Genomic DNA, 144,179 nt, shown 5'->3' on the forward strand with positions numbered 1-144,179 from the left:
TTCAAACTTTTCCTTCGTTTATTTTGAGCAGTATGTAATTGAGCATCAGATGCAGTAACGATGATGTATTATGGGCTTGCGGTCACATGAGGGGCTCATGCTGAGATTGGACTCACTTCCACTGAAGCTGGCGTCTTCTGATACTGTCAATAATCATGATGGACAGCTCAGTACGGAGGCTAAGAAAGAAAAACAAACATACATATACCAAATCCGGCTCATCATCACAACTGTCCTCCGTGAGTTTGGTTGTAAAAACCTGGGAGATTAAAGCCTCTCTGTCTCTCTTCAAAGGAGCAACATCTCATTCAACATGCTGACACATGAGGGCCTGAGCTGAGCAGGGTGGACCAATCACAGGCAGGGGAGGGGACCTGTAAGTCACCAGGGAAACACTCACGACTCAAGGTCAAGCTCGCCACCTAGTGGTGGGAAAATTAAGTGTTTGCTCTCTCAAACTGGATTTAAAAAGGTTTGAATGTCACTTTACAGATGTACCGAGCTTCCAGCTGTCTCCTTGGACACGAAAGAGATTTAGAATAAATAAATAAAACATGTTTTGCAGATGATCAGCACTGGACCTGAACACATGTAACACATGGGGGTAAAAGAAGTGGTGTCCACAAAAGTTGCTTTATTTGATTGTTGTGAAATGAGTAAGGCTAGAGAAGCTGCAGAGATGCAGGATGGTGTCTGAACCGCAGACCTGGAGGAGAGGAGGCTCCTCCCAAGTCATCACAAAGCAGCTGCACCGCGATGGGATGGAGCCACCGGGCGTCGCCTGGAGTTCAGTCCGATTTCATCGCAAACACTGGAGGTGAAAGCTGATTGCATGTGGACAGGCATCTTTTTTTTTTTTAATTTTAGTTAATAAATCCCACAAACTCCTCCCCCTCCCCAGAGACGTGGTGCATAGCTGAGGAAAGTTACCCTCTACAAATCCAAAATATCATTCCAACAGCAGCAAGTGCTGTCAAAACAAAATAAAATCCACATCATCCTCATGTTTCATACACATACAACCATTTATGTTCATTGTACAAAGATACATTCTCAATTGCAAAGGCTCAATCACTGTAAATAAATACTGTAATGGCTAAACTGCAATAATATTTCTCTTCTCTCCTGGAGAGAAGACACATCCACACTCATGCATGGTGAGAACAAGGACTTCTGGGGGAAAAAAAAAGAACAAAACACAGATGCAGTGCAGTCGAACACAGATGCAAGAGAGATGGTCTCCAATACAGCCAAAAGAACATTTCCTTCCCCACTTTGCTCTGAGAGGATAATCTAAATAAAATAAAACTATTTTTTACACGTAAAAACTGGTGAGAAGTGAAACCTTTTCCTCAGTTCGCCGTCATGGGTGGGCGGGTGTCTCAGATTATACACACGAGTTTGTGTAAAGGCCGCAAACCAAACAGGTCAACTATCAAATTTTTGTCCCGTAAATGTCGAGATGAACAATCTTCAGGTCCAAGCACGTTCTCTCACACATCCAAAAATAGTTCATTTTTCCCCCGAATATGAAAGTTTAAAAATATATCCTATTGTTACTTTAGGATTTCTGTTATAAAAAAACCTGCGTTTTATTTACACGGAGGCGACACATCGTTAGATATCGTTTCAGCTCCCGGCCAATTATCGGTCTTAAACCTTTGGTAGCAGACGGAAAATAACTCTTCTGAGAAAAAAATAAATAAATACTCTGTCACGCTTGAGAAGCCTTTCACTCTCTTCAAACCTCGGTATCTAAGGCATTTTCTTAAAGTGTCTAAAGTGGAGCTGGTGGGTGGATGGAGAGCAGAGGACAGACGGCCTGCTCCTAATCTAGCGATACATTCAACACAACTCTGCGGGGGGTTTCTAACAGGAAGCCTTTTAGAAGAAGGACCCGAGGATGTGAGCCGTTAACAAGCCGGATGATTGAACGCTGCCATCGTTGCTGATCAGGCAACAGAAATAGTTCTGTCAGCGGACGAGTCCCATCATCTATTAGATCTCGACGATGCTGTAAACCAGCACAGAGCCTCGACTTGTTCAATGAAAATAGTAAATGTGCAGGTAGGTGGAGCATAACCGCTACTCTGCTACAGTTAGGGGATCATTTACAGACGGCTGCTGTGACCACTCAACCTCATTTACTGCCATACACCTACTTTTGACCGTTTTTCTTGTTTTTGGATGAGAAAACTAGACAGCAGGAACCTTCGTACTGCTAACTCGGCTTCAAGAAGGTACGCAGCACAGCGCGTGTTGTGGAGCTCCAGCCTGCACCTCTGGTGTCACGTTCAAGTCAGAGAACGAGCAATAATCTATGAGATCAACTAGACGGGTAATTATAAGCTTGATTGTGTCTTTGAGATGAAAATAGACCATTTTATAGGTTATCAGCATCCAATCACTTGTCGAGTATGTCACATAAGAATGATCCACACAGATCTACCGATCATCATTCTATCAATCTATTATTCTGTAGTTTATATTATAGACGGAGGTAACTCATGTATGAAAGGTGATTGAGTTTAGGATCATCAATAAGGCTAACCTTGGTTACCAGAAACCTTTTTAACTCTTACATTCGTGGTATCAGCATCAGCATGGATGAGATATGATCATTTATTACTGAAGATAATGATCGAGCAGACAGCATAAGCGCTGATATTTGGTTTAGTTAAAAGATGAGCGAAAAGAATATGAAGGGATCACTATTTGGCAAGTGACTTGCCCTTTTTATCAACTATTGGATTATAACTAGTTAGTAGTGTTTTACTGTGAAGTGGGCTTGGGGGTGTCGATTCTGAGTGGTTTCATGTGCATCGCAGGTGCGTTTGCGTGAGAATCAATCAATCAATCATCACGAAACACAAAACAAGTCTGGTCACAGATTACAGCATCTATGAGCGTTGAAGTATTTCGATAAAGATCTAAAAAGTCACCATGTCTATGCAGGATTCCGTCTGTTCATCAACAGGGTTTTTAATTTAAAAGGACTATTCACGATGCATGAATCAAGTTCTTGATTCATTTTCCAGCAACTATCAAAGGTAGCCAAAGAAAAAGAAAAAAAAAAAAAAAAACATCACAAATCACTGTCACCTTCCTGCAAAATATTGGCAGCTGTTTTGTTTGAAAAACTCTTATTCTCTGTTTTTAGGAAATGCTGATCTGTGACTTTCACCTCGAGGCACAAACTGGGCTCCCACAACTAAATGTTAAATATTTAATTAAAAAAAAATAAAAAAAATCCTCAACTGAAACAAACGCCAACTGGATTAATGTGGCATATTGTTTTCCAACCCAAACACACCTGGAGATTAAACTGCCAAAGTTGTGAACCGTGAAGCGAGCGGGTGAGAGGGCGTGATGTTGGCTGGACTCCTACATGATTGACTCCTGATGTACATTCTTAAAGACCAACAGCAGAGCTGATTTGAAGCACGGTTTCACCGCGAACTTTGTCCCGTACGAACACACCACGACCGGTTCGAGCGGAGGGAGTCACGAACGTCGGGAGGAAAGAAAAAGCTAAAGATCCCGTCCTCAAAGACGCCTTCACCTCAAATAAAAACAAAATACCAGAAGGGATGATAGCAGATTGTTTCAAATCCATGAAATAATAATAATAATAATAATCATAATAATATAATAATAATAAAAATTAAAAAAAGTTAACATGCATCCAAGGTTATCACTGAGAAAAAGCTCACAGAGCAGTTTGTTTTTTTCTTGTTTCACTCTTATTGTTCAGGACTGAGGAAGCAGAAAATAAGTGCTGATTAAAGCTGCGCCTGCAGAGCGGGTCGCCTTCAGCTCCTCTGCAGCTGCAGCTTCAGGGAAAGGCAGATCGGACCTTGAAAGGCCCGCGCTCAGTCCTCGTCGAGTAAGATCTGCCAGACGATGAGGTGGCTGCGCTCCGCTTTAGCCAGGGAGGGTTGCAGGGTCATGGAGGCTTCCTCCGCCTCGCCGTCCTCGTCGCCTGCAGAGACAAGCCCAGAGATGTCATTAGTGTTGTTTTTGTCAGCCTGTTTCAATTTTAGTTTTAGTCTAGTCTTTGGGTCAAGCTATCATTTTAGTTTTTATTAGTTTTAGTTGTGTTCATACTCCTAGTCGTCTCAAGTTTCAGTCAACTAAAAGTCTGAGCATTTTAGTCTTATTTTAGTCAGAATTGTCCAGGACCATTTTAGTCTAGTTTTAGTCAAAGATTGTATTTAGCCAAACCCATTTTACAATTCAAACAAGGTTATCTTATTATTATATTATTGTTACCTTATAGACTCAAGAACCCATTCATTCCAGATACAGAAGACTCTAACTTGAGTACAATGAACATATTTATTTTTCCGCATTTCTCCCCATCTTTTTATGTCTATGTAGGAAAGTGTATCCAAAGACGGTTCTTCTTCTTCTCCCAGCCCCAGAGCAGATCCCCGCATTTCTCTATTAGACTCTGTTTTTAATTGACGTGAACCTAGAGTTCTGCGTTAACGGCATCAGCCTCTAACTCTGCAGCTTCTGGATTTGATTCCCCGTGGGCCGCGACTGGAATGGAGGACGTGACGTCACCCAGCAGCAGAACTAAACCAGAGGAAACTACTGAAAACATGGAGATTAAGGATCTTAGTTGTAACATTTCGTCTCGCCTCATTTTGGTCAACGAAAATGAAGACACATTTTAGCAGTTTTTATTTTATAATCTACATTTTAGTCTTGTTTTTATTCGTCTACGATATTGCATTATATATTTAATTATCATTATCGTCACATGACCAGCATTTTCATTGCATCTCGTTTTCCTCAGGTGATAGGTTCGTTGATGACGATATTTAGTCATGATTTTTGTTGACGAAAGCAACTTTACATGTCACGCCGTCCTCCCCGTGCCGACGACCGACCGGTTTCACGAGGGAAACTCACCCATCCTGAAGTCGATGTAGCCCTCTCCTCCGCTCATCACCAACATGGACTTGCTTCCTTCCTGAGTTGTGGCGTCCGCCGTCTTTTCTCCAGATGAGTCTCCTGCAGAAGATGCAGATGGAACTGAATGACCTGGAAGAAGCCACACCAACTCTGAATGAGTTTACGTCCATGTGAGAACCGCTTGTACCGACACTAGGACCTTCTTACTGTAAATACCATGACATTTAATGTTTTAAGTACTGACTGTAATAGTGATCAAAAACAAAAAGATTCACTGATAGAAGGTTTTAAAAAACATTCCCCTGTTTTATTTTATTTCATTTAAAGGAACGTCCTGCAGATAAAACAAGCCCAGGTCTATTATTAGATGGTGAAGAGTGTAAACTCTTGTTTGAGATCAAAACATCCCGAACTGGAGCAGTTTTGAATAAGTGAATGCAGAAAAATTACAATTAATGTTGGTACTTGTCCCAACCAACCAACACCCAACTAGATTGCCATTTGAAGCCTTTCCAGACTCAAGAACAGACAACGTCCCTACAGACAAAGCAAAGTAACTTTAACTTTGTAAGTGTACAGAAAATCTATAAACCATCAATCAAACCATCGATCAAAAGCAGAGTATCGCTCAAAGTGCTGTCAACAGATGCAAGAGGAGGAGAGTTCATGGCCTCTACCGCTACAGAATTAGATCAATACTTAAAACATTTAAGATTAAATATAGAAGCCATGTACTCTCCTTCCTTTTATATGAAGTTCTTTTGTCAACTTGTGTGGGCCTCCAACAAGGAGACCAGGATGAGATATCTGCACAAACAGTCCTTTAAACACACTTTCTGAACACTTGCAAAGTTAAAATTACTTTGGTGCGTCTGTGGGGACACAGTCTACATTCTCACTTAAGAGGAACGACACTTCTGAGTCTTGCCAGAGGCTTTAAGAAGAAACGTAATTCTATGTAGGAATAGGGTAAGAATCTTGGCTGTTTTTAAAAAATAATATCTTTGGAGAACTTCAGAAAGGAAGGCCGAGTCGTGCACTTCTTTATATCCTGTATGTGATTAAAACACATTTATATGTAAACGCCACAACAGACACGAACGTCAAGTCTCACATTTGAGATACACATCAAATAAACACATGGATGAGACGAGCAGAGGTGTGCAGATGAAAAAAGTCGCCTGTAACAGGACCGATCATCTATACCAGACAGGTCAAACTCCAGGCCCACTGGACAAATCTCACTTTTTCTGTCCCGTGAGAACACGCAAAGAGAAATGTGTACTTACAATAAGATCTGTGATTTTGTAAAATCAAAGATCATAATACATCCAAGTCACGTACACATCTCCCTGCGGGGTGGAAGTATCTCAAAGTACGCCATTTCTTACAACAGTAAAATCATGAACCCAAGCAAACACACGTTTTTACCAAATGGAGATAAAACTGTATTTTTATTCTTTAGTAGGCTGAAGGCGGGTTTGTCCATCAACCCTCTGCTACACTTTTACAATAGCAACAAGGAATTTATATTATTAATAGTTTAATGCAGAGGCAACTGTGTAAAATTATATATAAAAAACAACAACAAGCTCAAGTTTAGAAGTAATTTAATCCAAGAATCAGGACCAAACTTTACAAAAACACCTTTAAAGTGTGAAGTTAAATACTCCATTATGTCCAGAATAACCTCAGTGCAGCCGGCTGTTGTTGGGATTTGACTCTAATCTTTATTTAACCTAAAACCTATAATCAAATGCAAACCGTCTTCTATATTCTCCCAGCATCCATCAATGCACGTGCACACACGCACGCGCACTAAGGGCCAATCCCAATTCTCCTTCACTCGCCCTTCTTTTCTCCACTCGCACTTCTTTTCTTCCCTAACCCCTAAAAAAGAAGGGGGAGATTTTAGGGCACTTGAGATCTAGGGCACTTGGCCCAGGTGCCTGTCCCATTTCTCCTACTCCCCCTCGTTTTCATCCCTAATCTGAACAGGAAGCAGAGAGCCAAAAGCTGTTTTAATTTCAGCTGTAGTGCTGTTAATATGGCACTTTATTAAGTTTTAATATTTTTTCAGGCATAAAGGTAACCTTAAGATCCGCAACCGGGGCTCAGTTTATCCAAATAACGCCTGTTAAGAAATTTGACCCGATGTTTTCGGAGATGAGAAGAGCCGCCGCCCCCGGGGAGCAGCCTCAGCTCACAGCCCGAAAACAGACGTGTCCGCCGGGTCAAGCTGCTCCGTCGTCCCGGGAGAGAAACTCTCTCCTGGGACGCAGCTCTGTTGAGAATTACGCTGGCTGAAATAAATAATTTAGGAAGATGTTGGTTTAATAGATGAAATCTAACAGTTGTAGCTACGCCTGTTAAGAAATTTGCTCCGAAATTTAGAGATTTCTGTCTGCTGGCTCCGGAGTTCGGGTCCGCGTTAAATCGACGCAGAGCCTACGGCGTAGGGTACGGCGTGCGTCGCCGTGTACATCGACGCAGATTACGTACGTAGGTTACGTAACGTAACCTCCGCCGTAGGCTCTGCGTTGGTGTAACGCGGAACCATAAATCCCTTTATTCTGACGTGATCTTCTACAACTTTATCTGAAAGTGTGTAAATTACCCAGATAACAGCTGGATTACTTTGTGGTTTCTGAAGACTATTATATCAGAAACATCCAAAACAAATCTGACGAGTCACAGGATTATTTCTTTCTATTTCTCTGAGACGAGTCTGCCTGTTTGCCTTCGGTCGGCGAGTCAAATCGACGCAGAGCCTACGGCAAAAGCATTCTGGGAAATTTTCATACCCCCTCGCTCGCCAAGTCAGCATCTGAAATCCCTCGATTTGAAGGCGCTATTCTCAGCCCCTAGCCCTCGTTATGCCCCCTCCCCCTAGGTGAAAAGAGGAATTGGGACACCACTACCTTCACGGGAACGCGCAAAAGTTAGGGTTAGGGAAGAAAAGGAGGGCGAGGGGGAGTATTGGGACGCAGCCTAAATCTCCAAAGCTCATTATTGTTATTCATGCACCATTTCAGGTTTATTTGGATCCATTTTAGTCTTAGTTGTGAAGGAATCTGCAGCCGGTGCAGCAGGTTAAATACAGTTTCTTTCATCCTGTTGCCAACAGAGATGATATCTGCCGATCTGCTGCCGCATCAATATTCCTTCTCGAGTCGTTGCTCCGCTGAGCATGAACGCAGGTTTAACCTGGATTGTTCTCAGAAACTGGACGACACAGTTCTCCTTCCTACCAGCGGTGACCATCTTTTCCAGAAGAGAGAGGTTTGTGACGGGACAGCGACGGGTACTTCCTGGTTTCTGGACGAACCGTCCGTCTGTAGTCGTCAGTTCAAACCGCCGTATCGAGATGGTTGATCCAATCTCACCAGTTGAGAGAACAGTGACTAAACCTCCTCTTATTATGAAATGTCACTAATAATCTTAGTTCTGCTTTTACTGTGAAAAAAACCCCTAAATCTGTTTCTAAAATATTTATGTCATAAACTTCTATATTTCAGGGACGTCAAACTCCGTCCAACATTTAAAGACTGGGTTCAGGTCCCGGAATAAACTGGGTCAACTACTGATGAATAAATTATTAAAAAAAGATGTGAATCGACAACATTTCATGGATTTATTACGACTAATAGTTCATACTGAAACTTGAATTTAACTTTTCCCAAAACATTTAAGTCACCAGTTGAAACAAGCCTAGCTTGGTTCGTCACATCATCCTCTCCAGCAGCAAATTTTTCACAGGTCTGATGTTTTATTGATCACAGAAACGTTGCTTACATTCGAGTCTTCATATTCAACATGTGGAGCATGTAGCTTGAAGCTAAAGCCGGGGCTCGTTTCAGGGATTAAAAACTCAAACTGTGCATCGCCGCTCGTCCTCAGTTGCACTTTCCCTTCGGCGGGTCACTACTCTGCTCCATTTGGACATTTAAATGTGCTCTTTTCATGCCAACTACTAACGATTTATGCAGAAGTCCAAACTTAGTTTTCTGGACTCCAAAAATGGTAAATTGCTGTGCAAACTTGGCACTAAGCATGGGCAGTATTTTTAGTAAAATATGCAGTTAGGAACGGTGGCAGAGACCCAGTCTCTCATGGACAGGATCCAGGTTCCTGCATGAGGCTCCTAATGAGAACAGGGAGAGGAGCTGTTGCAGGCTGTGGTTGATGTGACTAATCAGCCGCCATTCCAGTGCAAGGTGAGTTTGTAGTATTAATGATGTGCATACTATAATATATATATACATACAGACTAGCTCTGACAGACCTTCAATCTTGCAGTATAATTTTATAAGTTAAATTTGTTGAAATTTCATGAACTAGTAGACCATAGTATTCTGCAAATTATGTTTAAAGCTCATAAAAAAACTTTACCAATCAACATTCAGAAAAGATTTGAAAAAAGAAAAAGCAAGTATAACTTAAAAGGAACAGAGATTTTTATAAAACCAAGATGCAGGACAAAATTGATGGAACGTTGTGTTTCTGTGAAAGGAATCAATTTATGGAACAATCTGAACAAAGAAAACAAAGAATCCAAATCAAACATTACATTCAAAAGAACAATTAAAGCCTGTATGTTAAGGAAATATAACGAAAAATGTTGAGTTTGATTGACATACCCGTAGGCGTGGTAATTTTATTTAATGTTATTTTAATTTTATTTTAGTTGTTTTTATTCACTTAGTTGTTTTTTTTTATTTTTTATTATTATTAATTTATGTTATTTGTGAAAGGGGCAGATCAGATAAGATTCTTCTTCTTTCTGCTCCCTTTTCATTCATAAGTTAGGAACATTTATATTTGTGTTTGTATTAAATTGTTTTGTTTTTTGAATGAAATAAAGAATAAAATGAAATATAAACTTTGACCTGGATGCTCCACACAAAGCTCTATAGTTTACCATCACTGCATTACACACACACACACACACACACACACACACACACACACACACACACACACACACACACACACCTCCAAAGGTAACTCACTAAGTTCACTTACCTGGAACTGCAGTGAAGAACTTGACAGCATCCCGGTGACCATGGAAACAAAGCTGAGCGTGAGCCATGGAGCAGTAAGGAACGAAGGTCCCGGCTGTCACCTTGTCGCCGGTGTCGTCTCCGTACACGCGGACCACCCCCCCTGGATGGCTACCGGCTCCTTTGCTCACCTTATTGGCTGCTGACAGAACAGTGAAAGCATGTGAATACTCAGTCCGGTAGGTAGCTTCAACATGACGATCATGTTGAACTGTAACGGATATTCAGTATAGTTTATTCTTGAAAAACAGCACATGACTTTCACAAATGTTCAACATAATAAAACAGTTTAAATTCTGTTTGGATTGAACTCATAATGGAAAACTGGAGTTTTACAAAGGCATCGCTGTCCTAATGAGCAAGGTAACCTAGATGCACCTCCTAGAGGCGGTCCTGGCTACTTTTGCGGCCTGGGCAAACTGTCCCTCCCCCGCCCCCCGCGCAGCAAAGAAAAAAAACTAAAACACATCACATCAATGCACAGCCCCTGTGTAAATTATACTAATCCTTCACACGTTCAAATTTATAACTAATGAATAAAATAAAATGAATAAATAAATAAAAAAAAATACAATTAGGCTTATTCACATAATCTGAATTGAGTGCTCAGACTGTAGCAGATTTTTTAACTGGGTTCTTTCACCCTTTCACAACAGGTGTAAAGTGCAATCTAGAACTTGACTTTTCTAGCCTTCTTTGCAGCAAAATCATCAATTACAACATCATACAAGATCTGTTGTGCAACTGTATGACTGATGCTGATGATGGCGAGTCCAGAGAGACGCGTAGTATGTTTTAATAAGCTTCAGCTTGGAAAAACTCTTTCTGCTTCCGCTACTGTCACTGGAAGGTCAGACCAATTCTGAGTGCAGTCCACAGATCGAGGTAGATTTCTGCGAGCTCTTTCTCATGGATGAAAGTAAGCAGTTCAAGCAGAGTCATGGACTTTGATGGGAGGTCAGGGAAGTTCTATAGAAAAGTTGTAGGTCCGTTTTGTTTTCATTTTTTTTTTTATTTGTGTAAATTTTTCACATAACCCAATTCAGTACATGTGGGTAGAAATCATCCCTCGCCCCCCTCCCTTTGCTTTTCCTCTCCGACCTGCTGTCCCCCGCCTCTCTCTCGCCTGGAGGGGGAGGTGAAGTGATAACGATAACTTTGTCTTCAGTTAACTTGGTTTTAATAAGCAACTCGACAGAGCATTAAGAGACGTGAGCGCAGCGTCAAAACCCTGCACTCATCACGCAGATTACCAAGATTGTCTACGCATGAAAAGATGTCTCACTCTCACATATTTCCTTGACAGGGGGGGGCGAGAAGGCTGCTCACCACGCACGCACACACGCAACCGCAGCAGCAAGTTGATGTGACAATACCATCCCATTGAATAGATTTGAGATGGACCTGTCAGAGCGAATTTTTTTTTTTTTTTTGAGCGCTCGTGCGCCCTGGGCAGTCGACATATTGCCCATAGCAAAAACCGGCCCCGGCAGCTCCACTGTAGACCGTAGCCACATGACCTTGGGTTACGCATCTGGGAAAGAACTCTGGTCCAGAGTGGAGCTCCACTCTCTACTCAGTCTGCAGCCACGTCCCTCGCAAGGTGCAAAAATGGACCTAATATGAACTTCTCTTTTAACTCCTCCCCTCTGGACGGCGCTACAGAGCACTGTACGCCAAAACTTCCAGATTCCGTTGACAGTTTCTTCAACCACCTTGCTCTGATGAACTCTCATCACTCAGAGTCTCAGAGTAATCAATCACTGTGCAATAATGATAATAATAATAATAACCACAATCATATGCTGTAACAATGCACCTTTCAATAACCATGTCTAGCTCATACTGCTGCACCTTTCACTTTAAAAAAAAAAAAATTGTATATATGTTAATAAGAGCTGTCCTTTTCCTATTTACTGTACAGTGAGCGAAAATAACTGAGTCAAATTCCCTGTCTTGTTTGACCTGACTTGGCCAAATAAACATGATTCTGATTACTTGTAATATGCTTCCCCCATGTGGCTATAAGTGGTACTGCTACTAAGATCCACTTTTATATGCTACAACTACATTTTCCTATTTTCTGAATTAGTCAAAATAAATATTTAAATACACTCAAAGAACAAAACACAGTTGAGGCTGTTGAACTTACTATCCGTCAGAGGGATGGAGATAATAACTCCATTCCCAGTCCCAATCCACAGACGGTTGCATGACACCGTCAGAGCCGTGATCCTGACAAACGAGAAGCCCAGTTTTCCCGTACCTAGAGGAAAAACATGCATATGTCATTTCACATAAACCTGAGATGTGCCAAGCCCTGAACAAAAAGCTGTTACTTTGAAGAACAGGTTTGGTTGCAGTAGACTGACCGAGCATCTTGCTGACGTAGGGCTCGATGTCGACATCCTGGAGGTGTTGGTGGGTGTGGGCGTGGAACAGCCTGAGAGTGGAGTCCAGTCTGATGGACACCCAGATGCCGTCGCCGTGCCAGGCCAGCTGACGCACCTGGCTGTCCTTGCGTGGGTGAGCATCGAATGATTTCTGGAGAGGGCAAAAAACACAAGCAGCCTGTTTAACGTCACCAGAAGAATAGTCACCAGAATACCGAGACGCTAAATCGTACTTCACCTCTATCTTCATGGCTTTGGGTTGAACAACATAGATCTTGTTCCTGTAGCCACACCAGACCTTATCATGCACTACAGTCATGCAGCGGATGGAGTGATGCTGCCTCCCCAGGTCGAGCAGGTGGTAGTTGGTCAGGTCCCACTGTCCATCTGACAACCAGGAGATACAACTCAGATGGTTCAGATTAGGGCTGGGCGATATGGACCAAAAGTCATATCTCGATATTTTCTAGCTGAATGGCGATATTGATATATATCGATATTTTTTCTGTGCCATAATTGGGGTTTCCCCCAAAGCATTATAGCATAGCATCTCTGTTAGCTTCATTTTTTTCAGAGCCAAACCCTTAAAAAAACAGTCAGTTTTAATACAAAGCCTCGTGCCAAATGTCACACAGGTACATTTATTAACAGAGGTCTGCACAATATCAAAATGTATGAAACAAATGAAATGAAAATAAACTGCCTGCATATATAGAATAAAAATGATTCTTGAATAAAATAAAACAAATATCCCTTTCCTGCATAACAATAAATTAAAATACACTGTGCAATTAATACAATGTAGACAGTAACAGGCAGACTTTTCCACTGAGGTTGACAGCTGTGCAAATCTCAAATAAAACATTAAAGTCAATTTGTCACAAAATAAGCTATATCAAAATCATAAAAAAAAGCTATATCGATATAAACGATATTGTCTCGTACCATATCGCGTTTGAAAATATATCGATATATATTAAAATCTCGATATATCGCCCAGCCCTAGTTCAGATACCATGGAGACATTTTAAAAGTCAAGGTGTCGTAAGCCAGAGCTCCCTTACCTACTCCTCTGTGGAAAATGGCCAATGTGCCATCAGATAGACTGACCAGGACGCGCCCTTTCACATGTCTGTGGGAGATGCACATTTAAAATCAACCAGGCAGTGAGAGGGAAACCAGAACCTATAGAAGCTTTTTATTTTAATAAACTTACACGATGCCGAGCGCAGACTCCTTCAACTTTATAGAGTGGAGACATTTCTTCCAGTGAGCCACGGAGGAGTGGACGTAGACGCTTCGATCAAAGGCGTATTTAATTAGCCAAACAGCGGGATGCATATGGGCGGTAAGGGATTTGGAAAAATAAGCAGGTAAAGACTCACCATCCATTCTGAGCCCCGAGCCACATGGTGGGCTGAACGCTGCTCATCTTCTGAGCCTCTTCAATCATCAGGTCCTGCTCCTCCTGGTCGGGGTTGGAACTCACGCCGTCTTTCAGCAGATCGCTCTCTCTGCTCACAAGGTGCAAACACAAGCAAAAGGTTTTAATGTGTCTTTGATAAGTTCCTCATACAAAACCCATCACTTCCAAGTCAATGTATACTGGGAGTTAGGGGTGGGAATCGAGAACCAGTTCTTGTTCGGAACCGGTCCCCAGGGTTTCAATTACTTGGAATCGTTGGCAAAATTTGTGATTGCAGTGGGCAGGTATACGTCATCATGCACGTGGTGTAAACTAGCAGTCAATAGTAAACTACATACATTTCAGAAAAAAAGACGACAACAGGGCAACGTTCAATACTTGCCAAGTGAATATTTCTTCTTCTAAGGGAGGAAATAATACCAACATGCAAAAACATTTATGCACACAGCTGCAATAACAATCAATGAACAACGTGTTTTCAATCCGCTCAGGACCAATGTACGCAATTATCAACCCTGCAGCAGCAACGTTAGCATGTCCTTGGCTAATAAAACTGCAGATAACTAATTAACTAACGGACACTCCCTATCATATTAGCGCCATCTGTCTCATTGTTGTCCTTTTGTTCCAAATGAGAATCACTAAAGAACAGAATCATTAAGCAGAATTTAAAATGGAACTGGAATCGTACAAATTTGATCAATTCCCATCCGTACTGGGCGTGATATTTACAAAAACGGATTTCCAAATACAAAACAACATAATGTCAAGGTTTGACATTCCCCCCAGCTTTCAGTTTCTGTTGTGCCCCGCCTATGTCCCATCTGCCCTGATTGTGTCTGCACCTGTGTCTCGTCATGTCTCGTTATCCCCTGTGTATATCTGGTCTTGTCATTCCCTTGTTCCCTGTCGGACCGTACTGTTCTTCCCTCCATGTGCTCCTGATTTTTGATCCCTGTTTCTTCGTTTCTGTTTTGGAACCTGCTCAGCAGCGCTTTGATTTTTGTTGGAATAAATCCTTTTTTGTTTTTTGAGAACTCCTGCCTCCGGCCTCCCTCTCTCTCTCTCCTGCGTTTGGGTCCACACCTTACCCCCAGACGTGACACATAAACGCAAGAAGTGCAGTCAGAAATGATGCATCTCTGGTGATAAAACCTCATCATAGTGGGCTTTTCTCTTTTTTTCCCTCTAAAAACTATTTATGAAGTGGGGAAGATATTTCTGAAAGTCTGCTTCTTTGGCCTCTACAGTAAGGACGGGCGTATTGACTTGTTTTGATAAATTAACTATAGATCAACACTGTACCAACAATGTAGCTCAGGACTCGTTTTATGGCTCCACTGATACCAGCAGCACTGAAATTAGACTGAATGTTAACATTGTGTGGAGTAATGAGCCTCTGGACGTTACTTCTGCGTGTAGTTGGCTGGAGTCTCTCCCGCCTGCTTGGCTCCCAGCGGATCTGTGAAGACGTGTTCTGTGTAGACGCCCCTCAGGCCTTCCCGGCGGTCAGAAGGTCCTACGTCCGTCTCTGTTGCTTCTGTGGCTTCCTCCGCTGGTCTGGATTCTGTTGAGGATCATAAAAATTTGTCAGATTCACAGCGACAGATTTTTAGAACACCTCCATTACCTGTGACCATTACAGCTTGTCGTTCTTTACCTGGACTGTCTGCTGTGCGAGGAACAGCAGTTCCTCCCTCTGCCTCACAGCCGACCACCGTGATGCCTCCAAGAACGCTGTCACCGTCCGCTGAGCCGTTAGTGGTTTCTGATAAGCTGCCATCTGCCCCGGGTCCCGCCTCAGAGCTGGGAGATACCTCTTCTCCAGCCGGGTAGTCCGTCTCTCTCGCCCCTGATTATCATCCACACACATGAATAAACAAAAGGAAATTAAATAATGCAGCTGAACTCTAATAAATGACTTGCATGCGTTAACATCACACCTGGTACGCTAGCGATGCAGAGGACATGCGAGTCGCAAATGAAGAAGCTCTCCAAGATGTTCCCGGGCTGGTTGGCGTCAATGACAACAACTTTAGAGTTGGACTCGGTGCTGGTGCAAATCCACACCAGAGACGACAGCTCGTCCTGTTGCCAGAACTCCTTCTGCTGATCCTGCACAGACAGTGACAGTGGATATCATCATCATCATCACCTGCACTTCTTGGATGAATCCAAACAGGTGAATAAAGCTGTGAGCAGATACCTTGAGCTCTTGATCCAGTTTATCCAGACTGCTCTGAGATCCCGCCTTCTTCTTAGGGCTCTCCGGACCCGAAACGTCACTGTAAAACACACTGGCCCCCACTATCGAACCTCCGTCTCTGGTTTTCCCTCCAGATAAGTTCACACCAGCAGCACACCACAGCTGAAACGTGGACGCACAGTAGGAGCAGTCAAATGTTTTGCACCTATAGAGTCGAGTACTTTAAAGTTGACCAAAGATCTGACAATCTACTTAGAGACAAATAAGTTGGCATAATCAGATCTAATATCAGTATTCAACATATCTGATGCATTTGTGAGTCCCCAAAACACATAAAGCAGTTTAGAAATAAACTTTTTGGAGCTACAAAATATATAAAAGTTCAGGTTGTTCCAAGTGTTTCCAACAGGAAGATGCAGCACGCCCTCTAGTGGAGAAACTATGTACTGTTAACACCCTTAACGGGGTTATTCGTTTTTTTGTCCCTCCCGTTTTGGCTTTCATCTTATGATTCTAATTTATGGGTCGTTATAAACAGCTAATACAGTCAGGCTAAAGAACAATTAACCAATATCTAAAATATTGGCTTCAAGTACACAATATGATGAGAAACTATCCACAAAGTTGGAGGAAGCACCTTCATGGAAGGATCTCTCTCATCCAGAGGTCTGAGGAAGACGGGAACCGGCAGGTTCTTCATTTTGTTCTCTGTCTGACCCCCATTGGCCTAAAAAGACAAATGATTCTGTGTCATTATTTATTACGGGCGTACTTCTTTGGAATTCAAACGGCGGTGGTCATCGTTTTGGTGGTCATCTTCTTACTTTGCATTTCTTAGGTAAGCTCCAGCCGTAGGCCTGAACTCTGCCGTCCTCCTTCTGGACGTGAGCCTTGACCTGCTGGTACTGCGCCCTCTTCTGTTGGCGGATGGACTTGGTGTTTTCAGGCGGAGGTCTGAGGGAGAAAGCAGCAGCTCGCTCTCAACTTTAAACTTCTTTTTCTGAGTGGTTAAACCTGCGCCGTCACTAACAGCTAACATTTGATTGGCTGAGTCTCATTTCAACTTGTGATGAGTGACGTGCTTTGCAAAGAATTGCAACGCACTCCCACAATTTAGTTCAGTGTTTGTGTGCAACTCCGCTCTCAAGGCATTTCATTCATAAAAATGCTGCAAAATTAGAAAATGAGAGAAAAATAAATACCAGAATAAATGTATCAGAAACAATCTGATACAAAGTTCAGACAAGGCTTTATCCAAATCCCACTTAAGATGTGCATTGAAAAGAGAAAAATAACTCATTTGCACATTATATTTTCTAGTGAGGTGCAGCTGTGGAAACAATAAAGTTTGATCGTATCTTATGTCATTTTTTAAGAGTTACAAAAAGTAAAACAAGTATTGATGCAAATAATAAAAAAGGGAAAATTTGAATTCAGCGATTACCCATAGTATTTTGTTACCAGCCATCCAGCTGATTGTAAAATAGTCGACACATTTATCTGTAAGGATTATGTACCTTCCTGCAAATTAATTTAAATTGATACAGACGCCAAAAATGTGTAGTGAAAGTGAAAATAATCAAAAGGCCGTCAGTGGAAACAGCAGACTTACTCCTCATTGAGGAAATCGAAGGCTTTGCTCTTGTCGCTGGGCAGCTGCTGCAGGGTGCTGCTCTTCTTCTTGACGGACGGCTGAACCTGAGAGGTGGGTGCGTTGTACTTGACGTTCACTGGGGCCTCCCCGCCTGGCTTCTTGCCCGCTCCGCCCGATGAGCTAAATAAACGGCTGAAACTGGACGTATAAGGAAGGGGAAGTGGAAAAGAAAGGAGGCAGAAGAAGGGGGGAAAGCAAACAGACAAACATATAGAGGGGTGGACAAAAGCGGTAGCTCCAGTAGCAGCGACAGGATTCAACACTTAAGGGTAAAAGCTTTCCTCTCCCATGCTAGTTTACAAACTGATGCACAGATTCCCATAAATGTATCCTGACCCTATTCATCCTACGGCAGCTGTTCAATCATACTGGCTAAGAGCAGGGGGTGCAGGTTAATAATATGCACAAAATCACAACGTTAGTAAACACAAAGCAGGACAGGCCTGACCAGAAAAGCCCCATTTCTCAAGAATAATGCCCTTTCACACAGACGGCTGACCGCAGCATAAAAATCTGTTGAGTTCTCAAATATCCAAGCTCGTCATTTTGTTATCGGCAGACGGAGAGCATCAGGCTTCCATTTACTGTTAAAAGTGGCCATATCATGCTTGTTTTTAGAAATCTAAATATTGTTCTGGTACCTCTGGAGCAGCTTCAAGCATAACTCAAAAAGCAAACAATTATTTCCTGAGAAAAAGACAGAAAACAACAGATTTAGAGATTTCTGATTGGTTGAATTCCCGGAGGCCTGCAGATGGGGGAAGCCAAGCACTCAAATGTGCACGACTCCTTTTGCTTGTCAAACTGACAATAAACACGATATAAACGCCGCGTTCTCAACATCTGTAAATGAGACACCTCAAATCCTTTCAAACATGTTTGAGTTAGACTCACAAGATGAAAGTGAACACAGCCACAAACCACGACCATAAACAACGACCACAAAGACGACAACTGGACCGCTCCCTGTTGAGTCATGCCTACGTAAGGTCAGAAAATGAAACAAAAATGGGGGGAAAAAATATAAAAACTAAAAAAAATTCATAGCACGACTACCAGGATGTAACAGGAACTCTCCCCTTCTGAAACAGCTGCTGAGGCTCTTGCGGGCGCATACTACTACTGGAGAATATGACCTTAGAAAGAAACTCTTCTGACTGAAATTAATTAATTAAATATTATTTGGTGCTAGGCTTGACTTTCTTTGTGAGGAGATATAAGGAGAACTGATGTATGTTAGTTAAGCAGATGCATTACTCTTTTGCATTACCGCTTCCTTGCTGCAAGAATTCAAATCTGAGTTTTTGTTAAAAATTTTGCTAAATCTTCCCTCTTGAGAGAGAGCCAATGTTGGAAACAAAAGGAAAAAAACTCTCCACAAGGAAACTAAGCATCCTGTGATTATTAGTAACCCCACAAAATAAGTTTACTTAGTTTTTTTTCTACTTAAGGCCACACTGAAGATGACAATTCATCATAACAACTGTAGATAAGTCAGCCGGTTTAGTTCTTCTTCCTACTTGATTTTAATAGGCTGGAGACACCGTGCTGCGCAGGATTGATGTCATGCGTCACATAAACGAGGTGGTTAGAGACCCGCCAAACTGAGCTGCGCTGCTCAGCAGAAGTGTGTCTTGTCAGAGATGGATCAGTCCTGCTCTGAGAAAAACAGCACCAACAGCAGTTCTGGCTGAGAAAAAGAGCACACCTGACTTTCGTTTTCTTACAGTTTTCTGCACTCAAAGAGCACAACGCTGTATCATCCAGTTCCAGACAACTCACACGGACCAACACAAGGTCAGCTTTCCCCTCGTTTTGTGGTCTGCGCCCAGATTTAAGTATTTATCACTTTCAGGATGCAGCAACGCGGTTGTCACCGTCGGTGTAAAAGGGCTGAAATTTAATCAGTTAAAACTTTCAATTAACCAACCAGAGTTTGAAATGACTATTTGTGAACTAGAATTAAAAATCTGTTTGTTACAAACAGTAAATAAACACTGTTAAGTTCCCCCATATTCCTGCCTTCCCTTCTATCACCACAGAAACGCCCCCAACACACCTCCTGCACACAGACATCACAACAACATCAGGCAGAATATTGGGGGCCAAAGAGAAACAGGCAGAGATGACGGACTTATCAGATGTCGTTTCCAGTCACCTAATCACACCAATCTTCACAAACGCATTCCTTAAAAAAAAACTAAAACGGGAGCATTAAGAACACAATATACAGGCTGTATTAGTAAAACCTCCTTGTAGCAGCTATTTTAACTTTTATTTTTCCTGGTCAAAAAATAAAGACCAGAGTCTAATGAGCTGCTCCCTGACAGTTTGTTAGCGAGGCGACAATTTCAAACGTCATTCAAGATTTACCTACTGCTGGAGAATAAAACCGTGGAATGAAAAATAAAAAAAAAGAAAGAAAAGAAAACAAATAAATCATTGTACTTTATATTTGGGACCTTAAGAGAAGAGAGGGAGAAGCTTACAACTGCCAGAGGCTGGATTTCTTCTTCTCTTGAAGATTGGGAGTCTCCTTTGAGGCCCTGAAAGGACACAGTTTTCTTTTATTCCAACAGAACATTCACACTTCAAACTTCTCACCGCCTTACTGGGTTTCACACACCTTTAATTCTCTCTCATAATTATTGTATATAGGTTTGGTAATAATCTGAGAACTATGTCTCTTATGTTGAAGGTCTGGTTTATAATAGTTTTTGTGCTGCCCAAACTCTGATGAAAACTGATACAACCATATCACCCCTTCTCTTCAGAACCTACACTGGCTTCCCATAACTTCAAGAATCCAATACAAGATCGCCCTCATCACCCACCTCTGCATCTACAGCAATGCCCCTCAATATCTCAAGGACCTCCTGACCCCTCACTCATCCACCTGTAACCTCCGCTCACAAAACACCAACCTCCTCTGTCAGCCCCGCACACGACTCCGCTCCATGGGAGACCGAGCCTTCTGCTCCGCTGCCCCCCACATCTGGAACTGCCTCCCTGAACCCCCCACATCTGGAACTCCCTCCCTGAACACCTACGTCAACCCGAGTCTGTGGACACTTAAAAAGGGGCCGAAAACTTTTTTGTTCACGAAGTCTTTCCCTGGTCTTTCATAGATGTCTTTATTGTCTCTGTGCTTTTACTTCTGTTTTTTTGCGTGTCTTGATTTTATTCCTTTTTTTTTTTTTGCTGGTTTCTGTAGCACTTCGAGATTATTTTATGAAAAGTGCTTTACAAATAACATTTATTATTATTATTATTAGTTTTTAACACCACTCGTGCTGCCTTACCGGATCATCTCCGTCCATCTGACAGCTTCCTGCAGCTCCATCAGCCTCTCCTTGTACTGGTTCCTCTCCATCAGGACTCGGGCCATCTCCACCCTGGTGAATCGCTTCCTCTGCGCAGTAGGAACGTCACTCTGCAGATGTGAACAAAGAAAAATGAGCAAGGACATTTGATTGATGTTCACCTGCAGATGCTCGCACTTAAAAATGGTTGTACATCCCTAGAACAACTCACATCATCATCGTTGTCTATCTTGACCTTCTGTTTGGCATCCTCCAGCTCTGCTTTGACCCTGCAACAAAGAACCCAATCTTGTACAATCATCCATAAACATTGTATGACAAGTTTGTAAATAGAGATGTATGACCAACTCACTTCTTGAGCTCATCTTCCAGCTCTTTGTTCTTCTCCTCCAGTTTGGTCTTGGCCTGAGTGACGGCAATCAGCTCTCCTTGCAGAACCACCTTCTCACACGACAGCTCGTCAACTTGAGAAATCAGGTCATTTTTGACCACGTTCAGAGCATTTCTGCATCAAATAGACAGGTATAAGTTCAACAGAGGAATGGTGAGCACACTGCTTTAGAGTTGCTGACCACTTTTAGGCTCCATCCGCAACGTTTTAGCTCCGGAAAGCTTTGCTGAATCAGATGTCACTCACTAGAAGTACAACAAATGGACTGTCTTGTTTTCTCTGTCTGCAAACTCAATTAGCTCCCGTCTTATTTTTCATTATGAAAGTTTCCTCTGTGTTAATAATGGAACAATGTCCAGACCATCTCCAAATGTGAGTGATGAAATCTCAATGCCTCCTCAAATAAGTCCTTAATGTGTTTACACCTGTACTGACAGCTCACTTGGGAAAGATTTTAATAAAAAAGGTCCCTCGACACACGCTCACTTATTTAAGAGTCTAGAGGGAGGGAAAGTATCTGATGCTTTCTCTCCTTCACCTGGACTAGATCTTCTCCCACAGTCTTATTTAGCGGATCTGCTCAGTGTTCCCAAATGTTAGAAGAGAAGCTAATCCTGATGTGCAGCAGGGGATATCAGTTGTTGTCAAAGTTGTGGTAAAAAAGTATTCCATCAAAAACACCAGCCAGCAAATTCCTTCAATTTTGGAACTTGGAAAATTTCCATGGAAAGCAGCAGGATTATCTAAGAACTGGCGAAAATAAAATGGAAATCAGTAAAACCGCAAGCAAGGCTGTAATAGTGAACTTAGATGCCCTTCTTAAAAAAAAAAAAAAAAAATCCAATTCAGTATACAGTATTTTAAATTTGGCTTGGTAATATTACTGATCAATGGTAATAAAGTTTGACAAACCCAAACTGAGTGCTCATCAGTAAATTACACGCCAGTTGATTTAGGAAACTAAGGAAGGCTCATCTGTTTATTTAACTTGGCCTGCAACATTTGCTTTAGCTGACTACGCATCATGAAAGTTACTGGATTGGTGGCATCTTATTCTGAAGAACAATGCCACATACACCACTTGGTTGCTAATAAGTATATGTCCATAATTCACTGGCTTAACTTCTAATAGGTTGGGGGTAACCTGCCAACAATTTTAAGCCCCTTTGCTACAATCTTCATGGCTACTCTTCAGTGTTCTTGAAGGGCAGAAAAGCTCTTCCTCAAGAACCGTTTCTACCTCACAAATACCGTTTCAATGCTTTCATCACATCCATACATTTATCTCATTCATTGCTTTAGAGACTATACAAATACAATGGCAGCACAACAGAAATAGTAATATAGCAAAACAAAGAACGTATTTAGATTTAAATGAGGGCGTTAATATTTATTTTCACTATTCCTTGGCTTATGAGAAACACTGGGAAAGACTCCTCTATAGCCGTCACAGAAAATACTAACTTGGTTTCCAGGAGCTGGACATTCTCGTGGATCAGGTGTTCAACTTCCCGACCCATACCTGAAAATCAAATTTCATAATATATCAAAGGAAAGTAAGAAGAAACATATCAGTGAAGGTAATTACATGTTTCTATATTTCTATGCCTAACCTATACGACATTATAACACTTAGTCTTACCTAAAAAGTTGCAATCTGAGTCATGCGAAGGATGATCAGACAGGTTTATGAAAGTCAGTTAGTTCGATTAAAGTGAACATTCCTGGTCTACAGGATCATTGCCCTTCACAATAATGCAACAAAACTAACTCTGGGTATCCACAATAAAACTTGACATGGGAAGAACAACGTTGTGACGATCAGAGCCACAACAAACAAAAGGAGGAGCTATATTAGGGCTGGGCGATATATCGAGATTTTAATATATATCGATATATTTTCAAACGTGATATGGTACGAGACAATATCGTTTATATCGGGGGAAAAAAAAAAAATTATGATTTTGATATAGCTTATTTTGTGACAAATTGACTTGAGATTTGCACAAATGTTTTGTTATTTGCACAACTGTCAACGTCAGTGGAAAAGTTTGCCTGTTACGGTCTGGTCTACATTGTATTAATTGCACAGTGTATTTTAATTTAATTGTTATGCAGGAAAGTGGATATTTGTTTTATTTTATTCAAGAAGCATTTTTATTCTATATATGCAGGCAGTTTATCTTTATTTCATTTGTTTTATACATTTTGATATTGTGCAGACCTCTGTTAATAAAGGTACCTGTGTGACATTTGGCACGAGGCTTTGTATTAAAACTGACTGTTTTTTTAAGGGTTTGCCTCAGAAAAAAATGAAGCTAACAGAGATGCTATGCTATAATGCTTTGGGGGAAACCCCAATTATGGCACGGAAAAAATATCGATATATATCGAGTATCGCCATTCAGCTAGAAAATACAGAGATATGACTTTTGGTCCATATCGCCCAGCCCTAAGCTATATATGAAAAAACATCTTCCAGCACATCAATTATCTTTAGTAATACACACCAGAATACTCGTCTGTGAGCAATTAAAGGTCCGACAGCCCAGGAAAAGACAATTCAGAGAATTCGACAGAAGAGGACAATTATTTGTTAAAAGCAAAGACCAAACCATGAGTTGTGACAGAGCAAAGCTTCTCACCCAGCAGGTCGGCGCCATCGTCCACGTCTCCTATGAGGTCGTTTCCTGCAGACGAGAGCTCGGCAAACAGAGAGTCGGTGTTACGGTCGAACGCTAGATTCTCGATGCCGCCTTTAACTGGTGTGCTGGATGGGGAGGAAAGACACGACGAGCAAAAGTGAGACAAGTATGAGAAACCATCTGAGATATTACAATACTGCCATCATATTATAAGTTACTGTACATTTACAGTTGTGTGAGGAAGTAAAAGAGTCCGAACACTTTCAAGTCCAATACCTCAGTCCCACAGAGAGGGGAATCACAGCCGTTCAGTTTTGGAGCCGCTTTGCTCCGCCCTTCATTAGGAGCGTTTTAAAAGCAGAGCACTTGCTATTTGGCTGGATTCGTGAAATTACAACTTTAAGGTTTTGACAGTGTTGGGCCACTGCCCATGTGATTATGAATTCATGTGTGATTAGGAACTCACGGTGTGATTATGGACTCATGGGGTGATTATGAATTTATATGAACTCATATGAAATGTGTGATTATGTGAACAGTCAGGCTCTGACCGGTCGAAGGCCGGGTTTTCGGCCTTCGACTGAGACCAGGACTAACGTTTTACGACTTGAAGCACATGGCCTGGAGACCAAAGGAACTGGAAAACTTCAAAACCCCCATGGACAAAGCTTTGCAGGATTTGCGTGGCCCTTGGTGATAAGGGACCACGCTCTGATTGGACACGGCCCCAAATTCCCGGAGGGGCCGCATCGACTTCCTGGGCCCCACTATAAAAGAGCAAGGCCCCCCTCTCTCGGGCTCTCTCTTCTCTGCTTTTTCCTCTCCCCTACAGGTCTCGGCTGCCTCGGAGCGACCAGCCAAGGACCGACCTTTCTCCAGGATCGTTGACCGAAGGAGCGTCCATTTGCAGCACTGCACAAGTGACCCACGAGGTTCCGAGCCCAGAAAGCCGAACCAGGGACCCTGCATTGCCTCGACGTGAACGCCTTCGGACCGACCCGAAGCTGAAGGAAGCCAAGCTGCTGTGCCCAGCTGCTGTCCCCTCATCCGTAGCACGGATAACAGGAGGGAGTGAGAGCCGCTTTATCAGGATCACCTGCCGAATGTAACCACCTAGCTGTTCACCAAGGAACGCTGACCGGCCAGACCAAACCACCTTTTTTCTTCAACTACAAAGATCCACGTAAGAGGCTGTTTTGTGTCTGGGCAAAGAAAACTTAGTAACACATTTTAAAAGTTAGTTTACGTCGTGAGCTGGATTGCTGATCCCGTCACAACTGTCTTGTGCCTGTTAATGTAGTGAGCCATCAGAATTTATCCGAAGTGTTGTTTTACCATCTGCTTGACACTGGTGTAAATAAATTCTGATTGAAAGAAGTCGTCTTGGTTTATTATTCGCACGTTTGCCGCTAATGTTGGGTGCCGGAGCCTGTGTTCGGATTCCATCCTTCAATTATTATTCTGTAGAATAATCTTGAGACTGATTTTGCTGTAGTTATCATTTTCCTGATAACCTCAGGTGGTGCCCCGTCTTGATTAAGTCATTTTGATAATTCAATTTGATAAATAATCTACCTTATTAATTATTAACAATTGTCGAAGGACAATTATTAATAACTCTCTTGATAACTGAAACAGCATCTCCTTGTGTGGCACAATAACAGTATGTGACAAACATGAGGGAACCTGCTCGTACAAAGATTTAAATCCCATCCTGTCATGTTCTTTATAAAATTCATATACATATGAACAGGATGCCCTGGGCAGTGGAAAAAAGAGGGGATCAGATTTTACGCCTTTCAGGAAAGTGGCTCTAATATATAGGCACCGAGACCGGAGAAAGGGGGAAATGTTACGCAAAGAAAAGCCAGTTTTTAAGGGGCCTACGCTTGGCTCACCTGATCTGACTCCAATAATTCCTATGAAACCACTTAAGGTGGGTTTAAAAAAAAAAAAAAAAAACTGCTTCTGAATTTCAGTTTTTTTTTTAAATGTTCAGATACATAAAATCTAGAAAACCCTTTACTTCAGGTATGGAAGCAATTCTTAACCGTGGTCCAACTCAGTCCTGTACCTGGTGCCTCTGCAGCCATCAAGGTCCATGTCCAGCTCCGGAGTAGACTCTATGATAGCCTGCACCTCAGATTTCTCCAAGTCGTCCATCCCATCTAGTACAAGCAACAGAAATGCGGTTTGGCTTTCACAAAATTGAACCATTTCTATATAACTGTGACAATGTCCAAATGTTAAGTCTGTGTACTCAAATCAGTGATAATTTCAACACAATAGGATGTCATATGGAGGAAAGAGACGAAGACGTAGTAAGTTCTCACCATCATTGTTCAGAGCGTTAACCTCCGACCCCTGGCCGTCACGTCCAAGCTGATCCTGCTGTCCGTCCTGCACTCCTGCTATGTTCTTACTGCCCTCTGGCTTGCCCGTCTGATAGTCCAGGTTCTTGTCGAGCCCCTCTGAAGCTTCCTCGTCCTGTAGAGCTCTGTCCACAGATTCCATGGCAACACCGGCGGCAACACCGGTGGCAGCACCGGCGGCAGCAGTAGACAGCGGTGTAGAACCAGGCTTTTGTCCCAGACTGGACACATCATCGGTGGATAGCGGTGCTTTGCCTTTAGAATTACGGCTGTGTGTCGATGTGGGCGAGTTTAATTTTGAATTATCAACCTGAGAGGATGTGGGAGTGTTGGGTTTAGACCCTCCCTCATTTACAGATGCAGAAGTTCCACTTTTTGAAGCGTTTCGCTGGTTGGTTGGTGTGCCAGGCTTGGAGCTGCCACAGTTCAAGTGGGCCAATTCATCCTGGCGGTTGAGCAAAAGCAGATGACAGTCAGGAGACAGACATTGTGACCTTATTGATTTTCATTCATAAAAAAGGTACTTGAAATGTTGTTAATGGTGGTGCAAATCAATCAGGATTTGCACTACAATCAATCAATAAATCAAACTCAAAATGCTGCAGTGTTTCAACTACGACGGCTCTGACTAGACGAACCCAATTTAAAATGTTACTTAAATGCAGATCTACAAAAGGCTGTTTACATGGTAGTAGAAACGAAGGGTTTTAGATTGGATCCCGCTATTATCGCTGGATGGTGAAGGCGTGTTTAACGCGCGTTGCGTAATATAAACGCAAGGTGTGTCATTTGTCACCTCGTGACTGAAGGCGAGTCGAGGGGAGGGAAGGCGAGTCGGGAAGCGTTATCTGCGAAACATAGCGTAACGTGTGTGGGCATGTCCAATGATGTATTGTCCCCAAATCAGCAGGGTAATATGCAGCGTCAGACGGGTTTCAAAACGAGGATGGACGAACATTGGGATGAGCTTTTTTGGGGGGTTTTGCTTCTTGCAAAGCCGGTTTGTCATTTTTGTGGGCACTTGTTCCAACAATGAACCATCCTTTGTTGTTCCGGACAAACACCGGTTTCCTTTTTTGTAATGGGGCCCGGGCCGCAGACCCCGCCGCCCCGCGAGATTTTTTTTTTTTTTTGGGGGCAACACTTGGTTTATATTAGGTATAAAGCATTGTATAATATGTTGTGCTGAGATTTTCACACTCACAGTTAACATTAAAACAAAAATTGCAAGTGAACCTCCAAATGTATTTTGGGCAAAATCGTTTGTCATCAACAACCGTCTATCAATGTCATACGTCACCATCGATCACTTGTCAACAGAGCACAGTAGTCCTACAGCCTAAACATGAGCGGGAGTTATAAACACAAAAGTGGAGCGATAAAACGCAAAGAAAAAGAAAAAAAGGGAGCAAGAAATAGCCAAATTGCCCAAGCTAGATGCATATTTTGTTCGCCCTAATCCTCCTCCTGTGGGAGATGAAGCTGACGTTGTTTAGCGATGGTATAGCCTACGGCGTAGGCTCTGCGTTGGTGTAACGCGGGAACATAAATCAGCCTTTAGCTTTCCCCTAACGTCAAGGAAGGTGTCCGGAAAGATAAACAAACGACCCTTCAGAAACCATAAACACCCCTCTAGCGTTATGGCAGTGAATTGATAGTTCAGTCCTCTGCTCCGGGCTCCCGTGTATATAACTCCATACCGCTCCACAGCTCCGTGCACCCCCCCCCCCAAAAAAGATTTTCTCATCGGTTCTACACGATTCACGTGGATGACCTATTTTGATTTCAAAACGGCAAATTTTGCCGAAAGGTGAGGGATTTGCATGCCTGAAAAAGGGGCTGAGATCTCTGCTTAGTGATGCTCTGAAACATCACACGTGGGGTTACCTTGAAAACATTTAACATGAAATGATGCGACTGCTACATTTATTACAGTCCGGTTCGTATGCCAACCCATTGGAGCACCAGGTCCAAGAACCGCTCCGGATTAATTCATGCATCATCACACACAAAAACCACAACACGGGCAAAACACACATCACGCCATTGCGACCTAGAAATAGCAGCTTTTTAACCAGCTACATTCCTTCAGCTATGATTTACTGGTATCAAATTATCTAGTTCATTTATTCTGTTAACCTACAACTTATCTCCACAATTTCAGAACAAAACCTCCAAAAACACGACCATTGTCCACACAGATCAACAGGAAATATGGGATATTATTCCAACAAGTTATGCGAGATAGAGTACGCAGCTGACTAACTTTTTTCCAAGAATAGCACGAGCACCAGTAATGCCTATTCATGTTTATTATTTTGTTTGGATGAAAATCTTCACAGGGGGAGGTTGAACTCCCCCTGTTGAAATTTAACAATAAAAACAGCAGATTCTATAAAAAGTCCTTATTGTCAACACATTATTCTGATTTTAGAAACCATATCTAAAAATGTTATAAAATTGTGTTCATTAATGGAAATATTTTTTTTTAATAAAAAAAGTAGGGGGGGAATGGAGGAAAAGGAAACATCACAATTAGTTCTTTGTTCAACTCCTCTGGGGTTTATGACAGCTTGAATTCTTTGAGGTATGGACTTGAGCCACGGGTTTAGCAGAAATCAGGCACTGACCTTTATCTATCACCAGTCAAGTTAAATAAACAGCAAAAAATCACCGAGCCCTGACTGACTTTCAGTTTTTCACTCCAGCAGGTTTGCGTTGTTAAAGTAAATCACAGTCAAATTAACTACAAGTCAAAACGATAATTTTTTTTAAATAATAAAAGGGAATAAACAATAAAAGCACAACAAATAAGAAAGCGATAGTAAGAGAATATTGCATTGGAAAGGAGTTAAGCAATTTCAGGATAATGTCACACCTATAGATATTTGAAACAAAATATCAACATCAAATAATGAGCTCCCAACAAAGTGCATTGCAGTAATTTAATTGAGAGATGATAAATTCATTAATCACTTTCTCTACATTAAACTTTTTTCCTAGTATAAATAATTGGGATTAGATTTTCTAAATCCAATGCCTCCTTTTCATGAATATTCAGAGAGTTCATCATTATCCAGGTTTTGAGATCACTGAGAAGGTTCAGTAAAAGTTGCAGTGGATTTCTGCTGTCTAACTTTAAAGGGGACCTATTATGGCATCTAATACCTATTTTAAACAGGCCTTGAATGTCTTAAAAACAAGCTTTTGATTGTTTTTGCTAAATAAATTAGAAATTTAGCCTCTGAGCCATGTCTTTATCATCTCATTCTCTAACCTCCTTCTCTGAGTGGATTCTGAGTGGGCGGGGAGGTTATGATAACGAGGCTCTGTGCTGATTGGCTGCCTGACGCGATGACACGAATGACGCGATACACCGCTACGAAAAAAATGGCGGAAGCTCCGGCTGGCGGAGTTACCGTGTCCTAACACCGTCGTGGCTTAACTGCATGTGGTGCGAGCCTTTACACCGTGCCATGCATGCAATGCGATGCGAGCGAGCGTCACTGACAAAATCAATTCCATTGCTTTATTTTCTATTGGACTGTCCTAACTGTCCGCAGCGATGCGCGGCGCTGCGTTTTGAGCTGAACATTTGTCGGATGCAGGCTTCTATTTTCTTCCTGTCGCTCGTGTTTAAAGCCGGTTGAAAGCGCTGTAAACGGTCACGGATGAGGGACGGCTGATCCAGTTAGTTGAAATGAGAAGTTATCTCTATTGGCGCTTTTCCACTAGCACCTACTCAGCCCGACTCGCCTCGGGGGCGGCGCGTCACGCCTCTACCCGCTTTGTCCCCGTTTGTTTTTCCACACCCAGGTGAGAAGTGGGCGGGTTGGGGTGAAGCTGCTGTGACGTACTCGATTGCGCATTGTTCATGTCGGCGCAGATGAGAAATCAGCTGGAGCCGCGAGTGGCTGAGAGTAAAACAGAGCGCCTGTGGATCTGATCGTTCATTATCGCCCGTCTACATCTCTTTTTAATTCTCTCATCAGTCACCAGGTTTATGAACATCTGCACCTCAGAGTTGGTTCACCAAACAGACGTTTGCGCTGTATAATAAAATCGCTGTGAGCCGCCAGTCGTTCTCGCGCTGATTCCCACTTCCTGATTCAAACGTCTGACGGCCCCGCCCCCCGACCAATCAGTGGCGTGGAGGCTGGTGACATCAGATATAGTGCCGGCTCAGCCCGGTTAGAACCTCGGCAGAATGGTTACAGAAAAAGTATCTACTTGGCACGCCTTTACCCGCCTCAGCCCGTAGTGGAAAAGCACAAGACGGGGGCGAGGCGGGTAGAAGCGAGCTGAATAGATACTAGTGGAAAAGAGTCATATGATACCTCCTCATTTCACCACAAAAACCTCAATAAAGTGGCAGCTGGCTGGAGGGAGATGGACAAAGAGCGTCCGATGTCACGCAGTGCGATGCGATAGTCTGACGCTCGCATGCAGTTACACGGTTTTATAGTTGTGGGCGTGGTTCGCATTTTGGTTACGTAACGAAAATGCGCAGAATCTGAATGGCTCGTAGAAGTCACATCAGACTGGATGGCTCATCCGGGCGGCTGTACTGACACTGCAGAATTTGGTTGCTTTCCTCCTTTGAGTTGGCAGGCTGAGACCACTTTATATATGTTAAAGCAAGAAAAAAACGTGTTTTTCATAATAGGTCCCCTTTAAAGGGCAAATAAACGTGGATGTCATCAGCAAAAGAATGAAACAAAATATTCTGCCTACTGAAGAAGAACCGCCAGGGCAACATGTACATTGCAAATAACACAGAGCCCAATAGAGAGCCTTGAGGCACCCCACAAGTACACAACATATGCTCTGCAGTCAAACATTAATAACCTAATGCTAGAAGCTAAGCCCTATGCCCATACTTTAATGTTGTGTGACAGCTGTCAAATATACATAAATGATAAACTGCATTGACGCATCATGCCTTTTTAAAGATACAGAAAGTATGCACAGCAAACACTTCACCACAACAACAGGACGTAGAGCAAGGATTTATGTTAGTCTTGTGGTCGTTGATGCAACACTCTCTCCATGCGAAACAGGTCTACCTGGCACTCATCAGCTTCCTGATTGGGATAATTCTCCTGTGAACTTCCACCAATCTCTCTTTTTGGGGGAAATGGTTCATCAAACTGAGGGACATTAGAGGTCGTCCTCATTAATCTTTCACGAAACAGTAAAACACATGAAAATGTCAAACCATTCATAGCATTTTTTTTTTTATTTAAAAAAAACAGCAACTTTTAGGTAATTATAGTTTCAATGTTATTTTAAATATGTGGCATAAGAAAACTAAGCAGTGGTGGTTATATGGAAGGTGACCTGCTTTGGATTGGCATTTACAGTATAATCTAATACCAATCTAATACTCCAAGGTTTCATCTGCTTTCATTGTTGCATCCTCATACTGTAACCTTGCTTTGTTTTTTTTTTTTCGCTCTTAATACCATCCCTCCTTCCTATAAATAGCACAGCGCTGATGGAATATGATCAATCAGGACAACAACAAAGCATCGGTTTTGATCCTTGTGTCACCTTGAAAAACATGCAGTGGATGTTGCAACACATAAGACGGTATAACGCTTTCTCAAACACTGAATAAGACAAAATGAGAAGTAATTTTTTATACTGTTATTTTTTTTCTGGGTTCGTTTCCCATTTGTCCTCATAATGCACCTCATGCACTCTCTCTCCAAGGAGTATTGTCTTTCACATTGCACGCTGGCGTCACTCTATTGTTGCTATAGCAGCGCTGAGTGGCCGATTGGGGTACAGTGTCCCTGTCCTGGCTACAGTGGCTCTACCCTAAACCTCCAACATAAAACATTCACACATGAACACACACACCACTGAATATGGCTAGAGCAACGGGATCAGTAACCGTAGACCTTCTGAAATCGTCACCATTTTCCACATTTAAGCACTTGAAAAGTTCAATGAAACAAAAAAAAAAGTCTTTTAGAAGGAACACAAAAACAAACAACTAAGTCCTTAAAAAAACAACAACACTGAGGTTACCAAAGTTAGCCCATTTCACAATTGGTTAAAATGTCCATTTGACCATCTACTAGTGTAAAAACTATTAATGAATACTTATAAGATGGTCATTAATATTCATGATGGAGCCTGCTGGAAGCATGGTCCTAGCAGCAACAATGTGAAGACACTGTGTCCTTTCCGCCCTCCCTTGAGGTTAAAGGCAGGCCCCAGAGTGGTACCACTTCTCCTGCTTCCTGGGCACCAAGCCACCAGATCCCACACAAACTCTCACACACAAGCTGCTAAAAATTCTGGACACACTGAACAATCCTCTCTCTCTGAAAAGAAATGTACTCTCTTTGGTGTTTACTGGCAGCGGTTGTTCGTATTTTGTCTCTACAACTTCTTTTGAGTAAACCGGCAATGACGTAACCACTCTGATCCATGGGAAGCTCGGTAACTTTAAAAGTTAATACTGGTATATATTAAGTACCTGATTTTAATCCTGACTTCAGAGTAAACTCATACCTTGAGGCTGGTGTTGGACCGTGGATGGCTAAGGTTGTTGAATCTCCACGGCTCGAATGGCGTGTCAACGGGTTCTCTGTGGAGTTCGGGGGTCACACCATCACTCGCAGGAAGTTGGAATATGGAGATGGGGCGCTGCTTCCTAAAGACAAAAGGGAAATGGCAGGGGGGATTACTCATGAGTAAAAAGAACAAAACTCAAAGAAAGGAATTCACAAGCACCTCTTTTGCAAGCAAAACAACCAACCTGCAGAACTGGTTATAACCAGGGGCGCACAAAAGTTGGTACTCAAGGGCCAGTCTACGGCATGTTTTAGATGTTTCCCTGCTTCAACACAACCCTGATAGACAAGGCTGTGTCGCCAACAGAGTCGTGTAGACATTGATGAAATGCTGATGACGACCAGTGATTAGAATCAGGTGTGTTGAAGCAGGGAAACATCTAAATCATGTACCGTAATAGACTGGCCCTCGAGTACCAGCTTGTGTGCATCCCTGGTAATAATACCTAGATCGACAAGTTTTTACTGGCAACACCGACAAAGATTCCTACTCCACCGAATCCCATTTTAAATGTATTTTGTTGTATGTTCGTTTTCTGCCTATGTCACATGATTGGTTCTCTGATTAGTTGCAGAACTTTCCAATGGCGTCCAGAGGCAGTTTCTCCTGCATTCGCTGGAACTATCCCCTAGAAATCCAAGTCAAATCAAAAAGAACCAGACTGATTCTTTGTATCGAAGAAGGAAAAAAAAAAATGAAGGATGGCCAGCCTCAGTCAATGGGAGACGATCTCAGAGCAGTTTAAACTGAGATGAGATGCCCTGCTTTGCTTTGCTAAACGACTAGTTTTTCTGTTTATATGCACAGTTTAAGCCAAATAGTAAGAATATATTTGTGAGCAAAAGGAGCCTTTACACAAAGACGAATTGTACCCACAGTGTGGTGCAAGAACATGCGATTTATAGTGTGCAATAAGAAGAGAATGGTGAATGGGATCCTCTATAAACCATGTTGGACACCTTCTCATTAGTGAGAAGAGAATGTGTCAGGATGGAAAAAAGGCAAAAGTGCAGAGTGGTGTAGTTTTGTCTAGCAGCTGCTGTAAATTAACTAAACCAGAGGTCATTCACATAATAAATCTGCTTCATGTAAATTAAAATGACGTGAGGCTGTCCATTTAGCGGTCCAGTGGAAATAGATCAGCATAACGTAAATCAAACAAAACAAAAACAACCCGTCTATGACAGCAGGGGGTCGCATCGAGGTGTCGTAGCAGACTCTCGGAGCTGAAAAACTGGGATGAGAAACTGACTTTAAAGAACACAAATCCACCCGCAACAATCTACAAGATGGACTTGTAAGCTCAGCAATAACATCCAGTAAGGGGATAAACACGCTGAAATCATAAACTCCCTGTCCAACACCAAAAAAATAGTGAATATACGCTGGAGCTTTTACAAATGAAAAAAAAAAAAAAAAAAAAAGTGTGTGAGTGTGTGGAACAATGGCTGCCATGGAGTATACAACAGCCGGCAAACAGCGATGACAAGCAGCAGCCCAAAAAACAATGGACACACAACCACATTGTGAGGAACAGGTCAAAAGAAGGCAACTGATGGGGATCAGCGCTGTCTTTGTCTTTTCAATCGAGCAGTGAGGTAAAAGAACCTTAATAGACATAAAACAATCTAAAAAAATCTAATTTCAAAAGGATCTGCAGTGAAGAAATGACTCCAGCTACCTGTACCTCTCTTTTGACCTACTTTCAATGTGCAGTCTCACACTGACTATAATACACCCACATGGCAGCTGCAAGACGACGTCATGGCGACAAGCCAGCGGTGGCAACAAACACAGCTTATGGAGGGGAAGATGAAATATGTTGTACTGATTTCACACACTTATGCACCAAAATAGCACACACATCCAGCTTGTACCTGCTTTGTCTGGGTAAGGAGGGCAAGGAAGGTAAAGAAGGCAGGGCAGGTAGGCCTCCAGTAGCGACAGAGTAGTGAACCAGTAGTAGCACGGACAGAGAGACCAGCACAGCGGAGTTGATGACCACCGCTCCCCCTACAAAGCCAAAAACAAACAGCAGCATACACCCGGGGCTCATGGCCCGCCCAGATCATGGCCCGGCACCTCACCCAGGACAGGGAGGTTGGAGGGCACAGCTGGCGGGAGCAACGTGGTCACAGAAGCACTCTGCCGTTCTGACCGAACAACTACCAGCACACATACGGCGGAAGAAAGAGGCGGCACGCTCTTCTTGTTGAGAGTCGCTCTGGTGTTGAAGCGGAGGTGTTGGAGTCAGTGAAAGGCAGAGCAATGTGTCAGCAGCAGTCACAACAACAGTAATCCTGGTGGATTCAGCAGCAGGGACTGATGAGAGCAGAGCAGCAGCGCAGAAACAACAGAGCAGGATGTAATCCAGAGAGGGTCAGGCGAGGCTCGTAGCTGCAGCGAACTCCACCTCCAGTCAACTCCTCCAGCAGGCAATGCCGCTTTCATTCCTCCTTTACTTTTCCTATCATCTGTGGAGATGTGACGCCGCTGAAGCTGTGCAGTCTAGAATACTCCGACGCTCTCCCCCTCACAGTCCCCACCAACCCCCTCTTTCTCTCTGACTATCTCTCTCCATCTCCCTCTCTCATTTGGATGCTGAGACAGCTTGTTCCATATGCATCCTCTCAGCCTGCAGCTTACTGGCTGCAAAACATAGAGCCTGATCAAAAGGTGTGTGTGTGTGTGTGTGTGTGTGTGTGTGTGTGTGTGTGTGTGTCATACAGGGGGCTTTTTCAAAGTGAACAATAAAAAATGTTAACTTTATGGTGATTATCTGTTAAACACTTCATGTGTGTTTTAAACCATAAGTTTATAATGAACATATATTCTGATGTAAAGGAAAGTAAAATTAAAAGCAACTTTCTACATAAAGTTCTTTAGTCATCCTAAAAGGGAAAAAAGTTTTGCAGTAGCAGTTTACATAAATATCAATCAGGGAAGGTAACATTAAAATATGTATTTATACAGCCTTCATTGGTATGAAAAAAAAGTCATAAAATGCAGTTGTAAAACTGTTATATCGGAAGTCAGAATTGCTGATTGAGAGAAAGTTGCACTGTCTTAATGAATTTAGACAAAACAGATGAATTGTGGACTTGCGTGAGGAAGTTTGGAGTGGCAGAGAGGTGGGCTAATGTGGTGCAGGACATGTATGATGGCAGCATGATAGATGAAGGGTTTTTCTTGTTTTTACGTCAATGACAAATCCATTATTCTTTCCACAATCAGCTCTGGTCCGAGTTCTGAGCATTTTGCAAGCAAGCATCTTGCTCCACAGAAGAAACTAAACCTCTTGCATCGATATTTAATTTCCAGTCCAATCTGTTGTCCAGGTTACTGCCAGGCATCTACAGTGCACCACCAACACCTCTAACCTGGATTGAAGTAGGGTTCACCTTATTCTTGATCCTCTTGAAATCCACATTCATCTCCTCCGTCAAGTTCAACATGATACAACTATTTCTTGAAGCTCCCAAGAAAAATATCCTCATGGTGCCAGCAAAGACAACTGATCTGCATTGAAGGCCTGAAGTTTTCATCTGTTATGAAGTCCTGAAACAGTCCTGAAACCAGCTTCTGGTTTGGGTTAAGGCGGAAGAAGTGCTTTAGAAAACCCACCTGATCCATACAAACAATCGGGACCATGACACTGAGACCAGTGGGTTCTACAACCTTGTTCCCGTTCAGCCTGACATGCATTTCATTCTGGACCAAAGTGGATACGTGACCAAACAGACAACAGATATAGATAACGTTTCTATACTGTATGGTACTATGTACTACAAAATACTATAGTAAAGATGAAGATCTATCTAAAAGTGTCCCCTCGCACAGAGACAAGGCAAAAAATGACACAGCCCTCCTTTAAGTCTAAGTGGATAGGGCCCAACAGTTGAAATGAGACACAGTATATCACAGGGAATTAAACTAAATTCAAAATACTTTATTAATCCCCAAAGGGAAATTAATTAAAATGCAGACAAAACACAAGATATAGGGTTAAAATATGGTCTTCTGACCGTTTTACTGTACTTGTAGTATACCATACGCTGCAGATAAACAGAAGCAAAGTATTCCTACTGAATGCGGTGACTGTCTTTGAATAAATTTTGATTTTGTTATGTCTCAAATTGATTGATATTGTGAAAAGATGTGCATATCAAAAACAAAAAATATTGCAATAAATGACAGGCTCATCAACGTCAATACCAATGTCAATATATTTGTCCATCTAGATTGAATCTTACTGCCTAGGAAGCCAAGTTAGATGCTATTTTAGGCCTGAACGCTGCAAGAAAACAGCCATACTGAGACCTTGTTTGACGGGGTGGTCTCAGCTCAGCCATCAGAAAACTCTCAGCGCAGAACTTTCACACCACAAGCGGTTCGTTTGCAGTGTGAAAGCGCCACAACCTCGATTAGACCGAACTACAGAAGGACTCGTTTGAGCTAAAAAAAGCTTCCATGGAGGCTGTGAGAAACCATGTAAACAACCAAAAAGTAACATGAACGAACCACTTCCAGCTGCAGTTGAGCTCTATTTACAAGCACGGTAGAATCGAACAATAGAGAAAAAAAAAATCCAACTGAACGCAGTGTTGTGCCTACATGCTTTTCACTTCTTGCCAGTCGTCATGGAAACATGATGCTCTGTCAACACTGATCCCGAACTAATGGCAGCACTCACTACTGTTACGCGCGTTGTGGTGCTGAGTTTGGGCTGAGGTGACTGCCAGACTTACTGACAAACAACACCATATAAATGGGCGTGCACCTTGGCTACAGCACCGGTGCCCTCTAACATATACGAAAACTACCTTACAGTAATATGAAGTTTACAAATACTGCTGTTTTCTCATTAAATACGGACGTGGCAGTGACAACTCTTCCATATATCTAGTTGGTATAATATATATTTTCTCCTTCTAAAGCATCCCATGTTTATTGTCGATACAGAGTACAGAGTACTTAATTTAACACATGCACACCGAATGCAGAGGACACCATATTGATGTTGTAAATGATGCTCTTGTTAAGCAGAGAGGTGCTCCAACCTCCTGGCTCCCAATAGCATTTTGTTCATTCATAATCTGCTTTCCAAATGAGTAACGGACCACAAAGCCCTTCATCCCATTGAAGTAAATTACTGCATCCTAGATTGAGAGCATCTGCAACATCCTCTATTTACCGCGTTTCTTCTCCGTCTCATGCTCTCCCGCAGTAACAAATCACAGAGTGAATTCAAATGCACCCCACTTTTACGTATGTCAAATTTCAAAATATTCAGCGCAATCTACTCTGTGTCACCATTTTATACAGATTTCCTTTTTTGTGCAGTTAACTGATGCTAGGGGTGTAACGATACACTAATCTCACGATACGGTACGATACACGATATTGAGGTCACGATAACGATACGATACGATATAGCAGTATTTTTTTAACAACCTTGAATGAGGTAGTCATGAGGAAATTGTCTTTTATTTGAAAGACACAAAATACAAAATAATGCTGTGTGTTTGCCCTATTGTTACAGTTTGTAATGCTTTATAACTGTTTAAGTTTTAAAGAGCAAGCCAGGCCAACCATTTTCCACAAACTGAACTAAAAGTAAATGTCAGGTTTGCATTATGCATCTTCAGTTTCATACAAGTACAAATATTTTGCCACAAACTGAATAGTTTCTCTCATGTATGATTTTACTTTTTTATTTTCCAGAAATTTAACAACTAAAATTAAATAAATAAATACAAGTAAATAAATACATACAATTTTACATCATAAAAAAGATTGATTCATGCTCACCTTATAAGTGTAAGAGGAGATTTATTTTTGTTAAGAAGGTTATTTTGTTAATTCAGGGTTCATTATTTTATAAATATATTCTTTATATTCTGTAAATCAGGGACTATAATTACACTAGTCAGTTTATCTGTAGTGATTAGTCTGTTTTAGATTGGGCGGAGTGATACAGCACTAGGTGCTGTGTTGATGTTCTAAAATCCTAGGCTGTTGAGCGGACATTGAAGTACACTGGAATTTAGCAGAAGTTGTCTTCGTGTTTATCCTACTCACAACCCCAAAAAGGTTTAATTTAATAAGGTAAGGCTTAACTTTACACCAGACTTACATAAGTAAAGGTTCAGACCTCAAAACGGGACCGCAAAACGGGACTAGTTTCTTCTGAGCGGAGGAAGATTTTGGTCCGCACGGTCCGGCCGCGGTCCGGTCGCGGTCGGATGCGCGTTTCTAGTCAACACAATAGATTAATATTAATAACCCAATATCGCGATACACTTTGTCACCTCCACGACACGTATTGTGACATTTTTGTATCGCGAAATTTCGTGGCACGATATATTGTTACACCCCTAACTGATGCCATTTCCAAGTTCTTGCTAATTGTGAATGTCTCTCATGTGCAGCAGGTACTCACCCAAGTCTGCCTCTGCTAGTGTGCAGGGTATACTACACTATATGTGAGTGGAAGTAGAGCCTCCCAGCAGTGCTCAGTAGTGGTTCACTATAAGGCTGCAGTCAATTAGATGTACAACTTTATTTACTAATTATCTGCAAGTGTTTTATGCTGATCTTCTTGAATCTGACAATTTACACTAAGCTATAAATTCTCCAGTAACTTACTCATAGTAAGTATCAATATCCACCATATGACACAAAGTATGGAAACCCACTGCAGAGAAAGTACCATTAGATTAGTATATTTTATGTAGTTGTTACTGCAAAGTAGTCCTGGGTGTTTACATAAAAAGAAACTTGACCTCTTTCTCCTGATTCTTAAAGATGCTTTACCCCACATCCAAAAAAAGCAGACCGGTGGGGTATAAGGTGGCATGAGAGGATACTTATGTGTTGCATATGCAGTGCGGTTCAGTGGAGTGTGGCGTGAACAGACCCTGACAAAGACATCTAAAAACAGCAGGTCCACATATGCTTGGGCACAACACAGGAGAGGCAGTAATTTGAGGTTAAGACTCAGTGGACCTCCAACACCTCGGAGATAAGGAACACTCGTCTGAGGGCCGTAATCTCCACATTATGGACAAAGTGGACAAGTGTTTTGAGACAGGAGTGGAAGAATCCACCTATGTTAAAGCAGCATTAAGCATCGGAGGTAGGTGGCCTCAGGTTTTTACAGGACGCAGTTTTTAAACGATGACTATTTCCTGAGGGGAAAGAAGCAATCCAAGTCAACCCAGCCCAATGAGGGAGTCCCCTGACAACTCAATAGATTGATATCGATCTATTGGTTTGCCATTTGCAATGGCTCTGGGATGAGACTGTGAGCATCTGTGATGACTCTTTGAGTGGTTCACACCTGATGGTCAAACGCCAACTTCTCACCACCAACCACCTGCCGATTTGTGACCGATGTGTTGACAAATCGCTCCTAAAATGTTCTAATCTGAAAAAGCCCTGACTGGGAGTCACAAACTAAAGTGTGGAAGAGGCAAATATCGTTACTGCAGCCATACTCAATCAGCTCCATCAAGTTTTTAAAGATGTAGATTGGCTCACCGTAATATAGAATGAGGTATAGAAAAAAACAAAAAATAAAAACACAGTAGGGGTATGGTTCTCTAACCGTGTTTTTGTTGATGTGCCTGTATCTGAAGGCTCTGCTGGTCCTGCTGCATGTAGGTGTTTCGTCCGCTCCAGGTGCTCCATATAACTGTGGATCATCTAAAATGCAAATACACATTAACGGACAGAATTCAACAGACCATTTTGATTCAATTTAGATTCATTCTGCAAACCGTAAGACTAAAAAACATTGCTAGAATCTACCAGTGTAAATCTGCAAATTAGACCAGAATACATTTGTAAATTGTCTAGAGTGGTTCTAATATAGGAAGCAGTCATTAGTGGTTTGTTACATGTGAAGTACACTGTGTTCAGGGACAGCTGTGACAGACAGGCTCACAAAACATGATGTAGATGTACTGGCCGACTGGAGGTGACAGTTTTCACTATGCTCTGCAGCATTATTCACATCAGGAGTTGGCTGCTGAAGCCTGAGAACGTTTTTTTAGAAACCAAGACATACGTTAGTGATACATAATGGATATGTTATCCATTATGCATTGATGTAGTAGCTTCAAACCAATTTCACTTTTTTTTTTCCCCAAGTGGTGAAATATGCACATCTTGCTCCCTGTATACCAAACCTAACCTATTTTATTTAATCAAAACTAATAGTGGCCTAACAGCAAAAGTTTGTGAAATGATTGAACATTTTTGCAGACAAACATTATGCTGTTATCTTAGTCCAGTATTCATCAGATCATTTCTGGGACTTATGGGGCACATATTTAGCATGTAACTCCGCTCCTCTTCTGACAAAACAGGGCCATGTAGATCTGCTGTGTTGACCAAAACAAAAAGAAAACATAGTTGGGATGGTCCAGCACTTCTTGTAATACCATTCTGTCCCACTAGAGGTCCACCTCATTGTATTTTACACATGACACATGAACTTGCTTATGATGGTGCCCCCCTGTGGTCAGTAGTTGTATTGCTACACAGAGGGGCTTTATGAATAGGCAGTGTACATTAAAGCTGATCAAAGGGTATTTTAAATAAATAAGTACCAGTAAGTAAAACACACATTCAACATTGATGTTCATTTTTGGAAGTAAAATCTTCTGAATGATCAGATCAGCCTACCTCAGTGTGTCTCTGATGAAGAGCATTGTACTCCTTCTTGAGTTCTGCTTCCCTCTCCTCAAATCTGCCGACTGGATGAGAAAGATCAGTTAGAGATAGCAGCCATGCATTAAGATATAAACTGCATTTAAAAGGTAATTATTCAGACCTTAAATACTCTGATCCATTTGTGTGTAAAGCTCAGTGAAAAGATTATATACTGTACCATTGAGTATACCGGTAGTATGAAACCATTTTGGTGCAATAACAAAAACCCAGCAGAGGGTGACGATGCATCACCAAAAACAACTCATAACAGAGAAGAGTGAAAGTGAAAAGGTTTATTTCTGAACTTTGCCCCACATCAAGTCCAATCATCATAAACTCCAACATTCGAACCCAAGTAGTAATTTTAAAAACAATAGTTTAACTTGTACATATAAAGGATTACGCTTGACATTTCAGCTCCACATGGCTCTTAATGTGGAGTTTTAAAAGTCCATTCATACCTTTGCTATACTGGCTCCAACCTGCTTAGGTTCTCTAGGGGGAGTGGAGCACATCTTAAGCTTGAGGCAAAGACTTGTGGCCCACAATGACCACTTTCATCTACAGTAAAGATACGTTTGAATCACCAATCAACCCAACATGCATGTTTTTTGACTGCCAGAGCATCCTGAGAGCATCCATGAGGGTACAGGAAGAGCAGAAACGCCCCAGCTGAGATTTACAGCCCAGACCTTCTTAGTGTGACTCGACAGTAAATGACTAGACTGAGGAATGTATATTTTAAATCTACAGTGGAGAAGGACAAAAACAAAACAAAAGATCTTAATAGCTCAAGCAAGTAGAAAACAGTGACTCAAGTGCTCAAGACTCACGTGCTCTTGCCTATTTCAGTCAAAACAGCAGTTGTTATTCAGATGCCAGCCATGCAAGTGCACCCTCAAGTAGGTGGCATTAAATATGTTGCGTGTAGTCTGTCGCACTGAGCGTTGACTCAGAGCTCATACGGCTAGTTCACTACATGCTCCACCTTTCCTTCTTCAGCCATGACTTCAAGCCAGAAACAGATGTTTGACAGGGCTCAGGTTCATGTGATGAAAACTCTAATTTGGTGTGGTTTTGAGGAAGTAGAGTTTAAAGAGTAGACCAAAAATAACCTAAGCGTGAAAGAGGTGTGCTGGGGGAAAAAATTAAGTGATTGATTCTCAAGGAAAGCCTCGCATGCAAAAGTCTAAATACAGAGAAATAAAGTGGTGCTAAAACATTGGTTTCTTGGGAATGGTAACCGGAGGTAAACAAGTGATTTCTGAGTGATGAATCAGCAGGACAAGCAGACCTGTTTAAATTGTCCAACTGTGGTGGTATTTATAGAGTTAGCTCTCGGTATTTTATGACCAAACAGTCTAGTTTTGTATTTCGCACAACATTGCTGCTGCCAATTCAACCCACAAACACGATTAAATGGACAAGACAAAAAACATCCACAACACAGAAAAAAAGGAAGTGTGGAAGTGGAGGAAAATGTGAAAAAAAAAAAAGCATGAGCACGGTTTATGTTACGATACTCTGGTGGAACAAACAAACGTCATCAACGGTGCAGTCATGCACACATCATGAGGGTTTTTTTTTTTTTTTTTGCCCTGATTTCCTCGTCATGCCTCAGAAATACTAGCACATTTAGACATGATGTCTTCACTGCCCTTTACACCTCAATCTTATCGGAAACAGATGCAAATAATGACATACATATGCCCTTCAGATGTGGGACGATCTTTTACAAATCAATGAATGAAACAAAATCAGTCTCATTGCATGGGAAGATAATTACAAACTACACGCAGGTACAGTTAAAATGTAATCTTCCTTGGCCCAGAGCCTGTTTGGGTATTCAATTAGAGCTTGTTCAGTAGACTTGGCAGGCAAACATTCGTAGTATGTTACGATGGCCATAATTCAGCAGGGACACAGGAGTCCACATCCGAGTCACAAGACCTGCAAACCGTCAATGCTGCTCACACAGTATCCTATCCTGTTCAGTTTTCCAAAAATAGAGCCATTAAAGCTAACACAAATGACAGAGGAAGAAAGTAACACTTACTCTGGTCTGCATAGTTTTTAGTTTTCATCTCTAGATGACGTGTATGAGACTCCAACGTCACCAGTCGACACTGAAGATCCTTCTTCTCGCCGTCTTGGGAGTCCTCCAAGGCGATATACCTCTGTGGACAAATAAGAGAGGAGACGAGACATTTATTTGCAAGGCCCTGACAACAGCTGGAGTAATATACATCTGTGAACTTCCAGTGGTGGGTTTGCGAGTGCATCAGGAGGAAGGAGTGACACACTTGAATGTCAGCGCTCAGAACTAGATAAACTCGAACTCGTGGATATATGAGAAAGATCAAGTGGAATGGATAAGATGTGTTGATCAAATCTTTTATCTGTGTTGAAACTAACTTCAGTCATTTTTTCAGGAGATTCAAAGTGTGCTCAAAAGGATTATATTCATTATATAAATTCTTCACATTTCTCAGCTTAGAGCGTTGACCAGCTTCTCAGACCGTACCCCGCCATCCATTCATCCACCATCAAATCTAATCCATTTAATAATGGCTCAACCTGATGGCTATTCACACTTGTTAGCAGATTTGTTTCTTAAAAAGCTTTGAAAAGAATGTTGACTCGATAAAAAAGGAGCAAAATTCATGATTCATTCTGAGTGAAAAAAACGAGTGCCAACCAAAACTCATTGAAAATTTCAAAGATGGCAAGAAAGGACACCAACAGCCAGGATAAAACATCAAATATGTTTTAGTGGATCTTCCGTTTACACCAGCTGAATATTTATCCAGACATGTGGTGGCATTTCCAAGCTGTGCCAAGTTTCATCTTGACTGGACAAACATTGAAGCGTGTTCATATCTGATACCAGCGCTATGATGATCTAAACTCAGATTTGTATACTTTATGCAAGCGAAGGCAGTAATTTCATGCAAGTGAACATGAGGCCCAAGAAAATGTGGGACTGAATCCGATGCAGCGGGGTACCATCAACAAGTTAATGCAACTCAGAGCAAACGCACTTCACGCCATGATGCTGACAAAACCCTGCGTCTAATGAAGATCAGTCACATCATGGTGGATATAAACCATGACCAATCAAAAAGGTCACCAACAGCAGAGTTGCTATCCACAAAGCTTTGGGGTTTGTGTGGCTAAATAACCTCACTAAGGTTACTGCTCCAGGATTCATATTTTTATTGTCTTCTCTCAGAGGAAACTGCATTTTTTATAAGGTAAAACCGTGAACACAACTATTACCTGCATTTCTGTTCAAGAAATTAATAATTGCTAATTGTTACTGTGCATTTGCAACTGCAGTAGAACCATGTGATGCAAGAATGGCAGATGTACAGATGCAAGTGAGACCTTAGTCCACGTGTACGTAAAACACAAAAATGAGCATTACTGCTCAAATGAAAATAGCTGCATTAATAGGGATTATGTGGGTTGATGTGGCCTCTGCGTTTGAACTGATAGTTCATCTGATGAGTTGAGTCAGGGGTCTGAGGAGATGCAGTCTTGTAGTCTTGTGATGCGAGCGCTGGCTGGAGGAAAAGCCCTGCGGTCTGAGTCCTGTGAGGGTCTGCCTGCTATCTACACAAACATGATTGTTCCCAGGGCATCAGATTACAAGCAGCTCCTTTTATTGTACAAACGTCACGCCGACACCTGAGGTTTCTAAACAAAGGCGATTTGTCTACAGAACCTTATGAACTCCTTAAAAATATTTTTTTTGAAATCTATTATTAATTGTCTCTTTTCTGCCTGGGAGCTCAGACCGTTAAAGCACTTGATGTGTCATTTGTTATCTTTGAGTGTTCTCAATGGCAATCAAAACAAATATTAATAGGAACACAAATGACTACAACATGCACTTCTGATATATTATCAAATCATTCAAGCTTGTCATGTGGGGTCCACAAAGCCCACGGAGGAACTTAAGCACTCAAGTGTTCTAATGCAACATTTTCCATGTAAATCTAATAAGAGCATAAACATAGCACCAGGAGAGGCAGGCTAGACTACAGATCAGAGGAATCATGGGAAAGGGGCTGAACCCTGATCTATAGAGAGCACCTGACAATTACAGAGATAAGTAACGACTTTGTTAAGGGACATGGAGTCTGGTCAAATCGTCTTTTATTTCAAAAGATTCCTAAGTGAGAGAAATCCCTGAAAGCATTTGAAGAAGCAGCCATGATTATTATCAAAAATGCCAAGGAAGGTCGCTTTGAAGCCCCCTCCATCAACAAAACATTAGATTCCTTATGAAAGGAAATGAAATAATTTGTCTTGAAATCCTTGCAGCTACCACAGACTGAAGAAGGACAGTTGGACATAACCTTCTGTGACATCACTTACAGGTTTCTGACTTCTTTGCATTTGTACACCCGTCCGTTCAAAAAGTTGTTTACGTTACTAGCCTTCACAACTCTGTGCGTTGTTTGCCATAATGGGGTTATCAAGCAACACACCGAAAAGAAAGTTATTTTCTATTATTCCATCCATCCGTGAAATTGACGACAAACGTAATTTTCAATACTTCTTCAGGATGACTGACAATTTTCTTCTTCGTCTCTTGTTTAGTTTCAACAATCGACTCAATAGGGCTCCTATGATTGCCGGCGTCACTGTTCCTTTTCGTCTGCAAAAAGATGGACAAAAACAACACAAAGTACGGGCAGCAAAACAAAACTGTCCAAATCCTGTTGTAGCCACCGTGCTTAGGAGCCTTAGTGGCTACTACGATCACTTGAGCATGCTGACCTTCGGCTGGCTGCTCTGCGCAACCACTCGCCACCACTTATGTGCACCAGGCCGTAACAGGTTAATTTCTGCTGTAAAACTTGACATTTTAATATGGGGGTCAATGGAAATTAACTTTAATTTTGGAGCCAGTCCCGAGTGCTCATCTGATGAACTGTCTTCTGCTGTCCCTGCTTCCTTTAAAAATCAAATGTTGCCCCTCGGCAGCCACAACAGTCAAAGCAAAGCTGGAATATTTTCCTTTGGGATATATGATTAAATATAAGGTTGCAGCATGTGACTTCATTTAGTTTTGAGGCTCTATCTCGGCTTCTTTTCTTAATTACTAACCATGGTTAATTCTTATGGCTATACATTGTATAAAACTAAACTATGAACATATAGATATCATTTAGACAGCATAAAAATAACCTAGTCTGTGGGTTACAGATACTGAAACCTCCACCCACTGCTGTCAGCACATTCATGAGGGACGCTCCCACATCTTGCCGTCCCACCATGGTGCTGCTCATATGACCCAGGAAAGGGGTTTGTGCATATGACAACGCTCCAGAGAATAAGTGTTCTAGCGTTTTAACATGCTCTCTTCCCTCAACACTGCATGGATAATGCTCTCTTTGTCCCTGAACACACACACACACATATTCATACATGCACACATACACACACATAGCCACACACACACATAGCCACACACTCTACTGGCACTCAATTGACAGAGTGAAATCAGCTAATTTTTTTGGATGCAAGCTGCTACTGAGACATTTGGGATAGTTGGGCTGTGGGAGGCCTTGGCCACATGACAAACTAAACCGATGCAGAGTTAAACAGGGTAACAGCAGTACAAGAATCACAAATCAGGGCCTGGATTTCAGCATGAAATTGCATCTTTTAAACAGATTCGCATTGAAGGCAAGAAAACTAAAAATGTTCAGAAAACCCTGGCTCTAGTTCAGACTTGGAAGAAATTGACAAATGCTACAAAACAAACTGACTCCCATCCTACAGAGTACACTAGGCTCGTCTGTGGCCTCCCTCTGTACATGATGACTATGATCCCATGCTGCTGCAAAAATCTATCTGCAATATTTACAGACAGGTTTGACTTAGATGAACTTGAAAGCGTAGGTGGTGCAAAGCCTGGGCTTCCAGAGCTGCAGTCCTCTAGCAAACTGGCTCTATTTAAGTTTCTGTGTGTGTGTCAGTACTTTCCATGCATGTATTTTTGCACAACCGGCAGCTGGTCATTGTTGGCATCATTTAATAACTCAGCTGAAGAGACATGAAAGATCTGCTGCTTCAACTACAAGCTCAGGATGGTGAAGGACAGAGCTGTTTTGTTTAAATTACTATAGCTCTGTGCTACTTTTTTTTGCCACCCAGAAAAGCCCAAGTAAAACCAAACCACAACCCCCCCCAAACTATGAGAGACACAATCTCAGAATAGGAAATGCTTCTGGTACAACACAAGAATAAAAAAACTAAAACAAACCAAGTCAACTAAAAATAGTTAAATATAATTAAATGCTTCACATCAAAACAAAACTAAGTGACAAGAAAGCTCGTAGACAAACAGACACTGAGCTAAAAAGAGCAGAAACCATTATCAAGCACATTGGTTGTGGGTTTTTAGTAGTTAAGGGAGCCATACAATGGAAATGAAGGAAAAGGGAATCCAACAAAAGAGACTATAATTATGATAATGACAAACAACAACAACAAAATTATTCTGACAAAAATAAACAAATTTGTAAGAACAAGATTTTATAGCCATAAAAATCTGTCCTTAAAACCTGCAATGATAAGCTAATTAACCGATTAGTCAATCAAGTTAAACTCTAAACCGTTTTGACAATTTATCAATGTTGATGTAATATTTCCAGCAAAGCAACAATTAGATTGCTCCCCCACAACAAAAACAGAATAACTGAGTCAAACTGAAATGATTATTTACGCTAATAGAAGTTCATTATCGGACAAAGCCCAAGTCTCAGTGAAGATGTCCTGGAGATGTGCAGCAGTTCTTTGAGCACTGGCATGTTAAGACGTTCACATCTTTGTCGTCATAACATAAAGCACCAAAAAGATTTGATCTGATGATGGCCTTAAAGAAAAAACAGCGAGTCCAACTCATCTCAAAGGGAATGGAAATACTGGCACCAGATTTAATTGGAGATCCCACCGTGGCTAAAAAGTGAGCTGAATAAAATTATGCTTTATAAATTCCTGAGGCAAATTTATTTGTTGCAATTTATGTTTTAGAAACAAAGAAAAAAAAAAAAACACTTGCAAATAATTTTTGTGGAGTTACTACGCAAGGTAATTGCAGTACATGCAATATATATGGTCCTTACTGAAGCTAAGCTGACCCAAGAGTTCAACTACGTCATTTTTAATCAGTATATTGTAAAAGAAGGTTTCCAGTGCTGCCAATTATGTTGAGAAGTACTTTTATAGTCATTTCCTGTGGTATAATAGCAAACAGCCAAACTTCTTTCTCAAGTTCTTCAGTTTTGTTCTTTTGTTTTTTTTTTTGTTTTTGTTTTTTTAAATCATTGGCTCATATCTCAAAGCACTCCTGGTATTTTCTTTACTCAGACTCCAGTCCACAGCTGACACACCCCACAAAGGCAGAGTCATCTGAATATTTCTGGAGATGACAGGACTGTTCTGGGAGATGGGGGCGAAGAGAAAGAGTCCAGTCGTCTTTGTTGACACACTTCAGTCTCACAAATGGTGGCGTCTCTCCAGGTAGTCATGGACGAACCTAGTTTTTATTTTCTGGAGCATCTCACATTACAGAATCACGTTAAACGTGCTGGAGAAATCAAAATATCCTCACAGTGCTGCCTCCTTTGTCCACATAAGAGTGGGCTTGTTGAAGCAGCTCAATGATCTTCAAATCTAACCCCAGGTCACAAGGGCAACATTCACAATGCAGGCATAAACCATCAAAATCTGATATTCAAATCCCAGATTTTATTAGGCACTGCAAGTGCGAAGGCCCTATTGTATCTGTAGGAATTTTTTCTTGTCATTATTATTTATTACTCTTCTTTCTTTCTTCTGACGAAAGGAGGGCCTTTTTGCCCCCCTAAACGTGCCCCAAAAGTCACCAAGTTTTGCACGCAAGCCAGGCCTGGCGAAAAATTTGATATTTAATGGTTTGCATTAATGGGCGAGGCAAAATGGCTCAACAGTGCCCCCTAGAAAACTTTGTGCCTCAAGCCCCACAATACGGTTTGACCTACATGCACGAAAATCGGTACACACCTGTATCATGTCGTAACTGAAAGAAAAGTCTCTTGGCGCCATGGCCGAAACCGAACAGGAAGTCGGCCATTTTTAATTAATCGTGTAATTTTGGCACAATTTATGCCATTCCTTCGGCAGTTAATACGGCCCGAACCGTAACATGCACCCAGGTGTTTTATACATCAAAATATGCGTCTCCATCCTGCGACGGCGCGCATTACTTTTCTCTTTCAAAAGCGTTACCATGGCGACACTAGACACCAAAAAGCGCGCCCCCCCCTTCATCTGATTGGTCCATATTTGATAGTTCCCCAAAAGTCACCATATTTTGCATGCAAGCCAGGCCTGGCGATAAATTTGATATTTCATGGTTTGCATTAATGGGCGTGACCTAATGGCTCAACAGCGCCCTCTAGAAAACTTTTCTCTGCCATAACTTTTGAATGGTTTGACATAAAGACTCGTGGGTGGTGTCTTTGGACTCGGTATTGAGTCCTTGATCTTCATTGGCCTGAATTAGCCCCGCCCCTTCTTCTGATTGGTTGTCCCTATTTTCTGTTATAACTTTTGAATGGTTTGACAGAGAGTCGTGCAGGGCTTTCCACTAAGGCATAGACTTGTCTCGGACGTCACACTGGCCAGGTTTTCATTGCACTTTTGAGCAAAAGAAAATAGAATCTCTGAAAGTTCATAAAAAGGTGGGTTGGGGGTTGGTGTTTCCAATGATCGGTGTTTTTCAAATAAGTGTAACTCTGTTTATCTCATCCTGTGAGATTTCTCTTCAAAACAACAAAAAGAAGATCTCAACGTTGAAGAAAATAAACTAAAAAATCTCTAGTTTTTGATAAATCCTTTAAATCATACTACACCATATTAGTGAGGCCAAAAACAGCTGGAAACTAGATTTTAATGACTTTAGATTCGCCGGCTACATCACATCCGGCGCTGTCAGAGACATGGAAATGCGCAAACAGTGTATCCATTACACTTATGCGAAGAATTGGATTATTGACGCGCCTGAAAAAACATCTCCTGGAATCGTAAAAAGGTTTACTTGATAGTCTGGAGTTTTTTTCGGATTAGTGCGGTTTCACAGATCATGGGGTAATGGAAACATGCCTTATGTTAAATTGACAATATGTGTTCTTTCTTATAAACTTAAATCATCCAGTCCACTAAACATCAAAGTTGCTTGGTAAATCTTTCATGGGCATATACCACATACTCAGCTCTCCTCCCTATCCCACAAATGCATGTTCTTTACAAACACGTCACCAGTTAAAAAGGGAAAAAAAAAAAACAGGCTTTCCAGCAGTATAAGATTTATTGCCAGGAGGCATTGTTACAACAAAGATATAATCTACCAAACACAAATTTCCTTACTTTTTGTGCTAAATTTATTTTCCTTTTGGATCAACAGCCAACCCTAATCCCCCTAATATGGATAAAACCCAATCAATGTTTTTGTTGTTCTTATCCTCAGGCTGATTTCAAATGAGCCGTGATTTAAAATGTTGGAAATTTACAAGGGGACCTATTATGAAAAACAGGTTTTCTCTTGCTTTAACATATATAAAGTGGTCTCCCCTCAGCCTGCCAACTCAGAGAAGGAGGAAAGCAACCAAATTCTGCAGTGTCTGTACAGCCGCCCGGATGATCCATCCAGTGTGATGTGGCTTCTACGAGCCGTTCAGATTCTGCTCCTGTCGTGACGTCACGACACGAGCGATGCGTGAAACCACGCCCCCAACCAACTCCGCCGGCCGGAGCTTCCGCCATTTTTTCGTAGCGGTGTATCTCATAGACATATATACATAGACGCCGCATTGACTGCCTGAGAACGTCGGGAGTGGCCGCCATCTTGGATCGGTGGCGCTTTGACTCCAGTGCGTTCACTTCTATTGAGGAAGGAGGTGTATGCATGAGTAAAATAACTATAACTCACTTAATTTTCAACCGATTTTCACGCGGTTTGCTTTGTTACAAACGGCAGACATGTAGCTATGATACAGGATGCTTCATGTACGTTAAAAATGCAGGCTTTCATGCTAAAATACGTTCTGCAGGTAGTCACACTACTGGTTATGTTATTCAGGTATACTCACATATATTATATATATATATATACACACACACACACACATATATACATATATATACACACACACACACACACACACACATATATATATATATATATATATATATATATATATACAAAATACAGTATAGCATATTAATGAATGTATTAATATATTTGAATAACAGACATAACAAACTTAAAAACAAAAAACATAACGGATGACAGCATTCAATTGTCATAATGGAAAAAAAAAGAAACATTTGGAAGGAGTGTGTGTGTGAGGAATTGTATATTAGTGTTATAAATGAAATGATATAATAATGCAATCGCTATGATATATAATTTTATAATATAATACAGTCAAAAATATATGAAATGAAGCAACATACAATAAGATAATACAATATGCTATATTACTGGGTACGCTAATATGATAAAATCACATGTAATATAATATGGTATAATAGATTAATATAATATCATAAATTCTGGACCATGAGTTACAGCTGTACTGTATGATCGTCGTTCATTTGAGTGATCTGATTTTAACTACTATCCTCTCATCTGTACCGCCATGATTGTCTCTGTATGTGTGTGTGATGTGAACAAGTAGAGTCATGTTTTTATGAGTTCCTCATTTAAAAAAACACTGAAAATACAGTGGCTCTGTGAGAGAAACAGACAAAGAGAGAAACAGACAGACAGAGAGAGAAACAGAACTGTTGTGAAGTGTGAAGAACAGTTGGTAAAAATGTAAATAGTGTAAATGAAATAAACTCAACTCAACAATCTTTTTATTATTATTTTTATTATTATTATCATTATTATCATAGTGTACCTTATTTTTTGTTACCCCTTATTACATGTTATAGTATAACAGAATGTATGATATTATATTAATCTATTATACCATATTATATTACATGTTATTATATCATATTAGCGTACCCAGTAATATAGCATATTGTATTATCTTATGTATGTTGCTTCATTTCATATATTTTTGACTTTATTATATTATACAATTATATATCATAGCGATTGCATTATTATATAATTTTCATTTATAACACCAAATGTTTTTTTGTATGCTGTCATCCGTTATGTTTTTTGTTTTTAAGTTTGTTATGTCTGCTATTAAAATATATTAATACATTCATTAATATGCTATACTGTATTTTGTATTGTGTATATATATATATATATATATATATATATATATATATATATATATATATGTGTGTGTGTGTGTGTATACATATATGTGTATATATGTGTGTGTGTGTGTGTGTGTGTGTGTGTGTGTGTATATATATATATACACCTGTGTGTGTATACCTGAATAGCATAACCAGTAGTGTGACTACCTGCAGAACGTATTTTAGCATGAAAGCCTGCATTTTTAACGTACATAAAGCATCCTGTATCATAACTACATGTCTGCCGTTTGTAACAACGCAAACCGCGTGAAAATCGGTTGAAAAAGAAGTGAGTTATAGTTATTTTACTCATGCATACACCTCCTTCCTCAATAGAAGTGAACGCACTGGAGTCAAAGCGCCACCGATCCAAGATGGCGGCCACGCCCGACGTAGGCCCCAATAGGAAGCGTCAGTCAATGCGGCGTCTATGTATATATGTCTATGGTGTATCTCGTCATTCGCGTCGGGCAGCCAATCAGCACAGAGCCTCATTATCATAGCCTCCCCGCCCACTCACAATCCCACATAGAGAAGGTTAGAAACGGGGAAGATAAAGACATGGCTTAGAGACTGAATTTCTAATTTATTTAGCAAAAACAATCAAAAGCTTGTTTTTAAAAGACATTCAAGGCCTGTTTAAAATAGGTATTAAATGCCATAATAGGTCCCCTTTAATATCAATAAATTACATTCACTCACCACCAGGCAGTCTGGTGGCCAGTATCAGCGAATGCATTTTGATCAATCGACAGAGCACGTCTGGGTAAACTGCGGTCTTTCAAGGGTCAGTAGACATCCCTGACCAGAGACCTGAGGGAAGTTTTGCTTTTCCTAAGAATTTCCTGCCATGCCTTTTCCTCTCCTCTACTGAGAGAAGCCAGTAGAGACGTATTCCCCTGTGGTTTTGGCCGGGGGAAAAAAGCAACACTTGGCACATTCACCGTGTTTGTTTGGAAAGATTAATCTACTTTTAGAGTGACTTAATGTCAAAATGAGCCGATTAGTTAACTGAAACTCTGCCACACTACTCATTAGCCTCCTTTAAAACAAGCAGCTTTGTTGGTGTTGAGGACTAATTTGGATTGACACACCCTGCGTGTGTTATGAATTTGTTATTTTGTTGTGACGGTTAGCGAAGAAGCCCAAATTAAACAAAGATACGGCGGTAGGATAAATGTATTGAGCTTGGCTGTGTGTTTGTGTACCTCTACATTGCAAACTTCTACTTTGTCTCTAGGGCACATTGTACAAACGTGTTCATTGGACAGTTATATACACTCAATCATTAAGTAAATGTCCATTTTACAACCTTATATGGCTAACAAAAATAGTGAACCAATTTTTCTGTCTCAATTTTTTTGCTCACAGCAATTTCTTCCTAAATGTCACAGGAGCTTGATGTTTTACTGGCTGGATGGAGCAAAAGTAGGTTCTTACAATAAACTTTGTGAAGGAAAAGATTCCAGAGATACTTTAAAGTGCCATCTTTGCAAGATATGTGATAATATTATATAATTAATCATAATATTTATTCATCAGTATACATCGAAACACACACCATAATCCTCTGCTTTTAACCGATCAAATTAGGAGCAGTGGGTTGCCATTATTCCAGCGCCCGGGGAGCAATTAGGGTAAAGGGCCTTTTTCAGGGGCCCAAAGTTGTTTATCTTGGTTGCCATCATGGGGGCTTGAACCTGGGGGGCTTGAGGTCTAAGCGCACATCTGTAACCACCAGACTACCACACAAAGCAGCTTCTCCAAGATGTGGACAAGCAGTGACTCTACACGGAGGCCGTCATAAACAGCAGAACAGCAGCAGTCATAATATAACTAGCACAAGAGGAAAATGTGAGCCAATCCTAGTTCAAGTTACGTTGCATTTTAAATTTTGGGCAAAACCTAAATATCGCAAAAAAAAAAAACCTGTCATGGATACACCTATAACTTGAAAAAAAAAGGCAAATATCGCCAAATCTTTTGTAGGCTTCCACGTAGTGGTTTTTCAGACTTGTCAATAATACAGTTTATCCCAAAAGTGTAATGGAAACACTTTTTGTGAATTTTCACGTCTCCAGCAGCGCTGGATGTGACGTAGCCGGTCAATCTAAAGTCATCAAAATCTGGTTTCCAGACGTTTTTGGCCTCATGTAGTTGTGCTGAGAGCTACTCAATCATAAAGCATTACTACTGAATAATCATTTGAATGATCATCCTCTGCCTTCATCTTCTCTTGATTATTTTTGCAACAGCAATAGCTGCAATCGCAATAATTTGTCAAAGACTATGATGTTTGTGCCAGTCTTCTTCAAAATTGGATATTCTTTTTCCACTGTCTTGAAGAGAAGTCTTGCAGGGAGAGTTATGGAGATAAGAGAGAACTAGAATAGTTATGCTCATTAAAAAAACAAAAAACAACACTGTTCAATGGAAACACCAACCCCCCCTGCAGCGGTTCCTTTATTGAAAGTTTCACTTTTCTTTTGTAAAAAAGTCTAATGGAAACGTGACTGAAGAAAAACAAAAAAGCTACAACTCAGAGCTTTTCACTCTCATTTAAGCAGTTATACAACTTTTTGCCAAACATGTTGAAGGACAGGAAAAAGTAGTCAGAAAAGGCTGAAGCTCTGTAGAAGAGACCATTTGAGAGGATTACTAATGAGAAAGGTAGCCAAGGTTTGTTTTTAGTCTAGCAACAGATGTTCTGCTCTCTTGGCCTTTGCTAACATCATCTCCCTAGCTGGACATGTCATGCAACACTGACTGCTACAAGTGCGCTCACTCCCCTAAGCCATGAGCCAAGACTGGATTATGGACGCTGTTGCTGTGATTGTGTAGCCTTGCCTTAAAATGTGTCCCGAGATATTTGCAAGTGGCCAACACTTATACAAGGTCTGTACCTCCTACTCAACCAAATCCATCGACCAAAGCTTAAGACGGGAGTGTAACACCAGATAACAACGAACCAATATTGAGACAAATGCAGAGATGAAACAATGAAAAAGAAAAAAATCCAAGAGAAAATCAAGTCAGGAAAGCTACGTCCTGAATTTTTATAGGAGCACACAACATCTAACCTCTCCAAAAGAGAGAACGTAAAGACTTACATCATCTCAGTTTAAGAATGTCACTGATGATAAACGACATAAGTAATTAGAGAGCTGATGAACTTCACATAGAACAACATACCTCCACCATCCTGAAGGAAACTCCCATGTTCACAGGTCTGTCTAAAAGCTCGAGCAACAGGTTCCAACATGATATAAATTATTAACGCACCGGGCTTGGCATTCAGCATTAAACCTTTGTCGCAAATGTCAACAGCTAGGACAAAGCAACTACATGTGAACACATATCAGAATCAAATAAGTATTTCCTTGCTATTATAAACTGCAAAAAAGCTTTAGTGTAAAAACGTTCATGGTGTTTTCCGACAGAATGTGACTTATTTTGAGGCGATGTGAACACAGAACAAGAGACAAATTAAAAGCAAACCAAGGAGTGTTTGAACTGTGAAGATAATAAAGTAAAAGTTCTTGACGAATGACTAGTTTATATGTAGATGTAATATGTGTTATGTGAAATGTACCTCTTATTTTGAAAATAACTGTGATGCCAGGCGTGAATGTCTTTCAGAAACAATGTATTACTCTGGGTTACTTTTTTTTATTTTTTTTTTATTTAAAATTTGACCTTGTCGAGCTATAAACTAGGTAATTGAATTGTGACTAACAATAACATAATAAGCAATTGTGACCATCCTAATTTCTGGAGAAAGCTGTTTTAGATCTCTGCAGGATAAATTACGTTTGAGTAATTTCTTCATAAATTAGATTTAAAAATGTGCATTTAAAGAAGCAGAGTTTTTTACATGTTAAAAAAAAATCAGTATGAATTTCATTAATACTGAATTATTATGATTATTTTTAATCATAATAATTAGAAACAGTTGTCAACCTCTTAAGGTCTCCTGTCCTTGCTATTTGCAAAAACCACCCAAAGTAACTTTGGATTACTGTCTAACTATTACTTTATCAATCTGCATCACGCATCAGCTACGATATAACAAGCTCACGAAAATATTTTTTGGAGCATTTCCACGTCTTTGGCAGTGCCGGATGTGTCGTAGCCGGTCAATCTAAAGCAGGGGTGTCCAAAGTCGTTCCTCGAGGGCCGGTGTCCTGCATGTTTTAGTTGTTTCCCTGCATCATCACACCTGATTCTAATTAACGGTCATCACCACCTTGTCATCAAAGTCTGGATAGTTCTGTTGATGACACAGCTCCTTGTATCACGGTTTGCTAAAAAAAGGGACACATCTAAAACATGCAGGACACCGGCCCTCGAGGACCGACTTTGGACACCCCTGATCTAAAGTAATCAAAATCTAGTTTCCAGCTTTTTTGGCCTCATTAATACAATGTTGTTGAAGACTTAAAACTTAGAAGACTTAAAATGTTTTTGTTCATTTTCTTCAACGTCGAGATTTTCTTTTTCGTTGTTTTTGACGAGAAGTCTCGCAGGAGGAGATACAGACAGTTAGGATAATTACGCTTATTCAAAAATCAGCAATAGATGGAAACACCAACTCCCTGCACTGGTAACTTTATCGAACTTTCAGAGATTCGATTTTCTTTTGCGCAAAAGTGTATTGGAAGTGCAACTAGTAAATGAGGCTACTGAAACAGAAGAAACAACATCAGCAACAGCAGCAGCAGCAGCAGGGTAAGAATGACAGGGATGCCAGTTTCTGAGTTAGAGGAGGAGGACAACATGTTTGAAGAGGAAGAAGATGGTTATTTTTCAGACTCCCAAAATGGAAATATAAATAAAAAATAAAAAAAGAATTGTGGCACAGGGTGTCATGTCAGCAGAAAAGTTAACTTGACCTAAAAACAATTGTCAATATTTGTGAAAATGTTGGATTTCGTGGTACATTCTGCCAGGTTGCAGATTTCTTTATTTTGAGATATCCATCTGATGTTAATTTGAACCCCCAAAAAATTTTTATTGATTAATTCAAAACTGGTATATCATCAATAGTTGGCATCGGCTGATACCCCCCCAAAAAAGATATATAGTTACTTTTCAGACGGTCAAAATGGAAACATTAAAAAAAAATACAATAAAAAAAGGAGTTGTGGCACAGGGTGTCACGTCAACAGAAAAGTTAACTTGACCTAAAAACAATTGTCAATATTCAAGAAAATGTTGGATTTCATGGTACATCTTGCAGATAAAACTGTGCATCATTTTTATTTGAGATATCCTTCATCTGATGTTAATTTGAACCCCCAAAATATTTTCATTTATTAATTAAAAAATTGAAACTTGTATAAAATCAATAGTTGGCATCGGCTGATATCCAAAAAAAAGATATATATTGTTACTTTTCAGACTGTCAAAATGGAAACATGAAAAAACAACTGTCAATATTCATGAAAATGTTGGATTTTGCAGTACATCTTCCCAGGTTGGAGATAAAACTGTGCATCTACTTTTTATTTCAGATATCCTTCATCTGATGTTAATTTGAACCCCCAAAATATTTTCATTTATTAATTCAAAAATTGACAGCAGTCAACAGAAAAGTTAACTTGACCTAAAAACAATTGTCAATATTCAAGAAAATGTTGGATTTCGTGGTACATCTTGCAGATTTTTTATTTTTTATTTAACCTTTATTTCACCAGGAAACAAAAACTCGTTGAGATTAAAAATCTCTTTTACAAGAGGGTCCTATATAAAGATAAAACTGTGCATAATTTTTATTTGAGATATCCTTCATCTGATGTTAATTTGAACCTCCCCAAAAATTGTGTTTATTATTTCAAAAAGTTGGATACCCAAACCTAAGATATTGGAATGGGTACAGAAAACAAAACAAATGTGGGTGTCAGTAAGTTTTCTTTACCAGAAACATTTCATAACAATGCATAATGCAACTTTGTGTTTATTGACTGCAATGGGATTGAATCGTTCCAATGCAAAGTCCCTACCACCACCCTGTCCTCCGGGTAACAGGTCGCGGTGCGGCGGTGCGGGGCTCACCCACCTCCTCGACGTGCTTCCTGCGGGACTTCTCCCGCTCGTACTGCGTGACCAGCTGCTCGTTGTCCTCCCGCAGCAGCTCCAGCTCCACCTCGCGCTCCTGGCCGGAGGCGAAGCCCGCGTCCAGGCTCTCCAGCACGGCCACCACCAGCGGCATCAGCTCCTTCACCGCGTCCTCGTCGTACTTCTCGATGAGCCGCTCGAACTCGCGGTAGATGGAGCTGGCGAGCCCCGACACCCGGTCGGACATCGCGGCGGAGCGGCCGGAGTCGTCCTGGTACAGCACCGCGTCGTCGTCCAGCTCCATTTTCTCACCTCCACTCTCCGCGCTTTAATGAGCCACTCTGGTTACTTTCAGCGACGAAAAACTCTTCTTTCTAAAGCATTTTTTTTAACTGTTACATTACACATAGGAGACGGTGCACTTTCTGAAACCAGGTCTGTGTTTTGGACGGCTGACTTTTAGAGGCGAGCTTGGCCTCGTAGCTGTGGAAAAGTCTCCTGATTAGTTTCCCCGTCCAACAGATGAGCTGCTGCCGCCGCGTTCACTGACCCTCGGAAAAGCCACAACTGTCACAGTTCAAAAACTCAAAAGCGTGAGAAAAAAAGTAACACTTACATCAGAGATAACGCAGACTAAAAAAAAAAGTAACTACGAAGTATAAACTTGCATAGCCGTCAGTGGTGAATACAAAGAAATACATCTCTCAATTGCTTATATGTAACCCAGTTACGGTTATGTGACGTTTAGGGGCGGAGTAAAAAAACAAACAAATAAAAAACTGCCTCGAACAAAACAAATCCCTGCTTCAAGAAATTCCAGAAATTGTATTATTCTTGTTGGTAAACCGCTGTTTGTCTCATTTTATGCCCAACTTTAATTCTCATGTGGCATTTTTTCTTTGTCAACTTCAACACAGAGAAATGTATTATTGTTTTTAAATAACTGCACTTCTTAAACTCACAAACCAGCACAAAGTAATATATTTGTAGGCATCTTTATGACTATATGACTGCATAATCGAACCACGCGGGAATTTAATCGTAAAACACAGCTGGATTTTGGTTTTGACATATGGATTACAAGCATCACTTGAAAATGTCATGTGTTACAGCCTGGAGCGTTAAAGAAGTTAACTTGTCCCCACAAGAAACATTTCATAATTTCTTACACCCTCCGTTTACTTACATGAGTCAGTCCACTACAGCAAAAATACAAAAAAAACTTTAGGCTCGTTATACTTGAATGTGTTTTTTTTCTTATTGCTACCACTGAGTTCAGAAATGTTTCTAATTTTAGTAAATTAAATAAGGAAGAAAATGTGTGTATGCCACAAATGCTTTTATTTTTATCGAGGAGTCAAATGCATTTCTTTTGAGTGTTCAAAACAGATATGCAGGCATCAGCTGACTTAATGTTTAGTTCCATAGATCACTTTAAAAAAAATCCCAAATCTTGGCAAGTAAACAGATAACCATATAATGTATGAGCACAAAGCTTTTTTATCATGTTTGTGTGCCAATACTACACAGAATTGAAAAAGCAGAAGTAAATTTGCTGTAAAAACACTGCACTCAATCATCTGTAAAGTAAAGCTGTCACCTTGTTCTCTTGTAATGCATAGACTCCATTTAAAACCCTGATGTGAACGCATTAAACACAAGACACATCGACTACATCTACACAAACAAAAGTGTGAATTCAATTCACACCTTCGTACTGCCAATCAGCCCACTTTTCAGACATCTTGAAGAGCCATCACAGGTTCTCGGCGACCGGGGGGGGGGGCTTCGTTCAAGCACACAACAACCACTCGCACGACACAAAACATGACGCACCAACATCACAGCATCTGCATCTGCGCCACTGTCGAATATTGTACACAACATACATTCAAACATCATGGCATAAAGTTGCTCACGGAGTAACTCACAATCAAAATACATATTCAAATGGTTAAAAGTGCAACTTAATTAATCCCGTGCTCAAATTCCGACTCAGCGTCACTCCTGACTATTACGACAGGCAAACCTCCACAGTCACATCTCCCATCGTTATTACAATCAAATGTTTGTATTTTTTATAGCAAAAAGGAAAAACAAAACCATGCGTGGGACCAGAACATACAGGAAGAGGTTGGGCTCGCAGTCCCAGTGAAGCAGCTTTAGCTGGACCAGTAGCACAGACATGAGCAGAAGTTGGGTCGACACGTCGTCGGGTCTGGGAGCAGAGACCCGAGGAGTCGGCCTCCGCGGTGCGTCTCAGATTGTATTGTTCTGGCTGTTGTTTAAGGACGAGGGACAGAGTGTGAAAGGCCGATCAGCAGTCAGACTGTTGAGCGCTCGGAGCACAATGTCGGGCATGTGATCTGCAAGCATCCTGGGGCTGATCATAATACTCCGGAACGCCATTTCATTGGACCAGTCCGCACGGTACCGAACCTCGGAGAAACAGGATCTGAGGGACAAAGACGGAGAGACAGTGGCTGTTCGGTCTGAGTCTCAAATGTTGCGACCTCTGCCACAAAAATAAGGACTTGCATGTGTTTAATTTATTTTAAAAAAATAACCTAAAATATATAACAAGACCATTTTGGTTAAAAGGGAGGGCCTATCTAGGGGGGTAAACCTTAACAGCTCCGGCTCTGTAAATGGGTTGCCGGTCCCCCAAACAAGAGATACACCAAGCAAAAGGCATCAGGCTTGTTTTTAAAGTTTCTTTCCGACTTAGCCATTTCTTTTAAGGCAAATTGTAACAAAATATCTCATACCCGAATGTAAGAGTAACTATTGAGAACCAGCATACAAATCACAAGTAAAGTAGAATCAAATTGACATAAATCAAATAAAATATAGCAGCTGAAACTGATATACACACAAACAAAATCCACGCAGTCGTAATTTGTCTGCAACAAATATTAAGTGTATGGATCAGTTTACTTTTCTGGACAAGGAGAGGGAGAATCTGGCTTTGTGTGCTTTGTTGATGTTTCCATTCTTTTTTTTTTTCAAACATCAACAGATGTGACACCATTAAGAAATCACTTACCCTACCCTACCCTTTAATCATAAGCCTTTTTTAGAAGCTCTTTTCAAATGACTGTAACCCAGTTCCCAGTTGTGCGAGAGAGAACATTTAAATGGTTTATGAAAGAAACGAAGACAAGCTTCAAGTGGATATTTGGTGTGTTACAGTAGCACGAAGCATTCACAAGCTACTGCCGTCTGAAAACAGCTCCACCTAGATTTTACCACGTGTGCTTCACATTACTAGATATTGAAAGCTGAGGTTATTCTTTAACTTCTTTTTTACGAGCAATTTAATTGAACTGTATTCAACATGTGAAGGGCCCAACAAGAAATCAAAATGTTTTCTACTGACAGTAGAACTGAGGTGAATTATAAATAATACATGAAAATAACCTGGAGACGGACCTCCGTGATGGACCGTCTTCTGTGATGTGCAGAACCCGTCCAGGCAGGAAGAGAGGCAAGTGCGTAGCGGTGTGGGCAGGTGAGTCATCTGATCCCAGGCTCTGATAGGACGACGAATGGCGAATCATCAGTGACTCTTCCCCCAGCAGTGGCTGGCTGAGCTCCTGCTCCCTCCTGTTGTCCATCTCGGTGGGGAAATCGTCCGGGTCCCCACCGAACACCTCGTACCAGCATCCCTGCAGCAGGATGCGGTACTGCAAGGCAGACACAAAAGGTAAATGTCACTGAAAACAGGTGACATACTTCACGTGTTTTCCCAAAAGTTAATAACATCCTAAAAGTTGTTAAAATATTAATACTGGACATATTTTAAGACTTGGGCACCCCCAGACAAATGTTGAGTTTTGTTTGTATGACATTTTGTTTTTATCATTACATCCCCTTTATGACACGTCCAGACTATCAAGACATTAAGTTATGCCAGCATCTCCTAAATACTGAAAAGTACTGTAAAGTTCTTACTTTGGGCTTATTGCAGTTTGACACCATTTTAAGTATACGTCTCTTCAGATCTTCCATGTTGGGAATGCTTAGTCTGTGAAACAAGAATGACGGAGTAATGAAAAAATAAAGAAAAATGGAGCATGCAAACTACACCCAAATACTTTTTTATGCTTGTAATAAAAGAGTCGTGCCAAAAATACTCCACACCAGACAGCAGTAGTAGCATAAAATAGTCTGTTCACTACAGCACTTTTATGATGATCAACTGAAAACGTCTCTGCAGCGCTGCAGCCAACACGGAGACAAGCATTTAACTGGGAATATAGACTATCGGTGAATGGTTTTAAGAAAACATACAAATACACAGTGAAAAGGGCTAATTTCTCACCTGGGGACCAGATCCTTCCCCAGCACCACTGACACCACGAAGTCCTTGGAGTAATCAGCTAAGGCTTTACTGCAAATACAGAAAATCCATAACGAGGCATGAGAAAATACAATTTTACTGAAATACAAGGTTTTATTAAATGTGTTTTAATGTACTAGATGTATTATTATACTATGTACTCATTTGCTAACAATAAAACATTCATGACTAAAATCATTGAACAGTTTAAAAATCAACGTTCCTTAAATAAAGATCAGAAGGGACCTGCCAATTTCTCTTTCTTACTGTACATAATGTAATTTATCTGGACACTCATCATCCCCTACCTCTCAGATGGGATCAAGAGCTGTCATTTATCAATATCTGCTATAACCACATGGACAAAGGATCCCTGGTGGTAACCTTTGTCAAGCACTATGACACCGATTTAACCAGAAATGAACCATTAGGTAACAAAATCGAGTATCTGTACAGACACTCAAACGTCAGAAAAGATTTGGAAAAGTAACATATGTCCCTGGAAAAGACGATAGCGGTTCCAGGGACATTCATGTGTGGAGATGTTTTGTACACTGTAAGATTTATTACAGGAAGAATGGGATGAGATAACACCTTAAGCTCTTCCTTATTTTTCGTGTTATGAGAAGGAATGACGACATCACAAAGCATTATAAGTCTTACAGTCCCAACCTTTTTGGAGTGTTTTGCAGGATAGGGTGTATTTTAATAAATTAAACAAACATCATAGTGTAATTTTGATTCATTTCTCATATTGTCCCAGTTTTGTTTTTTCTTATATAGAGTTGTAGAAAACAGAATTACTCTAAAAACAACTGAGTAAAATATCCTCACTGCTCACATTTGCAGAGTGACTAAACTGCCTCTTTCATTTGCATGAGCAGGTGTTATTCAAAGCAGCCAAATGAAATCAGGCCTGCCCAGGGGCAAGTGCTCATAAGTACTAAACTTTATGAAAAGTACTCCCAACCGCTGCCTCCCAGGGTCCTGGCTGAGTCTTACCTCAGGAGGCCTCCTGGTGGAGAGAACGCGTAGCACTGCAGGGTGGGGAAGGAATTGCGCAAGAGGATCGCCAACAGCGAGGCGGTGCCAGCGCCCAGACTGTGACCAGTGATGACAAGTTTGTACTCCTACAAACACAGGAAGGCACCAACACACTGCATTTTTTTTTACAAAATTAGCCACAATCAGTCACCTCTGAAAATCAACAGCTTGACAAACAGATTTCCTCGCCCTTACTGTAACAGCCAGATAGCTGGCCTGTTCATAGTTTATTTCTTTTGCAGATTAATTCTTTTAAAATTAACTTTGGCCATACTTTTATCTTTTGCATGAGAAAGAACAATGAGGCTTTACTTCTCTGTGAATATAGTCCAGAAACAAAACACATGCAGCTTCTGAGCCAGGTTTCTCTGCTTACCGGTGCGATGGAGAATGCTTGGTTCAGGATGCCATCATTGACCAGCTTCTTGTAGATGTAACCCGCCGCCTGACACATGCCCTGCAGGAGACGCGGCCGTCATTGAGGGAACCCACACTCGACGCACATTTAAACAGAGACTGGTTCAGAGCGGCTCACCTTATGAGCGTAGCAGGCTCCTGACACTCCTTCTATGGGCAAGTTCTCACATTCAGCAGACAGGTCTGTCAGGGCATCCTGGCAGAAACACGTGCAGCAAAAAAAAACAACAACTTTCACATTGATTGTTTTTATATAGACAAAATAAAATACACTCACATACCTTCATCTTAGTTTTAACAACACATGCTTCTAAAAAGCAACCCATTACAATCTTTATATGTCATTAAATTCCTTTTATTCATATTATGGATCCCATCTCACCTTCAGAGAAAGTGTTCCTCTGACAGCCACCAGAACAGCCTCCCTCTTATGATCCAGAGCCACAAAAAAGGGGATTTCATAGATCTGTAACACACCAGGTTTACTTACGTAAGCATCACTAAAAAGGTAAAGCTGGTACAAACCACAGCAGAGAAAACAACCCAGTGGGACAAAATGATGAATCCTACCTGATTGTGGAAGCTGACATGGATAAAGTCTCTGTACTGCAAACCAGTGATCTGTAGGATTGACGAGAAGTGGCAGCCAAGGTGGTCTCCCCCGACGATGTCATACTCAGCAGAGCGGCTGCGACAACTGAAACATGCAGGCGCACATATGGATTTGGGTTAAGGCACAGCTAAGTAAACAAAAAAAGCAACGTAAAGCGTTTTTTGGCTTTCATCATAAGTAGCCGTCATCCAAGCTTGGGATTTCTTATTACATGTCCAACTCATGCAAACATAAATGATATCTTACCAGTCTTTGCTGAGTTTGCATGGTCCAGTAAAAGGGTTGGAATAGATGTACAACGGCCAGCCATAAGCTGCTGCAGCAAACTGCATACAGTGGGCTGCTTTCTCCAACTCCATCTCCAAATCTTGCCCCTTCAAATAGCAAATGAATGCATGTCAAGTAAGGAGGTGTACTCAAACATTCCTGATTACTGTGAGCGCTCCTGTCCCAGCATGAGTGACAACTTACAATAGGAGAAGACGGACTGTGAATATTGACAGTGTCTGGGTCTCTGCTCTGCTCCATCTTATCCTGCTCCTGGTGCAGCAAAGCCAAACCAGCTGCTATGTCACTGGCAACCAGGTCTGTGTCCTGCAGGATGTGCATTGCATTAGAGAAGATCATTGGAGGCTATTTGTTTTGATTTTATTCTACTTTTCCCTGCGTTAGTTTGATGAGATTCGTGACACAACTGCAGAAGCAGCGTTTGTCCCTTACAGAGAAAAAGTTACTGAAGAGCTGCGCGATGCTGGAGAAGGCGGCCCTGTGGCTCTCGTCCTGCGGCAGGCAGCAGCACAGGAGCCGCAGCCGGCTCTCCCACACTTTCACGGCCAACGAGCGAGCGGTGGACAGGAACTGGCTGCCCTCACTGCTCTCCATGTCTCGCACTCCCAGCGGCTCCAAGCCAGCAGCAGGGGCACGGGGGTTTCCCAGCGGGTCGAAGACAAAAACTACCCCCACTGCCGTGAAGAGCAGGATTATCCAGCTGTAACAAACAAACAAAAAAGACAAAAAATGTTGGACCGAATCACATCTATGATCAATTTACAAAAAGAAAGAAGAAGAAATCCCACCTGGCAACCACTGCAGAAATGACTGCAAACACTGTGGCAGGATCACAACCTCGGCTGTCGTCAGACACCCAGACAGCTCCCAGACAGGCCCACACCAGCTCTGGGATGTACAGAAGGGCTCGCAGGTAAACCAGGGCAGGCATGGAGCGCCGCGGGCCAGGATTTGTGATGGTGCCTGAGGAAAAAGGAGGCACATTTTTAATATTCACACACAACAAACCAACACATGCTTGACAGGTGACAAACTATTGTATTTTAAAACCTCTAGCTCTTAAAAAAAACAGAACAAAAAAAAACAAGATGGATTGAGTTTGCAAGAATTTAATCAGTAAAACTTTAGATAAGAGAATAAAGAGTTATTTACATAAGAGATACTGTGCATAATACAGTTCAGATATAACCTGTATCAATCTTGATAATAATAAAATGTTGATATAATGTCTAACTAGTTTCACATAATTTCTAACTACATTCATATAGCTTTTTAAGACCCAGCGTCCACATGCATTGACATCGCATTTTCATTTTTCTTATTCCATAATATTTAATCATGCTGTTCTCTGGAAATTGAGACCAAGTGTCTCCATACATGGACATAATTTTTCTCTAAAACTGCATAATGTCGAAAAATGATTCTTAGTTTTTTATGCTTATCGGGTTCTGATAAGCCCATAAGGCAACAAGAAATTTAAAAAAAATTATGTACCGAGCAAGAGCTCGAGTCTTAAGAGGATAGAGGATAACACACTTCCACTGATTCCCACCTATTTTGTTAAATCTGTATTACAGAATCAGAATTAGGTTTATTGGCCAAGTTTGAATTTGACTCCGGTTATTTCGCTCACTGTACAGTAAATAGACAAATGGCTCTTATTAACATATATACAATTTAAAAAAAAGTGAAAGGTGCAGCAGTATGAGGTAGACATCGTTAATGAAAGGTGCATTGTTACAGCATATGATTGAGGTTATTATTATTATTATTGCACAGTGATTGATTGAGTCTCAGAGTAATCAAGTATTTGTACAGATTGATTCACTTCCCGCTGCACTTCTTTCACAATATCCTGCATTGTGATCCCATCGCTGCTCTGACACCAAGAGACTTCCATTCTTAAAAATATTCACTTCCATGAATCTTTTCATATAAAATGTACAGAAATTTAAGATGGAAAGAAAAAACTGAAAGCAAGTTCTAGATAGTTACCTCTGGCACTGATATAGACAATGGCACATAGTGACAAGATGATGAGCGCCAGCACAACCAACAGTCCGACCAGATAGCTGTGCAGAACACCTCTCCCATTACAATCAAACCGTCCCTTGTGATAAACGAACAAGATCAAGGTGCCAATCCACCTGGACAGAAGAGGGGAGAAAAGATCAGAGGATATAATACTGCATCTAGCTGCCAAATTAATTCAGGATTTATGTAACCTGCATACCAGAGCACACGGAGGACCAGTTCAAAGCAGCCGGGGAAGACCAGGTCGTCGCTGGCGATCCCCCACCGCCGTCCGAACACCACCATCCCAGGCATCCTGGAGCCAAACCTGCAGGTCTCTCAACGACGAAAACTGAAGCTTTGCGCCTCTACAATGTGTTGGGCAACATGCACATCACGCCAGGCACGGCTTCACCGGCAAAGAACTCGCATCTTTTATCAATGAATATTTCCTGGGTTGTAAAAAAAAATAACTGCAGCCTCACAACGTGACCAATCTTACAGAGTATTTTAGCCACATTTGTTCAAATGAGAAGATCTTAACGCAGAGGAAAGCAGCTCAGGCCGTATTTCTGATGTCATGGAAACGATCACACATTCCTAGAAATTAACGCCCGTGATAAATACATTTCTCCATTTACAACATTGTTGTCTGATAATTTCGAGATATTTTCAGCTTTCAGTCTTTTGTTTTTCTCGGACAGCTTTGGTGTCCGCATGTAAAGCTCTCCCTACTGCAACACAGACCGCGAGACGACAGTTCCGCTGCGTGGGACTTAAAAAGACTTTAAAAAGATTTAGGAAGATAAGATGGGTGACCGCGGTTGAATTGGTTTGATATTGGATATTGGATATTCGACATTCAAATTCAACACCCATAAAACCTGTGATACATACCACTGATTTTGCTCAGACCACTTGTGATGTGTTCATGGTCATCCAGACCATATATCACAAAACAGTAATTATTAAAAAATCATATATATGGGCTGATTTAAAAATCATATGGGCTGATTTAATGTGGTTTAATGAATTCAACACCCATAAAACTTGTGATACATACCACTGATTTTGGTCATATTGCTTGCGATGTTTCATGGTCATCTAGACTATATATCACAAGAGAGTAATTATTATAAAATCATATTATGGGCTGATTTAATGAGGTTTAGGATGACCATGAACACATCACAAGTGGTTTGAAAACAATCGGTGTTATGTATCACAAGTTTTATGGGTGTTGAATTCATTAAACCACATTAAATCAGCCCATAATATGATTTTATAATAATTACTCTCTTGTGATATATAGTCTAGATGACCATGAACACATCACAAGCAATATGACCAAAATCAGTGGTATGTATCACAAGTTTTATGGGTGTTGAATTTGAATGTCGAATAGCCTATCCAATATCCAATATCAAACCAATTCAACCGCGGTAGATGGGTGTTAGTGTAAGGGGAGATGCCAGAGGGAGATGTTGAATGTCCCAGGTTATTTGGCTCTGGTCATTCAACGCTCCGATTCCCTGCATCATGTACATGTGTTCCCATTCCAGGCACTGATACTCCCTGTGAGAACAGAATCAACGGTGTAATCTGTCAAAGGCTTGAGACAAGGGAACTGCATTTTCTTTCTTCTTTTTTGTGAAGTTTGTGTTTTTTCTCCTCTGAGTTATCCAACCTGTTATTATGAAGTTAAATCATAACGTTTGAGGGTCGTAATCGTGGCTTATTTTTAATTTATAAAGCTGTCTACTGCTGTGGGAGACATGCGGTTCCATGGTGTAATGGTTAGCACTCTGGACTCTGAATCCAGCGATCCGAGTTCAAATCTCGGTGGAACCTGTGTTTTCTATTTTCACTCTATTTTTAAGTTGTCCTTAAATTTAAGTAAAAAAAAAAACACGAAAACGTGTTACTATTGCCAGAAAATAATTAGTACTCAGAAAAAAGACCGTCGCTAAGGTTTTGCTGAAAACCAGTGAACGAAGCAACAAAACACCAAACGTCACTTCACTCACCGACAACGTCATTCCAAGATGGCGGCACGCCTTGCCCGATGTTCTTATTTAGTTTGCAGCGTGGGAATAAACCACACGCTTCCACAACATGTCACCCTCAGGACTGGTGCACTTAACAATACCACCTCTTCGTTTGCTTGTTATGGGACCCGAAGTACAGACTCCACTCAGGTCAGTGAAAGCAACCTCACTGTTTTTATTTTATAAAGTCTGCAGTCCTTGATAAAATAAGACTGGATGTCTGATGTCTGTTGATTTTTTTACTTTTATTTTTATTCTACAGGGCACACAAGTCCATATTCCAATAGGTAAGTAAACAGTTAAAGGTGAATCAGAAAGTACTGTTTGGCAGTTTAATGTTATATAAATATACTGTACGCCAAAACATGGGTGCAGATCCCGGGGGGGGACGGGGGGGGACATGTCCCCCCCAATTTCTGAAAAACATGAATTGTCCCCCCCAATAAAAATACCCTAAATTATTCAAAATTGAACAAATGTATTTTCAGACTTAAAGGTTGAATATGTAAAATATTTATTAAAAATATATTTCTAAAAAAATAATACATCCACGGTGCGTTTTGAGGTGTACAGAATGAAAGTATTGCTACTCCATACATTTTTTTTTTTAGTCTGAATTAATATTTTTAAAATATTTGACGGGCTCGACAATTACTTTTTGACAACGTTCTGTGTTTATTGTGCTCTTAGCAATGGGCCCTTTTTTTTTTTTTTTTAGAAATGTTTACGACCATAACTGTGTTAAAACATGATCAGTTAGTTTAAACAACTTGTTTAGGGCTCCATATTTCATCCATATATCAATTGATCGTGCATAAAGTAGTCCCATAGGATAAAAGGAAGATGGTGAGAAGAATTTGAGATGAGTAGACACTACATGCCCAAAACCCTTAAAATTATGATTTACGAATTTAAGAGTTAAGTAAGCAGTGACACACACTGTTGGCTGTTTAGGACAAATAAACAAGAAAGGTAAGCACAATAAATGATTCCCTGTGCAATATTTTTTGGCGAGCCTTTACCAATTTATGGCATGGTATGAGTTGCATATTGGCAAAAAATTAAAAATTAAAATCACGTTGGTGTCCCCCCCAATCCTGACATCGGATCTGCACCCCTGCGCCAAAACCTCCAGACACAGAGATAGTTTCTTCCCCCAATCTGTCAAATTCCCTGTCTGGGATGTTCAAACTTGGCCAATAAACCTGATTTTGATTCTTCTGATTCTGATATACTGTATATAATTTCTTTGGTGGTAGATCGTCTCACGGTATCCTACAGCAGAAGCAGTGGTCCCGGTGGTCAGAATGTCAATAAAGGTATATTTGTGCATACGTAGGCATGGTTTTGGTATGTTATACATGAGTGCATGAATTGTATCTTCAATCTCTCCAATTCACAGTCAGCACAAAAGCCGAAGTCAGATTCCATGTTCACACCGCAGATTGGATCCCAGAGGGTGTTCGAGAAAAAATACTTGAAAAGGTGGGTGTTCAAATGCAATAAGAGGAGATAATGCTTGACTTTTTAACCCGGGTCTTCTTTTTTTTGTTTTCTCAATTGAATAATTGTCACAGAACAAAAACCGCATCAATAAGGCTGGAGAGCTGCTGGTGACCTCAGAGATGAGCAGGAGTCAACAAAGAAACCTCTCTGACTGCATACAGAAGATCTCTGCCATTATAGCTGAGGCCAATGAGAAGCCCCATGAACCTACAGCAGAAGACATAGCTCTAAGGGAAGCAAGGTATTTATTACCAGCACAACACAACAATTAATTTCCCTCTGGTGTTTAATAAAGTCTTTTTGAATTTGAATACACCACAAAGCGTGTGCGTCACATCATGTGTTGATTTGTTGTTTGAAATGTGTTGTGCAGGTTAGAGAAGAGGAACAAAGAGCGACTGAAACAGAAGAAAATCCAGTCAACCATCAAACAAAGCAGAAGAATGGATTTTGACTGACTGTATTTTTTGCTGCTTGTTATGACTCGTCCATAAGTTTGTACATATAATTTACATGTATTCACATGTCAAATGCTGTTTTAACCGTTTTATTGAATTAAATTTATAGTCACACTTCAATCAAATCAACATACGATCAAGCACTTTGTCGATGTTGGAATCATACTATGAAAATAAAATCTCAAGGAAAAAAAAAAAAAAAAACATAGCAGAGGATGGTTTCGATCCATCGACCTCTGGGTTATGGGCCCAGCACGCTTCCGCTGCGCCACTCTGCTGTATGCCATAAAGGTGCGCCAGGCTAGTAATAACCTCTTTCCAAACGTAAGTGTGTATTGTTTGTATCCGTTGTTTGAGCTTCTGTCTCTACTCGACACGTATGTGAAATCTGGAAAAATAAAACACGTATTTTCGAACACGTTGTAGTCAACTTTGAATCTTCATTATGGGAAGGTTAAGATGGGAAACGGATTATTTTGGATTATTTCTCTATTTTTATTTTGTCATTTCAAAACAAAAAACGGATGGCCGCGAAGTACACGGACCATACACGGACCGACCAGGTTACCTACATGCTCTTAATTACTTGGGATGTGTTGTGTGCTAAAACAATCACTTGAAATCCGATGTAGCAAAAGACGACCACGAAGGGACTCGAACCCTCAATCTTCTGATCCGAAGTCAGACGCCTTATCCATTAGGCCACGCGGTCTGAGTGCTTTCTGTCCCACGCGGTTCATAGAAGTGGATGTGGAGATACACAGTACGTTACAGATAATATGGGCTTTCTAGATGTATTTGAAAGCCCATAAAACAGCTTTATTTTAAACTGTGAGATCATTTTGTTGTTAGTTGGAGGAATTACGAGCTTCGGTCCCAGTCATCTCATGGACAATTGCATATCGTTTTGTTCCATGTCACTCATTCATTGCAGTGATACTAGCTCACATACTGTAACTACATTGGTAGACGTGACAGAAGTACCAAAATACCAGACAAGGGTAAATGTGGACAAACAAAATTGTCGTAGTCTATTTTCCAGGTCGTTCATGACGTTTAGTGAACTGCCTTGGCTGCAGGGTGAAGTTTCACCAGGTGGGAGAACAAGACCCAGTTTAGCAACTGTGTTCTTCATTATACAGCCAATCCAGCTGACCTTTGCCCCTCCGACCACTGTGGTTACAAATCCAGTGGTTTTCATGAATTAAGTAGCATCTTTACCTTATCTTGTCTCTTGGGTCAGTGTTCATCTGAACGTTGCTGGAAAATGGCCTGATAAGCCATCTATCACCTGTGATGGACTGATCTTTTAATGGCCATCCTGGCACCTTTCCAAAAGGCCAGCTCTGGAACCAGTTTGGTCAAAAAGGGGTAACAGAGTCTCTGTTACCACCTCCCAAGCAACCGTGAAACAGCTGTTTAACCACCGCAGTACAGGTGTTACACCAGTCCACCTTAATGCCATTATCACAGCATAGGGGCAGAATATATGTGTTACAGGCCCAGAACAAACAGGCTGTGTGCCTGGGGCTGTAATCTAACCAAACCAAATGCCCCCTCGCTATCACACATTTCTAACTTTTAAAGCTGTTTACAACTCGATATGATTATGTATACACAAACAATAAACACAATGGCTCAAAAATCCATTATATAAATGCTTTATTAACAGGGTAATGCATGTGTCTTAGTTCAGTTATGATGTAAACTAAAAACAGATCAGACCAATCACAATATTGTATGAACTTAAAATGCACATATGTAAACTGGGACATAAAGGAAATATAAATAAAATAGACTTATTGTGATAATATGTCATTAATATTCACATATAGGCACTGAAAAGGTTTAAAAAAAAAAGAAAAATCTACAGATAAATAAATTCACAGGTACAATTTTTTTTTTATTAGCTATTCTAAATATCCAAATGACAAGACTTTTTCAAGTCCAAAAGGTAAAATGTTATAGCACAGAAACCCTAAGAGCCTTTTAACGATTTAAAATTGTCATTATGCTAGCATGTATTTCTCACTTTGCACTTTTTGCAGTACACCAAACTTGTCCAGTATAATTAACACGCCTCAACTCTAAATTCAGCTTTTTTTTCCCTGTGTGCTTAAGCTTTAGATATAAGTAGATCCCCCATGTGACATGTAAAAACTCTCAAGCAGGGTTATGTGTTGAATGTTAGTGAGGAGTAGGGTATAAAATACTAGCTGTAATAACAATCATTGTTTTAAAAAAAGCTTTACATATAGGAGGTTACCCAGAAAAAGGCATAGGTATTGTAGAGTTTGAAAAAGGTGCAATTTGTTGCAGGTTAGCTTTATAGTTTGGTAAGACTGCTAGGTGTTAGACAAAGCCCTGGTTTGAAGCCTTATGCTAGTTACAGAGTGACTACACAGTGTGTCTGTCAAGTTGTAATTAAGGAAAAGCCGTCTCAACATTTGCACTAAAAAAGGCTGATAAATTATTTAAGAGCTTTCAAGAATTCTTCAAAAGCAATCATGCTGTCTTCATTCAGTGTTTTGTTTTTTACGATCCCACCAACGAGAAGAAAGTGTCTTTTATATTTCTGTTCGTTTCTAGAAACAAAACTACCTTCTTAACATCTCCACATGCTTTTACACTGCTTTCATACTGTTTACACTGTTTTCAGTATGAGGAAAGTTAACTGTATAATGCCCAGAAATTGTGAAAACAACTATCACAAGAGATTGTCCTTTGCTGCTGGTCTCCATGACAGCAGCTTTATAGTATTTACTGGGATCATTATTTCGATATATCCAAGACTCATTTTAGCTATAGATCTGATGTTCTGCGTATCTCACGTCCATATGAAAGGTTATTCGGCCCTTTAAGCTCCTCTGTGTACCGATACCAAATCTGTCTACATGGGGGAAACATTCATCTTTCCCCTGTCATAAGACACAACTAAGCACACCTCTGATGGTCAAAGTTATATTACAAGAAATGCTGGACCATCCAACCTTATTAGCACAGTATTGTAATCGCCAGAGGATCTTTATAAACACATGTGATCTTGAGTGGTATTACTACATAGAGTGGCTTTAAGGAGAGTCGTAGTTGTGGAAACAGCAGAAGGAAATAGTACTACTATCTCAAAACATATAAAATAAGTTTCTTCACTAATTCGATTTCCAAACATTTTCTTACCCATTCCAATTTCAACTGATTTTCAAAACCGTCTGCACACCGTAAATAAAGGGGGATTAAATAAATTAATAATGTTATTTAAATACCCCTAGAGCTTTTGGATATCATAAGAAGCTGCAGTCAGCAGTTGGTTAGTAGAGAGAAAGATTAATCTAGCTCTTGACAGCGTCCTGCCAAACACGGAGGGATTTCACATGGACATTTTAATCCTACCCAACATGATTTCATTTGGGTTCAGTTTGGTGCCATTACTGACTCTGGGTGAATTTAAACTCAGGCATGGCCTGTCTAAGGGAGGGAGAATGACAGTTTTTCTTCCTATCAACATATTAGTTGCAAGCTTAAAATATAGCGCTACATAGGCAGATTTATATTGTGTAGACTTTGATCTCTCAAAACACACGTGAGGCATTTGAGGAAACATACACCACTACCCCACCCTTGCACAGTAGGAAGCAGGCATGACGGGTGGGACTTTTCAAGTTCCCTTATTCTTACCCCGATGATATCAAGCGAGATTAGGGTAAACTTGGACTCATCAGAGGCTTCTTTTGCCATTTAGTCTGAAAACGTTGAGTTCTCTGTAACCCAAGGGGGGTTGCTGCTAACCCAAGTTTAGTCATTTCTCTGGCCACATGATGTATTGTAAGGATTAAAAACTTCCCACTGCACCAGACACATTACAGCAGTACTGTGTCTGCAGGAGGTTATGTTAATGGTTAAATTAAGGTGATGACAGTTCTAATTCCTTCTTTTTTTAATTTTTTTTGGCCAGACTACACACAGACTGACTGACAATGAAAAGAAACTGAAATGACAGCTGCAGATGAAATTAAATGAGCAGAATCACCTGTTTTAGCGTGTTCTTTATTCCTTGTTTTTTAAGTTATCACCTTGTTTTTTTTACTATACATTAACTCATTTAATTGTGATAACAACTGGGGATTTTATGAAAGGGTAAAAGGAGTATTGACTGAAAAAAAGAAAAGCTCAAAAGCCAGTATTAAGGACAGAAATTAAACTGGTTATTTTAATCTCTGCAGGCTTCGAGCTCGTGTGAACTGGTCCACTAAAGAATATGAGGGGTTTGGATTTTTTCTTTCCACTAGACTCTTACATTTTCCAAAAGAAAACCGAGGGTTCATTAGCAGTAGTTAGGTGTACAGTAATAGAGTGTAACTCCCTGCACATAGACACGTGTTGGAAACGTTCACTGTGTTTTTGCAAGTTATCTCAGAATGACATCAGATGTTACTGAAGGGAATTATGTCTCAACACTAATCGAATTATGAGAACGCAGCTACAAGTCAACAATATCGCACGAGGAGGCGGGACTGTTTCACAGGAAGGAGCCTACTTGTGTGCTGAGCAGAAAGAAATTCGACTGGCTGTTTAATTGGCATGAAGGCACGTCAGAAACACCCACCAACAAGGCAGCACGACTGTGGCAGCAGGGTGTTAATGTTTGGCCCAAATGTGGCCCACATCTGCATAACAGCTGTTTTGTGGATCAAATGGGTGCCAACTAAATTCACCAATGCGTCTCATCTAGGCAAAAATGCTTCCTTTAATTTATTTCAGCGTTAATATGATTAGCGATATAAGTAGTACTTGAAGCTTTAGCATAGAAAATACAGTGTTAGTAAAGTCCTTTACTATAAACTCAAGAACTGTATCTTGTATTGATTTAACATTTAAAATTCTACATCTCTGAAAGAAAATTATTACAAAATTTTTAATGAACCTTTAACTTTTAGTGGACTTGTGAGGTTTAAAGAGACTATACCGCAGTACCACTTCTGACCACATGGTGGCAGTATGTTTACATGTCAGTCCCTGGGGTAAGACACAACAAAGTGCATCTCTAGTGGAACATAGTGGTATTACAAGATGTACTTGACATCCCCACTCATTAGCAGAGTTTTGTCAGTCTCCCGTTTGTCAAAACTTGAACTCTATATGCCCCCATGTGGTCAGAGGTGGGATTGCTACATAGAATGGCTTTAAAGGACACATACTGGAACAGCTGTGCTATTGTGAGTGTAATATGTAAGGTAAGTAAGGCAGTCAAGCAAGTTTATATCAAGTTTGAACACTGCATCGAAGAATAAGTTGGAGGTGAATGCGAACCCGTTCTGAACAAAGTAATTCATGTTGTATAGGTTTGTATATATACTGTATATGACTGGATTCTGACAAGGTTAAAAACTGATTGCATGCAAATCTGTTTCAGTTTCTTTTGCTTGATGGTTGAAAAGCGTGCAGTCGGATCTGACCTCAGTTTACTTGATCTGTACTTGAATTAATCAGTTTTGAAAGTAGCACCCCCCATAATAATCTTCATACCGGCCTCTGCTCACGAACTCAAGCATCTAAGATTTAAATAGCCACACACTCAGCTTTTACAGAGTCGGTAAGTGTACATTTAGCGTTTACTGGATTTTCCAGATTTGCCAGGTTTGCTTCCTTTGGCAGCTTTGGTAGCTTTGATGTCCATCTTGGTCTTCTGGATGCGAGAGAAGATCTCCTTAAAAAGGGCCTTGTACTCTGGGGTGTTCTGGCCCAGCCGTTTATCCACCGCCTCAACCTGCTTGCTGATGCTCTCAATGGCTTCAGGGGTAGAGGGGGATTGAGTGGGTGTAGGTGGAGGCACCGGGGTGGGCCCCATGGCACAGTCTTTCATGGATGGATCTCTGGAGACAGGTCGCGAAGTCTGAACCCCGGTGTGACACAGGTTCTCCTCGTGACGCCTGCACTTTCCCAACAACTCCTCGTACTTCTCAAGCAAGGCGTGGTACTGCTCGTCAACCTCCCTGAGGATGGACATCCCCCTCTTCCTCACGCTATTGGCATGGAGAGCATAGCTGCCCCTCCTCCGGCCGGATGCATCCCGGGCCACGATGGCGTTGAGTGCCGTGTCACTGCAGCTCTTCCTCACAGGGCTGGACTCAGGTAAAGCCTCCCCTCCTCTGCCTCCTCCACCTTCGGTCTCCTCCCTTACACCGCCTCCTGTCTCCCCCTCACCCACTTCCAGGAATGTGTCAGTTTCTGGGGTGATGCGGAGAACAGTCTGGGTGAGGGCCACGCCGTCGTCCTCACTGCTCAGCAGGAAAGCCCGAGCACGCCGTAGCTGCTGGAGCTCCTGCAGCTCCACCTCCAACTCCCGGACCCTCACCTGGCAGCTCTCAGCATCCTGTAAGGAGAAAAGGAGGGAATGCTCAAGCCTAAGTGGCCAAAGGTTTGTTATTTAGAGTTCTCAGAACTACAATATTTATTAATATGAAAAATTAGAAACTTTGCTTGATCCATCCGTCCATCCATCTTCTTCTGCTTCATCTGAGGTCGGGTCACAGGGGCAGTAGCCTAAGCAGGGAAAGCCCAGACATCCCTCTCCCTGGCTGGGATCCCAAGATGATACCAGGCCAGTTGAGGGACATAGTCCCTTCAACGTGTCATGGGTCATCCCGGGGTCACCTCCCAGTGGGACATACCTGGGAGAACTCACCAGGGAGGCAACCAGAAGCTATTCTCACCAAATGCCTGACCTCATCTGTCTCCTCTCAATGCGGAGTGTAGCTGCTCTACTCTGAGCCTCTCCCAGATGGCCGAGCTTCTCAATCTATCTCTAAGGGAGGGCCCAGACACCCAGCGGAGGAAGCTCATTTCTGTTGCTTGTACTCACAATCATGTTCTTTCAGTTTAGAAATTCTGTCCATGAAAATAATGAACAGAATTGGTGATAAAGGGCAGCCTTGGTGGAGTCCAACTCCCACGGGACTTACAGCCTACAATGCGGACAAAGCCCTGACACCAGATGTAGAGGGACCAGAGAGCCTGTATAAGGGATTTCGGTACCCCATACTCCTGGAGAACCCCCCACAGGAGTCTCAGAGAGACATAGTTGAATGCCTTCTCCAGGTCCACAAAACACATGTGGATTGGTTGGGCAAAATCCCCTGCCCCCTCCAGGACCCTGCAGAGGGTGTAGAGCTGGTCCACCATTCCAAGGCGAGGACGAAAACCCCACTCCTGTAATTGGAGCACACCCTTCTTTCCCCTTCCTAAAGAGGGGAACCACCCACCTGGTCTGCAAGTCCTGGGGCACTGTCCCTAATGTCCACATGGTGTTACACAGGGGTGTCAACCAGACAGCTCCACAACATCCAAAGTTTTAAGGAGCTCAGGGCGGAGCTCATCCACCCCCGGCCCCTTGCCACCCTGGAGTTTCTCAACCATCTCGGTGACCATAACCCCGAAAATAAGAGAGACTACCTCCAAGTTGTCCAGTGTTGAGATGGTCTGACCCACAGCTACTGAAAGCACTTTTCTGAACTCATTGCAGCCAAATTAGTTTGACTGTCTATTACCTCCAAAGGTTCTCTTACTTTTAAATGGGTGTGTCATCAAGGGAAACTATGTGTGTTATAATCTTAAGCACATTGTGATTGCCTATTATTGTAACTTTGATGAAGATTTGATCACATCTGATGGATAGTTCCAATACTTTTACTTGCCACTGTATTGTTACAGCACATGAACCAAAATGTCTCTTCCTCAAACCCTTTTGCATTCTACCTGCACTCGTGTCTGCAGTCGGGAGAACTCTGCAACCAGGAGGTTACACTCCTTCTCCACTCCTTCCCTTCGTCCCCTCTCGGTCCGGACAGCTGATCGCAGAGCCGACACCGCCTCCCTCAGATGCTGGTTCTCTTCTTCGAACGGCTGACACTTGGGTTCTACTGTAAAGCTCTCGGCCCTCCCTACAACAAACTCATCTTCATACCTGACAAGAATGGGGATACATATTAAATTGGTTTCATTCTGGGAAAATGTGTTAAGTTGCATTACAGTCGTTCATACCAATGGAAGCAATAATACGAACCTGGGTGCTGTGCAGAGCTCCCTCAGGCATGGGAATGAGTGAATGGTCTTGCGTCGCTCCCTCTTCTCCCGCTTGACTCGGAGCTGCTCCATTGAACGAAGCTGATCCACCTGTTCTGACAGCGACTCCACCTGGTTCTGCAAAGTCTCAATGGTTCCTGTTAGCCTGGTGCACAAGCGAAAGATAGGACAAAGCTGTATAGCGCAATGAAAAATGGTAAAGAGAGTGAAAGAAGAGAACCGCTGATCCCTCGTACCTCTCGATCTTCTGCTGCGAGGTTTTGCTGTCCGTCACCAGAGTGTGGTTTGTGTGTTCCAACTCTCTGGCCGTTCCATCCAGCTGCTCATACACTTTGGCGTGCTGCTCATTCATGTCCCGAAGAACCTCCAGCTGCTTGGACAGGTACTAAATAACAAACATCAGTACACACAGGACACAAGAACAATTTGAATCCTGGAATTTTCTGCTAATGACAAAACAATCTCTGCTTAGGGGCCATTTAGTAGCCTCTCTGGCACTATGAGGTATATTTCATGATTGTCATCTCTGGGTGGAAGTTGCTCTCTAAACTCTCATTAGAATCAGATAATTTTTTGGGGGGGATTAACATATTTTGCAGGTGTATGAGTTTTATACCTCAATCTCTTGCACCTGCTCCTCATTAGTGATGTACATCTGCTGCAGAGAGTCCTCCAGCTCTTTGTTCCTCTCCAACAGCGTCTTCCCCAGCTCCGCTGCCAAGTGGAGATCTAGGCAATGGTGAGAAACAGAAGGAAATGTTAAAAGAGCAAGTGAAATTCAAACAGGAAAAGCAGAGCACTGGAAAAAATAAGAGAGCCAAGAGGAGGAAGGAAATGATGAATGGGTGAATGTCAAGGAATGAGAAATAGAGAGGGATGGATTTAGAATAGAAATGAGTTAATCTCAAAGAAAAGGACATTGTGTATAATTTATATTAACACTGTTACAATTAATAGAGCACAGTGGTCTATTTTAAGCAAGGTTATAATTGGGTTTGGCATGATCAAATGGGTCGCGCTGCCTCAGTCTGCACAGTGGCAATTCAATTACAAAGGAAGGTCAGCAAGCTCCTCTGCAGCATGTCCTCCTGTGTCTCTTCTGCCAGACAATGATGCCAAAATGATTTGACGGGACACCTCTCCATTACTGTAAGATTAGGACTATTGAGATGCTGAAGGTTTTCACTTACCTCCACAGTTGACATACAGACAAATTTAAATTTGAAGTCTAACATAAAAGTGCTCATTTGGCAGCAATTGCACCACACTTTTCATTTGGGCTTTCACACTGATAATGCACCTTGAAAGTGATATGATTTGTTGTCATCATCTTCTGTTCTTACTGTGGTCTGACTCAGCAGCACTGGTGGTCTACATTACAGAGCGTCAGCACGATGTGGCTCGCGGCCTCTCAGAAAGAGAGGGAGTAAAGTGAACAGCCAATGAGGTAAACCCTTATACAGTCATGGCTTCAGCTTTAATAATGAACAGTGATCACTGGGAGCAATGCCAGGTCAACATGAAGCTCATGCTGGAAGTTCCTTATTAGGAAGGAATAAAAACCTTTTGCACCCATCCACAAGCTCAGGTAGACCAAAAAAAAAATGCTTAACAGTACAACTTTCATCAGGACATTTTACATATGTGTTGATTTGGTGTTCAATCACTATCACTGTGGATGAATGAGAATGAGGGATGTCAAACAGGACTGAGGTGTATACCGTGCATCCATGGGTCCATTTCTACACCTGCTTATATTCATGGTAACGGAGGTTTGCAGGAACCTCTCTTAGCTGGTTCCAGATGAGGGTGTTGTTGATCAACTTTTCCATTTGAATGAATTTTTTTGAGTAAGACATCTTAGTATAATGTGACAAAATCTATCAATCCATTTTCTTTCAAATAGCCACACCCAGCTTGCTAAACTGTCTCCAGTGAGAAAACTGCACTTTTTCCCAAAGACCATTCCCACTGGTGTCCATGTCAAAATGTCCAGTGATACAGCAGAAGTAAAAGCAGTTTTGGTATCCATAGCTAGGTTTCTCAGCCATGATTTCTCTACGGGAGGCAAATGTTTACGTACTTTTTGGGGTAAAATTACATAGGGCCACGAATGTTTTAATAATTACAGGTGTGGTTTCGATTGACAGCCACATTCCAGTTTATTGCATCAAACCTTTAACTGTCATCACTTATTTGACTTAGTCTTTAGCGTTTTTGGTGAACTTGACATGTGAATTGAGCTGTGAATGAACTGTTTTCACCTTTATTTTTTTTTTAAAGGCTTGTTGTTGTGCAGTAGTACAAACAGACCGCAGCTCCAAGCTCTGAGTTTGCCTGAAAGGGTCCAGCTCTGGCTCTGGTAGTCCTCATTCCAGATGTTGTTTTGGTTGTATTCCAGATGTATTCCATCTGCCCCTTTTTCTAATAACCAAGTTAAACACCTATAGATCCAAAAAAACAACTTAAAATCCACTCTTCAGAAACCATTGTTGACATTGCAGTGGCTTTATCCAGTCCTGTTTATACAATCCATGATCCCTTTCAAGGTCATATTGGTCTGCTACAGCGTAATGCCATTGTCACTAGTAGATGGGCTGCCATCGGGGTGAACTGCAGACTCACCAACAACTTCTCACTGCTTTAAACTTAGCAAGTATCTCCCTGCAATTTTCTTTCAAAACATAATTATCCTTAAATCTAGTGAAGTTATGGATAAACCATGTCTAAATTCCACTAAAGATTGTCACCAGAACTCTCAGTTTTTTCCCCTACATCACCATCTGCCATGAACAGCAGCTGCAGCCTGGCTGTAAGCTCCAATAATGAACCGATCTAATTTATGTACAGCCAAAATCAAAGAACACAGACCATGCCAGAGATATTTTGATTAGGCACCATTGCATTTGAAAAGCCAGTGATTGCTGATTAATGTGTAATCTTAACAGTCGCTAGCAATGTCTGTTAACAACATAAGAAAAAATGAAAATCAGAATAGCTGTATCAGAAAATGTGTATTCAAATACAGTAGAAGAGAGTTGGGATATTAGTAAATAATGAAATATTTGTTAATATTTTACATTGGTTGACAGTAGGGCTGGGCGATATGGAGCAAAAGTCATATCTCGATATTTTCTAGCTGAATGGCGATACTCAATATATATCGATATTTTTTCTGTGCCATAATTGGGGTTTCCCCCAAAGCATTATAGCATAGCATCTCTGTTAGCTTCATTTTTTTCTGAGGCAAACCCTTAAAAAAACTGTCAGTTTTAATACAAAGCCTCGTGCCAAATGTCACACAGGTACCTTTATTAACAGAGGTCTGCACAATATCAAAATGTATAAAACAAATGAAATAAAAATAAACTGTCTGCATAAATAGAATAAAAATGCTTCTTGAATAAAATAAAACAAATATCCCTTTCCTGCATAACAATTAAATTAAAATACACTGTGCAATTAATACAATGTAGACAGTAACAGGCAGACTGGTTGACAGTTGTGCAAATAACAAAACATTTGTGCAAATCTCAAATAAAACATTCAAGTCAATTTGTCACAAAATAAGCAATATCGAAATCATAAAAAAAAATTAAAAAAAATAAATTTAAAAATCGATATAAACGATATTGTCTCGTACCATATCGCGTTTGAAAATATATCGATATATATTAAAATCTCGATATATCGCCCAGCCCTAGCTGACAGCAGGTCGGTGGCAGTTCTTTGTGTTATATAGTAGATCACTGTTCGTACTAAATACACATTCATATTAACCTTTTTTCTAACAATTGGATTCACCATGTGTTGGTGGCTCCTGTTAACATTTGTCCACATGCTAATTCCAAAACAGGTCCTGCAGTAGTTTTATGTAGTTATAGTAGTTATAATGACACCATAAACAAGGTCCCAACCAGAGGCAAGAACAAACTGGCCATTCATGGCAGCCCCGTACTATTTTTGAGCCCACTTTTAGAAGAATATAAAAATAGCAGCATGTTGCTGACAAAACCTGAACTTCTGCTTGTTTAGAAGTCCCGGTCAGGACTTTAAATGAACCTTTTATTTTCTTGTTTGATTGATGAAATGTGGCAGGAAACCCAGAGAATGCCATCAACAAACCTGAGTAGTAGTTCTGCTTAGTTAACTGCACTTCCTGGGACTTCCTGCTCTGGCTTAAGTTTAAACATTGCATGTTCTAATGCCATGTTCCTCCTTCACCTGCCATTCAGCCGTCTTCACCTCCTTAAACTAATGAGCAACAAGATAACCGTGATGGTGTCAACAGCTCCACATGGAAGAATCTACACGCTTAAACCGGGCATACACTGTGCGATTATCGGCTCGTTTTGAGCCGATTTTCCAGTCGTGCGACTTTTTTTGATCGGGCCCGATTTTGACCCAATCGTTGCTCGTGCCTCGTGCAGTGTACATGGGGTAACGACAAGAGATTAACAGATTAACAGCTCAAGACGAGCTCCCGATCACAAATCGTGAGGTCGCAAGAAAATCAAGCGTGTTTGAAATCCTGGTCGCTCCTCGTGAAGGAATCGCACAGTTGAAGCAGTGCTGCGACCCGATTTGCCTCATCCTTTCGCAGAGAGCATGCGCAATCTCTGATGTCACGTCAAAAAACTATTATTTGTAGTTTAAGTGTTGCAAATTCACATTACAAATCATGTTTTAATAGCAAAAAAAAGACCGCATTTCCACGTACGGTGCGGGTCACCACGTACCCTACGCCGTAGGCTCTGCGTTGGTGTAACGCGGAACCATAAATCAGCCTTTAGTGTGTGCGCTGTCTGCTGTTCGGAACAACTCTTTTTTCTCTTCTCATTTTGCTGGGATGTTGGTCCCTCCGCCGAGACACAACTTTTGCTGTATGCGTTCTTTGTCTAAAAATGATGCGCAATCAGAAACAGTACAGATATTTTGGGATTTTTTTAATATATATATAAAAAAATTAAATTATGAAAAAATAAAGGATCCCCATAACCTTTGGTCGGGTGGGCAGGATGCAAGTTTGGGTGCGGGCACAACTCACCCCTGCCCCAAAACCGGCCTCGAGTCCCAGTACACAGAGGTCCGACGGGAGGATTATGATCGTATAGTGTGAGCAGACGGGTCGCATCCGAGCATCGGCTCGTACAGTGTGAGAACATAAATCGTGGGCTGTGAACTTTTGAACTCCGCGATCTAGTCGTGCAGTGTGAGATGGGGCAGTCTCATACGATTTAAAATATCGCACAATGTATGCCCAGCTTTAATGACCTTCTGCTGGGCCGGCTCAGGTACCGCTGAATGAATCCTTCCTCAATTACGGGTTGGCCGAGGAATCCCCCCAAGACACCTCACTGCCAGAACCAGTGATTAGAAATACAACAAACAGATGCATTAACAACTTTCACGAGGAGCACGAGCCATTGCACATGGAGATAAATAACTTTCTCACTTACAAAGTGTGATGATTACAAACCGTCAAGTTTTTCTTAAGAGACAGAACTTTATACGTCTTTGTATAGTCTCACAGGGGTTTGTAAAACTATTAAAATCTAATTACTAGAGAGAACACAATCAGAAAGTTGACACGACTTGGAGAATTTCTGGCTAAAAACTGTTCAGTGGATTATTTGAGCAACTCTTTTTTTTAAATATATTTTTATCGCCTGATTTTTTCCCATTTTATCAACCAATCATTCCACATTAAAATATATATATATATATATATATATATATATATATATATATATATATATATATATATATATATACATATATATATATATATATATATATATATATATATATATATATATATTTATCAGATTTACCCACTATTTAGGTTCTTGCACCATGCCTTTATCACAAGGCCATAACTTCTAATGCATGTTATGAATCTCTTTTCGTTGCTCACCAGGTGATAAGTTCCACCTCATCTGATAAACACCTCAGTGGGCGGCATTGAAAAACGCCGCCCACTGAAAACCATATAGGCATATAACCCATAAGCTCAGTTTCTGAGTCACGCTCTTGTTTATTTTTAAATGTGACCATGACACTGGTTAGAGGACTGCTGAGAAAACTAAATCCAGGGTCAAGATGTACCGTATCCTCCCTGCTGATTCCACCTTATTCCAAGCATGCGCGGTTTCATATATGGCAACACTCCTGACATTGTGTTTTTTTTTTTTCTTATCTTTTTTAGGCCTAAAACAGCCTTCTCACATTCTCACATTTCTGGTGACAGAGCATTCGGACCGGCTAAGTGAACCAGACTTATGGCATGGCACTCCTAAAGACCTAAATGGGTCTGAAACTGGGATTCAAGCTTTGTTCTGGTTTTGATGTGTTCATTCAAGCAGCATGATAGTTAATTGGTCGGCACTGTAGCTTCACAACTAGAAGGTTCCTGGTTTGAATCCCAACAGGAGTCTTTCTGTGTTTCTGTGTAGTCCGGTTTCCTCTCACACTTCAAAAAGATGCACGTTAGGTTGATTGCTGTTTACAAACTGCACATGGGGTTGGTTGTTTATGAAAACACAAGTATTTTGTCCTTAAATGGAAGAAAGTGGCCTTGCAGTGGACGGATGTACGATCCGTCCAGGGTTTACCCCCATAGAAGAGTCGTGATTGACTCCAGCAGACCCTCAATCTTGGTGACCATATTTAACTATAATCATATTCCGAGTCGCGAGAGTCTGCTGAAAAGTCCTATGGGAGTAAACAGGTGAGAGGTCGAGGTATCTGCGTTTTTCTCTCTGTTGCAAGATATACATAGGCGTAATATTTCAACCAGACAAAGCCACTTTAATCAACATTATTACATCAACAGTGGCTAAAAATGATTGTTGCCACACGGTTCAGCTGCAATAATGACAACAAATCATTTATTTGCACGTTAACGCTCTGCACTGCTAAATGTTGAGCCTTGTCTACCACAGACTGCTGCTGCTGCTGGTCTGCCAGCTCTTAGCCTCTCTAAGTGGAGGGTTCACACAGCTCCCTGTTTTCCTCAGGCTCTCACAACTCTCACCCATTCTCCTTTGGATACAGTGAAAAGGAAATTCATAATGGCTACCAAGATAAAAAACACTGAGGGCGCATGTACAGAGACGGGGCAGAGCAGAAGAGTGAGCACTGTATGAAACATCGTTTCTATTAGTCCTGTGCACTCTGCTCAGTTTGTTGCATCATCTCTCCCTTTATACTGAAGCTGACACGAGTGTGAATTGGTTACTATGGTAACACTTCATTCATGTAAATTGATGGCTGTTTGTTTTTTAGCTGTTAAGTTGTCAGTAAGCCCTGGAGACATCCTAAAGTGAAGGATGAGGATATTAACCATTAAGTTTAACGTTGTAATAAAGTAATTTTACAGATGAATATCATCATCAGTGAAATGCTAGTCTAAAAAAATGATTGTAGATTTAGTTGTCTCAGTAGAAGAAGTCCAAATATCCTCGAGTAAAACAACAAAATTGCTGTCTTGCGAATTCTTTCTGGCTGCCTGTGAAGAAAAGTAATCACAAACACAGCCTCAGCGACAAGAAAATAACAGAGGAGGAGGAGGAGGAGGAGGAGAACGAGGCGAGAAGGGAAGAAAAGAATGCCCAGTGGCAGAGAGGGAGCCAATCAATTCAACTCCCTTCACAAGGAAACTAGTTCGGCCACATGCAGATGTCTGTCCTGTGAAGAGGCCCGACGTGGCCCTGCACAAGACCAAATCAATCCCACTGCAACACCAGCCTAACCGTACCATCGATGAAGAGGACACCAGCTGGAATCAGCTGTAACCACGTTTATGCATCAGACAGATGATAAAAAACGTCAGCAGCATAAAAAAGCATTGTCTTTAAAAGCGTTGAATTCCTTGGGGCTTAAAGGGGCCATTTTCAAAATTCTTGCTAGCTCTAGGAAGTTGCATAGAATAACTTTAAGGGCCAATCCCAATACACCCCCTACTTTCTACAACTAGCCCTCACCCACTACCACTTCACCGTACGGCGCGTCGCTGAGTAACCTATGCCGTAGGCTCTGCGTTTGTTTAACGCGGAACCATAAATCAGCCTTTATTCTGGCGAGATCTGAAAAAACGAGCAAGCGAGTGATTATGTACATTCACTCAGTGAATATTATGAAAGTAAAGTATATATTTCTCGCTAGAAATTCAATCAAAACACATTTTTATGCAGAAACTAACTCAAAATATTGATTTTATTCACAAAAAATTTGAAATGTCCGCCATGATTTTTTGTTTGATTCAGTCTGCAAATGATGACGTAAAGCTTTCTGGGAAATTTCTCTAGCCCTCGGTCAGCGAGTCAGCATTTGAAATCCCTAGTTGTGAAGGGCTAGATTCATACACACTAGCCCTCGTTATGCCCACTAGCCCTACATGTAAAGAGGAATTGGGACACCACTACCCTCACGGGAACGCGCAAAATTTAGGGGTAGGGCTGAAAAGTAGGGCTAGGGGGTGTATTGGGACTGGCCCTAAGACTTTGGTTTTGCAGACAGATGTATATCTGCAGTGCACACGCCGTCCACAGCTGGAGTATTTTGATTGGTGCATATCACCCATGAGAGTCACTGGAATGTGGAAAACAAGACTTCTCCTGTTCCTCTTTCTCCGTGTTGCAGACACTTCACAGAAAGGGCTCGACAAACATGCAGTGGCCAGAAATGAATTATTTAACGCCGGAGCAGAAAGCTGTTCTGAAATACAAAGTCCCAGAATGCACAGTGTGCTGGTCCCAATGTAGCAATAAAGACTGTTTGTGATTCCTTCTGGGACTTTTGCTCTTTAAAAACCCTTTGATACTGAAGATTTGAGACGAGTGCAGGAGATGGGGAGATGGGGAGATGGGGAGATGGGGAGATGGGGGGATGGAGGGTGTGTGGATGGGGGGATGGGGGGCTCTCATCAGACACATTCAACATCAATCCAGCTCAAAATGCCCACCCCCCAGGCAGCGTTTCCTTTTGTTTTCTTTTGGGTTAATGCAGTTAATGTATTTTATATTGTTGTAAGTTAATGTATTTTATATTGTTGTTTTTTCTGCTGGTAACTCATCCTAAACAATAGACACTGGAAGTCCAACAAAGGGATGTGTGATGGATGCTGATGGGGAGGGTCATTTAAAAATGACCCTGGATGGATGGATGGATGGATGGATGGATGGATGGATGGATGGATGGATGGATGGATGGATGGATGGATGGATGGATGGATGGATGGATGGATGGATGGATGGATAGAAACCCCACAGTTTTTTACAATGATGTGTATGTAAATGATGTTCTACCATTCTCTTTGTAGATGTACAACTGTCTCCTCCTGCACGTTGACCATGTTATCCTTCCAGCTCTAAGACTGCTTTCTGTGCTAAAACAAAAGGCAGCTGTCTCTGATCAGGCTGCTCCCCAATAAAACTGGCCTCTGAGTGACACCTGCACGAAAACAAGGTTATACGAGTACACCGGCGTCCCTCTCCGAGGCGCTCGATGGGTCTAGGAATGCCACCCAACAAAGGTGATCAGACAGCCAGCACTCTGGAGCCGAGTGCTGCTCCGCCAGCGCTGACATCCTCTCTGCTCCATCACAGGCGCAGCTCCCTGCATGGACGCCCACATGAAGACACAGCTCGCTTTTTCTGACACCAGTCGGCTCAGCTTCCATCTCTATTTCAGCCCTTCCTATCACTGCAGCTCTATTTCAGCTTTATCTTTGGTCTTTGACTCTTCTTTTATATTAAAGACCAATAAACATCTATAGTGTTCATGGGGGGAACATGAAGCTCGGAGGGTTTGAAAATCCATGACATCATGATGGAAAGTACATGGTGTGTGTGTGTGCTTTCCAGTCGAGTGAAATCACAGCATCAGCTGCATTTCAGCCCGGATGAGGGAAATGCATCATTATAATTTCGTGGCTGGAGAGGAAGATAGGTGATTAAGAGAGGAGGGGGGGCAGGAAGTGAAGCGGTGCAGAGAATATGATGACTCACGAGTCACAACTATCAAATGTAAAACTGCCTACAGGAGCTATTAAACCAGAGCAAAGACTCCTTAAGCTGTGACTTCATCCTCATGCCCACAGCAAAACATGATTAACATAAAAACTGTCCTCCTCTACAGGGAAACTGCTTAATGCACGCTGGGATAACTCAATTAACATTTTCTGTCAGCATTATGATAAATAAAGAAGCTTTTTAAAGGTCTGGGACATTGTCAGATTAACTTCATCATGTTAAACTAAGTGACAGAGTCACTTATCCATTTAAAAATGCAGAGAAGGTTAATTCCCTTACTTTTAATTGGGTTAAAATAGACAAAGTTGAACATTTGTTGTCCTTCAACAAAAAGTAAATCGATCAGAATCTGTACTCTTGAGACACAGTTATTGATTTGTCAGTTTAAACCATTTAAATGGCTTTAACTTCTCAAGTGTGACAATCTGTTCGTTTCCATATACTTATTATTATTATATGTTCTAGATTAGTGGATTAAAGTCCCTAGTAGATGAATCTGTAACACAAAAACACTGCTACCCGGCAAATGAAATGCAAAAAAAGGATAAACAGAATGGTAAATCTTTATGTTTTCACACACATGCCAATATAAAAGCTTATCATAGTGGATAGAAGCAGTTTTGAATGACAATAAAAAAATGTGTGCGTACCAAAATTATATTTCATGGTCTCTGCTTCTATACTTGTCCATCTTGTCATAAAAATATAAATATTGATCCAGTTCCAAGGATGCAGAGATATGAACGCTATTCCTTTTGCATCAATGGACAATAGTCTGTGTGACATCGGTTGTCGACTTGCACGGACTTATGAAAAGCTGGCAGCAACTGGATGCGGATCCCTGCACAAACAGCCCTTTATATACACCTTTTGTACACTTACAGAGTTCAAAATGCCTCAGTTTGTTTGTGCAGAACCTAACCACACCGTCACCTAATCACATATCATCACGAAATGTACTGTTCTAACTTCCAAAACTGCTGCAACTCATGTCATTTTGGTCCCTAATGAACGTTTACACCTTTTACCTTCTAAAAATAGACCTGTAGGTTTGTTCAAACGCCAGAAGTCTCCTTTAAAATAACAACTGTGGCGTCACATATCGTTAAACACATTGTGGATGCCTCTCTGTACTGCTTATGCCAAGAAAGACGGAGCTTGATGCTGAGGCTTCTAAGTACCAGGCAGCCATTGAGGGCATGTTTTTCAGAAAAGCATTGATGCTGTATTTTCCCAAATCAATAGTTTTACCAAAGGTTCTTGTTAAATATAGTCCACACATGTCAAACTCGAGGCCCGTGAGCCAAATCCTTAATTTATCTGGTCTATGAGAACATACAAAGCTATTTTTTATTAGGTAAAATACAATTCTGTCTGTTGTTGAGACGTACATGAACCACAATGACACATCTAGATTTTGTTCCCTGCAATTTTAAATTAAGCTTTTTACTTCAACTATTGTGTATTTGACACAAAAATGACCAAGAAAATAAACGTATGAAGAGGGAAGGCAATTCAACGATGAAAGGAACCCTTATTAGCCAATATTTTCCATCAATTGTCTGCCAAACCTATAGATAAGTAATGCTTTTATTATTAATAGTTAAATGCAGAAGTAATATATAATGTGAGTTTTTAAAAATAAGATACATTTAAGCACTCTTGCAGTTGCCTTAGAACTATCTTTTCATAAAAGGGGGCTGAAAAGGAGGCTATTTATGATATATTTCAACCAAAAATACCCCAAAATAGTGATTACCATCACCAATAAATACAGTAGGCTATAAGTGAATCCATACATCACTTGAAACCTTGGAAGACCTGTGAATTATTTAAAATCCCATTCCCAAAGATCAAATGTATATTAGCTATCAGAAATCATCTGTAATCGAAGTTTCAGTGATGTGAAGGCCATGCTCTGGATGCTTCCAATGCATTTTTATCAAAGAACCTGCTCCGTGGAAACTCCTTTAGGGTTTTTTAGGTGATGATAGTAGAAATGCAGTGCAGAAAGCAGCGAAGGACGTGTGTGCGGCGACAGAGCGCCTTTGTTCCAGCTGAGCGGCCGGTGCCAGCAGCTGACGGAGGGAGGATGCGCGCCGCGAAGACGGGGCTCCGCTCTTACCCTGCTCCAGGTCCTGCTGGTCGTACCACGGCTCTTCCTCTTCGGTTACGAATTCCTCCATGTTCCCTGAGCTGAGCATGGGTGTCTACCACCTCTCTATTCCGCTATGAACCCGAGGAAACGCACGGAAACGAGTCCCCCGCGGTTGCGCGTGGACAATAGGAAACTCCGGCAGGCGCGCTGATCCTCCTCCTCCAGGACGCAGCGGTGGCTCCTACCGGAGCTGCGCACAGGCCCTGGTCGGGGAGGGGAGGGGGGCGCGGTGCGCCGTGGATCTACGTGTTTCCTCTCTGCTTCCGCTCCCCCGTGCTTCCTCAGTGCCTCCCCCGCCCGTCCCCCCCTCGCACTCCCCAGCCGCGGCCCATCCCGCCGCTCCCGGACCGGCCAGCCGCTGCAGCTGCGGAGACGTGGCAGCAGCTGATGTTGCAACACTTCCTCTCTTCCTGCAGGGCTTTCATGCGAGCCACGTTTTCCTCCGTTTTCCTCCGTTTCCCTGCACGTTTCCTTTTGTCAAGCGTGATGTAATAAGACCGTAGTAATAACAACTTCATATAATGGTATCCATTACCAGGTGACAAAGGAGAATTTAAGAGTACTATACACAGAGCCGCCTTAACCTAATGATAGGCCCTGGGGCTAACAGGTTTTGTAGGCCCCCCAGCCCCTCGACTTACATAGTCTTATTATAAAAAAAAATCATATTTTGATTAACGTATCACTGAGCCCACTTGAGTATAAACACAAAATACACTTTTTATAACAACCACACACAGCAAACCAAGATGTGTGAAAGTTTACATATTACTACTACTACTACTACTACTACATATAATATAATTAACGCATTGTAAAGCTGTATTTTTGGGATCACTTCCACTTTTTATCAGAACTGTAAAATACAGACTGCTGCTGACTTTGAACTGACAGCTGGACTGGACACAGAAATAATGTTGAACTAAACCTGCATAGTAAGGTCTGTGATGCAAATAAAGTTCCATGTTCAGGTTTAACCATAGACTGTAAAGAAACATATAACATAGGCTATATATAACAACATATATATTAACATATAACAGACCCCAAAATGATAGGCCCCTGAAGTTGGCGGGCCCCTGGGCTTCAGCCCAGGTAAGCCCGTGCATTAAGGCGGCCTTGACTATACAACCTAATAATGATCCCATATATATTATATTTACTTAGATATATACTAAGAAAAAAACAACAACACTATAGTGGCCAAATTAACTGGAAACTGGTCAAATTAACAATTAATTGCCAAGGCAAGGCAAGTTTATTTGTATAGCACAATTCAACACAAGGTGATTCAAAGTGATTCACATCAATATGAAAAGCAGCAAGACACAATTCAACAGTAAATAACAGATAAAATGAAATAAAATGATAAGAAAAGAGGTAAAATCATAAAAAGCTAAAAAGCACAAGTTGTTAAAAAGTAAGGGCAGTGGAGTACAGCAGGTAAATATTTAATTTAACAGTACGCTTCAGTAAACAGTAATGTTCTTAGCCTTGATTTAAAGGAGCTGACAGTTCATTCAATCATAATATGCAGGAAATTGACAAATGAAAATCAGACATTGCTTTTCAAATGTGCTTCAACAGAATTATTTTTAAAAAGCAACTAACTATCCTATCCAACTTGGTACCCCTTGAAAAGATTTACAATCATTTCATAGTGACACATTCAGCTAAAGTCTGTCTTGTAATTAACATCACAAGTGACTCCAATCTTCAGTTAGTCGGACTATTTAAAGATTTACAAGTCATCACTTGTCTTAAGAGATCGGAAACAAAACTCCAGACAAGCATGTTAAAGGTATAAGCCGGAACAGCCATCAAGGCCTGCACATCTCTGCTGATGACACAGCTACTTGTACCACGGTGTGCTGAAGGACGGTAGCATCTAAAACATGCAAAGCAGAGGTACCCAAGGACCAGGACTGAGAACCCCTGAGCTAGAAGACCATCTCCAAGCACACTGATGCCTCTGTGACGACAGATAACATTTTATTCAGAAGTTTAACGTCCACATGACTGTGGGAAACCTCCACGGATGTGGACACAAGAGGGATATTGAGGACAAAACTGAGGAGACGGATGGAGAAAGCAGAACAACATCCATAGAGATTCAAGGTGAACTCCAAGGTCAAGATAAATCAGTGACTGATAACACCATCCATCACTGTTTGCGTTAAATGGACTTAAGACAACCAGGGAGAGCGCCACTGATTAAAACAAAAGCCAGACTGGACTGTCTGCTTCTGGGACGATGTCCACTTGACAGATGAGACAAAACTGGAGTTTTTTGACAAGTCACATCAACTCTGTGTTCACAGACGCATAAATGAAGCCTTCAAAGAAAAGAAGACTGCGGCTACTGTAAAACATGGAGGAGGCTCTGTTATGTTCTGGAGCGGCTTCGCTGCGTCTGGTACAGGGTGTCTTAAATTTGTGCGGGTCCAATGAAATCTAAAGACTATCAAGGTTCTCTGGAGCCAAATCTGCTGCCCAGTGTCAGAGTTAGGTCTCAGTTGAAGGTCATTGGTCCTCCTACCGGAAAAGGACTCAAAACACACAACTAAAAGCACCCTAGAATGGTTAAGAACAAAACATTGGACTCGTCTGAAGTGTCCTGATTAAAATCCTATTGAACATCCGTGGAAAATGCAGTCTGGAGAAGAAACCCTTCAAACCTGAGACAGCTGGAGCAGTTTGTTTACAACGATCAGACAAAAATACAGTTGTAGAAGTCTCATTGAGAGTTACAGAAATACTAAATATTTAGTTGAGGCTGCCATCATTTACTGTATGTCCAGGCCAGTTTCATTAGATTATTTGTTTGATTTTCTTCAAGACATGAGCATGAAATAGAGAAACTTGGTTCTCTCAAACCTAAACGGGGGTGAATCCTGATTAATATCACGGGAAATATATCGAACAACCTCTCACAGCCTCTTTTGGAGAGTTCAGTCTCTGATTGGCTCTGAGGGAGGTCACACGAGATGACTTGTAGTGTCATGTTGGTCTGAACTTTGTGTTTGATCATGATGGATAATATATATACAGTATATATATAAGAGAGAGAGAGTGTGTGCGCTCTGGTCCCCCAACAACTGATGCAGACCTCATTAATCCAGGTGACAACTGGGCCAGTATGGCATATCTATTTTGTCTCTCACCGATGGTTCTGTCGCTGTTTCCGTAGCATGATGAGTACAGTGATATTCCTCCTGCACTATCCAAACACATCTCAGACACCAGAGATCCAGTCAGAAGATGTGGAGGAGGAACCATCGTGGAAAGAGCTATAAGCCAGTATACGGTGTGTACCATCGACAGACTGAAAAAGTGTCTGACACCAAGAAATCCTAGCAGGGGCTGGAAAAGGCTGGTCTGAAGGGCAGCACAGAGGCATTATTCACAGCAGCACAAGAGAAAAAGAGGCCGGGTAGCAGGTATAGTGTACAGGAACATCTACACTGAATATGAAGGTGGGATAAAGCTCCAAGGATGGTGAGGAATGGACTTCCAGATCCAGAACAATAAACTGGCAACATGAAGAAGTACCAGGGGCTGAAGGAAGAGATGGAGAAGAGATGGAGAAGAGATGGAGAAGATCTGGACGGTGAAGACAGTAGGTAGGACAGTAGAAGGAGCTGTCTCCTCCAAGCTGGGAGAGTGGATCCAGCAGATCCCAGGAAAAACATCAGCGATCTCGGTCCAGAAGAGCACAGAAATACTGCACAGACCCATCAAGCTCCCTGGCCTCTGGTATCAGAACTTGTGAGACATCCAAATCTGTCACACTTATGATTCATTTGGCAGAGTGTGAGTCTTTCTGTCCTAAGAAATGCATTTTTGTTCACACTAAAATATGGATGAGGGTGGCGAATAAAATGGTTCCAGTGAACTGGAGAGAAGTAAAACCACCAACTATAGCTCAATGGACCCAGAGACTGAAAGATGTATACACGATGGAGCGAATGACAGCTAGTCTACAGCTCACAATGGACACTTTCCTGCAGAGATGGACTTGCATTTCAAGATACCTGAGGGTTTGATAGAGGGAACTTTTGGGAGTTCCTCTTTATAAAATCCTGCTCAGCCACTATTCATAGATATTTGCTCTTCTACTTATCGTTGTTACCATTAGTATTTTTAATATTACAATTATGTGGTTCTTTAATTTACCTTGCTTTTGGCAGATTCATTTCTGCTCTGCTCTGTAGTCACTTATTCTGTTTGATGTGAAGTCATATGTCAGGATATGTTCTGTAAAATGTTTAAAATGTTTAAATAAAAAGTAAAAAAAAATATATATATATGGATGAGGATTGATATCCATCCCCGAGTGCAGGCAAATGAGCTGCAGTGTATTTAATGACAACAATATCATGTCTCTCAATCAACTGATGGTGTCTTGAGTCTTCTTTGCTATGTGGTCATTATATAATTTTGGGTGATTGCTGGAAATGATGCAGCTCTCTTGCTGTTTGACTTGTACGTCTCACTTCGGCTGTAACGGACCGGCGACCTGTCCAGGGTGTACTATCTCAGCTAACGTCAGCTGGAGCAGGCTCTGGCCTTCCCAGGACTGAACAGGATGAAACTGGTGTAAAACACTGTCTGGGCTGCCACAAGCAGTGCTGTATATGATCACGCCACTAGAGGGCGAGCTGCTGCTGCAGACTCCAGCTCATCTTAATTCCCCACTTAAAAGTCCTGTTTCAGTTTGTACATCGATTTGAAGTGAAACAAAGTTTACTTTTTGGACACTTGAAGCCTTTTTATTATTATATTTTGAATTTTGAACATGTTTCCATGGATAACGAAGAGCATTTATGAGTGTTTTATACGTTTTAAAGGCTTTCATCTGCAAATGCATCAGATTTATTCAATGATTAGTGCTGATCAATCCTCTGCGTTACCCCTGCAGCTCACTCATGCTGGATTTACATTTCTAGGTTAAATCTTACCTGATGCGGATCCACTCTTGCTGTGTCAGTGGCCCGAGTTGATCCCAATTCATAATTTTTCTTCTTGCCCACCCCCTGTTTGAGGACCGGTCAGTGACAGGTTCTTTATAAGATTAGGATTAAGATTTGGGGGTGGTTCTTGGACACGGATCCAAAATTTCAGTGCCATGATCCCTGAGCCAGATTGTTGTCACTTTTGGCTCGTGACATGATGCACCGTCATGCTGAATAACACAGGGATCGTCACCAAAGTGCTTCAGGATTAGTTGCTCTGACCAGCAACCCCGAACTTGAGTGGTCTCTGGAAGTTTCACTGTTGGGAGGACGGAGCACTCTTGATGAAATTCACATTTTCTTCTGTGGACAATCAATTTTCCTGACTTTCCCGACAGCTGGAAGGGAGCTTCAGCATAGAGAATAACTTCTTCATCAGGCTTGTGCCGTCCGAATTTCCTTCAGTCGTCTTGGACGTCTTTTCTTAAACATAGTTGCCGTCTTTGCCGTTCTTCTTGACTTTATCAAACCATCTAGAAGCAAATATGAACCATCACCGCAAAGACTGAAACCAAGAGCTTCCTGTTTATGACAGCAATGTCGGTACTGACTGTTATCAGCAGTGACAGCAGCTGATTTTGTTGTTCCTTCTTGGATGGAACCATAAATTCTCACAATTTAATTTGTTTTTTTGAAGTTTATTAGATGAATTAGAGACACTCTGCTGCTTCAGCTTGTGTTTGACTTGTCTACGACTCAGAGGAGACCACAGCGTAACAGTCATGTCCGCCAACTGTCAGTCAACGGCCAGCCACCAGGTGAACATCGAGATATGCTGAACCCCAAACCCAACCCCTTCTCAGCCAGAGATAGAAAAAGACACATTTGTAGACTACATTACCTGCCAAGACTTGTACGTGGGACCCATGTGAGATATTGTGGGGCTGAAAAAAGGGGCCTCACTTAAAGGGGACCTATTATGAAAAACACGTTTTCTCTGTCTTTAACATATATAAAGTGGTCTCCCCTCAGCCTGCCAACTCAGAGAAGTAGGAAAGCAACCAAATTCTGCAGTGTTTGTACAGCCGACCGGATGAGCCGTCCAGTGTGATGTGGCTTCTACGAGCCATTCAGATTCTGCTCCCGTCGTTACGTAACAGAAATGCGATTTACAGAGGTTGGCCTCCGATGCGTGAAACCACGCCCACAACTAACTCCACCAGCCGGAGCTTCCGCCATTTTTCCGTAGCGGTGTATCGCGTCATTCAGGCAGCCAATCAGCACAGTGCCTCATTATCATAGCCCCGCCCACTCAGAATCCTGCATAGAGAATGAGGTTAGAGAATGGGAAGATAAAGACATGGCTCAGACGCTGAATATCTAATTTATTTAGCAAAAACAATCAAAAGCTTGTTTTTAAGACATTCAAGGCCTGTTTGAAATAGGTATTAGATGCCATAATAGGTCCCCTTTAAGATTAACAACTTCTTCCACACTGGGCCCATGTAAAATATCCTACTTGGGTTCACTTAAGTGGCTGGTCCAAGTGGAACACAGATAACCAGACCCGGTTTGTGCTCGTGTCTATTGATCATGTTTATACCTGAGGATAACCAGTAATTCATCAGGCCAACATAGGACCCATGGACCACATGGGGTCTTCTATTTCAGCCCATTTATACCTCAGATGAACCAAACATACAAAGGTTAACTTCATTTGGAGGAGTCTTCAACATGGAGACCTTATTTTGTCCTTATTTTGTCCCAACGTATTGCTGTCGGGCTTCACATGCAACGTTCGAAGGATGCAGCTCCCGAATTTACCAGTTTGTCCTCCAGAAATGTCTCAAGTCTTTTGCTGTCATTGGTTCATTCTTTCTACGAACAAATTAAAACACTGAAGAGAAGCCTGATTGAGACTTATATGTCACCTCTGCTAATTACGCAGGAAGATGTTCTTTTTTCAGGGGGAAAGAAGCTGTTTGCTTTTGTGTATGATTAATCAACTATCTGAAATCCACTGACCTGACTCAGCCACATGGCGGTATTGTCAAACTGATGAGATGCTGACTCTGCAGATTGTGGGAGATCTTTTACTTGTGTCTCTTCGCTCTTAGCCCGCATGTCCTCTGAGCATTGACGTTTCATGACTCGTTGGGGTAAACATGCCTCACGCACACACTGAACATCCAGACCAGTATGGAGTAAGATAACTTCCAAAAAGATGTGTCCATGTTATAACTATTCGTATTCGTAATGATAAACATTTGTATGTAAATAAAAAAGTTGTATCCAAAATTCTGCTGTCACACACATGAGTCTGATAAATTATTAGGGTTAGGATTGTTTTTATGTGAGTATGAATGTAAAAGCTGTGAGTGCAAAGTCTTGTGAATACAACTCTAATTTCTACGACTACAAGTCTTCACTGTGAACACGAATTCAAGTTTATGGGTACGAGTCGAAAAACTGTTGAAATGACGTCACAGGCAGGTCACAGCATAGACATAAGAAAAATAGAGACACATATTTTCTCATCAACAAAAGTAACAAAATAACATATTTTAACTATTTTTCAGATTTTTTCAATTATTTTATTGTCTGAAAAATGGTTCAAATGTTATTTTATTGTCTGAAAAATGGTTCAAATATGTTATTTTGTTATTTGAAAAATTAAAAATTTATTTTGTTGATCTATTTTTCTATATTTTTCTTATTTTTGTGAGGGGGGATATATATTGTTTTTCGGCACTACCTTGTTCTCTATAGCAGATATAACATACTCCTAAGTGGGATCAATAAAGTTCTTATTTTTGCCATTTTTCAGACAATAAAATAACATGTTTTTTTGATGAGAAAATATGTTTCTCTATTTTTCTTATGTCTATGCTTTGACCTGCCTGTGACGTCATTTCAACAGTTTTTCGACTCGTACCCATAAACTTGAATTCGTGTTCACAGTGAAGACTCGTAGTCTTAGAAATTAGAGTTGTATTCACAAGACTTTGCACTCACAGCTTTTAGATTCATACTCACATAAAAACAATCCTAACCCTAATAATTTATCAGACTCATGTGTGTGACAGCAGAATTTTGGGTACAACTTTTTTATTTACATACAAATGTTTACCATTACGAATACGAATAGTTATAACATGGACACATCTTTTTGGAAGTTATCTTACTCCATAGACCAGCTGCTGCTGTGATTAATGACGCAGCGTTTTCAGGGTACAGCTGGGCCACATCGGACTTTGCTGCTTTTCTGCGTCAAGTGCCAGACTTTTCAGAGGTGTCATCATCCTCTGCAGCTTCATCACTTTGCTGAACAGTCGCCAAGATCCAGTTACAGTAAGCAGACAAAGACGAACGGCTGGAAAAGACAGCCACCTTCATTAAAACCAGAAACCAGCCAAATTGAGCTCCCTTGTCATCGCATTGGAGAGATAGATTTCTCTGTTTTTATTGTTCTTTCTTACTTCCTTGGCTTGTCCTTTATCCGCCTGTTTGGCTGATTAGTCAATCTGGTGTATCTTAACTTAATCAGCCTATCTTAACCCTTCTTATAGACTCTCTAGCCCCCTTTAGCATGAGTTTGGTGTTTGGCCTGCGCTCATGTGAAAAAGAAAGTACTCACTCTTTTAGTTCAAAGGTTTTACATATCAGGACATAATACAGAACATAATCTGGTGCCATAACATGATGTCAAGGACCCGGGGCATTGACCCAGACCCCATCAGGGATCCATGGGGTTAAGTGAGGAGGGTGGACACATAAACTATACTGACAAAGTGGAGCCCAGAAGACTGAAATCAGCATCCGGACTTATACCCCTATGGTAAGGAATTCCAAAGTGATATTTGCAGTGCATACTTTACATCAATATGACACCTTGGAGACTCATTACTACCTTTTTCTTTTCTTTTCCAAAGTCGACACCATTTCCTGAGGTCTTAATGAAAGGTCTCTATGTCATGCTTTAGTGAAAATACCACAGACTTACAATAAAATACCAATTTTTTTCTTACTAGCCGCCCCAACTGCAGATGCATAGCACTGGTCCGGTTCTTTGGATTAGTTTAGATTTCCAGGGAAAGTACGGACAGTCGGGAAAGAAACTGCTTCTGGTTGCCAGTGGATCGACATACGATCTTTCCATTTCAGACCTGGGGCTCTCCAAATGAGGCAACAGCGTTGTATTAAGTTATATTAGGAGTTTTTCTAGTTTTTAGTAACTTCAAACACTAAAATAAAATCCTCTCAACCTCAGAAAAAGTGATTTTTTTCAGAATTTGTGTCCTTTAAAGACAGTTTGTTTTCTATTTCATGCTCATATTATCCTTCAGAACCCTAACAGAACAGACTTAAAAACAGCCTTTTCCCCAAAGCCATAACCGCCCTGATTAAAACGTGAATGTCTTCGTTACTGTTTTTTACCATGCAATACTTCTATCTGTGCAATATTCCACTACATGTGTAACTAAATACTATCATCTGTAAATAGAATCTCAGGTCTTCACTATTTAAATGCACCTTAACCTTTTTTATATTTTTTATATTATTTATATTTCTTATATTCTTATATTTCCTATTGTTTGCACTATTGTTTCTTATTTGTCTTGCACTGGAGAGGTGATGCAGCTTTCAATCTCACTGTACCAGGTACATTGACAATAAAGTATTCTATTGTATTCTAATGCATTATTGAAGAGTGTAGTTCCCAGAACAATTATGAACATTGTTTTGATTTCTATTCAAAACACTAGACTCTAACACACTTCCACCGCAGGAACTCTGCGCTGCGCTCTGATAAAGCTATGGGAAATGAGTAATGCCCATTTGTGGATGAATTAACTTAGCCTGGAATGCCTGAGTATCCTCCGGTGCACACCCACTCAACTGACTCTCATCAAAGCCGCTCTGGCTGGACCTAGTTTTCATGGAAAATTGCCGGAGAACGAATTCCAGCCACAAAACAAACAACAACGTAAAGAACATCATTGTTCTTTCAGTCTTTGTTGGACTTTACTAAAAAACGCCCCACCTCGGATTGGTATGGAGGAGGAATTTGCTGCACCTCCAGACTTCCTAATGTCTCCTGCATCCTCTCCCATGTCGACGGCACAGGTTAAGGTCTGGGTGTCAGCTGGCAGGGTACCAGACGGATGCATACGAACGCCCACAAAACCCCCTCCCAGCTCCTCTTAGAGGGAGTCTCGTCTCCACGGTGACTGAGGACAAAAAAGGAATAAGAAAGAAAGAAAGAAAGAGGCCCTGGCACAGCTGGTCTGTAGCAACAGAGGGAGAGAGCGGGAGGAGGAGAGAACACTGAATGAGTGTTCAGATGTACAAACATGACAGAGGGTGAGGGGGAGTCTGTGACAGCGTAGGAACCGGTGGAGGGGTTGATTTGGAAAGTGGCTGGAGGAGGGACGGAGAGAGTTATGGTAAAAGACGAGGAGGAGCAACAGGAGGAGGAGGAGGAGGTACACAAACCCCTGAAGAACCCGAGGAGAGCGTGAACGCACACTGGTGGGGTAACAGTTCACCCTGGATCGGTCCCTGATCCGCTTGGAAGCGTCAAATTACCTCTCAAACCTCCGGAGCTGCTCCGTCAGTCTGAACTTTATCCTGCTAATTAGATGAAGAGCTTGAGACCAGCAGGCACCAAAAAAAACAACAACGACAGAAAAAAAACAGTAAAAGAAGTGGGGGATGGTGAAGAGAAGTCTGAGTGGAGGACTGTGAAACATCGTGGGGACACTGTAAAGAGTTGATTTCTCCTTTCAGACCAGCGTTAACAAGTGGAAACAGTGTCAGCCACACACTCTCCTCCAGAGGTAAGAGCCTGCGATCTCTCTTACTGTTGTTGTTTCTTAGGGCATCATCAGTCTTCTTGGAAATAATATCTTGTTGGGAACTGAGCTCGTTCAGAGTGGCGAATGTTTTTCCACTCCCTCCAAACAAGGTTGCTTTTGAGGCGTGAGGTGGGGGTGCAGGGGCAGGGCGACACAAGGGCAGCGATGTGGAAAAGGCCACACGGTCCAACAGGTGGTACCGATCTGAACAGCTGGAGCGGCTTGCAGAAAGCCAAAAATCCCACACGGTGTGAATGCACGACAGTACAGCCACATCCATCTGCAACGTACACGGTGATAACAGGAAATTTAGCTCTTCCTTTCAAACCCCACAGGCCGATGCTTCAGCTGTGCACCAAGATGCGAGACGATTATGAAGAAGACAAAACAAAGATTGTGCAAGGTGGCAGACTGCTGGCAGGCCTCAGACTGGGACACACCACCACAGGAAACACGTTTCTGCCTAGAGATGCATCCTGTTGATGCTCCACGTGCATTACACACTTGTATACTTTCAAAGACTCAAAGATTTTTGATTGTCATTGTATTTCTACGACTTTTGGTGGAAACAGAAGACAAAACAAAACAACAGCTTCGGACACAGTAAAATACAATACAATAAGTAAACAATAAATAAACGTTAAAAAGAAGACAAAGTAAGACAAAGTAAAAAAAAAGTGAAGAATGTAAAGTATGAAGTAAAACTTACTGAAAAAGATATAGATATACAGGATTCCCCAACTTTACTCCAGATTATAGTTACAAGAACATATAAGCAGCTTGGTTACAATAAAGGGGTGAAAACAACCTTAAAACAACGAGAAAAAAGAAGGTAAACATGGCGAAACTTTTCATTAATAAAAGTATTAAAACACACAAAGACAGGAAACGCAGGAGAACACAATCTGACCAGAACCAGAACCAAAACAAAACAACTAAAAGCTAAAACCATGTTTATTTGAAACATGTTTTATTTATGTATTTATTTATTTTAAAGATGTTCCACATGGAGTATTTTTGAATCTTAGTTGAATAATTGTTCCTTTTTTTATGACACGTCAGCAGCTATTAAGCATGTATTTATTTAGACATAATTTTCAAACTATAATTAAAGGTGGAAGCGGCTGACTCCACCTTAACTCATCTGCTAGTTTAGCGCTGAAGCATCAACTGCCATCAAAACCAGACTTGAATTTGCAAAATCAACATATTTTAATCAGTTTCTTAGGCTCAATATACATAATCAGACCGTAGAAGCATACATTTTAAATGATTTATTGGTTTCTAGTCAACTGTACATACTCAGTTTACATAAATCTACCTTTTAAATTATTTTTAAGGTATTTAAATAAGGTTCTGCAGATAAGTGTACTCAGTTCAGAAATATATATTTTAATAGATTTTTTAAAGTGAAAGTGTTTTTTAAGGTAACTGTTTAACTCTTCCAGCCGCTGGCTGGTCACAGTGTTTTGTGGATTTTTTCTTTCGCTGTTTTTGTGAAAGTTCTTTCGTTTCTTTGGTGACGGCGTGACGGTTGAAGTTTGTTAAAGTTAAATGAAAGGCAGCAGGTCCAACGGCCCTCACACAAAAAGGTAAAACTTAATATTTACTTCAAATTCTTATTGCAAGTGGCTCCACACGACTGCTTAAAGGGAATTCAAGTTATATTGTAATATTCTTATTACAGTTTTTAAGAACTATACGGAGCCCCTCTGGTGACATTTGAAAAAAATTAAATAATGCGTGGCCACGCATTAATAACTCGTGGCCACGCATTAATTATCTCGTGGCCACGCATTGATTATCTCGTGGCCACGAGATATTAACTCGCGGCCACGAGTTATTAATGCGTGGCCACGCATTATTGTATTTTTCCCAAATGTCACCAGAGGGGCTCTGTAGGAACTAATATCATGCAGCATTTTTCAAAAAATATTCAAAAAAGTCAAAATTCCTGCAAACTTATTTCACTAATGCAGTCATGCAGTATTTATTTACACCCACGCATGCAACCGTTGTTTTCCCAGATCCTGCATTGATGAAGGGAGTTTGGGCCACTGACTTAAGTCTTCACCAGCACATTCCTGAGATTCTCCATGGGGCTAAAGACTGGACTCTGTGGTGGCCGGTCAGGGTGTGAAAATAATACCTCATGTTCCTTGAAATGCTCTTTCACAGTTTGAGTCTGACGAATCCTGGTATTCTCATCTTGGAATAATGCCCATGCCGTCGAGAAGGAATAAAAGTAACTTCATACAGGTAGTCAGCTAGAGTTTTCTTTGCTTATGAAATAACTAAAGACCTGACCAACTCCAGCAACCCCAGGTCATGATACTGCCACCACACGACGTCACTCCATTCATCGCTGTTGCCCCCATCCTCCTCAAACAAGGGAAATCTTCAGTCGTCAGACCACATAACCTTCTTCCAGTGCTCCTGTGCCTAATCTCAGTGCTCCCTGGCAAAATGAAGGCGATTTCCATGTAATTACCCAGACTTATTAGGGGTTTTCTTAAGGTTGAATAGCCTAAAATCTATCTTTTTCTGAATTATGCATGTGGAAATGTTCTGTTAAACATTGGTCTGAGTCTGTTTTCTCTGATCAGATTTCCCTGAACGTCCAATCACAACCATTCAGGGTGTAGTTACAACTTCTAATATGGTTTTCCCACGATTCTTCCAGGTTAAGATGATGCATTAACCAGTCTCAAACCCTGTTCTGGAGGTTTCAGCAATCTCCTTGGTTGTGTTGGGTTCTTGATGCAGTCCAATAATATGAATGTTCAGATTAACATCTTCACAATCACAGGAGGTAAAAATAAAAGGAACACAAGATCTTATAAATAGTTCCTGTGTTCCTCCCAGACACAGACGTGACCACTCAGGATTTATCGGTGGTGGCCGTCCTGTTCTGCTGGTGTTTCACAGCTCGGTGCTCCTGTCTCCTGCACCGCCCGTCTAGCACCATCTCTCCCACACACAGCTGCTCTAGTTCGAGGACAGGCTTCGCTCCTGAAATGCCAGGCCTGAAATAGTTTGCTCTGTTTATAGCCCGACTGAACAGGCAGAACGGCTCCTCCTGGATGCCGACGCAAACGTGGTAAACGTGGAACAGGAGACACTCTAAGCATTTGGCCCAGAAACGTACATGTTAACTAACTGCTTAATTAGGGGTGCTGATGTATAATGAGTGTGTACTGATATAGTTTTTAGGGATCAGTGCACATGGTCTGGAGGCTGGATGAGTAATTACAGGGTGAACATTTATATATGCAGCAGTTGAGGGTGGAGCTGAAGATGAAAAAGTCTTGCCTCACATTTTTGAAGAAGTGAGTGAAACTTTCATTCAACCTGCCGTGTTTCCTCTTTTAAGGGTTTCAGCTTCTTCAGGCTGTCTTCCTTTGCGAGAAAAAATCAAGCCATTTCCTGCATCCCGTCTAACATCGCCTGCAACCAGAGGCCGCCATGGAGGTGAAAGACGAGTTTCAGGATCTTATTCAGAACATCTGGACTAAGCTGCAGGGTCTCCCACAAGCAAATGCGCTGGAGCTGGGAGCCTTCTTCATCCTCATCCTCTTCGTTGGTGAGTGTTGCATCTCAGCTGCGTTAGGCAAATACATTCAAAACAAAAACATTAAGTAGGATATTCTAAAAAGAAAATAGCTGCAACAAGCAGGAGTTTAAGCCAAAACTTAAGATATTTGTGTTGCAAAAGTTACAAGAGGTTTGATGATGCACTCACACCATCACCCATAACAACTGACGAAATTCAATGTTGTTTTTTATTTTGTTGCCCAATTTAACCCTGCAGTTCACTTTGTGGCCACGAGAGGGCAGTCTAAAAACAGTTAAAGGTGTTAGCATGATTTTGCACGTTTACACGTCCGGTCCAACAGGTACAGATTGTCATTAATATTCAGTCAAAATGAAAATAATTACATGTTGAAGTGCCTTATTGAAAATTTTTTTAAATAAAAAAGTCCAATTTAGCCTTGTTCACTAACAAAGTAAAGTTGCATGCCTGAAAGTTGTTAAATGTCACTCCAGAGCAGACGGGATAGTCAAGCACTACATTTATTCACTGCTTAAACGGCATGCATATACTTTTAACCTAATTTTCATATGAAATATAGATCGATGTGGCTTTAAATATGATTCGACGTGCTCATCGAGTGTCCTCTTTCTGCCATCTGCCTCCTGTTCTTCCCTGCAGCCACATTCCTCTTCCTGATCGTACTCTCCTGCACCTACTGCTGCTGCTGTGGAAAGCCAAAATACCAGGCCTCGAGAGTTCAGCCTCTGCAGCCCATCTGAGGAGAGGACGGAGATATGAATACGTCCAGACACTCTTCAGTGTGTCATGTAATCACCCACATGATAACAAAAAAAGTCTTTCAAAGTTACAAACAGGCACATGGCTCTTTTCAGAGTAACTGATTTCTTTGGTGGGACATTTCCAGGACTGGGTTTAAGACTGACATCAGCATCCCGGCAGCCACGCAACATTGAGATGCGCATGAATCAACAGAGTGTCATGACTCATGAAGCTTCATTTGCAAAGCAGAACAATGAAACACAGCGTGGTAGTGTTCGATGAATGACATGATTCAGGAACAAGCTGCTTTGTGCTCCAGTGTAACAGAGACGATCTTCTCGCAGAGGAGGGTGGGGGAGTGTGAGAAAAACATGGGGAATGTACAATTCCAATAAATACATATTAAGCTGATTTTCGATAGAGTTCATCCGTTGTTTTGTTTTTGCTTTTGAAGCTGAGTAAAAGGAAACCTAGAGAGAGAGAGAGAGATAGCGCCCTCTGCTGGTCCAGTGATGAGAAGCTGTTTTTGTAAATCGTGTCAATAGATCATCTGAGCTGTTTTATTGTTTGACATACAACATTTTTCAGATATGTTTTTGTGTAAAGTAGATGTTGTGTGAAGAGGTGATGTGATGTGATCCATCCGTGATGTCACAACACCGTCTGCTGAAGTGTTTGGTTGTTAATATAACTTATGTTCTTTGCATTCCAATAAATAAACACCTATTTCTCAGTGCTGTGTATCTTCTTTGTTACGACCAAATTCTCTTTTAATTCCCATTGATTAGACAAACATTGGAACAGGTATTGTGTGCACACCTTATCATCCGTGGCCTGTCTCCTTTGCCTGAGACAGTCAACATTATGAGTTTAAACATTAACAGGGATCAGTGCGTTAACTTTGCCGTGCCCACACGGAAACAACTGAAACTGCGCCCCCCAAGCACGGTAGTAGCTGCTCAGATACGTAGGACGCCTCATCTAAGCACAAAGTCGTGGTAAACTGGGATGTTTGAGCTTTTTAAACTGAGCCACAACTTAGCGCAGACCAGAACAGAAGCCGTGGCTGCCTGTTGTCACGCTGCCGTTAACCCAGCGTCTGTTGGGAGTCACTGAACCGTGAGAGGATCGTTTAGCAGGACATGGCAGGGGTGAGGTGAGTTTTATAACAGGAATTTGACAAGTTACAATAGACTGTAACATCAGCAGATTTCTATGACGCTCTGGTTAACATGATTTACTTTTCACAAGGCTTGTACATGTCATTATCTGCCTTCTTTAGGTTTATAAAGCATTAGCGGGTGTCAAAATGAGCATTATTTCATCAGATAGTTGTCTGGGTTAGTTTGCCCACCTGGGATTCAGTTTAGTTTGTCTCTTCCTGTGCAGTGTGAGCGAGCATCAGAAGCCCAGGGGCTCACCTGAGGACTGGGTGGACTGGTTCCTGCATCGTCTGGAGGAGGAGCCGTGGGCACTGGGCGGCTTTGTGGTCATGGCAGTGTTCGCCCTGGGAACACTGTGTCTGGTGCTCTTCGCTCTGCTGTACGGATGCTGCTGCACCCCGCGGGAAAAGAGGCAAAAGAAGGTGAAGAAGCCGGAGAACTCGAGGAACGCAGTGATTTAGATACATGCGGAGAACTGGATGAAACTCCTCAAAATCATTGTTACTTAATGGAGGAGAATTGTATTGGATTTTATCCACCAATGGACTATTTTTTGTTTTTTGTTTTTTTGGGGGTGGGGTTTGGATGTGATGGAGTCTTCAAGATTATTCAAAATGTGGCCACACTGTTTAAATTTCATTTTCTCTGTTATGAACTTCAATTATATCAAAATCTGTGCCCTTGTGGTCGTCCATTTTTATTTGTACCAACATAACAACAAAATTAGAGGATCAATTTACCAAATGATGTCATTCTTCCAGTATACATTAGGTCCACACCACCTAAACTATGATATAATACAATAACTCATTGAGTAATTTTTAAATGATAGTGTGAATTGATTGATTGATTTGGCTGATTGGCAAAACTATTTCTGTCTGGCCCTTTTGCACTAGTCCCGCTTCACCTCGGTTCTACCCGCCACGGCCCCGTTTTGCGATTTTTCACTAGGGGCTGAGCCGGGTAGAGCCGCTCCAAGCCGATACTATTTCTGTAACCATTCTGGCGAGGTTCTAACCGGGCTGAGCCGGAACTATTTCTGAGGTCACCACCCTCCTCGCCACCGATTGGTCGGGGGGCGGGGCCGTCAAACATTTGAATCAGGAAGCGGGAGTCAGCGCGAGGCGACTCGCGGCTCGCAGCGATTTTATTATACAGCACAAACGTCTGTTTGGTGATCCAACTCTGAGGTGCAGATGTTCATAAACCTGGTGGCTGTCGAGAAAATTGAAAAAGGGATGTAGACGGGCTGTTTTTTTCTCAGCCGCTCGCGGCTCCAGCTGATTTCTCATCTGTGCCGACATAAACCCACACCCCAACCTGCCCACTTCTCACCTGGCTTTGGAAAAACAAACGAGGACAAGGACCGGTGGAGCCGCGACGAGCCGCGCCGCGCCGAGTCGGGCGGAGGCGGGACTAGTCCAAAAGCGCCATCTGACAATCATGTCAATTTAGAAGTCAAAACTAAACTACATATTTCAAATACTAAGAGCTTGTCTTTCAAAAATGCCCCAAAAAAGAGCCCCTCCCCAGGATGTTATTAATGTCCCGGGAAAAATAAAGACTCCAGTTGCATATATGTATATATATTTATATATATATCTTCTAACCAGCTTAACAGGAAGCAATATGTAGTTTTATTTATAAAAATGCACCTTGTGTGTATCATAAGTTTAATGGTAGGTTAAGCAATTTTAACCTGCTTTTGTTAGGGCTCCCAAAGCGGCAATTATTTTTTCACATAAGAACACATAAAACATATAGACACACACACACAAACTTCACTACATAACATACATAGGCACATAAAACACACAGACATTGTTACGTGTGGTGTCCCCCAAGGATCTGTTCTAGGACCTCTCCTTTTTATTCTGTACATGCTGCCCCTGGGTCGTGTCATCAGCCGGCACGGCATCTCTTTTCACTGCTATGCCGATGACACTCAGCTGTACCTCCGGACTGACCCCAACCTACGTTCCACCCCAGTCCTCTCATCATCACCCACTCAAGCCCTTTCCAACTGCCTGGAGGAGATTAGGGCGTGGATGAGTCACAACTTCCTCCAACTCAACAGTTCCAAAACCAAAGCCATACAAATTGGCACCCCTCACCAGGTCCAGTCATCACCCATAACCACCATCTCTTTCTCCAGTCAAGACATCCTGCTCTCTTCCTCTGTTACCAACCTCAGTGTGAAGCTGAACACAACTCACCTTCGTTAACCACATCAAACATCTGTACAAAACTTGCTTCTTCCACATAAAAAACATATCCAAACTCCGCCCCTTCCTCACTTTCCCCGATGCAGAAAAACTCGTCCACGCCCTTATCTCCTCCAGGCTCGACTACTGTAACAGCCTGCTCATCGGTATCCCCAACAAACACCTCCAGAACCTACACTGGCTTCCCATAACCTCAAGAATTCAATTCAAGATCGCCCTCATCACCCACCTCTGCATCTACAGCAATGCCCCTCAATACCTCAAAGACCTCCTGACCCCTCACTCATCCACCTGTAACCTCCGCTCACAAAACACCAACCTCCTCTATCAGCCCCGCACACGACTCCGCTCCATGGGCGGCCGAGCTTTCTGCTCCGCTGCCCCCACATCTGGAACTCCCTCCCTGAACAGCTATGTCGACCCCAGTCTGTGGACACCTTTAAAAAGGGGCTTAAAACTTTTTTGTTCAGGAAGGCTTTCCCTGCTCTTTTTTAGATGTTTTTATTATTTTATGCTTTTTACTTTTGGTCTTTTATGTGTCTTGATTGTATTCCCTTTGTTATAGCACTTTGAGATTATTTCATGAAAAGTGCTTTACAAATAAAATTTATTATTATTATTATTATTATTATACGTGAAAGTACCTCAGGTGCAGTTCGCTTAAAATCAACAACATTGGTCATCCATGCAGGAAGACGCAAATGCTTAACAATAAATGTTCAAAATCGATAAATAACAATAGAAAGCGACAATGAATAGGTATATGAAGTATCTGAAGTGCAGCCTGCGGCCACATTGCAACTCCACCAGTTGAAGGCTTGCTAACTCCTCCACTGATCTCCATTCAACATGTTGATGGCTGCCGGGATAAAGGAGTATTTCTATCTATCTATCTATCTATCTATCTATCTATCTATCTATCTATCTATCTATCTATCTATCTATCTATCTATCTATCTATCTATCTATCTATCTATCTATCTATCTATCTATCTATCTATTACTCCTTTTTACTGGAAACCTGAACCTTGAGCAAGGACGTGATGATTAAAATTTGTTAAACGGGTGAGCAACATCTGAAAGAAGCTTTGAGCCATTCTCCCAGCCTTTCTAGAATAAAGGTCTAACAACAGACTCTGCTGGGATCCTTTTCTTTGATGATGTTGAGGGTCCAATACCAGCGTATCAGTGAAAAAGTTTAAAACAGGATCCAAACAAGATTTACAGAAAAAGGGTCATGATGGACCTATCCAAATGAATGTAAGCAGAACAAAAACTAAGGACCATCCTTACACAGCATGTCAGTGTCTTCCCAGAAATTCAGCTTATAGTTGATTTTATGCATTTTCTAAAACAAAACACTTTTTGTCATAAACATAAAAAAATAGAGTAGACCAGTCTGCCCCTCAAACCATAACAATCATTGCTCCTGCCAGTCACAGACAGGGGGAGAGTATGTACTCAGGCAATTGATTTAGTTTTTACTGTAAAAAGCATTTTCATGATGTGTTTTCTCTGGGACAAAGAATAAAGGGGGGAGGGAGGTGATGGTTCTTGTGTTTTGGTGAGGATCTGTTTAAAAAATCAACAAATCTAATGTCATCCAGAGATTGCTTACCCTGCCCATATATATATATATATATATATATATATATATATATATATATATATATATATATATATATATATATATATATATATATATATATATATATATATATATATATATATATATATATATATATACACAGTGTATATATATATATACCGGTATATATATATATATATATATATATATATATATATATATATATATATATATATATATATAGAGAGAGAGAGAGAGAGAGAGAGAGAGAGAGAGAGAGAGAGAGAGAGAGAGAGAGAGAGAGAGAGAGAGAGAGAGAGAGAGAGACTTTTCAGTTATGCTAAGACTACACAGGAAGACTATATTTACAAATATAAACACAAAGAACAAATTATGTAGGCATATAAATCTATCTAGCATTAAATGGTGAAATGGTTGGTGCATGATTGAGATCGAGTGGGCCAGTGATGTACACAATTCTCAAAATATGAATGTCCCAACAACGTCCTATAAACCTGAATATCTCCACCAGTCACGTAAAACTGAATAAAACATTAAAATCAGAAGTGAAACATATTCAAGAACCACGAAAATGTCAAATAAATGTACCCCGATATCAGCAACCACAAGATTCGCAGGTAAAATCCCTATTTGTAGTCTTTGGCGCCGTTAGAAAACCACATCTCCCATCGTCCTCTGGGCGGGAGTCGCGGGATTGTGACGTCTATGTCCGGCGAGCGACGGAGAGCGTTTATGCGACGTGATGGCGAGCGGTAAAAAGAGTGCCCCACTTTCCTCTTTAGCAGCTTATGGAGACGATTCAGAGGCCGATTCCGACCCCGACCTAGAGGAATCAGGTATGTTTGTGGGTCGCGGCGATTATGAACCATCGTGAGTGTGTTTATCTCAGAATTTCGTGTGGTGGCTAACGTTAGCCCTGAGCTAATAAGTGAGATAAAAGTGAAGAAGATTTGCACTGTAATGTTTTTGACCATTTATTAGTTTAATTGCGGCACATAAACATATATACATATAACATTACTGAACCTAGATACATTGTATTGTAGTATTTTGTATTTAGATATATCCTTCTCAGGTTTAACAGTAGGCACAATGCATGATGGGAATGTAGGCAATTACACACAAGGTAATTAAAGTGCTTTACATCAACATTAAAAGCAGCAAGACACAATTAAACAGTAAATAACAAATAAAATGATAAGAAAAGAGGTAAAATAATAAAAAGCAGAAGTTGTTAAAACGTAAGGGCAGTAGAGTCCAGCAGGTAAGTTTAATTTAAGAGTACACTTCAGTAAACAGTAATGTTTTTAGGCCTGATTTAAAGGAGCTGACAGTTGGAGCAGACCTCAGATCTACAGGAAGTTTGTTCCACCGGTGAGGAGCAGAATAACTGAACGCTGCCTCACCTTGCTGGTTCTGGTTCTGGAACCACAACAAACCAGATCCAGATGAACCTCAGGGGTCTGGGAGCTTCATAGGAACTAACAGATAAAGTATGTATTTTGGTCCAAGACCATTCAGTGCTTTGTAGACCAGCAGTAGGATTTTAAACTCTATCCTTTGACTCACTGGAAGCCAGTGTAGTGATTTCATGACCGGTGTGATGTGGTCCAGTTTCCTGGTGTTTGTAAGGACTCTCAGCGTTCTGGATCAGCTGCAGCTGCCTGATTGATTTCTTGTTAAGGCCTGTAAAGATGCCATTGCAATAATCCAACCTACTGAAAATGAATGCATGAATACGTTTTTCAATGTCTTGTTTAGACACAAACCCCTTAATGAATAATGAATGTAATTGCTGGTCTTACTGTTGGAAACATCACTGAACAATTTCTACGCTTACAAGCAAATTAAAGTGTTTTCCCCAATTAGTTTCACTTAAAAGTGTTTTTTTCAAGCCTCACAACTGTTTAGTCTCAATAACTCTTAACTCTCTTCTCATCGAGTGTGTAGAAATTAGATTAGATTCAACTTTGTCATTGCACAGAGTATACGTACTGAGACAACGAAATGCAGTTATTATCTAACCAGAAGTGCAAAGAAGCAGGAAGTGTGGAATGTACAGTCGTATAAAATAATGAGGTACAGTGTGTGCAAAGTGAGCAGCAGTTTTGTAAACTGTGACAAACTATGAGGGATATATACAGTATGAAAGATATGTACAATACAGTAAAGTAGTAAATTATGCTGAGACTATAAACATGAGAATACAGTATAAAGAATAGAATATGTGCAGTCCAATTGGAGACAAAAAAGAGCAGCAGTTTGTTAAATAGCAGCTGTTTTTGGTTGTTTTTTTTTGTTTTATTTAACAGTCAGTGCAATGCTCCTACTTTTACTATTAAACACTTTCACGAATTCAACTGTGGATTTTCTTGGATTAAAGATTAGTTTTATTTTGCTTCCATTGCAATCAGTATATATATTTTTTCTTTTACGGCCAAAAATGATGGTTCATTAGTGCATTACCAGGTTAAATAGTGTAGTATTTTATGAATTGTTTGTTATATTCCTACTGTTTTATTTTAACCTTCTGCTCAGGTTTGATATCCACCACGTTTTCACGAACTTTAATAACTTTAAAATTGTGTTACTGTTTGTAAATTCAGACTTACCGTATGTAGCCTTACATAGAAAAGAAGAAACTGTTTCATTTTGACAGAAATGTACGCAGACATTAACAGCTTTTATGTGAATGCAACTGAACCTGCAGGAGGGGTGGCAGCTCTGACTGGGACAAGCAACTTTTCAATTTAAGCAGTAAAACTTAAATATTTGAATGTTTCAAAGCAAATGCATCCTAAGGTACTAATCAAACAGGTGCCAATTTTGAGCTAAGAGAGCTGAAGCACAGTTCCTGTTCTGCTCCAACGCTCTGGTAAGGACTGCTGCGGAGGAGCAGCAGCTCACGTCCATGGATGAAGCAAAAGACTGTGTTTAAGTTCTGGGTGCTGGAGCTCCAAATGCAGCTTTTGCTTTCTTTTTAGACTGTATAACTTTTTTTATTTTTTATTCTTGCTAATGTTTTTCTCGTTCTGTTCATTCATCACCAGGGGGTCATGTGGGAAGCCTTGTGTACGGCTACGGTGACGATGACTTTAACCGAACTGAGACTATTGAAGACAAAGTGTCTGGAGATGAAGACAGCAGAGAGAGCAACTCGGTCAGTATTTGAGCTCTGAATTCAACATTGTAGGCTCCTTGAAAACATGTAAAATATCTCCAGTACAGTCCCTGTCACTGCCTGGAGGAATTAACTGCAATGTTTACATTATCCATATAATCTTGTAGTGCTCAGTTTCAGTCCTCTTTGTGAAAAACTGTCCACTTTTGTTGAAGTGGTCTAAACAGTTGTGGGGAGCTCTGATTTTAATGATTGGTGTAAACTGAGTATGAGTGTTTTCTGAGCTCTTAGTCAAACAGAGGTTTACCTGGTTGGCTGCACCATATCTGGTTGGAGATGGTTCTGATGTGGTTCTGAATTTATGCTCTACAAAAGGGCACTTTAATTTTACTGTGTTGTGCCTTGGAAGTTTGATATTTTCTGCTGGACGTCAACAAATGTGATAGTTCTTGACACTGCAAAAGCTTTCGACAATAAAATATTTAAGACTGGGAGTGCAGCGACTTTTTAATTTGTATAATTTTCTCATTATAGGCCACATACATTGAGGATAGATGTCTCAAAATCCCTTCACATGTATGATTTAAGTGGAGTTATGTTTATAGCTTGATTAAGTCAATTACTTTCACTGTTTGTTGTTTATGTATAAAAAAAGAGAAGAGAAATTAATTTTTGACCGAAGTGCTTCTAAATATGCTACAATCATCATTTTTGTGGTTGTGTTATTATATGTGAATATTTCACGAACAACATATTTGGTGGCAAATTGGACAAATTTATTGTTCAGTCCATTTTATAGTTCTGTCTTTACAAAAGAGATGCACAATTGTATTGTTACCAGCTTCTTCTCTTTTGCAATTTACTGGTCACTTGTTACTGTAAAGCAGAGATATTTAAAATCCCAGCCACATCATCTGGGTGTCTTTAACAATGTTTAAATGTTTATTCAGGCAGATATTAAAAATTAGTTTTCTTTTATTTTGTATGTCTGTCTTTTGATATGAAGGAGTCTGTTGATACATTTAAACATAATTCCTCTCATATTTATTACATATTTATTAACTATTGATCAGATTGTTATCCAGTAATCATCTGCATAGTTGAGCTGTTTTGATTGTACTTTGAAGAATACTGTAAATCAAACTTTAACTGTTTCAATGTACACATTTGTTCTCATTTATGACTCATTGTCCGAGTTACCTGTAAGAGCAAAGAACTTGTTTATAAAGTATCAAATCTGGGTTTTTAGATAGACATCAGACTAGTTCAGTTTTAAGTTGGAAACATGTCACAACAACACATAAATCTTGGGCAAATCCAAAATTTCAGGCAAAGATATGATCTTTGCTCCAAAATGAAATTGCCAAACTTCTTGCATAATAATTATATGCGGTGTGTGTTTCACAAACTTTTCCACAAATTGCCATGGAGACACAGCCTGACTTAACTCCAGTTCGCTTGGCTGCGATGCATACAGAGTGAACATCCTGCAGAGTCAACTATGCAGTCGACACCGTTTCTAATGGGAACAACATTTTACGAGGAAAAGTGACTGCTCATAGCTGCTCAGGATGTAAATGAAATGTGGGTGGACTTAATGTGTCATCCTGGATAGTTTTGAAATTGTGATTTACTTCTCGTTTTAGCTTCTTTTTTTCCTCATTTAGCTGCTGAGTCATGAGAGACACGGCAACTAAGCATTATTTCTATGTATTTGAAATAGATAAGATGCCATAGATTTACAGGAACATTATCTGGATTTGTGGCAGCATTGAGTCTGCCAACTTTTACCATGTTGTTGCAGATCAGCCAGTGTCTGCTCACACTGATGTGTGGAAGAGATCAGAGGTATTACACCTCACTTAAACGTTTGAAGTATTTAGCTCACAGAGGTTTTCTAGAGGCGTTGAGGTCGTTACTTTTCCAACACTGTTTCATCCCCTGTTCACATGGGACTGCTATTATCTAGAGAGCTGCAGTAAATACGGAGGATATTCGTGATGATAATCCAGGGAAAGTGTAAAATGTCTGTAAAGTAAAGATGACCTACCTTGTTTAAGTAAAAACAGAGATCATTTTAATGCCATGTACATCTCAGTAAAAAACAAGTTGTGAGCGATGGAGCGATGATGAGATGAATGATATGTCTAACCACAAGCTCAAAGCCTCTCTGACTTCACAAAGCCTTTAGTCTGCAACGTAAGGTCTGTTACTGTTACCATGGCAATTTAAGCAAAGGCCTATATATAGCTTTTAGTGTTTTATTTGTTGTTGTTTTTTTTTAACCTGTCAAAATGTGACATGTCACTGAAGTCTAGCTGTCGTCTCTGATCAGACGCATCCTCTTCTTTATTCAAAAGTAACATAAATGTTAAATGCCCCCTGGGTAATTCTAGGTCTCTGCCAATCAGGCATAAGATGTACTCTTGCTCTGTAACTCTAATTTTCTCGTACATCATTACCTCCTTGAACATCTTTAAACACCTCTGTGTCCTCTTCAGTTCTCAGCTGATTTTGTTGTTTGTGTTACATAGTGCCGTAGAGCAGTACATGCTTCTTTCAAGGCACACAGAGACAGGAGTCCAAAGGACTGTATGTTGTCCACACACATCCGTACATTGGTACACACACACACACACACACACACAGTGTAAAAGCAAGTACATTTACACCTTTGATGAAGAGTAACTTGTTTTCCAGTGGGGAAAAAAAAAGTATTTTCTAGGAAGAAATGAAATTGAGAGGGACTTTATTTGCCAACTTAGTAGATTTAAAATGTGCCACAAAGATGAGGTCTCTGTGACGACGTAATCCTTTTAACAACTCAAATGAACTGACCTCAGGTTACTTTTACAGCTGCCAGTGAATGAGTGATGAATGTTGCTGTGGGGTGTGCAGAAGCCAAAAAATAAATAAATTGATAAATAAAACTCCGATCCAGCTCTACAACTCATTGGTTTTCCACAAAAATGTCTTAAAATTTTCTCTGATCTTCATTTAAGTCACAAAAATAGAAGAATTTAAAAAGAAATGATAATAATTGTATTACTGAGATGTAGATGAAAATCAAATCAGCTTTTATGGCAAATGAATGCAGGAAACCAGTCAGTTCGGAGGGGTTCACATACAGTACTTTCTATTGCTGCTGCAGTCAAAGCACACGGGGATCAGTCCATTATTCAATACATGATTTAGCTGTTTGCATGATATTGGACTCAATATCCAATACTAATATCATGATCAATGTATTTGGTGCAGATAATCAAGTAAAAGTTTTAGAAAAAAGGACACATTATACACAAAGCCACAAAGGACTTGAAATGAAATGTATTGTGAGTAAGAGGAAATCATTATTTACATCTTCCAAGTCTGTAAAAGCTGTATTTGTGTCAGTAATCAAGCAATGGCACCTAACAGATGCAAGTTTTTTTTTTTTTCTCTGGTCCAGTGCATAAATTATGTGTACGGTTGCATAGCAGCAACAGTATTAAACTTAAGCCTCTAATGCAGGGATGTCCAACTCTTCCTACAGATTGGGTGAGAAGTTTGGATATTAGAGCTCGGAGGAGACTTACTGCTTCTCCACATTGGAAGGAGCCATTTGAGGGTGGTTTGGACATCTCCTTAGGTCAAGGGGGCGTCCAATTCTGCTCCTCAAAGGGCGTGTCCTGCTGCAGCGTACCATAATACAAATAACTATCGTTAACAAACTTGATCATGATCCATTAATGTGAATCAGGTGTGTTGATACAAAGAGACATCTAAATCACACAGGACAGCAGCCCTTGAAGACCAGCATTGGACATGCCTGCTCTAATGTTTTCATAGAGCTTAATATGTCATGATGTAAACGACACTGACAGTTTCATGGAAAAGTGTCCACAAAAACAATGGAGCATTTAAAAAAAATACTACTAATAATAATTTGATCATACTACCATTACCTTTTAGACAGCAGAAATCCAAAAAGTGGCAAAAAAAAACATTGAACAGTGCTCAGTGGTGAACAATAAACATAATTTTATATAGTTAAGGAACAAGAGCAAATGGTTTTGGTTTCCTTCGTTTGGTGTCGTGGTTCTTTGCCATCTTGGTTTCTTTTCTTTGACCCTTCCAGTGTTAACCATCTGCGTTTTTGTTTTTACAGGAAATGGACGAATCAGACGAGGGGAGGGACGCAGATGATGTCGAGGTATTTGAAAACAACTTTATTCACTAGATGGTGCTGTGGGTTCATGTGTGCCTGGTGAATAAACGGCAGGCTTTCGGTGACACCTATTTAGTGACTCAAGCTGCTGAGCTAAGCTTGACAGGGTGCCAGCTTGCTGCTGTGATGTTTGGTCCAGGTCACTCTGTCTATTATTTTAAAAGTAATCTGATGTCGAGATACTCTGATTTATAAGCTTTGACTGATAGTAATCTGAGAGGTTGTTGCTTCATGAGTTTTCTTTGTCGTGAAGGGGAGATAACAGCAAAGACAACGTAAACGGCGTTGATTTTGCAACACATGCACCGTGTGGTTTCCCGAAGAACACGTACCGGCATGTTGAGTATTATTCCCTAGGAACAGAAACACTTTCAAGAAAGTTGTAAAAACATAATTGCACGTTTTATATGATTTACAGTTTAATTCGTTTTAAAATAGCCTTTCCAACTAAAGATTTAACAGAGGGGTTGCATATTTTCTTGCCTGTAAATGTTGGCACCACCTTCTTGTTTTGATCCAATGTTTGGGCCTCATTTATTATTTGATTGACTTGTTTGTTTGGTTTAAACATTCATAGTACAAGTTCTGTGGAACTCAGATAAAGGAGTATAATTTCTAATCTTGGGCCTTTGTGTGAGACACAGTAAAAGATTAAAAAAACCATTGAACAGTCATCAGAGACTATATCCTTGTGAAGGCCGGGGACCGATCAGGCAGATGATAAACCTGCGTGGTAGCTGAGCAGCAGGTGGGAGCTGATGACAAGGCAACAACTCATTTGACCATGAGTCTAATGCAGCATCCTGTGATATCATCTTTTGCCTCAGGTGGGCTTTAGGATGAGAACAGCCCACAAAACAAGCATTCACCAGGCAGCTTGATTTTGATGGAGAAATAGCTAAAAAGTACCCAAAGATAGCAAGTTCTACATCCTGAAGGGTAGAAAAAAGTCCTGGAGCAACAACATTCACAATGTTTAGGACAATAAATGTCATCCAACACAACTGCTGATGAACATTAATGAAGTTCACGTAGGCCCGGTTCAGAACTGGCCAATGCCAATGCAGAGTCTGAACACGTCCCTGAACACGTCAGTCAAGGTGATCGGGGATTCTTGGAAACATTCATCCCATTGTCTGAACACAAAAACGTCGAGCACGTAGACGTGTAAATTACAAGTTTCATCAGATACAATGTTGTTTTAGAAATATCTTCTAAGAAAAGAGTCACAAAATGAAGTCTAATACAATTAACTTGGCTACAAAAACAAAATCCCACCAAGACGAAAGTTAGTTTTTTTTTATTCTTGGTAAAGCTGTTAGTGTTGCTTGGGCTCTGTTGATACCAAGGCTGTTTCTCACACATTTTTCTTTGTATTTATTTAAAATGTTTCCTAAACTTTGATCAAAATATGAACACACAAATGATTCATCATCATTTCTATATGTGGTGCTATAATTTATAGACTGGCGGAGATGCCGTGCATAGACAGCTGAAATTAGAAGTGGGGGGGGCAGCTGTCTGTATGTCTTCTGCTTGGAGTTTTGCCAGTAATCTCTGCCACTCCCGCTCTGTCTTTTCTCCCTCCTCCTCATGCTTTGAGCAGGTTCAGGGCATTTCTTTGATATACGGTTGCTAGGCGACGAGGAGATTCCTGTGAAAAACAGCACTGTTTCTTTGTGCTGAACTCGTGTTTCTTCCAGAGGGCTACAGACGGCATATTTGAGAGGCTGTACAGGACTCCTCCTCCTTTGGGGACTAGGCATTCACTGGAAGCTGCCTCGATTTACTGTTCTACTTTCTTTTACTTCGTTGAATCTTTTCTCCTGGGTCCATTAATCTGTTGCTTTGGCATCTGTGATTTATAGGTTTTTCAGATCCCCAGCTTTTGTATCCAGCTACACATTTGTCACCAGATTTGGTTCTGCGGACAAGTAAAACTCACCAGCTTTTACTACACCCAAGACGAGGGCTTAGTTTGAATCATATCTCATACCCACCACAGATCGTTGATTATTAGATTATCCCGTCTAATTGGAAAGCTTAATATCCCATGTGTCTCTGTTTCTCTCCCTCACCTTCCTCCCTCTTCTTTTTATTGCAGATCTCAGAAATGGAAAGAAAGGACCCCAATGAGCTTGTTGGTGAGTATTCATCATTTTGAACAAAACACCCACCAGTGAAGTGATCTCACAACAAGTGGTATGGCACAACTGCACCTGGTTACGTTTCACTGTCGTTCAAACTGTCCTCAAAACAAATCGCTGCCACATGTAATATCTTTTCATCAAATGCTGCTGATTGCAACCAATGCACAAACGATTGATGCATCATTGGTCGTATTAAACCACAACGAAAAGGTTACAGTTATCGGATTAGCAGTTCACTACAACACACTATATATCCATCCATCCACCCATCTCTGCTTATCCCAGTTCAGGGTCACAGGGATCTCCTGGAGCCTGTCCCAGCATGCTTCTGGTGAAAGGCAGGGACACGTCCTGGACAGGTCACGAGTCACTATATCACCCTATCTTTGGACATTTTATAATAACAACAATAATACCACCACCATGAGTTGATCTAGAGTGGGCAGCACAGGGGCTTGTGGTTATCACTGCTGTCCTCTTAGAGCGAGAAGGTTCCTGGTTCAGATCCTGGCAGGCATGGCTTCTCTCGGGGTATTCTGGCTTCCTGCCACAGTCCAAAAACTGGAGATTAAAAATTTCCCATAGGCGTGACTGTGTTTGGTTGTGTGTCTACATGTGGCCCTGGACTGGTGACCCGTCCAGTTCCCGGCCTCTCATCCAAAGAGAGCTGGAATCAGCTCCAGCAGACCACTGTGACCCTGGATGGGACTGACTGAAGGACGGATGGCAGGATTGTGGAGAGCCGTCGGCATAAGTGCAACAGCAACAAAAAACACATCATAAGGACGTCGTAAGAACATTGTAATAGTATGGAGAGTACGGGGATGAGAAGTAATCAACAAAACACAAAATCAGCAAGGTTGTATCTTAACTGCATAATGTGCCAGCTGGAGCGATGCCACTGGATGATATCATCAGTTCTTCTAACCCTGGTCTCTGCAGTGCTGAAGGCCATCATATCCTGTGCTGTAAAGTTGGCCAGTCATTGAGTGGTAACTTTCACATGGACTATCCATGTGTGTTTTTCTTTTTTATCTACGGTACTATATTATCTACTTTATTATCTATCAAACATTGTTAACTGATGTAACCCTGAATTCCTGGTTCTGTCTGGCTTTTGTTCCAATATGAAGAGTTGGACTTAGATATATTAGTCATGCCCATCCACACATCATGGAGGAGTGTCAATGACCAGGGCATAACCGATGCTGTTTTACTAACGATATTACCACATTCTTATTATTTAACCATACAATTATTTCACTTTTTCAATCAAGTTGCAGTTGTTGCCAAAAGCAGATTTTGGTTTGACCACATTTGCTGGGTGTTGGTCTGTTAAATGAATGAATCACTAAGCAACACCAGGTTTGAATAAGAGGTTCTTTGTCAGCTTACTGGTGAGTTAAGAAAGCATAACAAGCAGCTGGCAGTGGTTAGTGAGTAATTATTAACCTGTGCAGGTGTGTATGTGAGCGCCAGATGAGACAGGTTATGAGTGATGCAGGGAGTGGTGTTTTATACGCCGATCTTGGACCATAAACGCCGATGGTGGACCATGTGAGACATTAGCAGGATGCAGGTGTCAACAAACGTTATGCAATCAATTGCTTATCCTCTTTCATTATTCATCTACAACATGTTTAAAATTGTTAAAATGTTGTCTTATAGAGGAAAAAAATTATTTTGAAGAAAATTGCACACAAAAGTGCTTTCGAGCTGATGATTTTAGGCCCAATTTGCCAGGTGCACATTAGCATGAGGTCACGAGCTAGGAGTTAGGACTACATCCTTATGTGTGAACAACTCAAAGATTCATCAAAGATGCTCACTAATAGAGATAAATATTAAACATGTTAAATATTTAAAGTCATTGGGGATCCCTATTTGCTTTAAAGCCATTGAAAGAACAATGCATTGGGTGAAGTCGGCACGAGGAATGAAATATGAAGTAAAAATCAAAGCAAGACGCGATGTGAATAATGACCAAACCACAATACAAGCAAACTGCTATTCTTTCATTATACATTTTTTTTTTTTACCTGCCTTCAACACAGATACCTACTGTGCTAATCCATTCCTTTAATCGTGTTCTTTCTTTTCCTTTTATGCTTGTCTTTTTCAAGCAATCAAGTGTGTTTTTTTGCATGGTTTTAGATCATTTTCTGCATGTTATTTGTTAATATGATGGGACGTTAAAGACCAATCAGGCAGGGATGCTGGACGTTGGTCAGAGTTGGGGGTCGCTGACGGCAAAATCAATAATGATGTCAAATTAAACTGTAAAGTACATTACAGAATGTAATTTGAATTCAAGCAGACAAATTATTTCACTAGCTTGTCTTGTAGTTTCATACTTTTCGCCACTAGGAGTTGCTGCAACTCTCTCAGCCCCCCTACTCCCAGCGACCCTGCTGTCACGGAACTGAGTCACTGTCAGATTATGCAATGCCCCCCACCCCAGCCCCCCACATTCAGTCACATAATTTAACAGAATTGTCTTTAAGACTCCTGATTGCGAGACGGTGAGTCTTGTAATCTGAACAGACCAATGATCATTCGACTTCAAAAATCACATCGTCTGAAACCAGCTTTTAGCTAATCATGACACCTTTCACGAGAAAAACCAGCAATTGTAGTGAGTTTCAATGAGGTTTAGTCTCTGCATAATCACCAGAGACGTTTTTTAGCTATAAATAGAAATCTAAAAAGAGATGGGGGGAATGCACCAGAGAAATTCTTTATTTCCGAAACTGCCACCACGGCCATCAGTGTGACTCACAGGCTGGTCTGGACCCTTGACATTCCTGCTGTAGACTCGTCTCGTCCGTCAGTAAATGTCATGGTGCATCTGGCAGAAAGCCTCCCATCAGCAAGCTGAAGATGGCTCTTTGTCTGTTTGCTGAAGGGACCGACATTGTCTGCCTGTCCAAAAAGACCCCGAGGGCACAGACTGTGACTTTCTGTTTCTGGGCCTTTTCTGTTTTTTTGGATGACAGATGGCAATTTAAGAACTGGAGATAATCTTTTCTCTGTCCGTTTCCCACTGTCTTGGTGTTCCTGACTGCTGCTGCGAAACAAGAATATTTCTCATAGGCTGACTTGAATTGTAAACAGGGATATTTATGACACAACTGTGATTTATTATAGCTTCCACTGCGACTTTGAGTTTACCGGGTTTATTTTGCTGAATAAGTTAAGAGTTTGTCCAACGACGCTTCAGAGTAATCGAGTAAATCTCGGGTTGTTTTGAGAAGATTAGGAAGCTTCTACGATGCTAAGCTCCTGTTGCAGGAGTGTCTCTGACAGAGTGTGAACGTCTGCGAGAGAGTTTAATGAAGCTGCCACCTAAAGCCTGTGAGTCATAAGACTTGTTGTGTCAGGTTTTTTATCGTTGGAGGCTACGGTTTATTCACCGTTTTTATAACGTTGGGTGTGAAGACTTGTTACTGCATCAATATTCATATAATGGTGCTTTTCACTTTAAAAATCTAAATAAACCCACATAATTATGTGCTTGGCACCATGCTGATGCTTAGTCAGCAAAAACAACACACTGTTCACCATATCTGTTCAAGGAAAGGGAGGGGCTGCTCCTGCTCTGAACTTTCCAGCCATATCATCAGTGTGGTAAGTCACTGTCCACAGTTGTCTCCATTTAATTAGCAGACTGAGAAAAACAGCTGGAAACCACTGGAGAAAGTGAGCAATATCACACTACAGGACTTGATTTCTGCACAGCCGCACATGCAGGAGCTCTGTGATGTTTATGTGAGGTTAAGCAGCATAAGGTGCAGATCTGAGACGGTTATGTCACTCCAACTAACGACTTCCGCATTTCCTGAGGTTTGTTGAAAATATATTTTGAGGTAGGATTCAAAACTGTAGCTTCAAGCGAGTGTTTGACGTAACGGCGGAGCCAATGACCTGCTGGAATTTTCCTCCTCAGTTTTGTTCAATAAGCCTAAGTCAGCATTTAGAGAAAAAAAGAAATCCTCTCATGTCAGGTCAAGCTGTTACCCGTCCCCTGTTCTTTACAGGCACGAGCTCCCGCATCTGCAGGTTTGCACACATCTTGCAGCAGTTACAGTCTGGATGACAACCCTAAATGAAAGTACAGACGATCCGTCTGATTGAGATATAGGCGTGACACTGAGGAATGCCTGGCTTCTAGTCAGAGAAGTAGCAAAGAAAGCAAAACTAGGGACCAAAGGGAGGGAAGGGCGCCTCCCTTGTAGATGCAAGCCCCAACAGCCACTCCCTAGCTGGGATGTGCACGCTTCATACCACACTGCTTCTTAAAACCCACCGGTGCACCCGTAAAACTTGGACCAGGATGCTTAGGAATTTCCCATTGGTGTTTGCTTAGTTTACCACCAAGAGTTTGCTACTTGGTGAACACCTCTGTCACTCTTTCTGCTGCTCTGTCATCTCGTGGGTTTGATTAGCCACTTGCACTAATGTCTGTGCATGTAAAGAAACGCAAAGCAAAAGAAGACAAGTCACAGGAGTGAAAGAAATCCAAGGCCTCATGTTTATCCTTCTGTCTTGCCAGCTCTGTTCTCGGAGAAGGTGAGGAACATGTCACCCGATGAAATCAGGATCCCACCCGAACCTCCCGGACGCTGCTCCAGCCAGCTACAGGTACCCTGATGTCACATCTGCATTCAGCCATACGCGTGTCTCATGAAACACAACATAACACCAATAACCTGCTGCTGTTCTGGTGTAAACAGGTATAATATCTGATAATCAGACCGGGGGTGTGGCGAGCGCAGATTGTTTTATGAGCTTCAAATCGTCCTTGAAGTCTCTGTTAGCTTGAGACTGAATTTATCCCGTTAAGAAGATGAAAAGTTGCCACTGGCATAGGTTTCACGGGTAGATGAATCTATGATGAAGACTTAGGTTTTGATGTACTCGAAATTATCTTTTCTTTGTGTAAAATGAAAGGTTTAGCGGTTCTAATTGTTCCCTCCGGAGTCAGAAATGGTTTTCTTGCGGCTGCATAAATCGTGCTCCTGTAATTATGGCAGAACAGTCTCATCTTCCGTTGGCTTGGTATCGGCAGCGCAGCTCCTCTGCCTTTCTGCCGTGTGTTAGGGTTTGTTGTTTAGTTTTTTCGTGGCGAGGAGTTAAGGCAGGTCAGGACACACAGCTGACTCGGTAAGTGTGCTGCTTAGCAGTTCGCCCCAGGCCCGACACTCCCACATCTGTAAGATGAAGAAGTGATGATTCAGCCCCACCAGAACAACCGTGATACCCCTGCCCTCAGGTCACCCTCCCATCACAAAGCAGTTCAACTGTATTTCGCAAGTATTAAGTATTCACAGTAAACAGGCCCATTAGCTCCATCACTTCACCATATCTGGTCTGTATCCGTTTTGTGGAGCGTTTCACAATCATGCGGCGGCGTGGGGATTAGGAGCCAACACTCTGCTGCCAGCTTTCTGAGCTCAGGCTGAAGTTTAACGTGCACTAGCTTATAAAACAGACTGACGTCGGTTATTTTAAAGTTCTGATGGCTACGACAGGGTGGGATTGTCAGAGGTAAAGGTGGTATGACGTAGTAAGAGCACCACAAACCTCATGTGGAGGAGGAAGGATGAAGTCCACATGTCGCTGCTTTTTATCGTGCTACTTCCGTGGGAGCAGTTACAATCACAGTTCAGATGGAAATAGTTTGTTTGTTGCTATTTTATGGGATAAGCTTTAAAAATGCTTAATCCATCATTTTGTAATGGGTAAATGTTCCCTGCCCCGTTGAATATTTGTAGTCCTGGTTGCAACATGACATTTTTCCCCACTAAATCAGTTTTAAACCCCAGAGTTTTTTTGTTTTTGTTTTTTGCAGTAAATAAGATCTAGATCCCAAACTAACCATGCAACATCACCATGTTTGGTTTTTCGACCACGCTGGCTTTAATCGACTAGACATCTGAAGTGTCAGTATGTATGTAGTTGGTTAGGAAAAGACAGATGGCTAGATGATGAGAACATGTCGCAGCAGGCCAGTCCTTTCTCGTACCTCGTTCCATTTTTATCCTCCTGTATCGCCACGGAGGCCGAGGACACATCTGCCAGCTCTCTGCGGCCGAGTTGAACCTGGTTGTCAAATTTTTCTCCGGAGTATCAGAAACGTCTTACACAATGGCCCCATTCACGCCGACTCCCACCCGGTCGGAGCAGATGAGATGTCTAAGTTCACGCTGCCACCTGGTCGCGGACGGGCAGCAGAAAATAGATGAGGGGCCGCCGGGTGTCCTGCCAAGTGGGGAGCGCCTCGGAAGCCGCGCAGAGGTGTCCGTTTGTTTGCTTTCCGTTAATTGATTTGTTTGTTTTGTAACAGGAGAAGATCCACAAACTGTACGAGAGGAAGCTCCATGGAGATTTTGACACAAACACCCTCATCCAGAAAAAGAAAGAATTTAGAAACCCAAGGTATGCAGCTCAGCTGGAGAGCACAACCAAGCCAGTGTGCACGCTCTCTGTCGCACACACTTGCAAATACACACGCCTGACACTAAGCACTCTACAAAAAATTGAACAGTTTTTCTTAAAACTGATTCTAACATTTACTTTGACTCTGATTTCATTACAAATGATGTGAAGTCAAAATGTTTAATGTTGTTTTTTTCAATCAGACTCTTTACATTTCTTCATATCCATCGATATTTTTTATTTATTTTTTTTCTAATTATTATTTTATTTAATTTATTTAAGGCCTGCAGCAGGTTCCAGAAAAGTTGGGATGGTAGGAAATTATATTTAAAACGGGTGATGTCATCAGATCATCCTCATGACGACTCAAGTCTTGATGCAGGTCCTTGGGGAGCATTAAACCAAAGATCTCCGCTCACTTAATGTCTGTAGAAAATGTTTAAAGTACACATTTCTTAAAGAAAGAGTGGACAGAATTGGCATCTTTCTCATCTCAGTGTGAATTTTAGCTTTAGCTGTTCTCAAGAAATGTGGAGGAATTTAAGAGCGTAAGCAACAAGAGCTGGACAGCTGTGATCTCTGATCCTTCAGTGCATCAAGAACTGTCTCATCAGCAGCTAAAATAACTACATGGACAAAAGCTTAGTTTGAGAAACCTTTGCTACGGACTACAAACAGAGCCACATTCAAGAATGTTTACTTAAACTTTATTGTGCAAAAGAAGCAGCCTTGTGTTGATCTTGTACAGAGGCTAACGTCCGTGGCCTCGTAGGAATCTGGGATGGACCTTCACGGGCGGAAGCATTTATTCAAACGGGGGTCGCAATTTACACGTACGCAGCACAAAGGAACTTCCAGATTTTTAGCTTAGTGGGTTCCCTTAAGTTGTTTCTGCTGATTTAAAACTGGAAAGAACTCTTAGAGCGACATCTCCGTCTAACATTTCATTTCCTTTGCAGAAATGTTAATGCAAAAACGATATTCTCATAGGTGCAGGAAAAGCATACCCTCAGTCCTGATTGATCCCAACAGAGAATTTAATGCGATTTAAAAGGTAAAATGGGATAAAGATCTGGGGCCTCATTTATAAAAGAGTGCGTAGGATTCATACTAAAAGCCGAAAATGGCGGCCAGCTGGAAGGTTGCGCACGTGAATTTGCCTCATATCCCGCCCTCTACACGCCCACTTTTTACCATGAATGGGCAATGCAAAGTACTTCATGACTGTATTTGCATATAAATGAGCATGTGCACCGGCTTCCTGCAGTCTGTTTCTGCTGTGCGTCAGGATGAATGAGACGTGTCAAGCCAGGCAACCGTGCCACTAAATTTCACGGAGACTGAGATCGAGATGTTGTGGATGAGGTGGAGGCCAGGAAAACCACATTTGGTGGTCGCAGTAGTGGCACTAATCACTAACAAAAATAAAGCGAGTGAGTGGCAGCACGTCGTTGCTGAGCTGTAAACGTTGTGAGTGCCACGGACAGATGGTGCAGAAAAAAAAAAGTGGTGTGATTTGAAGGTGGAGACCAAGAGGTACGGTAAAGGGACACGGATTTTTTTTATATATATAATGAATTTTAAGTGTGCGCTTAAAAGCTTTAAGGCTGATTTATGGTTCCCCGTTACACCTTTTAACGCGAAACCACACATTTTTCGGTTAGTTTTTTTTTTTTTTTTAGATCCCAACCTTTGCGTAGAAGGTGGCGTGCGCATCTTTCAAGCCCTGTTTTGTGCGCAAGCAAGCTTGATAAATGAGGCCCCAGGTGCTGACCTGCTCCTAGCGGTCTTGGTACCAGAGCATCTTAAGTGTTGCTGCTTGTCCAAAGTGGTGCATTCTTTACGGTTCTGACTTTCTCTGGGGCATGTTACGGATCCAGAGTTCAGACGTCGATGTGTCTTCAGAAAAGGAAATAAAGCTGACAAAGCTTTGCATTTTCTCAGTCCAACTCAGCTTTTTTCTGAGTCGTGATGTATCCGTCCTCAAAATACATATAATCTGCATAAATGTCCAGCTGTCTCATCTAACTCTTACTCTCTCTCCCTCCCAGTATTTACGAGAAGCTCATTCAGTTCTGCGGCATCGACGAGCTGGGAACAAACTACCCAAAAGACATGTTTGATCCTCATGGCTGGTCGGAGGACTCCTACTACGAGGCTCTCGGTACGCCTTTCTTAGTATTTTATTGCCTCTTTTTTTACCTTTCTGGTCAGTATTTAAATTAGTTTTTTTTTTCTCCTTCCAGCAAAAGCACAGAAAGTGGAAATGGACAAACTGGAGAAAGCCAAGAAGGAGCGGACCAAGGTGAGGTTGCCTGCGAAGAATACTGGATTACCGTGCTGTCAGTGGTGTTGTGTCTCTGCGTCAGGGGCAAGTCTTTACCAGCTGCACTTAATTTCTACTCAGCGTTCTTCATCAGAAAGACGTCAGCGTTGCCAAGTTCAGCTCTCGTAACAGCAGCCGAGGCCCAGCCCAGCGCGGCGCAGCCAGGCCCACTCAGGTCTAGCACCGTCTTTTCTGTGAAAACAAACCTCCAGGAGAAGTTTGAGCCTCTGGCTGAATCCCTTCACAGCAAGTAATGATGTGAAGGGATTCCTGTTTCCTAGGAAGATGTACTTGTGATTAGACAACTGACGCACACCGACACACATCCCTTACAGCATCATCACCCCAGCAGCTGAAACTCATTAAACCATACCTGAACTGATGTGTTTATGTCTGAAAGATCCTCCCAGGTAACCAGGATACGATGAAGTCCAAACCAAACCCTGAGCTGGCTGTTAAACGAAACTGTGCCAGTTGTTTAAAGGGGACCTATTATGGCATCTAATACCTATTTTAAACAGGCCTTGAATATCTTAAAAACAAGCTTTTGATTGTTGTTGTAACTGTATCAAAAGGTGACGATTGCCTTGATGGGTCAGATTGTGGATTAAAGGGGTCGTAAACATTCATTATAAGCACAACTTCCAGGTATGATGTCATGATGTCACTGGCCCAGACGATGCTAAGATATATAATGACACAAACTGCATTTTAAAACCCTTCAACGTGATGAGCTGGATTGATTTTACAGCCGTCAGTAGTCGTGTGGATTCATGACACCACCCTATCCCTCAAGGGGAAAGTTGCAGAAGTTTATGCATTCAGAAAAGACCGTCCTCTTCTTTAAAGGGGACCTATTATGGCATCTAATACCTATTTTAAACAAGCCTTGAATGTCTTAAAAACAAGCTTTTGATTTTTTTTGCTAAATAAATGAGAAATTCAGTCTCTGAGCCATGTCTTTATCATCCCATTCTCTAACCTCATTATCTATGCTGGATTCTGAGTGGACGGGGAGGCTATGATAATGAGGCTCTGTGCTGATTGGCTGCCTGACGCGAATGACGCGATACACCGCTACGAAAAAATGGCGGAAGCTCCGGCCGGCGGGGTTAGTTGTGGGCGTGGTTTCATGCATCGGAGGCCAACCTATGTAAATCACATTTTCGTTACGTAACGAAAGGGAGCAGAATCTGAACGGCTCTTAGAAACCACATCACACTGGATGGTTCATCCGGGCGGCTGTACAGACACTGCAGAATTTGGTTGCTTTCCTCCTTCTCTGAGTTGGCAGGCTGAGGGGAGACCACTTTATATATGTTAAAGCAAGAGAAACCCTGTTTTTCATAATGGGTCCCCTTTAAGAGAGGTTCCCTTTTACCAGCAATTTTAAGTTATTTGGATATTGTGTTTTTCTTTTAGATTGAGTTTGTCACGGGAACCAAAAAGGGCAACAACCCCTCCAGCACGGCGGCCTCCACCACCAGCAGCAGCACCACCACCACAGCCACAGGTAAAGTGCAGCACTGCCAAAGCGGTGCGTACGCACACGTCAGGGATGTACTAAAATCAGCTTTCCCTGTATTTGTGCGTGCCGCCACACAAACTCCGTAATTTGACAATATCCGTCTAGAAAGTAGTTGTCCCCGTCAATTTACTGAACTCAAGAGGGTTTTGAAAATATCTCTTGACGCTTGTGAATACTTGATGATTTACAAACAAACAATAAAGCAAAATCACATATAACTGAAAAACATAAATTAAGCCTTTTTTTTAAATGATCAGGACGACAGAAATCCACAGTCAAATTTCATGAAGTTTTATGTTTTTCATTTTTATTTGGACAAAAAGTGGAAGGATGCCACATATTTATATATGTTTGCGTAATTGTAAATGGGAGGATGAAGGCGGTCCAAGTGGTTCTACGCACGGATACATCTGAACATTTCTTTGTGGGCGTACTTTCTGGCGATTGCCATCTTTTAGTGTGAAAGCTGCACAATTCTTCATACATGAGGCGCGCGATCCTTCAGTTTCAGTCTGATCTGGACACTTTTTTTGTTTTACTTTCAGGGTCTGTGGCAACGCAGGTAACATTTCCTAAAAGGCAGAAGTCTATTGTATAAAACTCGTAAGTTGTACGTCAAAATGCTTGTAGTTGCTGATAAAAAACACTCTACAGTTAAAGTTTATAAAATATATTTGAGAACTATTGGATTGTAAGCCATCAAATTAGCAGGTATACATGTTTTTCTTTTTTGTTTTTTAAATTATGGATGAAAAAAGTGAAAAACAGATTATAATATTGCTTTCAGACAAAAATGCATTTATTTCAAACCTAATTGACCCTTTTTACTGTTGCATTTTGTTTTGATTCCTCCAAATATCTGGAACGGTGCGAACAAACGCTGCATGTGTGTTCACATGTGGGTCGGCGGGACGTCTGCTCATTCCTGTGGGAATCTCAGTAATCTCAGAGGGATTAGCCTTTCGTTAGCGGCTCCGGAGTTTACCTCAAGTACACTGGTTCAGAAGCGACGAGGCAACCGGCATCATTTTAAGATGTCACTCAATCCAACATAGCAACGTATCACAGCTGATTTATATTCGACCCTTCTGTCTGCGCTGTCAGTATGAAGGACCAGCTTGTGTCGTTGTTAACACCACCGCTATGCTTTATTTATGTTCTCTTCATTTCTGTTTTATCCTGCTTCATTAGTCCAATCAGAATCATCAGACACGTTGCCATGGTTACACAGGGATGCAGGCGCCTAGTCCTGTATCTGGTTTAAAAGGGGGACAAAAGAAACAGCGATGCCCCACCTGGCGTCCCGGTGCGTCCTCGTTCACCTCGTTCACTCTCTCTCTCTTCTCACCAGCAGACGCCCAGAAGAGGAAAAGCAAGTGGGATTCTGCGATCCCTGTCACTTTGGCCCAGCCCACCACCATCACCACCACCACAGCCACCCTCCCCGCCGTGGTCTCCGTGACGACCACAGCTAGCGGCACCAAGACCACAGTCATCTCCGCAGTGGGCACCATCCTAAAGAAAGCCAAGCAGTGAAGAAAAAGAGCAGGTAGAGCTCACATGTTGGTCCACGAGTGACGACGTGCCGCTGGACTCTCTAGATGCAGAGTGGACAGACTGGACCGATGGACACTCGGTGTCCATGTCGGAGACCGCTGCGACAAACAGACTAATCAAAAGACTCAACTGCCTTTCATCTCTGGGATTGTATCAGCACTTCTGCATCCAAAAGCCAAATTTACCGTTTGGTGAAAAGACCTATAAGTCCTCGTCAAAGCTGATGCATGCAGATCTGTTTCATAAAACATGTTTTTCTCTTCTTTTTTTTTAAAGAAAAATATATTGCCAAAACCTGCTAACTTAACAAAGGTAAAAAGTAAAAGGGTTCCAGACCGACTCGTGGAAATGTGTGAGAGGAAGTTTATTTTTGCATCCATGTTTCTTGTACGGTGTAGCTTCTTCTAGCAGTTTTGATGTCATAGTTGAACACGTGGACGCGTTTATCATTGTTCTTTCTACCATCGTTGTGTAGTGAACACCTCTGAGGTAAGGATGTCGGGGTATTTTAATTTTTTTCTACAACTGTACATATGTATTAACGACTAAAATGAATAAATGGATCAAATGTTGCCCTTTCAGTTGGATTTTTTTCTTTTTATTTGTACGATCACCATTAGTTAACCTTGTTTCCTCACAGCTAGAACAGGGTTTCCGCGGGGTTTTAAAAAGTATTTAAAAGTGATAAACGAAAATTGCCAAATTTAAGGCCATTAAAAGTGTTAAATTCACTGTCAGAGGTATTATTTTTTTTAAATTGGTATTTTTTACCTTTTACATTTTAATCAGTCTATTTTATTGTCATTCACAAAGTGAAATAAATGTGAAACATCTGGTCAACATCAATGAATCTATAAATCTGTTCTGTATAGTCTATATTCTATAGTTCAAAATCTGTATTAATGTTAAAAGGTCCGTGATTAACACTTAATGTTGTGACAGTTTTTAAAAAAAATCTGAAGGTAGTGAAAAAGGTAACATAAGGATTGCTGTATAAACCCTGTAGAAGGTTCCTGGTTCCAATCCTGGTAGGGACCTCTCCATGCGGAGTTAGTTTTCCCCCCATGTTTGTCCAAGGTGTTCCCCAAAGGGCTAGGATAGATCCCCGGGACCCTGAAATAGGAGATGGATGGATGGATGGGTGGACGAGCACAGTTTCACAAAGAACGTGACATCATCTTGACATGAAATCGGACACTACTTGGAACCTTGTTTTCTGTTAAACCTGCCGTTTGTGTTTCTTCCCCTGCATCATTCACCAGCGTTGGCCTGAGGATGGACTGAAGAATTTCTTTGGCTCCTCGCTCACGAGAACCAGCTGGTCACCAGATGGACTTCACGCTGTATCTAACCTCAAAGTCCAAACCTGGCTTTTATCAAAGGGAACCTCACTAGGTAGGTATCTTTCTAGTGTCAGTAGGCCAGAAGTCGGGGAAAAATAGCCAAATTTAGTCGGGTTCAAAGACTTTTTTTTTTTTTTTTTATAGACGTTGCCATCCGTTTAAGTTGGTTCCAGTCCTTTGAGCTTTGTTGGGTTCGGACCCTACATCTGAATTATATCACTTCTAATCACAGTTTCATGAGTGATTGTTTACGTAATATATTCCAGTTGGTCAGAGCCAAATGGTGTGTCCTATCTCACATTGTTCATCCATGTGGTTGCTATGGTAACCTGCACACACAAAACTGATGTAAACAAGCCAAAACGGAGGGTGGTGAACTGGCTTCAATATACAGAGGAGGCTGCTGAGTCGTGCTTTACTTCAGCATCTGTTTACAGACTTATCATTACATCGACTGTTCAACGCGTCAAAATGCAGCAAACCGTCAGTCTGTCAACATGAAGATATTTTGTATTGTGCTACAATCTACACAGAACAGCCCTTTCAGACTGAGACACGACCGTGAAAACCTGACTGGAATCACAAAGGCTGCGTCCCAATTGAACCCCTCGCCCTCGTTTTCTTCACTAACCCTAACTTTTGCGCGTTCCCGTGAAGGTAGTGGTGTCCCAATTCCTCTTTTCACCAAGGGGGAGGGGGCATAACGAGGGCTAGGGGCTGAGAATAGGCCCTTCAAATCGAGGGATTTCAGATGCTCACTTGGCGAGCGAGGGGGTATGAAAATTTCCCAGAATGCTTTTCGTCGTCATTTGCGGACTGAATAAAAAAAAAAACATGGCGGACATTTCTTATTTTTTTGTGAATAAAATCAATATTTTGAGTTAGTTTCTGCATAAAAATGCGTTTTGATTACATTTCTCCTTACAAACCAATATTTTACTTTCATAATATTCACTCAGTGAATGTACATAATCCCTTTTTTGTCCGTTGTTCGCTAAGATCGCGCCGGAGTAAAGGCTGTTAGGTTACGCCGTAGGCTCTGCGTCGATTTGACTTGCCGACCGAGGGCAAACAGGCAGACTCGTCTCAGAGAAATAGAGAGAAATAATCCTGTGACCCGTCAGATTTGTTTTGGATGTTTCTGATATAATAGTCTTCAGAAACCACAAAGTAATCCAGCTGTTATCTGGGTAATTTACACACTTTCAGATAAAGTTGCCGAAGATCACGCCAGAGTAAAGGGATTTATGGTTCCGCGTTACACCCACGCAGAGCCTACGGCGTAGGTTACGTAACCTACGCCGTAGGCTCTGCGTCGATTTAACGCGGACCCAAGCACCGGAGCCGGCAGACAGAAATCCCGAAACTGAGTCCCGGTTGCGGATCTTAAAGGTTACCTTTATACCTGAAAAAATATTAAAACTTAAAGTGCCATAACAGCGCTACAGCTGAAATTAAAACAGCTTTTGGCTCTCAGCTTCCTGATCAGGGTAGGGATGGAAACGAGGGGTAGGGGGAGAATTGAGACAGGCACCTGGGCCAAGTGCCCTAGATCTCAAGTGCCCTAAAATCTCCCCCTTCTTTTTTAGGGGTTAGGGAAGAAAAGAAGGGCGAGTGGAGAAAAGAAGGGCGAGTGAAGTTGAATTGGGATTGGGCCAAAATGTAAAGATGGAATTTGGGCCTGTGGAAGTCTGATCTGCCTTTTTAGCCCAGCTCAAGTCTCGGACCTGAGTCATTCATGACACGCGTCTTGAATCATTCCTGCTTTTGGCCACGAGCTGTAACAGTGGTCGGGTTTTTGTTTGAATGCATGCACAAATCCTCATGTTCTGCTTGTACTCGACATGTTTTTGCAGGGCCTGGAATGCAGCGCTGGCAGAGTTCATCAGACGTTAGTCTGGTATGTTCTGCTCAGGTGGGGTTCACGCCTGGCTCCCACAGACCCTCGGTAAAGTTTTCATTCTCCAATGCTCGGGGGGCCCCTGACCCAGGATGAGGTGATTGACACAATAATCAATAATCACAATAATCAACATAGCCATGATGTTACTTGATTGCCATTTGCGAATAAGTATACACCTGAAAAGTGATTAAAGATTAAAAGCACAAAGACGCTATCATGTCCAGACGGATGTGCGTTTCCTGTACGCAGGAATGTTTGTGAATGATTCACTTTATGTAATCATCATAAAGGGAAGTGTGAATAAACGCAGCCGCGTGAACCTTGGTGAGTCCACACCCAAGCGAACGACTTGTCCTGAGCTGGGCTCGACTTTCTCTGATTCACGTGACAAAACATGCCTGTGCAGGATGTTGAGGAAACGTGAATCAAATCTGTAGGATATTTGGGGTTTCAGGGTTGTAACCCTGCAAAAACCCATTTCTAAGAATTTTCTATTTTTGACTATTTTGCTGATTTTAAGAATTCCCGTCAAGAAAATATTTCTTATCCCATTGGCAAATATAAAAACGAATTATATATATATATATATATATATATATATATATATATATATATATATATATATATATATCATTTATTTTTTAAATAAGACAATTTTGACTACTTTTATGAAATATTAGACTTATTTCTAGGGGGGCTGTTTTTGCAGTGGTTAAAGTGATGGTTGGTAGGTGGGTGGGGCCTGTTTCAAAAAGCAGGCTCAACAAACCACTAGTCAAACATCCTAAAGTTGAGTTTTTGATTTCTGAACAGGTATTCAGTTATGGTATGTTCAGTATCCCATCATTAATAAGAAAACGGACATTTATGAATGAATAATGGCGGGTTAAATGAAAAACCCAAAGTATTTTGCGTAGAGTATGGACATAGTGTGGGTGACATTTGTAGAAATCATGAAGGCAAACTGTGACAAAACTGATGGGTGGTTTGTCGCATTAAAACATCTATGTCGATCCTCGGTATACTTTCGTCACACAAATGCGACATGTCATCATTCAGATGTCTCCAAAATGCCATTTTTCTTTTATATTATGAAATCTAACTTGTTTCGGCTTCTTGAAGGAGAGGAGATGGAAAGTAACTCACGGCATGTGGAAGTAAACCTGCTCCTGACCAGGTTTACTTCACCCAGTCAGTTACCACGGTAACAGACTCTGAGCATGAGTCACTCCGGTTTCTGGATCCTGCTCAACTTAACCCCTTTTTCTCCGGGTCAAGTAACCTCTGACTAAATTCTGACTTTCCTTGAATTCAGGTTCAACATATTTCTTTTCAACATTCTTATCTTTTACTACGTTTGTCAGTTTTAAGTTGTTTTGTGAGGTTTTCTTTCTGTAATGGGAGAGAACCAACACATCAGTCGACGTGCGTACGCAGCTCAGCAGCAGTTTTGCTATTAAAACTTCTTTTTATCCCCTTATTTCAGTGTTTATTGTACTTATACAAGCTTCACATTGTTAGGCTGAGGTTTCTTTGTGATATTAAATGTTGTGCCGCTCTAAAATCCTATTAATGTGTGTGTGAGAAAGATGTCAGATTCTTGTCCGAACTGTCCGGGCTGAGCTGTTGTGATCCGGAGCAGCCTTGGTGCTGGGGGAGAGAAGTGGGGATTACTAAAGAGTGAATGAAGTCAGTGATCCAGAAAAAAAAGTGCTGTTTTTGTCATGTAAATGGGCCGGGCTGGAGTCGGGCACAGACTGGGCCCAGACTGAAATGCTGCAGGGGGGTGGTGGGGGTGTAGGTGGAGACATTCCCCTGGGGATTCCTCTCTGAAAACAAAAACTTAAGATGTTCTTTTATTTGTTTCCCGGCTGTGGATCGGTCTGGTGTCCCGACAGGCTTGTTTTGTGCTCGGTTCCACCTGATGAGTCCAGTTCAACACCACAGCAGCTCGTTCAGAGTAGGTAACTCCTCGTGTTCAAATCTGCATCGTCATGGACGGATGGTTGATGTCAAATATGCTCCAGCTGTCATTCCTGTTTGTGTTTAGATTATTCCAACTCTTTTTTTTTTTTTGTCAGTTCTTTCCTATTTGTACATGATGGAAGTTAATTTCTGGTGTTTCACATAAGCAGTTGTGGCATCCCTTTTTGGTTTAACTTCACAGCTTTCACACGTTCCCCCTTGTTGAAGTGATAAAGTAGAAGTGTTGGGGCCGCGCTGGTCCGGCTCCTCCTGAGCGGGTGAGAGGGTTGTTTGGACTGGACGTGCTGTTCAAGTGTCAGCCAAGATCTGCAGACAGGAGGGAGCGCTGCTTCTGAAGAAGTGTTGTTCTCCTGCAGAGAGTCATCCATTGTGTCAGGGCAGATCTGGTTGCTAGGAGCGCGACTGCCCAGCGTGGTATGTTACAGTCAAGAGGAACAGAACCGCTTTCACCTCTGAGTCAATGTGCAACTTGCAGGTTCAGTTCGAGTGAATTCAAGTCAATAATACTTTAATTAAGTCAACAAAGTGAAATGTAAAAAAAAAACTAATTGATCTTGTTGAGTCACTACGGACTCAGTCGAGTAAAAAACAAAACAGAATCAGTAGCCAAATAATTTAAATCTCTAACCAAGAGTAAACTTTTTTCAGATACGTTTTTCTTTTCTTGCCATCATTTCGAAAACCATCTGTTTCCGAACAGTCTCTCAGTCAACTCCTCCACCCCTCAATTTTTTTAAATTTTTTTTTCGGTATGCAATTGTGAAATTAGTCAAATCTACTGTGGGATGCAGGACATATTTGGGATCAATACACGTGGCCTTGAATTGTCGCCATAGCAACTTGAATTACTTTACCAACAAAAATGTTTAGTGAAAATAAACCCAGCAGCAGCTCACCCACCAATCAAAGGCCGGGACACACCAATCCGATTATCGTCCGTCGGACGCAGTTGGTGACTTGGGTCGGCTTTGTGTGTCCTGTGCTGTCGTCCAACATGTAGAATCAGCCACTAGCCGTCGGCCTCTGTGACCAATCTGATTGGAGTGCTGACCTTGACTAGCAAATCAGAGTTAACCGGAAATAACGATGTTTAACGTACTAAATAAACAGCGATGGCACAAACGCTAAACTACACTCCATCATCACATCGGTTTGGATTGTGTTTGGTTGTATTATATTTTCATTATTAGCCATCGTACTTTCGATCTTTCTTAACTTCTGTCTACATATATATTAGTGGTTCGTACCATGATCTGGTAAAAACCTTTATCCATGACATATAAATGCATTTTAAACTTGCAGCAGATGCTAGTTTTCTAAAAGTGCGTGAGTGTGTGTGTCCTTCACCGGTCCTCTTCGACAGTCTAGTCCAGGGGTCGTCAACCCGCGGCTCTAGAGCCGCATGCGGCTCTTTAGCGCCGCCCTAGTGGCTCCTGGAGCTTTTTCAAAAATGTTTGACCATTTTTTTCTTTTTTTCCTTTTTTCTCTTTTTTTTCCTTTTTTCCTTTTTCCTTTCTAATCTCGACATTCCGACTTTTTTCTCAACATGTCGACTTTTTTCTCGACATTTCGACTTTTTTCTCGAGATTGTACTTCAACATTAATCTCAACATTTTGACTTTTTTCACAAAATTTTGACTTTTTTCTCAACATTTCGACTTTTAATAATAATAATAATAATAATAATTTGAATTTATATAGCGCTTTTCACCTGAAGCGACAGATCTCAGAGCGCTTTACAAAGAAGACTAAAAACAAGACTAAGAAACAAGACAAAACCTAGCTACTAAGTAAGATAAAAAGTTGTGGGCAGCAAAAAGATAACAAATACATTTAAAAAATATGTGAATAAAAGGGGTCAAGGGAAGAGTTCAGGGGAAAGCCTGCTTGTAAAAAAGTGTTTTACGGCCCGTTTTAAAGGACTCTTTTTTTCTCAAGATTGTACTTCAACATTAATCTTGACATTTCGACTTTTTTCTCGAAGTGCATAATGAACAAATAAATCTTCCCCCAGTTATAACTAATAATAGAAACATGCAGCATGTGTTGCCTTCATTCTAAGTCTTATATACAAGACTTTTCATTTTTTGCGGCTCCAGACATATTTGTTTTTTGTGTTTTTGGTCCAATACGGCTCTTTCAACATTTTGGGTTGCCGACCCCTGGTCTAGTCTAACATATGTTGTTAATATTTCTATATTCTGACAGAGGACTAAAATCACCAAAGTGAAACACGAAAGGACGAGACTGCTAGAAAGACAAGACAGTGACGGGTGCAGTGTGTGTAGTTTGGTGCCTGCTGTAACGTCTGTGTGGCGTGTTTTACTGGTGAAATGTGTTGCAGTAAAAAAAGACAGACATGACAACATAAAAGAAAAGGACGAATAGAAAAGAGACTAATTTCTTTGCCGTCCATGACCTGTCCTTCAGCCATCCTGGCCATTTCTGTCTACCTCTCCTAAAAACGGCTTCCTGGGGACGGTTTCCTACATGACTGACAACAGGTTCAAGTACAAATACAAACCGTGCGACTTCTTCGTGTTGTGCTGTTCTGAGGTGGCTGTGTTGCTCGCTACTGCCACACATGGCAGAAACCCGTATTACAAGACTGACGGACCAGGGATAGTTATTTAGCAAATATCTCAGCAGCCAAATACACAGTCATCATGTTTGTGGCATGACTGCATTTATCTCCTCTCACTCTCTTGCTGTTTTTTGGTTATTTAAGATATTTTAACTTACAATCTTACACATTTCTCCTTAAAAGTAGCATATTCTAGTTAAAATGACCCTAAAACTATTATAAGATGGTAAGGAGTGTAATGTTTCTTTAGGAACCAAAACACCAACTGTAACTTTGTCATAAATCTGTAGAAGCTGATGAATGAATGTTGCACAAACTAAAGGAACAGGCTTCACGGCATCTTCTTCTATTTTGTCACAAATATTAAAAGACTGTTTTATGGAAGCAGAGGCCATGAACTCAAAATCAGTGTTGCAATTATCTTAGTCAACTATTAACCGATGAAAGAGAACCGATGTTATGCAACGACATATTGGCTGGTCTGTCATTAGTACGGATGAAAACTACAGTATGAAGTCGCTCTTATTAAATGAATAACAATAATTAAAGCAGGTAGTCGGACCCTGTTTGTTTAAAAAGCCCTTCTATGATGAAACGGTTTACTTCGGCTTTTTTTATTTTTTATTTTTTTACTGTTTTCATCTTTGATGTTTAGTGTCAGTGGTGAACTCAGCTAACCTTTTATAAGGTTTGTTTAAAACAAAAACAAAAAGTCATGAAAGGAGATGAGAAAACAAAAATATTAGAGGTTTGCTCTTGGCAACATGCAAATAGCGATAAATAATGACTGGAAAGGAAACACAAATGAAAGATCATGAATCTGTATGATCTGATATTTCATTTTAAGAACAACAGAAGTGTTTGTCTTGCTGGAGGAGAAAGGTTTGGAAAAGTAAAAGCAACACCTCCCATTTAATCCGGGAACTGCAAGTAACCACAAGTAATCCTGCAGCCGGAGAACAAAAGAAGTCCTGACAACAACAAGTTTAACTTCAGAAAACACGTAAACAAGCGTCTGGAAGACGGTGAAGAAAGATGCCAAACGGATGAGTGACTCGCTGCCGAGAACTAAGAGTTGCTCGGACCGTCATCTCTGCTCTCTGAGGATTTATTCATCCGAATTTGTAAATTTGATAAGATCCTCTCCTCCCTTGTGTTAAAGCTTTAGTATTAGTATACAGTGAACTCAGTGCACGTGAGGGTTCAGTGTCACGGTGACTATGGCGTACGCTTTTCCACCAAACACTTGGAGTTGTTCTGCAGCCAGGAAAAGGCTGAATATGTCCAAGGTATAAAATGTACCCGTAGGTGAGCACACGATTGAGTAAATATGAGTCATAAAGCGGTTTCCCATGGCCTGGAGGTACTGTTCTGCTCTGGGTGCCACTCCCAGGAGCTCGGGAAGGGGGGGGGCCTGGCTCCAGAGCCTCAAGCCCACACAGGTGAGCTCCTGCTGGACTGGAATGCAGCAGGGAGGGGCGGCGGGGGGGTTGACACACCAAGGTGTGGAGCTTTTAACTTTCACAGGGTGGGACGGGTGTGGGGGGGGACACAAGTACAGCGGAAGGGAGTCGACTCTGTCCATCAGAGCAGCTCACCTGGGTTGGGAATCTTATACGTGTTATTGTGTGTGTGTGTGAGAGTGTGTGCGTGCATGCTGAGAGGGTGAAGGAGGGATCAAGTCTCAGCGCTCGCAGTCATATCCACTCATTTGCTCTGACTCTCACTGGGTCTCGTATCTCTCCACTGCACACACTTAAAAACACTTGCTCTCGGCGGTGGACTCGCACGTCTGACCGAGCAGCTCAGAGGACGGCGGGTCAATATTTGACCAGTAGGGAAGAAACAAGGAAACAAAAGAAGAAAAAACTGGAAAACTTTCTGCCTCTTTTTCAGAGGAGACTTTGAACTCGGACGGGGTGAAGAAAAAGTTGCTTTTTGGTTTTGTTTTTTTCTCTCAAAGCAAGTGGATACCAACCTAGAAAGGAAATAGCTTTTCTTTCTTATTTATTGTTGGACTTTTGGACTTGGACTTGGGCGAGAGCACACACGGAGGTTTGTTTGATCTGTAATCTCATTGTATCCGCTCATAAATCTTGCAGTGGTTGCATTGTTTTCAGCGGCCTTCACTTGAAAAATGTATCACTGTTTTCCCTAAAACTGTTTATTATTCCAGTTGGTATCTCTGTAACCTTTGGGCATGAAAAGTAGATGTGCAGTGCATGTTATATAACTTTATGTTGCATTAGATGATTTATGAAGCAAAGGAAAGCTTAGAGTTTAATTTATTCAATTTAATCAATAAGAGCCACTGCAGGTGAAATAAAGTGGATTTGTTTGCTGCCACAGACGTTAATTAATAAGTAAATCTGGTGTTTTAGTTGAACTTTTTTGTTTTTGAGGACTCATGCAGGGATAACCAAAAAGGCTGGCATGTTTTTAATTTGTTGACTATCAAACTTGTTACAAAAGAAGACCCCACCCCGCCTCACTGATGACATCATGACAGGTTTGGACCCACACCCAGGGGTGGTATGTTTACCTGGCAGGCACGTCAGGGTCTGTGCAGAAGCAACTGCAGCTCTGAGCTCGTGGAGAAGTCCTCTGCATGGTTCTTTCAGGGCAAAGCGGGACTGGAGGCTGTAATTTGTGTCTCCTGGTGTCAAACCGCCCGTGTTTGTTCGATTTTTGTCTCAGTTGTAGCCAAATCTCTCTCTTTTAGTAGAGTTTTGACCCAAAAAAAGTGAGTTCATTTCCTGCTTCGAACCACTCTGGCCAGTGATTCCTGTGACGCCTCCTGCTGTGACTTCTCCCACACACCTGCCTC

The 144,179-nt window shown here is 41.3% G+C and overlaps 6 protein-coding genes, 1 long non-coding RNA gene and 3 other non-coding genes across 12 annotated transcripts in view; 5 read left to right on the forward strand and 5 right to left on the reverse strand.

Moving 5' to 3' along the window:
• Positions 1–1,004: 1,004 nt before the first annotated feature.
• On the reverse strand, positions 1,005–59,749 carry LOC133419345 (C-Jun-amino-terminal kinase-interacting protein 4-like). Its single transcript, XM_061708463.1, has 30 exons — positions 59,086–59,749; positions 43,759–43,879; positions 41,676–41,746; positions 40,594–40,691; positions 32,922–33,063; positions 31,463–31,546; positions 26,358–26,841; positions 26,099–26,192; positions 24,025–24,149; positions 22,844–22,901; positions 21,341–21,493; positions 21,200–21,257; positions 20,968–21,098; positions 20,155–20,211; positions 17,624–17,803; positions 16,836–16,965; positions 16,649–16,738; positions 16,012–16,173; positions 15,749–15,920; positions 15,466–15,657; positions 15,216–15,372; positions 13,765–13,893; positions 13,596–13,676; positions 13,444–13,511; positions 12,618–12,766; positions 12,359–12,530; positions 12,139–12,252; positions 9,949–10,128; positions 4,921–5,052; positions 1,005–3,982 (listed from the first exon to the last, which is right to left on the reverse strand). The coding sequence occupies exons 1-30, from the start codon at positions 59,386–59,388 to the stop codon at positions 3,873–3,875; spliced, it is 4,197 nt and encodes a 1,398-aa protein (XP_061564447.1). The 5' UTR covers positions 59,389–59,749; the 3' UTR covers positions 1,005–3,872.
• Positions 59,750–60,208: 459 nt separating this feature from the next.
• Positions 60,209–68,525, reverse strand: daglb (diacylglycerol lipase, beta). Its single transcript, XM_061708462.1, has 15 exons — positions 68,022–68,525; positions 67,784–67,935; positions 66,577–66,751; positions 66,221–66,488; positions 65,972–66,094; positions 65,747–65,874; positions 65,458–65,584; positions 65,270–65,353; positions 65,006–65,083; positions 64,847–64,927; positions 64,429–64,556; positions 63,409–63,477; positions 63,039–63,111; positions 62,517–62,770; positions 60,209–61,539 (listed from the first exon to the last, which is right to left on the reverse strand). Exons 1-15 carry the CDS (start codon positions 68,114–68,116, stop codon positions 61,344–61,346), a joined length of 2,031 nt encoding a protein of 676 aa, XP_061564446.1. The 5' UTR covers positions 68,117–68,525; the 3' UTR covers positions 60,209–61,343.
• A 1,055-nt stretch (positions 68,526–69,580) lies between these two features.
• On the forward strand, positions 69,581–69,652 carry trnaq-cug (transfer RNA glutamine (anticodon CUG)). The gene has a single exon. It is a non-coding gene; the product is annotated as a tRNA-Gln (tRNA).
• A 188-nt stretch (positions 69,653–69,840) lies between these two features.
• Positions 69,841–72,211, forward strand: mrpl58 (mitochondrial ribosomal protein L58). Its single transcript, XM_061708299.1, has 6 exons — positions 69,841–69,999; positions 70,112–70,136; positions 71,109–71,168; positions 71,252–71,334; positions 71,427–71,596; positions 71,729–72,211. Exons 1-6 carry the CDS (start codon positions 69,847–69,849, stop codon positions 71,811–71,813), a joined length of 576 nt encoding a protein of 191 aa, XP_061564283.1. The 5' UTR covers positions 69,841–69,846; the 3' UTR covers positions 71,814–72,211.
• trnam-cau (transfer RNA methionine (anticodon CAU)) lies at positions 72,020–72,091 on the reverse strand. The gene has a single exon. It is a non-coding gene; the product is annotated as a tRNA-Met (tRNA).
• Positions 72,212–72,452: 241 nt separating the features above from the next.
• Positions 72,453–72,525, reverse strand: trnar-ucg (transfer RNA arginine (anticodon UCG)). Its single transcript has one exon. It is a non-coding gene; the product is annotated as a tRNA-Arg (tRNA).
• A 3,342-nt stretch (positions 72,526–75,867) lies between these two features.
• On the reverse strand, positions 75,868–92,354 carry LOC133418924 (cerebellar degeneration-related protein 2-like). The gene is made up of 6 exons (XM_061707833.1): positions 92,052–92,354; positions 80,509–80,621; positions 80,129–80,277; positions 79,873–80,037; positions 79,566–79,773; positions 75,868–78,183 (listed from the first exon to the last, which is right to left on the reverse strand). The coding sequence occupies exons 1-6, from the start codon at positions 92,128–92,130 to the stop codon at positions 77,416–77,418; spliced, it is 1,482 nt and encodes a 493-aa protein (XP_061563817.1). The 5' UTR covers positions 92,131–92,354; the 3' UTR covers positions 75,868–77,415.
• Positions 92,355–102,483: 10,129 nt separating this feature from the next.
• LOC133419506 (uncharacterized) lies at positions 102,484–106,335 on the forward strand. The gene is made up of 3 exons (XR_009770526.1): positions 102,484–102,879; positions 104,925–105,156; positions 106,271–106,335. It is a non-coding gene; the product is annotated as an uncharacterized LOC133419506 (long non-coding RNA).
• A 6,555-nt stretch (positions 106,336–112,890) lies between these two features.
• On the forward strand, positions 112,891–134,114 carry sap30bp (SAP30 binding protein). Of its 2 annotated transcripts, none has more exons than XM_061707725.1 (10): positions 112,891–113,045; positions 115,260–115,369; positions 119,478–119,522; positions 121,642–121,681; positions 126,240–126,328; positions 128,034–128,125; positions 130,177–130,289; positions 130,372–130,430; positions 131,874–131,964; positions 133,331–134,114. In XM_061707725.1, the coding sequence occupies exons 1-10, from the start codon at positions 112,952–112,954 to the stop codon at positions 133,513–133,515; spliced, it is 918 nt and encodes a 305-aa protein (XP_061563709.1). In that variant the 5' UTR covers positions 112,891–112,951; the 3' UTR covers positions 133,516–134,114. The 2 variants fall into 2 exon arrangements, with proteins under 2 accessions (XP_061563709.1, XP_061563710.1); XM_061707726.1 differs by having other exon boundaries at positions 133,334–134,114.
• Positions 134,115–143,041: 8,927 nt separating this feature from the next.
• Positions 143,042–144,179, forward strand: part of itgb4 (integrin, beta 4) — a 29,421-nt gene continuing 28,283 nt past the window's right edge. For both annotated transcript variants that reach the window (XM_061707658.1, XM_061707660.1), the window contains exon 1: positions 143,042–143,407. The gene's annotated coding sequence lies outside the window, so the exon portion shown is untranslated. The remainder of the gene's footprint in view (positions 143,408–144,179) is intronic.

This window comes from Cololabis saira, chromosome 19 (assembly GCF_033807715.1).
Source record: "Cololabis saira isolate AMF1-May2022 chromosome 19, fColSai1.1, whole genome shotgun sequence".
NCBI lineage: Eukaryota > Metazoa > Chordata > Actinopteri > Beloniformes > Belonidae > Cololabis > Cololabis saira.

What these genes read in the sequence shown, in the direction of transcription:
- LOC133419345 (XM_061708463.1), bottom strand. Translation starts at nt 59,388, where the DNA reads ATGGAGCTGGACGACGACGCGGTGCTGTACCAGGACGACTCCGGCCGC. An exon ending in CTGGAAGATGAGCTCAAGAA is followed by an intron (nt 21,258 to 21,340) that starts GTGAGTTGGTCA and finishes TCTTTGTTGCAG; the next exon opens with GGTCAAAGCAGAGCTGGAGG. An exon ending in AAATCCAGCCTCTGGCAGTT is followed by an intron (nt 17,804 to 20,154) that starts GTAAGCTTCTCC and finishes TTATACGTCCAG; the next exon opens with TTTCAGCCGTTTATTTAGCT.
- daglb (XM_061708462.1), bottom strand. Translation starts at nt 68,116, where the DNA reads ATGCCTGGGATGGTGGTGTTCGGACGGCGGTGGGGGATCGCCAGCGAC. An exon ending in GAGGAACACTTTCTCTGAAG is followed by an intron (nt 65,084 to 65,269) that starts GTGAGATGGGAT and finishes TGTTTCTGCCAG; the next exon opens with GATGCCCTGACAGACCTGTC. An exon ending in GAAGACGGTCCATCACGGAG is followed by an intron (nt 61,540 to 62,516) that starts GTCCGTCTCCAG and finishes TTTGTCCCTCAG; the next exon opens with ATCCTGTTTCTCCGAGGTTC.
- mrpl58 (XM_061708299.1), top strand. Translation starts at nt 69,847, where the DNA reads ATGGCGGCACGCCTTGCCCGATGTTCTTATTTAGTTTGCAGCGTGGGA. An exon ending in GAAGTACAGACTCCACTCAG is followed by an intron (nt 70,000 to 70,111) that starts GTCAGTGAAAGC and finishes TTTATTCTACAG; the next exon opens with GGCACACAAGTCCATATTCC. An exon ending in GAGAAAAAATACTTGAAAAG is followed by an intron (nt 71,335 to 71,426) that starts GTGGGTGTTCAA and finishes TAATTGTCACAG; the next exon opens with AACAAAAACCGCATCAATAA.
- LOC133418924 (XM_061707833.1), bottom strand. Translation starts at nt 92,130, where the DNA reads ATGCTCAGCTCAGGGAACATGGAGGAATTCGTAACCGAAGAGGAAGAG. An exon ending in AGCAGGTGCAAGAGATTGAG is followed by an intron (nt 80,278 to 80,508) that starts GTATAAAACTCA and finishes TTTGTTATTTAG; the next exon opens with TACCTGTCCAAGCAGCTGGA. An exon ending in GACTGCAGACACGAGTGCAG is followed by an intron (nt 78,184 to 79,565) that starts GTAGAATGCAAA and finishes TTCTCCTTACAG; the next exon opens with GATGCTGAGAGCTGCCAGGT.
- sap30bp (XM_061707725.1), top strand. Translation starts at nt 112,952, where the DNA reads ATGGCGAGCGGTAAAAAGAGTGCCCCACTTTCCTCTTTAGCAGCTTAT. An exon ending in GGACCCCAATGAGCTTGTTG is followed by an intron (nt 121,682 to 126,239) that starts GTGAGTATTCAT and finishes CTGTCTTGCCAG; the next exon opens with CTCTGTTCTCGGAGAAGGTG. An exon ending in GCTGCTCCAGCCAGCTACAG is followed by an intron (nt 126,329 to 128,033) that starts GTACCCTGATGT and finishes GTTTTGTAACAG; the next exon opens with GAGAAGATCCACAAACTGTA.